This window comes from Staurois parvus, unplaced genomic scaffold, assembly GCF_062004578.1.
Source record: "Staurois parvus isolate SC_StPar_1 unplaced genomic scaffold, SC_StPar_1.0 ptg000162l, whole genome shotgun sequence".
Classification (NCBI taxonomy): domain Eukaryota; kingdom Metazoa; phylum Chordata; class Amphibia; order Anura; family Ranidae; genus Staurois; species Staurois parvus.
The window spans coordinates 5,119,133-5,263,311 of NW_028317958.1; positions in this window are offsets into that span (position 1 = coordinate 5,119,133).

The window sequence follows — 144,179 nt, forward strand, 5'->3', positions numbered from 1 at the left end:
TCATGCTGCTGCCAGGCCCGTAATCTGCCATGGGCCCCTGTACCGCCTCCTCATGCTGCTGCCAGGTCCAGAGTGTGTCATGGGTCCCTGTACGGCCTCCCATTGCTGCTGTCTCTATCGCCACACTCTGCCATGTGCCACTTTCAGGTCTCCTCACACTGCTGGTGGTTTCCATTTTTGTCATAGGGTGCTGTATGGCCTCCCATTGCTGCTGCCTGCACCGCCACACTGTGGCTCCACACTCTGGTTTTGGCCCTGTGACTGCCCAAATGAGTGAAGTGTGCGGTGATTCTAAGATCGACGGCACTCATCTGCATGTCATACTGACTGACAGTATTATTTCTCTTCCCCAGCAGACTCCAAGGGCATTTAAATTAAAGGTACAGTGTTCAGCACTAATATTAAGTCTCTCTGAAGCCTAGAAACACCCTTTTTTAAGTTAAATTCACAGCAAATATATTCGACTCGAATCGAAATTTTTCCACGAATTCGCCGAATCAGTCGAATCGAATTTTTGAATACTTCGCTCATCTCTAATTGTAATATGTGTGAACAACAAATCCCTATTTTTGCATTGCAAAGTTTGCTAAAAGGGTATATAGAAGTATGCAGAGGGTTTATCCAGAATTTCTAGTGTTAACATGTGGTCACATCCCTTTAGCACCTGATAGGCTCTCGTTCATGTGATCACTGTAAGAGCCATTCACAGTGATCACTGGAACACAGCAACCCTGGAAAAAGAGAAGCTATCTGCTATGCAGGCTGCTTATAGTGGCTTACCCCCTAAACACACATCCCCACCGCTAAACACAAAGAAACCAAAAAGGGTAGAAGTGTGTGTGAAGACAGCTAAATTGAGGTAGTGGCATATTTTATCTTCTAAATGAGACTTTGGCATGAAGTACTAAATACATTGCATGTCCAATTTACAATCAACCCATTCCTGAACATCAACACATGTCACCACAGGCACCTCTGCCACTCGAACAGTCAACGGGCCTTTTTCACCTTTGTAAAGAAGCCGATCACCCTCTTGATGTCCCCCATGAGGACCTACAACTGGGTTCCCCAAAGCATTGAGGGGAAGCTACCCTTTTTCCTGTGTGGAGACAAAGGTATTCTCAGAAGGTTGCATCTACCATACCACTTGGTCTTTTGAAACCTTGCCAAATGTAAGTTGCTTCCTTTTTCCCTACATTCATCTATCTACATTTCCTATTAATACCATCTACATAATACACTATAAGGGCTCTCCCACCTCTCCTCTTATTTTTCCCACAGGCACTATACAGCAATCACACAATCGAGACTCTACCCCTGCCTTCTGGCATTAAGACCCATTCAGGGCTCCCGAAAGGAAGAGGAAAAGGGCTGATACATCTCTGTCATGCCACAATATACAGCAACAATATAAGTTTCCAAACAAATTCTGACCATAAACTTCAGTCTAGTGACTTTGACTAGGGCAGTAAATCCCAAACTGGGGGGGGGGGGAAGCATCGGCAATTGATGGGGAAAGGGGGGGTAGCTAACTTTTATATAGGTAAGTACGGCGTGGGTGCAGGGGTAACTAATGACTACAGTGTAGGGGTAATGACATTGGTGAGAATGCTCAGAGACCAGAACACAGAGAGGATTCAAGTGACCAATCATTGGAAGTACTGGGAAAGTATGACTGGAAATTATTTAAAAAAAAAAGGTTGTTTATAAGCAGGAAAGAGGGTGGAGGTATATAAGTGGGGAGAAAATTTAGATTTTTTGATACATGGTCATAGTTCTGCTTTAAGTGACACAAAACTATATCTTTATGCTCCAAAAATAATCCATACACATCCACTATTCTATGCCCTATAATCTATTTTTCATTAAATTGTTTCTTATGTGTTTTTCTTCCTATATGTGCTCCTGAACCTTTCCCTTACCACTTCTTTGGAATGAGCAGTGCACGTTGGTTGCGGTTATATACACTGCTGTATGCACACTACAATGGACTATCCCATAGGCCATTGTCTATCTCAGGAGTGTGCAAGAGAGGGTGGCTATGCTCCTACATTCAGTGGGACCTTGGAGAATGAACAAAGCCACCCTCTAAGGCTCCATGTACACTGCAGCTGATAAACTCATGTTTAGGAGCTTTTCTGCATTTTTTTCAGCAGCCCTTGAACTCTCCCTAATGTTTTCCTATCTGTCCATGTACACTATGTCATTTATAGTCATTTACAGGCAGTTGACTTTACAGTCGTTTTTTTTGAACGCACCAAAACTTGCATTCAGGAGTAGATTTTATCAGTGTTTCAAACAGCTATAAGCATTTGCGTTTGGAAATTTTTTTTAACTCTTCCATTTCCAGATGCTGTCCAGAGCCTTTTTTCATCATGAAAAATGCATGCAAACCGTTTTCCCAGTACTCAAATAGACCCGGTACACCATTCTTTGAGGTTTCAATTGAAATAAAATATGTTAGACACTGCTGTAATAACTTCTGCACAGAAATTAGCTGGAACACATTCAAACACCACAAAAAAAAAAAGACAGCCAATCTCAAGAAATACTGCTCTCTCTGCTTCTGTTCTATTTCTCTCAAAATGTCTGAAATAGTTAATTTTTAACTGTTTTTCAGTGCATTCTGGGCATTTTGGAAGGTCTCCTGAGGTTATCTTTAAAAAAACGCTTCCAAAAGCAGACGCACCGCCGCATAAACACGCATAAAAGCGGTATGCAGACATGGCTAAAAAAATAAAAGAAATCTGAAGATTTGGAGCAGGCTGAGAGCAATAGAAGGGACCTTTCTGAGCTAAGAATATATACTTGGGAAGTCTAACAGCTGCCCTCCACAATTGGGAGGAGACTTTTTGTGATAAATGGAGACTCTGGTATTACTTTGTGTATACAGATGCCTATTTGCAAGAGGCTTCACAACCTGGGTGACTCCTCGGGGGCCCCTGTGATCGATCCCTGGGCGAGAGAATCTCTTCTTCTAATTGTCTATAGCTTTTCCTGCCTCCTTTTGTGGGTGCCCTAGCACCTGGCATCTGTTCTTTTACTTTGTCTTCTTTTACCAATCCTGCGCTGTTTTGACTCTTCCTCTCCCGTACTCGCAGTCCACAGCTCCCACTATTCCCCTCTGCAACCTCTACCATGTCTGGGGTTAGGACATATATATAAATACCTACCTCTCAGTATTATCTAGCTTTACTTTCCTTAACTGGGCCATATTTGCTGCTGGGGTACTTCCTTCCCCTCATACTTCTTATTATATTTGAGTGCACTTTTAGAGTCTGTTGTTATGTTTTAGAGCACTCCTGATGCTATCTTTGGTTTCGGCGACAATGAAACTATTCAAAGATTACATTAACCTGTATTCTCATGTTTGTACTGTTTGATGTACTAGTCTGATATCTACTTTGATATGGAATTTTTCTACATGACTTTCTTACCTAAGGTTTTTTTTAATTGATTGTACAATGCAATCTTTTCATAAATAAATTATAAAAAAATAAATAAATACATTATATATATATATATATATATATATATATATACAGTCAGGTCCATAAATATTGGGACATCGACACAATTCTAACATTTGTGGCTCTATACACCACCACAATGGATTTGAAATGAAACAAACAAGATGTGCTTTAACTGCAGACTGTCAGCTTTAATTTGAGGGTATTTACATCCAAATCAGGTGAACGGTGTAGGAATTACAACAGTTTGCATATGTGCCTCCCACTTGTTAAGGGACCAAAAGTAATGGGACAATTGGCTTCTCAGCTGCTCCATGGCCAGGTGTGTGTTATTCCCTCATTATCCCAATTACAATGAGCAGATAAAAGGTCCAGAGTTCATTTCAAGTGTGCTATTTGCATTTGGAATCTGTTGCTGTCAACTCTCAAGATGAGATCCAAAGAGCTGTCACTATCAGTGAAGCAAGCCATCATTAGGCTGAAAAAACAAAACAAACCCATCAGAGAGATAGCAAAAACATTAGGCGTGGCCAAAACAACTGTTTGAAACATTCTTAAAAAGAAGGAACGCACCGGTGAGCTCAGCAACACCAAAAGACCCGGAAGACCACGGAAAACAACTGTGGTGGATGACCGAAGAATTCTTTCCCTGGTGAAGAAAACACCCTTCACAACAGTTGGCCAGATCAAGAACACTCTCCAGGAGGTAGGTGTATGTGTGTCAAAGTAAACAATCAAGAGAAGACTTCACCATAGTGAATACAGAGGGTTCACCACAAGATGTAAGGCTACGTTCACACTAGCCTTGTGTGCAGGCGGCAGAGAGGCGTTTGGGAAGCGTTTTTACCGCTTCCCAAACGCCTCTGCCAATTCTGCACATTACGGCACATGGTGCTGTTCTAACAGGAGCGTTTGCGTTGCGTCGCGTTGCGTCGTGGCAAAACGGACGCCTCTGGTCGAGTTAGGAGGCTTTGAAGCCTCCTATTCTCGTCTATGGTGCCGCTCAGCAAACGCCCGGCCGGCGTTTGCGGTGCGGTTGCGACGCGGTTGCGGGGTGTTTGCGGAGCGGTAACACCACTCAAATGCATTATAGGCGTTTGTGGGGCGTTATTAACGCTCGGCAAACGCCTAGCAACCGCCGCTAAACCGCGCATGCGGCGTTTGCGGAGCGTTTGCCGAGCGTTAAAAACGCTCCGCAAACACCGGACCAACGCTTGCCAAATGCTATAGGGGCGTTTGGCAAGCGTTGGCAAAACAGCCTAGTGTGAACGAGCCCTAAACCATTGGTGAGCCTCAAAAACAGGAAGGCCAGATTAGAGTTTGCCAAACGACATCTAAAAAAGCCTTTACAGTTCTGGAACAACATCCTATGGACAGATGAGACCAAGATCAACTTGTACCAGAGTGATGGGAAGAGAAGAGTATGGAGAAGGAAAGGAACTGCTCATGATCCTAAGCATACCACCTCATTAGTGAAGCATGGTGGTGGTAGTGTCATGGCGTGGGCATGTATGGCTGCCAATGGAACTGGTTCTCTTGTATTTATTGATGATGTGACTGCTGACAAAAGCAGCAGGATGAATTCTGAAGTGTTTCGGGCAATATTATCTGCTCATATTCAGCCAAATGCTTCAGAACTCATTGGACGCCGCTTCACAGTGCAGATGGACAATGACCCAAAGCATACTGCAAAAGCAACCAAAGAGTTTAAGGGAAAGAAGTGGAATGTTATGCATTGGCCAAGTCAATCACCTGACCTGAATCCGATTGAGCATGCATTTCACTTGCTGAAGACAAAACTGAAGGGAAAATGCCCCAAGAACAAGCAGGAACTGAGGACAGTTGCAGTAGAGGCCTGGCAGAGCATCACCAGGGATGAAACCCATCGTCTGGTGATGTCTATGCGTTCCAGACTTCAGGCTGTAATTGACTGCAAAGGATTTGCAACCAAGTATTAAAAAGTGAAAGTTTGATTTAGGATTATTATTCTGTCCCATTACTTTTGGTCCCTTAACAAGTGGGAGGCACATATGCAAACTGTTGTAATTCCTACACCGTTCACCTGATTTGGATGTAAATACCCTCAAATTAAAGCTGACAGTCTGCAGTTAAAGCACATCTTGTTTGTTTCATTTCAAATCCATTGTGGTGGTGTATAGAGCCAAAAATGTTAGAATTGTGTCGATGTCCCAATATTTATGGACCTGACTGTATATATATATATATATATATATATATACAGTTGCAAGAAAAAGTATGTGAACCCCTTGGGATTACGTGGAATTTTGCATGAATTGGGCATAAAATGTGCTCTGAACGTCATCTAAGTCACCACAATAGAAGAACACAGTCTGCTGAACATAATACTACACAAACATTAGATGTTGCCATGGTTTAATTGCACATAACATGTAAACATTCACAGTGCAGGGAGGAAAAAGTATGTGAGGCCCTAGCTTAATGACTTCTCCCAGAGCTAATTGGAGCCAGGAGTGAGCCAACCTTGACTCCAATCAGTGTGATGATATTGGATGTGTTGCTGACAGCTGTCCTGCCCTTAGAAAACACACACCTGTTTTGGGTTTACTGTTTTCAAGAAGCACTGTCTGATGTGAACCATGCCTCACAGAAAAGAGCTCTCAGAAGACCTACGATCAAGAATTGTTGACTTGCATGAAGCTGGAAAGGGTTACAAAAGTATCTCCAAAAGCCTTGATGTTCATGTGTCCACGGTAAGACAGACTGTCTACAAATGGAGAAGGTTTAGCACTGTTGCTACTCTCCCTAGGCGTGGTCGTCCTGTAAAAATGACTGCAAGAGCACAGCGCAGAATGCTGTATGAGGTAAAGAAGAATCCCAGAGTGTCAGCTAAAGACTTACAGAAATCTCTGGGACATGCTAACATTTTTGTTGACACATCTACAATAAGGAAAACATTAAACAAGAATGGAGTACATGGGAGGACACCACGGAGGAAGCCATTGCTGTCCAAAAAGAATATTGCAGCACGTTTGAAGTTTGCAAAAGAGCACCTGGATGTTCCACAGCACTACTGGCAAAATATACTGTGGACAGATGAAACCAAGATTGAGTTGTTTGGGAAGAACACACAACACTATGTGTGGAGAAAAAAAGGCACAGCACACCAACATCAAAACCTCATCCCCACTGTAAAACATGGCGGAGGGAGCATCATGGTTTGGGGCTGCTTTGCTGCCTCAGGGCCTGGACGGATTGTTGTCATTGATGGGAAAATTAATTCAAGAGTTTATCAAGACGTTTTGCAGGAAAACGTACGACCATCTGTCCACCAACTGAAGCTCCGCAGAGGATGGGTGATGCAACAGGACAATGACCCAAAGCATACAAGTAATTCAACAAAACAATGGCTGCAAGAGCACAGAATACGCCTTCTGGAGTGGCCCAGTCAGAGTCCTGACCTCAAACCGATTGAAATGCTGTGGCATGACCTTAAGAGAGCAATTCACACCAGACATTGCAAGAATATTGCTACACTGAAACAGTTTTGTGAAGAGGAGTGGTCCAAAATTACTCCAGATCGTTGGGCAGGTCTGATTTGCAACTACAGGAAACGTTTGGTTGAGGTTATTGCTGCCAAAGGAGGGTCAACCAGTTATTAAGTCCAAAGGTTCACATACCTTTTCCTCCCTGCACTGTGAATGTTTACATGTTATGTGCAATTAAACCATGGCAACATCTAATGTTTGTGTAGTATTATGTTCAGCAGACTGTGTTCTTCTATTGTTGTAACTTAGATGACGTTCAGAGCACATTTTATGCCCAATTCATGCAAAACTCCACGTAATCCCAAGGGGTTCACATACTTTTTCTTGCAACTGTATACATACTGGTACAAAACTTTTTTTTTTTAAATCCAGAGTTTAGTGTCCCATTCAAAGGCCAGATGCAATGCGTGACCAATCAGCAAACATCTTACGATAATCTGTTCTTAATTCATGCCATTTAAAATTGGATTGGCTGCTCTGGTTCATTGCACATCCCTGGTTCCATTATGCTGAATTCATAAAATAACATGGAGAACTTTGTATTCTATTTTGCTGCTTATTTTGTGGCTATAAAACTAAATTTAAATTGGTTGCTGCATTCCCAGTAATGTTACATAACAGATATATTAGCATAGTGTATCATCGCTTGTTAATATTTGACTCCAAACACCTACAGAGAGCAGAAAATGAGCCGCGGTAAAATAAAGAATGTGTTTTCATATGTGCACAGATGCTGTAATGTTTCAGTTATTTTAGGTTAATCATCTTAATAAATTGATGACAGCCTCACATAGAGGCGGCACAATTAGTCCGCTAGCTCCCATAATCCCTTTCAGTGAGAGCTCTTGAATCACGGTGCAGCTGTGTGTACAGGATTCCAGCAACTGTGAGAGTAAATTAGAAAGAATGAGATAAGAGAGAAGTGAGCCCACCCCTCGCCTAACATCAATTAGAGGTGAAATGTAAACACACAGCGCTACATCATCAACATCCCTGATTAAAAGGAAAGCCAAAAATAATATTGGAAATATTTTCTAGCCTAGAGGCAATGAGTGGCATGCCAAGAGCAGTTACCTGTGACTTTTTCGACCAACATTCCAGTTTATAATTAAAGGACAGGGTAGGAAATGGCAGGTCAGACATTCTTTATCGTATTTTAGGACACCAGGTAAAATACAAACAAAATTAAGATTAATAGCCAATGAAAATTAAACACAAAAAGTAGTCTGTAATCTGGAACTGTCACCTGCAGGAATTTCTTTCTTCCACTAGATATGCACAAAGTCACCAACTTCATTCAAGCCAATTAATCTAAGCCCATGTCATGGACCTGCCCCTTGAGAAGGTTAGAGGTGGAATTTAAACAGACAGCACTGCATCCTCAACATTTCTCAACACTATTACTGGAAATATTTTTAGCTTGTAAACCCTGACATATACCCAGTGAAGTGACTGGCCTCAGGTGATACACAGAGATGAAAAAAATCCTCTCCCATAAGTTTCACCTGTTCTTCTGTCATCTTCTATTCTGTTCAAAGTCCAGAATTTATAAAGCTTGTCTGAGATTTCACAAAACAGGGGGTGGAGAGCTGAATTTACACTCTGCAGAGCTCAGTGAGGAGAGTTCTGAGAGCTGATTGGAGGGAACAGACACACCCCTCTTTACACAGTTCACAGGAACAGAGCTAAGGCTGTTAATCAGCTGAAGGTCCCTCCCCGTCACCATTATTTTGGTGATGGGAAAACTTGTCAGAAGTGACTCATGCTGATAGCAGACGAATGAAGCAGCAGATAGAAATGACACTCAGTGCTCGTAATTGAGACAAGTACACAAGTACACAATATAGAGGTACTGTATATGCTTTGTCCATATTTAATGTCTGAGGTTTACAAACACTTTAAATGCAATAAGAAGCATGCCCAGAGCAGTTACCTATGTTTTTTTTTCACCAAGATTCTGGCTTCCAAATAAGGGACAGGGTAGAAAATGGCAGGCCTAGAGGTTCTTCAGCTGAAAATGATTCTAAAAAATAACAAACATGTCTATACTTACCTGCTGTGTGCAGTAGTTTTGTAGCCCGGATCCTCTTCTTCTCAGGTCCCCCGCCGGCGCTCCTGGCCCCTCCCTCCTGTCAGGTGCCCCCACAGCAAGCAGCTTGCTATGGGGGCACCAGAGCATGCGCACTCCACAGCTGCTGCTCCGGGTGTCCATTCACACACAGAGCCGCAGCTTGGCTCAGCCCCCTCTTTCTTCTCATTGAGCATTGGCTCCCGCTGCTGTCTCAGCCAATAAGGAGAGGGAGTCCTGGAATAGCAGAGACTCCAATGCACATCGTGGATTGAGAGGGGCTAAGGTGAGTATTAGGGGGCTGGGGGAAAGCTACATACCGGAGGTTTTTTTTATCTGCATGCATAGAATCATGAAGGTAAAAAACCTTGAGCCTTTACAACCTCTTTAAATTGGGACACCAGATTAATTATATAAATAAATACATAAAAAATTTTATATATATATATATATATATATATACACATATTTATAGCCAATAAAGTAAACAAAAAAGCAGCCTTTGTTGCAATATTCATCTGTAATCCAGGGAATCCTTGTGATCAAGCCTTTGTGGTGAAATGCGTTTAGGTGAGGTGAGGTGCGTTACTTTTAAAATGAAGATATAGCTGCATCATTGATGGCTGAAAAAAGTGCTGGACAAGCTGTTACAGGAGTGCAGCTTTCATTGGTATTCTTCAGTGGTGAGCAGAGACAGGCTTTTTTAAGCTGGCACCCTGGCTGTCCATGGATGGTGAGAGGCGTGGGTCTAGAGAGGTGCAGTGAAGGGTGTCTCATGGTGACAGAGAGCAGGTGCTGTCTTAAAGCCCATCCTCTTGGCGTTAGGTATGGGGCAAGAGACTTACCAATGATACAGCTGTGCGGCCCAAGCCACACACAGCCATGCCAAATTCAAACATAACAGGAGCTGGCAAGAAGAACCCTGTGATAAGGGGGGGGACTGTAGATTTATTTATTTATTACAGGTATTTCTATAGAGCCAACAGCTTATGCAATGGTTTACATATACTGTACAATGAACATTCACATCAGTCCCTGACCCCAAGGAGCTTAACATCTAAGGTCCCTAAATCACATGCTTACACATACTAGGGCCAGTTTAGACAGACGTCAATTGACCTACCAACACTTATTTGGAGTAAAGGAGGAAAATGGAGTACCTGGAGCTTTAACTATGTTTTTTGGAACATCCTAAATATGGGTATAAAATGAAATGTGGTCTGAAAGGTGGAGTTAGTTTTTAAGTATAACATTTAAAAAATACACTGAAACCTATGCCAATATATGATGTATGTACAGTATGATGGGCAGCACAGTGACTAGTGGTTAGTACTTCTGCTTAGCAATACTAGGGTCGTTGGTTCAATTCCCAACCATGGCACTACCTGCATGGAGTTTGCTTGTTCTCCCTGTGCCTGCATGGGTTTCCTCCCACACCACAAAGACATGATGATTGGTTAATTGGCTCCTGACTAAATTGGCCCTAGTATGTGAATGTGAGTTAGGGATCTTAGATTGTAAGCTTGTTGAGGGCAGGGACTGATGTGAATGTACAATATATGTAAAGCGCTGTGTAAATTGATGGTGCTAAATAAGTACCTGTAATCAGGGGCGGACTGACAACTCATGGGGCCCCCGGGCAATAGGGGATCATGGGGCCCCTGTGTCCTTGCCCAAACTCAAAAAAGCCTATGAAAAAGGTACCAGGGGCATCTCAAGGGACCCCTACTGACCCCGGGCCCTCGGGCAGTGCCGAGTTCCCAAATGGTCAGTCCGCCCCTGCCTGTAATAAAATTATAAAATAAGTGCAATGTCTTTGGAGTATGTGAGGAAACCAGAGTACTGTGAGCTTTGACCATGTTTCATCTTACATCCTAAAATTTGAGTGTAAAATGAAATGTGGTCTGGAAGGTGGACTAAGGCCCGGTTCACACCGCTGCAAAGCCAAAGTTGTGCAAACTCAATGTGACTTTCATGCAACTTTGATGTTTAATGACTTTGGCTTAAAAAAAACCCTCTGAAGTCGCAGCCAGAGTCGCAAAGATACAACTACTTTGCAACTGTTGTGATTTTAATATTGCAGTCAATGGCACTCATGTCATACCAAAGATGCAGAGAAGTAGTGTAGGAACAATTTTTTTGTCACTGCAACTAGAGTCGCAGCAATTAAGACCCATTGAAATGAATGTGTATTTACTTGTCTTGTGACTTTCTGTGTCGCAGGTTGCAGCAAATTGCACCAGATGTTGCAGCAGTGTGAACCAGGACCTAAGCTTTGTAGCGCCCTCTAGCTTAGCTAGGTAGGATTTGTTGTATTTTTTTAGTTCGAGGATTGTTAGAAGCTTGGGATGGGTCAGCCTGGGAGTGAGATAGTGAGTTCATCTCAAAACACGCAGGGAGGTTCAACAGGCCAGGGCTTCTGGAGCCCTCCCACCATTCCAGAAACCTCTGGTAATTTTTGGAAGAGGGGTGGAGGAGGCCCATATTTGCATGTATAAGGGAATGTGGCCAATCCCCAGGCAAGAGGCTAGACAAGGTGCTGTCGTACAGTACTGCCAAGAGGTATAAATAATAGTAAAGTGAGCGCTCCTAAGTAGCCGCTAAAACACCAAGAGGTACCAGTAAAACTCCAAAAAGTAGATGAACTTGTGGCTCCTGTCTGGAGCTATTAAGCCCACAGGTACCTGTTAGTATCCAGCATATCCGGAGGAATAGGAGCCCCATATCCAGGCTGACCACCTCACTAATCTTAAGGAGGACCTCTGGAACCAGTGGATTTAATTATTTCCCTAACGGCTTGATGACTGCACCTTAGGAAAAAGTTCACCAGATTGACCAGTTTACCTTGAGAATTTACATATATGCGCATTATCTATGCGCTTCCGGTGAGAGCACACTTTTCACTTTTGGCTGGAGTCACAAGTTCATCTGCTGCATTTTCTTCTTTTTTGCAGACTTTTTATCCGTTTACGTATTTACATGCGTTTATGATCAATATATGTGGACATATTGGTTTATTTTGAATTTTTATATACAGCGCTACTCCCTATACATTTCTGATCAGTACTGCTAAGACATTTGTCTTCAAGTTTGCAGTTCCTTGGGCATCCCATATACCACTAGACCCCATCCAAGTTGTTAACCCTCAATAAAAACAACAAAAAACTATCTCAAGGACTGTTTACTGACTCTGTGCATGAAGATGTGGGGAAATGCATGTTGCTTGGCCGAGCAGAGTTTAGGGGGGACATCAAAATCTCAGTGACCCCTAAGGAGGTGAGTGGTACAGCTTTTAAGCATGAAATTTACAAAGCACAGTAAAGTGCATATAAATGGAGAAGCCAAGTACAATATCTGCCTACACTTTTCCACTTCACGGCATTATGTTACCCAGCAAGGTTGGCAGAAAAAAAGTGCAACCTTTCCAATTAACATAAAGGCACCCACATAACATTATCCTGAAAGTATAATCAGCACTAGTGAGAAAATAATAATGAGATAGTTGAGCTGCGCACATGGGATTTCACCTGTCCAAATCTGGAGTACTTAAAGTTGTTCAGATTAACCTTGCTAACAGCAAAACTGCACAAGTAAAGTTGGAGCCTGGGGAACCTCATGGGTGAGAGTTCAGCGGTACTCAGGGATAAGATAAATAAAACGCTGGAGCCCTGTGAGAAAACTTTGCATGTAATACCTTTATCTGCTCGTTAGACCTTAATAAACTTCGAAGACTGTTCCTCTAATTTGAGCGGCTTGAAAATTTTGGCTCGGGGCTACTTCTGTGTCACCGTGATAAAAGACATAAAATAAGCTAGAGTCTGATTATTCTCCCTGCCTGTCAGCGAGTCATGCTTTATACCATCTCCTTAGTCCGCTCTGGCCAATTTACCAGCAACGGCATCTTTTTTTTCCATTGGATTTCAGCTCAGCAGGCCCCGGAGCAATCTATGAATAACTTCCCCAACAGATGCTGTTTATGAATTGAAGCAAATGGTTTCCCTGCTACTCTTTTTTTTCTCTCACTTCAATAATTTTCAGTTACATTACAATGAATATTTATAGTCTTAGAACAGAGCATCGAGATGGGAGCGGAAGAGGGGGGGGGGCAGCTGATCTAGGCCTTGGTACACGTGTGAGCTTCGTCTTAATGCATCTCGCCTCGCTAGTTTTAATAATGTTCTGTTGATGGACTGCAAAACGGATGCAAATTGCAGATCAGTCATCTTAATTCCGTGATTTAGCGGAAGGGTCACAGACAGAGAACTACATTACGCGGGGCGTTGGGAGGATTTACGTTGCGGGAGCAATACATCTTGCATATAACTAGCTTCCCTTTGGCCTAATTTATTTTCTGCAGTTCGCTGACCCTGCCCCCCCTCTCGGATGTTAATTTCTATGTAATGTTGGAAACACAATGAGCGCACCAGTTGCATAATGGGCCTTAGTTATAGAAAGGCCTAAATGAATTCTTGTGATTGTTGGCCATAGCAACCCATTTATGCAGTATGTTCTCACATACGTCTTGAAGAGAATGCTAGGGATATTAGATGTCATGGAGAAGTTCTTGTGGTCCATGCCATGTCGTAGAAAAGGGAGTAGCTCAGGTTGTACACACAACTGAGCTCCTGCTCCTGGGGGCCCCAAGTAGCCACATTTAAATTATTTTTCTATAAAGTACATGTAAAACTTTTGTGTTTCAATAATTGTATTATAAAAAGATTGCTGCAAAAGTGACTGCAGAGCTCAATCTCAATCCCGTGAAGACTGAGATTGAGCTCTGCAGTCACTTTACAGCAGTTGTTTTCTTCATATAATTTGTTGATTTGAGGATTATGTCTCCTCTAATGTAATTTCATTATATGATTTATCTTAACATCCCACCTATACCTTTTAGGCATTTACATCAGAAGAGATGTCTACATCAATACCCTGGTCACACTGGGTCACAAGGAGGGGTCTTGACTTGTGTTCTCTCCTCCTTTAACCCCCTTCTCTAGCCATTGAGGCAAACCCATGTGTAGCCAGAGGTAGCAGGAGATTGCTGAATGGTGGTTCGAGTAGAGAGACCAGTCTAGGCTTTAACTGCCACTTTATTGGCTCTTCATTGCTTATGTGTTACCTGTACATTGTTACCATTGCCCATTGATTGCCCGCATATAACTATGAGTGCAAATTTGTTGCCCAAGTATTATCCAATTACTGTTCATTTGTTCCTTGTGCGTGGTCATAATTGCTTGTTTGCTTCTCATAATTGCCAGTGTGTCTCCATTGCCATATTTGCCAATGTTTTACCAAAGTTTACGTCAGTATGCTATCAGTGAGGGATCAAGTCACCAATGTTTGTTTTGTGGACCATATAACTATAATTTAACCATCCTGTTGCTATCAAGCCACTCTCCTAAAAAGCCTCATATTTATCTGCCTTATAGATATACAAACTTAGAGTTATGAAGGTTGGGGTTTTTATTCAATGGGGTGGACTCAATAGTCAACAGGGTTCAAGGGTGTTCAGGCTGGAATTATGGGTACATTTTGACGCTCAGTGGCTCTAACTCCAATATTTAACTGGGACCTAGGTGTGTTTACCTACACTACTGGGTCCATAGAGCTAATGTTTGAAAAGTGAGCCTGAGTCTGAGAAAAAAAAAACTTCCTTTGTTGCCCATATTAACTATTTAGTTCTTCATTTCATGTTTTCAATGGTGCATGAAAGACCAAAAGCATGGATGTGATTGGTTGCTATGTCTTCAGACACTGAGGTCTGGTGTACTTCATTTATTTAAATACACAAATATTCAATGAAGAATATTCACTGACCCTCATAGCAACTTATAAGATTCTTCCTACTGTGTTCCCATACTGGCTCAGGAGAAAGAAGGAATGAGACTCCATCAGGTACAAAGGACCACCCTTACCACGTCACTGGAGAATCTTGTTCTCTGTTTCAGAGAATGGGATCCTTGCCCTCACTTGCTAACTGAATATCCAAGGGAATCCTTATTTATATACTTGAGGGGGCATGGGGGAGGGGGTTATTGGGTGAGTTGAGTTTCCTTTACCCATGGAACATCATTGCCTCAACAGGAAAATATCATAGCTCTTTAAGACCCAATAACAAAAACAGTTCTTCCTCTATAGGGATGTATGAATCTGCCTAGGCTTTTGCTGCCAGTTTTGTGAAAATTTCAAGTTTATAGTGTGGCAAATGTTCAAATTATCCCTTTTGTAGGACTAACAGACAAACCTTTGTTAACAGAGGCATAGGAAGCCAAGTACTGCCACGGGGGACATGTCAATGCCAGAATATACAGCAGATAGATGGCCTTTCATCGAGGCTTACACTAATGATACACATATCCTTTAAAGCACATGTGTCAAACTGGCGGCCCTCCAGCTGTTGCCAAACTACAAGTCCCATGAGGCATTGCAAGATTGACAGTTACAAGTTTGACTTCAAAAGGCAGATTCATGATGGGACTTGTAGTTTCGCAACAGCTGGTTTTACACCCCTGCTTTAAAGGAAAAGTTAACCTTTGGGAACATGTTACATGTTACTCTCCCCGTGACAGCAGTACAGGGAAAAGTTCCCCCTACTAGCTGTCAGGTTTTGAAAAAATTCAGAGTTCTGTGAATGAACTACAAGTCCCAACAGCCTATGCGGCTGTTGAGCGCTGTGGTAGTTCATATGGGATGTACAGGCAAGCAGAAACACTGACAGTTTGCAGGAGTCCTGCATGACACCAGCGATCTGATGATCAATATGAGGGTCAGTGATCTGATGATCGCTGGTCTAATGCTTTCCAGACTCCAGCAAAAAAAGAAAATGCACATTTTTTTTACCTGCAAAAAATGGGCATTCATTATTTTATTTTTAGTGAACTTATCTTTTAAGGTATAACTAAAGACAAAACTTTTTTTTTACAGTTTGGATAGAGTGGAGAGGGATTACACCTTACACCAGATTACATTACACCTGTTAAGTTTTTATTGCTATCTGTGCCTTCATTAGGGAATTTCACCCTCTTTCTTTCTCCTTTCTACCACCGAAAGTGAAATTGAAAGAGGGGGAAATCCCCCAATAAGGACACTAGTTCTGATGACCTGGTGTTAGTTTGGAGTGATTTTCTCTCACTTCCTGTTATGGCTGGAACAGAAAGTGAAGGGAAATCACTACAATGAAACACAGATGAAAAAAATGGCAGGGGTTATAACCCTCCTTTATTCTATCTAATATGAAAAAAAATGTTTGACTTTAGTCCTACTTTAAATTACAGGTTTGGGGGGTGCAATAAAGCTGTATGTAGTGTTATAAAATAACATGAAGACCACAGACAGCCCTATAGACAGTATATTCTGGTAGTGCATATTTGGCTGTGAAATTGATGTTTTTGCTTTCAAACCTAGCTTATAAATCAGCCACAAGGGTATGTAGTCCACCACACTGCAATCCATAGTATAATACAGTATCATACTGTATAGCAAAGTATCTTTACCTACACAGATTTGTAAGCTTTCCCAAACCAACTCCAACACTCCAGACAATATGGCTGCTGGGAGCCCACCCTTTTATATTGAGAGGGGTGGCTTTTCTATTTTTTCAGATTATTGGCTTTCAGGGACCAATCTTGTCAGGGACAAAGGTTATGCAGTGCATTATGGGTTTGGGTGCAAATTTTCAGCCAGAAAATTGAAGTTTCGCAGAACAGCGAACCAATAAATCTTGCCTCAAACACTATGTGGTTCTAGGCCCAAACCTCATCCCTCTTCTTCAGTACAGAGGTGACACCACAGGAGTTTGAGATTCTCACCCAATATTTGTCTGCACCTTCACTGAAATTTTATCTGAATGCAGTTATTTTAAGTAAACTGGTAACTTATAGAATGGACTGTTTTTTTTTATAGTTTTAAACCTTCAGTTGCAATTTATGTGCTGTGTTCTGGCTGGTGGGACTTTCTGGGGCATTGGAAGTGAGAGGTGGTTTGAAAAATGGAGGAACCTTCCTTCAAAAAAAAGATATTTGGAAACTATGAATTGAGTAGTTTACTAAACCCCAGTCTGAGTGTGTATATTTACATTTATTATACTGTCAGTCACATTCTGGTTATAGATTCAATTTGTTAGGATGAAATTACAGAATAATATTGTCATAACCTTGTTAGAGCCTTTGCGTGTCAAATTCTTCTTAATGCTTCTGAGTTTCAAGAATATGTTTTAGTTTTGTTCAGTTCGGTGTCGACTATATTACATTATGGAGCTTATTGATTGCCCATTGATCTAATAAGACATAAAGCCATAATAAATTGTAAGGGTACAGGTCACAGACCACCACCAATTAGATCTGACACTGTTCATTAACTATCAGGCTGTCTTTCCAGCTCCAGCCTCAACAACTCTCTGCCTGTTGTTTTAGAGATACCTTTTTATGCTTTACCTGTGATATATTGTTTTCGATGAGTAGACTGGCTGACATCAGGGCTGCTTCAACCTTATGGGCAAAAGGGGATACTGCTCTGGGTACAGGGGATCCACTAGACCTAAGGCCGTTTCTAGCACCAGGAAAGCCACAGTTAGCCCAAAGGTGGCAGGAGTAAAACAGAAAAGAAAATCTAGTTGCACTACTAACCTCCTAGAGGGGGGAAACCACAGTATAATGTACCCACTTACATGGAAAGAGCAGTGAAAACTCAAAGAGGAGGAGGATCACGGACATCTCATAACTGGCCTGACCTGAAAATTATCCAAAAAGATTACTATTTTAAAAAATATGCCCTTTGAGGGTAGCTTCCCCCCCCCCCTTACCCAGTACCCTCTAACGATTATTGCACCATTTAACCACTTCAGCCCCGGAAGGTTTTCCTTCCTTCCTGATCAGACCATTTTTTGCTATACGGCACTGTGCTATTTCAACTGGCAATTGCGTGGTCACGCAACGCTGTGCCCAAAAGAAATTTATGTCCTTTTTTCACACAAATAGAGCTTTCTTTTGGTGGTATTTGATCACCACTGTTTTTTTTATTTCTTGTGATAAAAGACTGAAAATGTAAAAAAAAAAACATTAATGTCTGCTTTCTGTTATAAATAACAAACAACAAACTCAAATTTAGTAATACATTTAGGCCAAATGTATTCTGCTACATGTCTTTGGCAAACAAAAATCCCAATATGTGTATATTAATTGGTTTGTGTGAAAGTTACAGTGTTTACAAACTATGGAATATATATATTGGAATGTACTCCACTTTTAATTTCTGACTGCCAAATGTCAGAGCAGTACAAAACCCCCCAAATGACCCTTTTTGGAAAGTAGACACCCCAAGAAATTTGCTGAGAGGCATGTTTAGTCCATGGAAGATTTTATTTTTTGCCACAATCTTTTTGGATTATGACAACATTTGTCAATTAAATGATATATTGCTCACACATGCCATAGGTATATGTGGAATAGCACCTCAGAATATATTATGCTACTTCTCCCGAATATGGAGATACCACATGTGAGAGACTTTTTGGCAGCCTAGCCAAATATAGGCCCCACAAATCTAATGACCACCTTCAGGCTTCCAAAGGGCATATTTTCTCATGTAATTTCCTCGCTAAATATTACAGTTTGAAGGTCCTAAAATGCCAGGATAGTACACCCCCCCAAATACCCCTTTTTGGAAAGTAGACACCCCAAGGAATTTGATAAGAGTTATGGTGAGTATTTTGCAGATATCATTTTTTTGTCACAAGGTTTTGAAAAAGAAAAAAAAGGAAAAGAAAAAAATAAATTTTCGTTTTCTTTATTCATTTTCCAAAAACTTGTGGCAACAGATGAGATCTGTAAAATACTCACCATGCCCCTTAGCAAATACCTTGGTGTGTCTACTTTCCAAAAAGGGATCATTTGGCGGGATGCTTCAACTATCCTGGCATTTCAGGGTCAACATTCAAAGCTTATGCCACACATCACCCACTCTGCTAACCACTTGAAGACCAAACCTTTTCTGACACTTTTTCTTTACATGGAAACAACAGTTTTTTTTCTAAAAAAAATTTTGGAACCCCCAAACATTATATATATATTTTAAAGCAAAGGCCCTAGAGAATAAAATGGTGGGTGTTGTAATTTTTTATGTCACACAGTATTTGGGCAGCAAATTTTCAAATGCAAATTTGTGGGAAAAAATACACTTTTTTGAATTTTAATGCACAAAAACAAAATATATTGCTGATTGTTTGGTACAGTATAAAAGATGATGTTACACCATGAAATAAATAGCAAACATGATATGTTTTAATATTGCGCACACCCGTGCATTGGCAACAAACTATGTAAACTTTTATTATCCAGAGGTACTACAGGTTACTACTTTAGGTTTACACAGGAGGTCAAGGGCTTGTTTGTGGTGATACCTCACATGCATGGAGCAATCTCACATACCGACATAGGACTGATGCTTGCCTCGCCTTTGCGTGATTGTTGTGCGAATGTAAATATCGCCTTTGCGAGAATGTAAATATCCCCTGTAATAGCAATAGGCAGTAACAGGTACTCTTTTCTGAGAAATCTGGGGTTTATTAGAATCTAGATCTCTCCTCTGCCGTTAAATCATCTGATCACACCAAGATCGGAATGATCAGATGCTTTCCCAATTTAAAAATGGTGCTGTTTATATCCTGCAAAACAGAGATGATGAAATGCTTATTGCTTCTGTTTTCTTCCAGGCCATTCCAGTCTCCAACCAGCTGTATGGTCAGCTTGCGGAACCGCCAGATGCATTCTTGGGTTCCCCGGGGGGACGGGAGAGCCCCGAGAATGCTGTGGAAAGAGGCAGGGGTGGAGTGCCCCTTCCTGCTGCTTGCTGTTGCAAGAAAGTTGACAGGCAGCGGAAAAAAACGATACCAGGATGAAGCTGCAGGCATCATCCTGGTATAACCACTCAGAGTCCAGCGATGTACCGGAACATTGCTGGTCCTTGTTGGGCATACAGTATATGTAATGTTCTTTTTTTTTTTTTCGTGAGAGCATTATCACTGAAATGCATGAAGCACACTATAATTTCATATCTATGCCTGGCCATGGCAGCAGAGAACATGGGCATATGGTAAATTGGGTCTGTGGACCAATATGACCGCCATTAATTCTATTTTGTAATGCCCATGCTGAGGGTTAGGCCCAAAAAAGTTTTAAATTCGGAAACCGTGATAAATTTTCATGCGAATTGTTTGGCAAGAGTTGAATTTGGGTGGGTGGCGATGTATTGTTGTGTATATAAATTGCTTTGGCCCAGAATCAGTTGATACAAATCTTCCATGAAAAACAGTGAAGGGGCTAAACGCTAGTACTGGCAGCAAAGGGGGCTGAGCCTACTAACACTACATTTTTAGGAACACTATACTAAGGGGGCATTAGTATGGTTCTGTTTGTGATCAATACATTGATCTGTACAAACACGATACTAGTAATGGAGGTGATCAGTGATCTATAGTGTGAGTGCGATAGTATGCGGGCAATCGAAGCTAACTGACCCTGACACTATTTGATGTTGCTAGTGGCAGTAATACAGTGATTAGTGAAACATTTTATACACAGACACTACTAATGGCATTGCCTGGGCGAAGGGGCGATCAAAGGGTTAATAGGGGTGATCAAAGGGTTAAATATGTTAATCTAACGTGTTTGCCAAGAGCCACCGCTCGTCCACACCTTGCAGGAAGACAGTCCTCGTTTCTAAAAAAAAAATGGACAAACCTTTTACATAGGGTAGGCATATTTGAGCATGGTAAAATGTTTCAATTGGGTTTAAGTTACTTGAAAACAATGTTGCATTTTAAGTGTTTTTTATCTTTTAGAATAGATCTAAATTATCATTGTTTAATGTTTCTGGTATCAAAACAACGGAACACTTTCTAACCATGATGGCTTGATTTTCATGTTGACCTCAGGAATACTCCGACTCATTCTTGCATCCTTATTCAATTAAAATCTGAAACACGTTAAAGCAGTCTTAACAAGCTGCTAACATTTCGAAGTGCCAGTACATGTGTAATAAGGTTACTAGGCAGTCAGGCAAATCTACGTACACCCACTGCCAACCTGAGTGGATGTAATTGGTGCCCCCTTCCCAGGGATAATTCTCTAGATTCATTAATTTTTATTGAGTTTGATAAGATATAATAATACAAAGATACTGTTGTATAAAGGATTCATAGTAAATAACATTTAAGATACTATTCATATAAACTGTTGTGTGAACGGTTTTTGTGTACAAATCAATTGAGAAATAAATATTTCAATATATATCTTCATGTTAAACAATTTGAGGAAGGTGCTATAATATTGTTGATATAGTGTTGGATAACAACAAGAAACATGTTATTAAATAATTTAATAGAAATAAAATAGAACTAAAGAGAATAATTCTCAGGCTTCACAGTGCAATCTTCACATCAGATCAGCAGCAATGACTATAACCATGTAATGGAAATACAGACCATACATATTCAGCTTGCTGATAACATGGAATGATGGGCATCCTGCTCTGCTCTCCTGGTATTACAACTGCAGTGACATACAGTAGCTGTAACTATGCAGGAAAGATCTCAGTCTCTAGGGATGATGATGGCATGTCCTTTTCAGATGGCCCTCTTGCGATGGAGAACAGGGGAGGATGGAGATCTTTGGTTTGCAGGGCAAACATAACCAAGTGGCCTTTTCATGGTAGGAACACATTTTTGAAGGGCTACAGAAACCATACCACACTAAAGGGTCAATTCCAATTGAAAAATGTCTGACTCTTCACTGAAAGTTGTCTGAATCATTGGAAAAATTACCCCAAGTATAAATAGACCCCCAAGTGTGTCATGATGCCACCGTGATGGGTGAACATGATGAAAAATGGGTGTTCATAAAAGACAGGATTTATTGAGACACACCTTTTCAAATTGTAGGGTTATTTCCCTTTGGTGGAGATTATCCTGGAATCCTATGGTCCTGGCTTGCTTTTCTGCAAACTGGCACCAGGTTGGAGCCCTCAGGATTATTCCACCAAGAAAAGCTATGCCGAAACTGTTCAAAGGGTGGCAGACAGGAGAGTAGTCAGATTAGGGTGAGGTCTTGGCAGGCAGCAGGCAAGAGAGTAGTCAGGTCCAGGCTTATAGAGTACTTATGAGCATGTCCTATTTTGGCAGGCAGCAGGCAAGAGAGTTGTCAGTTTTGGGCTTCTAGAGTACTTATGAGCACATCCAGTCCTGGCAGGCAGCAGGTGAAAGAGTAGTCAGCTCCGGGGTTTATGGAGTACTTATGAGCACGTCCAGTCTTGGCAGGCAGCAGCTGAAAGAGTAGTCAGGTCCAGGCTTGTGGGGCATTCATGAGCACTTCAAGTTATAACCAAAAGGCCATGAGTTGGTGCGAATGCGACATATGGCAAACAAGCAGGAATGATGCTCTGTAACAATTTGCAGTTAGCTATCCATGTGTAATCAGGCATTTTCAAGGCAAATTGATTTCTGAAATTTCTGAAATCATTTTTTTTTAAATTTCAGCAGTAATAACTCTTATAACTTGCCCACCTACTAGATCTACATGCACCAACAACAATGCAAATACCGGATGACAATGCTGCAGCGATTTAACAAGCAGCTTATCAAAGGATGTGGTACTTTACCTGATCTGGTAGGATCAGTGGGTAAGTAAACCATATTAAAGGGGACTCAAAAAAAAACCCCAAACTGGTATTTTACACCTAATGACGGGATGAAGAAATACATAACTGTTACTATTGCCCATATAGTAGTTGTACTTCAAGGCTTTTTTTAAAATGCAATGAATCTTTCTCAATCAGCATTAACTTTTTCTAATCATTATGTTGCTAGCATTAGTTAATAAATAGGACAGTATTATATTTACTTGTTTTAAACTTTTTTTTACATTTCTTCAGTTAGTTTCAGGCCTAGGCCAAAATGATGTCATACATCCCAGGAGTCTTTATGGGCATTTTTTTTTCTTTCACCTGTTGGAGGGGAGGAGGGGCGTTCTCAGTCAAGCACACCCTCCTGCCTACATCCCTGAGCTATGGGCAGATGGATTTCAGAAAGTAAATGATACATGAACCATCTGCTCTTTCTTAAAGGATAAGTTCAGCTTTTTAACCAAAAATAATAAATGCACATTTTTTTGCAGGTAAAATAATAAATGCACTTTTTTTGCAGGTAAAAAAATGTGCAGTTAATATTTTGGGTGCAGGTGCCTGGAAACCATTGCACCAGTGATCATCAGATGCCATGCAGGTCTCCTGCAGATCTGTCAGTATATTTGCTTGCCCGCACGGGATGTACGAGCAAGCAGATATACTAACAGGAAGAATGAATGAACTACCACGGTGCTCCACAGAGCTGTGGTAGTTCATTGAAAAATACAAAACGACAGTCGCTAAGGCCGCCGGGACTTGTAGTTTCTCATTCACAGAATACTGCGAATGAATGATGCGGTTGGGCGGACAGAGCCTCACATGGTCAGGTTTTTTTTTACATTTGAAATAAAAAATATATCTGCACTAAGATAAAAAAACACAATATGAAGCAGCTGTTAATCACTGTGACACGAAGTGAAAAATAAATGTAAGAAAATCAAATAACAGCGCTAATAGACAAAAAAAGCCCCAAGTAGTTATAAGATAATGAATATTTCATCAATCATGATACATAACATCCAGTGAATAGACATAAAATAAAAGTGTCTATGTGAAAATTGAATTCAAGTGAAAAATAAAGTCCCTTTTTCTCCAAAGAGTATCAAGTATCTAGGAACCGCTATTACACTACGATGGGAAAAAACTCCTCCACCTCCACCTATAGATGTCAGAGCCTCTTACCAGACAGGATGGACCATAAAATTATAAATGGCCATAAAACGATCAGCTTGAAGATATGCAATTATGATCACATCAGGAGACTAGTGGCCATAGAGGACGATACTCCGAAATGGTTGAACCATAAGAAGATGAAGATAGTAGCACTGCAGGCTCAATTAATGGCCATGATAAAGAAACAAAAACATTGCATACATGGTGAAGTATGCCCTAAAGGTTCTTTATTCATTAAAAACACTTTTCACATTCAAGGAAAGTTCCAATGCCAGATAAAAAAACTATGCTTACATGAGCAGTATGGCAAGCTGGCGGCTCTAGCGTGGAAAAAATGCTCAACGCGGTTGGCAACACACAAGCCGATGTTCCAACGCAATGACGTTACACATACCAGCCCTGCACTACATGTTTTGTCATATAGTCGTCTTCCGGGGGATTCGGCTGTATGGCGCTCATTGCATACTCAGGGGTTTAAATATCATCTGTTTACTATCAGCCTGTTTACTATCAGCCACTATAGCTCCAGCCACTATAGCTCCATCCAGTGGTTATATTGAATTACAATACATGCAGCAATCCAACAGGCACTGGGAAATACATATATCCCCCTCTGATATTCCTCTCGATCTATGAACTTATAATGATTGACCAAACTAACAAGAGAAATAAGGGGAAAATTAAACAATAAAATAAAAATATAAAAAGTTAAAAAATATAAGGAAAAAAATTTTTTGATTATAAAAATAGAGCAATCAGCTTGCCATTAAACATGTTACATTAGTTTCCACATACAAATACAATTATTAAGTAATGGTTCCAAAGAACCATATCCCAGCAGAGTAAATAATAATATAAAAACCATCAAAAAGGAGGGTACACAAATATCAGCTATTATTTATTATTATTATTATTATTATTATATTATTATACAGTATTTATATAGCGCCAAAGGGTATGCTCAGCGCTGTACAGTAGCAGGGGGGACAGAACATGAGACAAGACAGTAACAATACAATACACAAGGGGTTCGAGGGCCCTGCTCTTTTGAGCTTACAATCTAGGAGGGAGGGGAAGTTGGCACAGGAGGAGATGGCTGTGGGGGATGGAGTGGCGGGAGGAGTGGAGGAGGTTAGTTGTTAGGTGAGGTCGGGTGTTAGGTGAGGTTGGGGTAATTGTTTTATTTATAAAACAATTAATGTCCCAATCTACATTCAACCCAAAAGGATTTCAAATTATATATCCATTGTGTATCCAAATATGAAATCTCCCTCCTTATATAACTCCCCCTCCAATGTGGTGAGAAGCTGTCAATACCTATAAAGGTAGTACCCATAGGGTCATTATTGTTGCACATCGTATAATGTTTGGGGACACTGTGCCCTAAAAAACCTATTCTAATATTTTTAATATGCTACTTCAGTCTCACTTGTAATTTTCTAATGGTTCTGCCAACATACTGCTAGCCACATGGACAAATCAGCATATATACTACATTCCTAGTGTTACATGTAATGAATAAATTAATATTATAAAATCTACCCGTTTGATTGGAATTAAAGTTGATGATCTTTCAATCCTTACATTCAATAATTTGACATACCTCACATTTCCAACAGGGGAAATATCCCTTCAAATCATGAAAACATTTTGGTTTATTGGGGGGTTAATAATATTAGGTGTCACCATATTTCTCAAAGAAGGCGTCCCTCTATATACAACATTAGTTTTCTCTGGTATTAATGGACCTAAAACCTGATCATTTTTTAGAATTGGCCAATGTCTTTTAATAATACCTTTTATGGCCCAATGTTGATCTGAAAAAGAGGTAATAAAAGCCCAATTGAAAACGTCTTAATTACAATCAGATGTCCTACTAGTCAACATCAATTCTCTATCTAAACCCCCTACATCTCTTATGGTCTCATCCAACATCTTGACATCATACCCTTTATTAATAAATCTTTCCCTCAATATTTCAGACTGAAGACAATAGTCATCAAAATTTGTGCAATTACGCCTAATGTGCAAAAGCTGACTTTTGGTTGTAGAGTTAAGCCATGAAGGGTGATGACAGCTAGTCCTATCCAGGAAGGAATTCTGATGTAATTCCTTGAAGAAGGTGGTTGTTTGAAAACTATCACCATTTGCTCTAATAACCAAATCAAGAAAATGCACCTCCTGAGTACCAGCTTCACACTGAAGCACAATCCCTCTATTTAAATTTAACTGGCTAATGAATCCATATAATGAGTCAATACTACCATTCCACAGGAGGAGGATGTCATCAATGAATCAACCCCAAAAAACCAATTAAGGGTGATCCTGAGTATAAATGACATCCTCCTCCCATTTGGCCATAAATAAATTGGCCATGCTTGGCATAAATTTAGAGCCCATTGCAACGCCACATCTCTAAACATAATAGGTTCCTCCAAACCAAAAGTATTTATTTGTCATGGCGAATTTCAATAGATCTAAAATAAAAATCAATTTGTTTCCTTGCTAGAGTGTGATCTCCAGACAAGAAGTATTCACCTCTTCAAGGCCTTGAGTATGGGAAATCACAGTATACAAAGATGTGACATCAACAGTTGCCAAATCATAACCTTCCTGTCATTTTAATTGTTTAAGAATAGTAATAACATGTGAAGTGTCTTTAAGATAGGATGGGGTTCTAGAAACTAAAGGCTGTAAAAAGCCATCAATATATTTGCTGATCCGAGACGTGATCGAATCGATTCCACTGATAATAGGGTGTCCTGGAAGATTCGTTACATTTTTATGAATTTTGGGTAAGTAGTATGTTACAGGCACCCTAGATGTATTAGGAATTAGATACATCCTTTCTTTTTTACTTAAAATACCATCCTTGAAACCCTTATCAACAAGGATACGCAAATCCCTCTTATCCTGATTAGTGGGATTACACAGAGGGGCATAAGTGTCAGAATTGCGCAATATTCTATTCATTTCATTTACATACGTTTCTTTACTTAAAACATCTATGCCCCCCCCCCCTTCCGCAGGGCGTACTACCACTTCTTTATGTTCTCTAAATTTCCTAAGGCCCTCTTCAAACTCTACATCTTTCTTACTATTCTTTATTTTCAAGCGATCTATATCCTTGAGCACTAAATCTTTGAAAACAGATACCGAAGGGGGCCACAGCCTTAGGAGGATTAAAAAGTGATGCATTAGATAGCTTGGAGTGAATAATACCTCCATTATTTACAACATGATTTTTCACCGGATTAGAAATTAAATCTCTTTTCACGTGGATCTTGCTAATATACTTTTGAACGCCAACAAAAGTGTCAAATTTATTTAAACGTTTAGGAAGGGCATGTTTCAGTCCTTTACTTAAAACATTTTGTTCTTCCTTTGACAGTTCTACACCATTAAGGTTCAAAATTCCATGATTATCTACATTCTCCTTATTCTTTTTCCTTCTCCTCCCCCCTCACGTCCCTCTCTGGTTTCATTTTGTCTTTTTAGGTTTTGTGGGGGTTGCTGAAAAAAATGAGATTGTTCACCAACTCCCTTTCTAGCAGGAGATTCATAGAAATTACCATTTTTCCCAGAGTTATGATATTCGGACAAGGGGTGTTGAGTAATTAATCACTTATTCAGGTGCTTTTTTAGGCATTTTTCAGGAGTTTTTCAGCTGTTTTCGTTTGATTTCAATGGGAAGAGGCATTTTTGAGGTGCTTTTCAGTAGTTTTTCAGGCGTTTTCCATTGATTTCAATGGGAAGAGGCGTTTTTGGGGTGTTTTTTTTAACTCACCAAACATGCCCCAAAAATGCTGCAAGCAGGAGTGTTTACACCGCACTATAAGCGCAATTCCTCAGTGTGAAAACATACATAAATATACATTCACATGAACAGAGAAGCAATTTTCTTGAGCTTTTCAGGTGCTTTTTTTATGCACAAATGCTTCAAAAACTCCTCATTGTGAAAGTAGCCTTACTGCTTGTAATAATATAGGTTACAGGGGAATCTCACAGCATGCACATGAATCATCCATATGAACACAGGAACATATTGCATTTTTGTTCTTGCTTGTAATGTAACAGATGAAAACATTTCACAGTAACATTTCTACATTCTTCACTGATATTGTGTATTGCTTGGAATGCATTCAAAGATCTAATAACATCTGGTTAATTGATTGGAGCTGAAAAAAGAGCAATGTTAATATGTGGAGTGGAATATAAATGCACAATCATCATCTTCTCTCATTTCTGATATCTTTTTTTTTTTTAATATACAAAAATGTGATTAAAGCCCAGCTCTGGCAAAGTTAAAATTATCACCAAGGGTTAACTCCAACTCTTTGTTTAGTCTAGCGGAGAGTTTTGGCACTTCAACTTACCTGATCCTTCTCCCTGGCAGATCACGCTCCCCTATACTCCAACTGTGGACTGCCCTCTGGCGTCATCATGTCCATTGCAGGTGCAGATATGCACCAATCATCGGTCATGATGACATCAGGCCACTGGAGCAGGGGAAGAAGACTCTGAGGGGACCGGTCTAGCAGCGTGGTGGAATGGAAGGATCAAGTAAGTAGATTTTCTTTTCTATGTCCCTATTCCTAAACAAGCAGCTCCGCTGCAGGTGATACTTTTTAAGTTCCCTGGATTTGGGCTTCAAAGTGGTTGTAAATCTCAGGAATGAAAAATGAACAAAGCATATCCTTCTACAGTGTGTACTTTCACCAATACAAAGCACAGAGTATAATATTTCTGGCTGTTCTCCCCTTGCTCTGCTATCTGCATGAGCCACTTCTGACGGTTTATGCAACACCAGGGAATCCCAGGAGACAGCCCTGCCCCCTCCAGCACACAGCATGTGATTGACAGCCTCAGCTTTGCATGTTTCCCTATGAGACTATGGCGGGTTGGGCAAGTCCTTTCCCTCCATTTGGGTCTTATATTACACTCAGCTCCCTGATGGGTGCTGTTCAGTGTGTGATATCATATCCCCACCCCCTGCCTGCTGGAGGTCTGAAATGCTGTGTAAATGCTGTACTTTGAACAGCTGTAGAGAAAAAAAGGCTGTAGATAAATAGGAGTAAGATGATTTGTTTAATTTCTGTGTATCACCTAAGAGTAGTCATGTCACTGGGTATATGTAAGGGTTTACAACCATTTTAAACAGAAAGCTATGCCCAAAAAGGCAGGCAGGGGGCAAAAGACTACCGATGCCTTCCCTGAAGCTGATTTCTCCCCATTACTAACCTACCAGACACCCAGCATCTTCCTCTGTCCTCTCTTCCTCCCCTCTGCTGCCCCTCTCCTCAGCTGGAGGATCATTCATGACATTAAAGAGAAAGTGCTGGTCTGTGCTGTACCCAGGGGCCTCTAGGAGGCAGTACTAGGCAGCCGCCTAGTTTGCCTAGTGCAGGGGTAGGCAACCTGTGGCTCTCTAGCTGTTGTGGAATTACATTTCCCATGAGGCATTGCAACATTACAAAACTGACAGTTACAGCTATAACTTGCAGAGGCATGATGGAACTTGTAGTCCTGCAACAGCTGGAGAGCCGCAGGTTGCCTACCCCTGGCTTAGTGGAAGCACCGGTCCTGCTAAGGTTGTACCTAAAGGTGGAGGCCCAGGCCCAAAAAATGGCTAAGTGTCATTTCCTTTTAGGTTGGACACAAATCATTGGAAGTGCAGCCTTACCAAAAGCTTTTAGCAATTTCAAGCCACAATGAATGTGCCCTGCATAGGTAAAGCACAAGTTCACTTTCTAAAATAAAACAAAGAAGAAAGGTGCAGAAAAACAAAGCAAGTAGTCCAAGCTCTTGTTCTAACTAATATAATAAAGCTTTTTGGTTGTTATGTATTATTCTGCATGTCACAGAAACCATCGTGACCTGGGCCCTTGGAGGGGCCTGGGGGACAGCCTCCTTCCCACTGACTATGGACCCAGGACTAAGGATACTTTCCCTCTTCGAGTTACAAGGAACCTTTTCTTTAAGAGGGTTAGATCACTTTTCTGGGTACCTGGCTGGCAGTGAATTATACCAGCTACCCTTTCTATGCAATTAGGGCTGGAGAAACTGTTTCTGAGACCCCTTGGCATACTGTGCACAGTGGAACTATGTGCAGGGGGTGAATTCCAGCATATGTGGGGTTAAGAAACTTTATTTTCTGTTACAAGTTTTCTGGCATCAACTACTGTTTGCTGTAATTAGCTTTAGCTGATAAGCTCTCACTTTGTTTAACCATTTGCCACCCGGCCTATAGCCGTTTGGCGGCCGCCAAAATGCATTACCTTTCCGGGGTGTACGCCATTTGGCGTCCTCCCGCACATGCGCAGTTCGCGTGGTTGCAGAGCCGCGCAGCAGCGCGATCTGTCACCGGCCGTGTACCTCGGACACGGCCGATGACAGATCTGAGTACCGACCCCTGTTGCTGGTACCATGTGACCTGCTGTGACCAATCACAGCAGGTCACATGACAGTTGTATACAATGGATGGCTTCATTCATGCCATCCATTGTATACTAGTGTCTAGCTGTGAAAGGTCACAGCAGGTCACATGCACATGTCATGTGATTAGCTGTGGCCAAATCACAGCTAACTACAAAAAAAAAAAAAAAACCTGAATGAATCGATGTCATTCAGGTAAATGCTTGCTTATAGCAAAGTAATTCTTTGCTATAAGCAAATTGTGTTTAAAAAAAAAAAAATACTGATCACTTCCCCAAAGTAGTACAATGTTACTATGGTAACATTGTACTACTTTGGTCATAGTAAAATATGACAAAAAAAAAAAAAAAAAAAAAAATAATACCAAAAAAAATATATACCGGTATTTTTTTTCATACTGTCACCAGTCAGTGTCCCTGTTCACCGCCATGCCAGTTATATGATGATGCTGTACTGCACTGGTGACAGTATGTAAAAAAAAATTGTGCAATAATTTTTTTAATTTTTTAATTTTCGTAAAAATTATGACAAAAAAATACAACTTCAAAAAACTCGCCATGCCTCTTATGAAGTATGTCGGACTGTCTACTTTACAAAAAGGGGTCATTTGTGGGATATCTGTACTGTTCTGACATTCTTGGACCTCAAGAAATTAGATTGGCTGTCAGTACTTCAGGATTGATCAATATTCAGATCTATACCATAGTTTGTGAATTCTATAACTTTCCTACAAACTAAATAATACATCCTAATTTGGGTTATTTTCACCAAAGACATGTAGCAGAATACATCTCGGCCTAAATTTATGAAGAACAATTATCTATTTGTAAACTTTTATAACAGACACAAAGAAAAACGTGTTTTTTTTTCAAACTTTTTGGCCTTTTTTTGTTAATTTAGCAAAAAATAAAAACCCCAGCGGTGATTAAATACCACCAAAAGAAAGCTTGAGTTGTGTGAATAAAATGATAAAATTTTTAGTTTGGGTACAATGCTGTATGACCGCGCAGATGTCATTCAAAGTGTGAGAGCGCTGAAACCTGAAAAATGGCCTGGGCAGGAAGGTGTAAAATTGCCCGGTATTGAATTGGTTAATCACCTCCAGAGTCCAGACTGCTAGGTGCCAGTAAGGAATCCATTGTTTTGTTGTGTTTTATTGTTTATTTTGCTTATGTTATGTAATTTTCTCCTGGGACTAGTAGTGTGGACCATACCTGTCTAGGAAGAAGGTTTTTGTGTATAAATGTTATGCTGTTTGTTAATAAAATCAGTCCTTGTTTTCCTCAAACATTTATCATTTTTTTTGTACAGTGTCTAATAAAAATTGTAATCATTTTTAATACATGTTCCTCAATGTACTTTTGCACCTCCAAAACTCCATATTCCTCAGCTTTGGTTTTGTCTGATGCTTGGGGTAAATTTGCTATATTCTGGATATAGAGTGGAGGAAGCTGTACTTTGGCAGAGATACCCAGTCGGGGTGTCAGGCAGTCCATCACACTGTATCATTAGTATTTCCCAAACCTTGTGCTGGTTCATTATGTTGGGTACAGCTCTCTAGCACTCCCTAGATAGCAGTTATGAACTCAGGAGGAATAGTCACAGCAGATGGTGTATGTAGTTGGCCGTAGAAGTGAATGGCTGGACTCTGATATACGCCAATATTTGAATGCATACGTATAAACACTTGCATGCACGAATTACGTTTTTCCCTGAAAGCAAAATTTCCTAATTCAGGGATTCCCATAAACACCCTATATGTGTTTTTGGCAATGTACTAAAGCATCAGCATTTACCAAGGTATGGCCACGTCCAGCCATTCACTTATATGTCTGGCTGTACCTGACACCTGAACCTCCATGAGTATGGAAAAAGCCAAAATTATGCCAGGCATATATTCTACCTGTATAAGATTTACTGTGGAGAACAGCTCCAGAAAGTGTGCCAGGCTCCTGATCATGTGACAACTGTGACAGCCAATCACAGTGGTCATGTGATTGGAAATCTTTTCTTTTTCTAATTCCCTAATTTTATTTTTCACATGCTCCTTTTAATAGAGTTTCATATTCCTATTTTTTTTTTAATTTTAAAATACCTTTTCTCAACCTAAGCTGAAGCTCCTCCACTTCTATATTTCTCGCCTAGGTGAGAGTGACGTCGCTGGTACTGTGCTACTTGCAGACTTCTGGCATTTGAACATCATATAGCTCAGAAGTATTCAGGCAAATCTAAGAGTGCTTAGTGCACATGCACAGATCTGGTGGAGCTTGCATTCTCTGGTGGGGCAATATTGTGTACATGCTGTCATGGTATCAGTAACGTGTAATTAATATAATTCCTCCAGCTGGAGTACTGAACCCAAAGGCACCACCAATCCTGTGTTTTTGCACCCAGCATTCTACCCATGATATTGTACTAAAAATCATGTAAACAACATGATTCCCCAGCTAGTGTGCTAAGTGCCAAGGCATGGGATTTTCTGGCACGTCATTATGGGGAGGTGTTGTTAAGAATACTAAGGTAAAGAGACAGATAATCCCTTGTGCTCACAGCAAATGATTGCCAGGATATGACCAGGAAACATGAAAGTTTAAATCGGTTTGAAAGCCAAAAGGTTTTTTACCATAAACACTTTATGTGTCTCAGAATCCCACCCAGCCCTTTGTTATACTTACCTGAGCCCATTCCCGATCCAGAGAATCCCACCCAGCCCCTTGTTATACTTACCTGAGCCCATTCCCGATCCAGAGAATCCCACCCAGCCCCTTGTTATACTTACCTGAGCCCATTCCCGATCCAGAGAATCCCACCAAGCCCCTCGTTATACTTACCTGAGCCCATTCCTGATCCAGAGAATCCCACCCAGCCCCTCATTATACTTACCTGAGCCCATTCCCGATCCAGAGAATCCCACTGAGCCGCACGTTATACTTACCTGAGCCCATTCCGGATCCAGAGAATCCCACCCAGCCCCTCGTTATACTTACCTGAGCCCATTCCCGATCCAGAGAATCCCACCCAGTCCCTCGTTATACTTACCTGAACCCAATTCTGATCCAGAGAATCCCACCCAGCCCCTCGTTATACTCACCTGAGCCCATTCCCGATCCAGAGAATCCCACCCAGTCCCTCGTTATACTTACCTGAGCCCATTCCCGATCCAGAAAATCCCACCCAGCCCCTCGTTATACTTACCTGAGCCCATTCCCGATCCAGAGAATCCCACCCAGCCCCTCGTTATACTTACCTGAGCCCATTCCCGATCCAGAGAATCCCACCCAGTCCCTCGTTATACTTACCTGAGCCCATTCCCGATCCAGAGAATCTCACCCAGCCCCTCGTTATACTTACCTGAGCCCATTCCCGATCCAGAGAATCCCACCCAGCCCCTCATTATACTTACCTGAGCCCAATTCTGATCCAGAGAATCTCACCCAGCCCCTTGTTATACTCACCTGAGCCCATTCCCAATCCAGAGAATCCCACCCAGCCCCTCGTTATACTTACCTGAGCCCATTCCCGATCCAGAGAATCCCACCCAGCCCCCCCGTTATACTTACCTGAGCCCATTCCTGATTCAGCACTGTGCAAGAGAGCAGCAGCTCTCTCTGCTCTCTCCCTTTTGTTCAGAAGATTGATAGCAGTGGAAGCCAATGGCTCCCGCTGCTGTCACTCTAATCCCATGATGAGGGAGCAGGGATGGGGCTGAGCAGCCCTGTCTGTGTCAATATTGTGGCTCATGAGTGAGCCTGCATGAGTGCCCCAATAGAAAGTGGCTTTCTATGGGGGCACTCGGCAAAGAGGAGGAGCCAGGAGTCTCCAGGACTCCAGAAAAGGAGGTTCGGAGATGATTTGTACAAAATCATTGCACAGAGCAGGTAAGTATAACCTGTTTGTTATTTTATTTTAAAAAAGCTTTAAAATCACTATACACAGGCTGGAACAGTCCTTTGTGTTATGTTTTCTAGTCTTTGGGTTTTAGCCAGTACTGGGGTAAACCTTTCAGAATGACCATAGTATCGACTAAGGGAACCTAGGAATATTGGTTGATTGGCTCTGGATGCAGACAGCATGTGTCCAGGGCCAATAACTCCCAGCTGATTGCTTCCTGAGCCATTACATGCATGCAGCTGTGATTAGCTACAGGAACTGTCAGTCCCCTATGATTTCAATGGGGCTACCTCCCACATCTGATTGCCGGGAACCCCATGTAATTGGTGACGGCCCCATTCGCAACTTTGTATCACTGCAATATTTCACAGATGTGTATAGATTCTTTGGAACTGAGAGAAGCAAATTGCCAATAAACAGTCACCCGATAAAGCCTAATAGTCCAGATGTTTTATTTCGTACATGTGTTCTTGATCGATATAAGCCAGTACCAAAGTGAACCCAAGGTGAACCCATTTCCATTTCACTCAAACCAATATTACGTTACTAAATTATTGTGGTTGCTTAATATCGAGGGGATTGATTTGCTGAAGTAACAGAGATTGTTCAATTAGAGAAAAAGTGAATGTTCATTTTCCAAAGGTTTACTTAGCTTCGTAAATAAAGTACAACTGTGTTTAATCTTCCAATTATGTACAAAAAAGTATACAATATATGAAGAGAGGAACGAGCGCTGGATATGATAGGATTCAAGCTGCTAGCATATAGGTAAACCTCGTATACCCCCTTCATCAAAAGTCAAATACAAAAAATTGCAGCGCTTGAGTGTATAATACAGGGAATTAACATGAATAGCAGATTAAAATGTTCATATTTCAACATGCACCAGATTCCACATTCTTAAATTGTTGTAAACAGTAATCAGATAAGTAATGAAGATCTATCCGACTAATCAAGGTGCATATAGTGATGGTGATGTTAAAATCATAAGTTCTGTGATGTATCCAAAAATCCGTGACTTCCGTGATAGGGGAATGACTGTATAATGCACTAACCAGATAGCGCAAGTACATGCGCATTGGAGTATAATGACCTACTCCTGGTCACAGCCAGATGGTCCTCAGCGTGAAGCCCTCAGGAACACCAGTGCACCACTCTTGCCGTCTCCTACCACCAGGGGGAGTGCGCCTCTTTACAGTAACACGAAATCACTTTATATCCTCTATCGCCAGGATTGGTGTACTTTCTTATCAGGAGATCATCTCAGGGGCTCAGCAATAAGACCCAAAAGAAAGAAATCTTGATAGTGTAGTATTTTATTCAAAAGTAAAAAGTAAGTAATACACTTACATGGTAATGTCCAAAAAGCTGATGCATAGAATCCAAAAAGATGGCCGACAGTCAGATGCATGAAACAAGTGGATAATCAATGGTGTGAGAGGTGTCCTTATACCTAACGCGTTTCGTGGCAATGGCACATTATCAAAGGGAAATGTACAAAAAAGGACCAATGTTTTTTATTTCTCTGGCATACCATTGGATGTGCAGAACACCCTATTTACCAAGCTTAAATTGTATCTCCACCAAAATAAAAATAAGTCTGTGTATACGTAATAAAATAAAAAGCTTCCATTTTGGATTTATGTTACATCGTTTTTGCTATTCCCTAATAATTATTAGGTATGAATTTGAACATACCTAAATGGCTCTTCTCCAGACTTACTCCTTTCATCCCACAAGGATGATCCAGGTGCTGTCTGCCACAGCCTGTCTCCATTTACAAAGTATACAAAATATAAGACTCATTCTGAAACCAGCAACCACCTTCCTTCACGCTTTTCACCACTGCTGGCATGCTCACAAGGATAGGGGAAGCAGGCTTTTTTTATTCTTTTGACATAATAAATACAGAAAGAAGAGCCAAGTTTTAGCGTGCGGCTTCATACTTTGATTGAGAGTGGAGATAGGTATGAGCTTGGTTTGTCTTCAAACTCATGTTTAGCTGAGCCCTGCTCCTGTGTAATGTGTCCTGCTCCTATATAATGGATAATGTTGCACGCAGTGGACACAGGAACATTAGGATCTTTGGAGACACAACAGAAAGGTTGAGTCAATTTTTCTCTATTTTAACTGGTTGCCTGAGTGATTTCTATATTGTCAGCACCTGTTAATTGATACAAGTGAGTTTAATTACAAATTATAGGAGCATCACAAACTTGGAATGTAATTATTTCTTACAATTTTGAGAAGGTGCCAATACTTTTGTCCAGTCATTTTTTTGAGTTTTGCATGATATGTGTCAGGTTTGGCTTTTCTACACTTTTTTAAGTCATACCAATACAAACAAAATAAATAAACAAATATAAGAATGCTTAAATGTTTGTAACTGCAACAATTTTCTGGGTAAAATGGCACACTATTAGACAGAAATGGCAATATTTTTGGCCATGGCTGTATGTATATATTTAAATTTTGATGATTTTCAGGGGTACATATCTGGGCAGGGAATATAGATTTCCCTAAGTGGATAAGCCCATAAACCTTAGGGACTGTTTTGTAGTTTAAATATTTTTTTCTTGGCATAATTATTTTTTGGGTGAGGGGTTCAAATTTAATTTTTGTACATTGCGTTTTATATATTTTTGTAAGAACCAAAATTTCAAATTACCCTTATGTACATATGTGTAAGGGGTCAACTTTTTCATGTTATATACTGTAAATTTGCTTTATGACCTTTTGGCTGCTTTTTCCGCATTTGCATGATAGTCTGTCAATAACTAATGTGTTTGGAAATTCTGACTTGTGTATTTGTTCCAGGGCAGTAACTCACTGAGCAGGGATCTGGTCTAGGGTTGTCAGAAGTGTACCCCAAGGTTCAGTGTTGGGACCCTTACGTTTTAATATATTTATAAACAATATAGGCTCTGGGATTAAAAATCCCATTTCAGTCTTTGCAGATGACACCAAGCTGCAGAGTGGAATAACGTCCTTACAGAATGTCTTCAATTTACAAGCCAACCTCAATGCACTGTTTAATTGGGCAACTATGTAACAAATGAGGTTTAATGTTGATAAATGTAAGGTTATACACTTGGGGGCTAAGAATATGCATGCATCATACATACTAGGGGGGGTACAATTGGGGGAATCAATGGTGGAGAAGGATATGGGGGTTCTGGTAGATCACAAGCTTAATAATGGCATGCAATGCCAAGCAGCGGTTTCTAAAGCGAGCAAAATCCTCTCTTGTATTAAAAGAGGTATAGACTCCAGAGAGAGAGATATCATTTTACCCCGATACAAATTATTAGTAATACCTCATCTGGAATATGCAGTTCAGTTTTGGGCACCAATTCACAAAAAGAACATTTGGGAACTGGAAAAAGTACAGAGAAGGGCAACCAAACTGATAAGAGGTATGAAGGAGCTCAGCTATGAGGAAAGATTAGAGAAACTGAATGTATTCTCTCTTGAGAAGAGGAGATTAACCTCCCTGGCGGTATTCCCGAGTGTAGCTCGGGGTAAAGTTTCAGCACCACAAGCAGTAACCCCGAGCTACACTGGAGAATACCCTGCAGCGCTGCTCTGCGATCTTTTGTGCACTTACCTTGTCCTTCGCTCCCGCGATGTCCCTCCTGCAGTGTCCCCGGCAATGTCCTCAAACGGATGCCGGCATCTGTTTTCTGGGTTCCGTTCCCTGCGACGTTGGGAATTTGAAAGTTGTAAAAGTGACATTCACTAAATACACTAAAATCATACAGTAAAACATTACTGTATCAAACCATTTCACATACATTTTGTCCCGAGTGCTTTGTCCTGTGCCCTGCCTGCATTTTTACTGTTCTTTCTGCTGGAAACTGAGAAATGTCCATGGCATCCAAAAAAGCATCCCTTTAGGTCAAAATCGGTTTTAGACCAGCTAGAGAACAGCGATAGTAAATTAGAACCACTTGCAGATTCGTGGGGAAATTCGTCATCAGACACTGAAAACGATTTTGTGACTTTGCTCAGTGATGTGCAAACTTGGAGCTCTATTTCAAATTTCAGTTTTTTTGGTTTGATTATATTATTGAATTAAATTTATTATTATTATATTATTATTTTTAAGATTATTTATTAAATTATAATTGATGATTTCATGTTTCAAATTTTAACATACCCGGGATGTTTACTAGACTCTTGTTCGGACAGATTTCAGTGAGTTATTCCTAATAATTACAGGCCTGCAATAAAAAAAAAACATATTTCCATGCAAAAAAATTTACCACTTTGAGCACAGAAATATGGACATAATCAGACCACTAGGGAGGTTAAGGGGCGATACGATCAACATGTATAAATACATCAGTGGTTCATATAATGAACTTGGTGTAGAGCTATTCACCCTGAGGTCATCACAGAGGACAAGGGGGCACTCTTTATGTCTGGAGGAAAATAAATTTAATCTCCACTCACGGAATTTCCTTACAGTGAGAGCTGTGAAAATGTGGAATAGACTCCCTCAAGAGTTGCATCTGGCCAGCTCAGTGGATTGTTTTAAAAAAGTCCTGGATTCTTTCCTAGATACACAGAATATAACTGGATACTAACATTTATAGGTAAAGTTGATCCAGGGAATATCTGATTGCCTTTTGGGGGATCAGGAAGGATTTTTTTTCCCTGCAGGAGCAAATTGGATCATGCTTTGCTGTGTTTTTTGCCTTCCTCTGGATCAACTGTGGGTATAGGAGTATAACTTTTGACCTGGATGGACTTTTGTCTTTTTTCAGCCAGACTAACTATGAAACTATGTAAGGGATCAGAATAACTGCCCTGGAGCCTGGACCTTTAAAGAGAATCTGTCACTTTACCCATTCATGGATCCTAAAGGCTAGCTATGCACCATTCATGGGTTGCCGCTCTGGATCTAAGGCCAAAGTAAGCTCCGTGTATGAACTTGTTGACTTGCTCCTCTTTCCTCATATCGGCCTGGTTATTAATCCGAGCACTAGATCCTGGAGGTCACATGCCCCTGAAAGCAGGGCCAGGAAAAGGGATGGGCAGAAGGGGAGGCTGCCCTGGGCGCAATAGTTTATTGCAGGGATGAGGGCACCATGTGCTGAGTTCCTGCTGTACAAGGCTGACAGGAGTAGTGACAGAGGCACCACTACTCCTGTCAGCCCAGCACAGGCAGAAGTGAGGAAAGAGTTGGGAGGAAGTGCTGGTCGCACACCCTGTAAGCAGATCCCCAAAGCTGGCACATCATGAACGTGGGGGGGGGGGGGCACAGTTTGGCATTTTTGCCCTGGGCACTGGATGACCTTGTCCTGGCACTACATGAAAGCACCAGGTATTAGTCTAATAATGGACTAGACTGATAGGGAAGCACAGCAAAACAATCAGTGGCTGGGTTGTTGGGGGGGTTGTAGCTTAAGAGGACCTGTGACTTTGCCGAGGGAAAGTAACAAATTTCCTTCAAAACAAGCCATCACTGGTAGCCTTCTTATTCCTATCAGATTTCAAGTAAAAATACATAATGATAAATCCAGAATATCATCTGGACACTATGTTTGATTCTGAATGTATGAGTTGGCCTTTTATGAAGACAGCTTAGAGCCACAGCAGTGGCAGCTTCCTCCATCTCCTTTGCCCTGTCCAAGTTGTGAGTTTTTAAGGACTTCTGCGTGCAACCATTTAGCAGTCTGGGACCTAACACTTCCAACGGATGTTAAATGTCTTCCGTTCTGTACTGTGTACTCAGTAAAGCACTCCATATGCTAATAGTTGTTTTAAGACAGATTTTTTCGATTTCAGACAATTAGAACACAGTCTGTTCTAGAAAAGAGCTGACAAAAACAACTGTCGTGTCGTTTCTGAAATCTTTCCTCTATTAGACGGACTGTTCCTCTGATGAATGTGAACACACCTTAAAAGCACTCAATTTGAGATCAAACATTGTACAGTTAAAGCTCTGGACTTTCAGAATAGAACAACTGATGGTGTCACATTTTTTTCTAGTTATACTTTAAAGTGGTTGTAAAGTCTTACATATACCCAATGAAGTGATCGGCCTCAGATGAAGAAGTCCTCCCACAGCCATTTCTCTTTTACAGCCTTCTAAAGCATGTATTTTACACAACATCTCTAAGCTCCAAAAGTCAGGGGGTGGGGATCTGATGCCACTGCACAGCATAGAGCAGGGAGCTGAGAGTAATCTGAGACACTAGTGGAGGAATGGACACCCCCCCTTATAATATCTCATTGGAAAACATGCACAGGTGTGGATGTCAATCACAGGCTGTGTACTGGGGCATCCAGCTGGATCCCTTGGATTCAGCATAACCCATCAGAAGTGACCCATGCAGATAGCAGAGGATGAAAACAGCAGATAAAAATCACATTAGGTGCTTTGGGTTGAGGCAAGTACACACTATAGAGGAGTATGTCATTGCAGAGATTTACAACCACTTTAAGTCCCCAATCCTTCTTCCCCAACATTCTCCCAGATACTTATACGTACCTGTCCAGACTTCTGCAAGATCCATACCATGCAGCCCACAGGCTCAAATTAATCAGGTTAGACATGTTGGTCATTTGATCCTGGGCTTTGCAGTCATCCACGCTAAGTACTAGAAATAGCTATTCATGATTTAAGAAACTCTTGTTGTAGCACTTTCTTCTACACTAAGCTCTGCACAGCCAGGCAACACTCATTTTCCTACACTCTCATCCAATATCAGTAAAACAGTCCTTGAGCTTGGTTTTTTGGTTTTTATTTGGGGTTAACAACTTGGATAGGGTCCAGGGGTATATGGGATGCCAAGAAACTGTACAACTTTGAGGACAAACTGCTCTGCTAAAATGGACAAAAAATCAGCAACCATTCTAGTAAGGAGCACTGAGTCCCCTTTGGTGAACCTCTTCAGACCCCAGATGAAAATCGCGTCATCCACCCTGCTGTCTTTAGAGTGCCCCTGAGCAAGGGATTCCTGGATCTACAGTGAAGTAGTCCCAGTGACAACTGGATGGGTATTGCACTTGACTACCCTCTCCCTTCTTTGGCCCAGGGGGTGTAGACAGTGGAGTCACTAGAGTTGGTGTCACCTGGTAAAACATGGTGTCACCCCCCCCCCATAACTTTTTTTCCCATATATGTTTGCCCCACTATAGGACATTGAGCATATCGGTATGGCTCCTCCCCCATAGCCTTGCACAGCGAAAAGTGTGCATCCCAAACCAGCCCGTGTAAATGATGCAGTCAGTGCACTGTCCCATTGCATCACAGACTGGGTGACACTATCTAATTTATGGTTTCAACTAGAGGTGGGACAAGGTCAATCAGTGCTCAGGGCAAAGATACCAAATTGCACCCTCCTCCTTCCTGGACTCAAGAATTACCCTCAGCATTGGTGTCAATGGAAGCATTAATAACCCCCAGCTTTAGTGCCTGTAGGTTGGCCCTCCTCTGCTGGGGCCCTTTCCCAGCATCTGAAAACCAGCAACTGTATTTACCCGGTGATCTGCTGTGGCATTGGACACAGCTGATCACGTGGTAAAAGGCCTCCGTGATTGGCGATTTACCGTACCCCGTGATCAGCTGTGTCCATAGGACACAGCGATCACCTGCGGTGCCGGGTGCACGCCGCTGGGGGGCACGCAGGGGGCATATTCTGGAATGATGTCCATGGATGTCGTCCCAGAACCAGACAACCAGGCTGTAGCCATCCTTCATGGTAGGGAACTGGTTAAAGGAGAAATGTGTCACCCTAAAAAAAGTCAGGAAGAGGGCATAGGACAGGTAACTAGCATTGCCTGTTGTCTCCCTGCAGCTGATCTTTTCCTCATTACTGACTTACTATGTTTTATTCTGTATGGTGCCACTTTTTGAGGGCAGCCATCGTGGTAGACATAGGGCTTTTCTTCCTCAAAGAAAAGAACAGTGAGCAGCACAGTAGTGGAATCCTCAAATCTGACTCCAAATCTCCTGAGACTAGCAGTCAGAGGCAGCAGTGCTTTGGTGCTCACATTGCGAATCCACAACTATGTGGCAGTAGACATAGGAGTACCTAGGTACTCTCACATGCCAGTAAGTGCTCTGCTGTATTTCAGCAGGAATGCCGGGCAAAATGTACACTTTAGGGCAGTGATGGCGAACCTTTTTGAGCCTGAGTGCCCAAACTGCAACACAAAACCAACTTTTTTATTTCAAAGTGCCAACACTGGAATTAATCACTTGCCTACCGGGCACTTCTACCCCCTTCCTGCCCAGGACAATTTTCAGCTTTCAGTGCTGTTGCACTTAACAAAGACAATTGTGCGGTCATGCAACACTGTAATCATATGCAATTTTTATCATTTTTTCACACAAATAGAGCTTTTTTTGGTGGTATTTAATCACCACTGGGTGTTTTATTTTTTGCACTATAAATGAAAAAAGAGCAAAAAATTAAAAACATAAAAGGTTTCCTTTGCTTCTATTCTAAAATTTTGCGAACAGGTAATATTTCTTCTTTGATGTGCGTTGGTGAGGCTGCACTGATAGGCAGCACTGATGGGCATTGATGAGGCGGCACAGATAGGTAGCACTGATGAGGCGGCACTGGTGAGCATTGATGAGGAGGCTCTGATGATGCACTGATATGCAGGAAATGATGGGCACTGATAAGCGGCACTGACAGCACCAACTGGAGGCCCTGACCGGCGGCACTGCTGGGCATCATTGATGGGTGGCACTGATGGGCAGCACTAATGAGGTGTCACAGATAGGTGGCACTGATAGGCGACACTGATAATGGGTACTGATAGACAGCACTGATAGGTGGCACTGACTGACATCACTGCTGGGCACTGACTGGCACAACCGCTGGGCACTGACTGGTGGCACTGACTGGCAGCACTGCTGGGCTGCACTGATGGTCACTGGTGGGTGGCACAGGTGGGCACTGGTGGGTGCATTGCTGGGCACAGGTGGGCGCACTGTTGGGCACAGGTGGGTGCATTGCTGGGCACAGGTGGGCGCACTGCTGGGCATAGGTGGGCGCACTGCTGGGCACAGGTGGGCGCACTGCTGGGCACACGTGGGTGCATTGCTGGGCACAGGTGGGCGCACTGCTGGGCATAGGTGGGCGCACTGCTGGGCACAGGTGGGCGCATTGCTGGGCACATGTGGGCGGAACTTGTGTGTGGCACAGGTGGGCACCGATCATCAAGGCACTGATGATCAGTGACCCTGATGATCGGTGCCAATCCCTGTTCTGACAACTGCCGGTTTTTGGCAGTACTTTCCTCACGATCTGACAGCGTGAGGAAAGTGCAGCCGAGAACCGGCATTTGCATTTCCCGGTAATCAGCGTGTCATTGGACACGGCTGATCACGTGGTAAAAGGCCGCTGTGATTGGCCTTTTACCATGTCACGTGATCAGCTGTGTCCGCAGGACACAGCGATCACGGAGATCGCCCGGTGCGCGCCCCCGGAGGTGCGCAGGAGAGCGCGTTCTCTTCCTCTTCCTCTCTTCCTCCTGGCGTGCCCACTGAGATGGCTCTGCGTGCCAGCTCTGGCACGCGTGCCATAGGTTCGCCATCACTGCTTTAGGGTATTACTGTGGCACAATTAACATTTCTACATTTCACTATAACAGGAAGTTCAGAATTTAACAGATAATTATCCAAAAGTGCAGTTATTTTATAAAGACATTTTGCACAGATACTAAATCTGGGTCTGTTTGCCCAGAAGCTACAATTGTAATTTGGCAATTAACACCTAAACTTGGCTGTCCTGCTAGATAAATCCTTATGGTTGCAGACACAGTTATTTTCTGAATGAGGCTGAATCTCCCAGTGCAGAAACGGGTTCTCTGATTCATTTATCGCTGGTTATAGAACTCAGAGAAGATGGCTGCAAATGCCAGAATTTTGTAACCAACCTTTCTAATCGGGCCACATTGGATTTTATAACTTTTATATTGAAATGAGATTAGCTTTGCTGAAGGCAAATCACCATTTTCTTGCCATTTTCTTGCCCTTCCTTTCTTCTACAACACCCTTTGGCCTTCGAGTGAGAAGAGGAACTGTGCCTGCAAGATGACCCTAGTTGGTGCTTAACCTCTTCCATACAGGGCACTTTTACCCCCTTCCTGCCCAGCCCAATTTTCAGGTTTCAGCGCTCTCACACTTTGAATGACAATTACGCGGTCATACAACATTGTACCTAAACTAAAATTGTATCATTTTCTTCACACAACTAGAGCTTTCTTTTGGTGGTATTTAATCACAGCTGGGGTTTTTATTTTTTACTAAATTAACAAAAAAAGAACAAAAATTTTGAAAAAAAAAACATGTTTCTGTTATAAAAGTTTGCAAATAAATAATTGTTCTTCATAACTTTAGGCCAAAATGTATTCTACTACATGTCTTTGGTGAAAATAACCCAAATTAGGATGTAATATTTAGTTTGTAGGAAAGTTATAGAGTTCACAAACTATGGGATAGATCTGAATATTGATCAATCCTGAAGTACTGACAGCCAATCTAATTTCTTGAGGTCCAAGAATGTCAGAACAGTACAGATATCCCCCAAATGACCCCTTTTTGCAAAGTAGACAGTCCGACGTATTTCACAATAGGCATGGCGAGGTTTTTGAAGTTGTAATTTTTTTGCCATAATTTTTCGGAAATGAAGAAATTAAAAAAATGATTTGCACTATTTTTTTTTTACATACTGTCACCAGTGCAGTACAGCATCATCATATAACTGGCATGGCGGTGATCAGGGACACTGACTGGTGACAGTACAAAAAAAGAAAAATTTGATAATTTAAAAAAAAAAAATTTTTAATTTTTTATTATTTTTTATTACATTTGTTTCTCTTTTTTTAAAGATTTTTTTCATATTTCACTATGACCAAAGAAGTATAATGTTACCATAGTAACATTGTACTACTTTGGGGAAGTGGTCAGTATTTTTTATTTTTTTACACAATTTGCTTATAGCAAAGAATTTCTTTGCTATAAGCAAGCATTTACCTGAATGAAATTGATTCATTCAGGGTTTTTTTTTGTGTTTAGCTGTGATTTAACCACAGCTAATCACATGACACAGCTGGGCTGTGATTGACCATTCACAGCTAGACACACTTGTATACAATGGATGGCATGAAAGGAAGCCATCCATTGTATCCAACTGTCATGTGACCTGCTGTGATTGGTCACAACAGGTCACATGGTACTGGCAAGGGGCCAGTACACAGATCTGTCATCGGCCGTGTCCGAGGTACACTGCCGGTGACAGATCGTGCTGCTGTGCGGCCCTGCGGGCAGGCGCAATACGCATGCCTGGAAGGATGCCATATGGCATCCACCCGGAGGAACTAGCTGTTCGCCCGGCAGCCATCTGGCTATAGGCCGGGCAGCAACTGGTTAAAGGGTTGACAACTCTTTCCCCACCTCCATGTGACAGTGCTTGGGGCCCGAGTGGCCAAATGCTAAGCAGCACTGCTATATTGTCAGAGAATGGTGGGATGAGTCACATGGCCCTTCATACTTTAAAGTACCGGATATTTGTCTTTGCACCGAACAACAGAGAGATGGGGTAGGGCCGGATTAAGAGCATCAAAGGCCTGGTGCTGAGGATTTTGTGGGCTTTTTCCTGATTAAGCACGAGATCATGTGAAACGCGTTAACAAGTCCTGTATTCATGTCCTGGTGCTTTGTGTGTCCTATGGATCAATAAATACACACTATATTCATCTATCTTCCAGTGTGCGGCTGACCCTTCTTCCTATTGCATCGTGTGTGGTGCTCAGCCAGAGCCTGCATCTGTCCTGAATTGATCTGGATTGTTTCCTGAGTGGTATACCTCTGTTATTTGGGCCTTTTTATGGCAGCAGTGGAGCAGATTTAGGAGTGGCAGGGACATGATGATTTGACGTAAGTAACATAATTTCCTAGCTCTCCACTTACTGGCCACCCTCCTGAATTTCTAGGAGCTTGTGCTTACCCAAACTGGAAAGGGCACTGCCACGCAGGCATAATGTTGCGGAAGCCTGGCATTTGATTTACCAGGCTTCAGTAAGGACCATGCATCGGCACGCGCTCTGAGGTGAAAGGCCATGCAGACCCAAAGTTGCAGAAGTCCCAGGCTTCTGTAAGAGCCCTGCATCGGCATGTGGTGAGGTGAAAGGGCGCAGCAGTTCAGGCCTAACACAACACTACAGGAGCTGAATATCAGTCTTCAGTTAGGACTGCCCGCCTGGCACCCATTATTAATCCTGCCACCCAGCCCAGGCAGTGCGTGCAGAATGCAGGGTCTGTCAGGGGAGATCTCTTCCCATCAGCCCATTGCTTTCTATGGGTGATCTTTTTTTTGGGTGGCTAGGCCTTTATTAAGGTAGGGGCCTGGAGCTGCAGCTCCAATAGCCCCTACGTTAATCTGGGCCTGGATGGGAAGAGCAAAGGGAAGACAGAAGTTGTTAGTTTGGGCTGCCATTACTGTGGATCTATTCTTTTGCTCTGCATTACTGTCAGTGTTTTTTCCCATCTATATATCTAATAAACACTTTTTTTAATAAAGTAGGAAATATTTAGATCTTTCTGTCAAATTTTCATTATATCCCTATAGGGTAATGTGAAAAGAATGAGAAATCTCCAAAACCTGAGAAAAGGTTTCTAACCTTTCCCATCTATCCTAAACTAGGTAACATGTGTTAGAGTTCTGTTTAAAGCCAACACTATGTGATACTTTGTGCACCTCCACACATTTGCGGCTTGATGTGGTGCACCACTGCAGACCCTAAAATTGGACCTGACAAGATTTTCCCAACACACCACACTACAACTCATAACAGTAGATTACCTTTGAAATTACATTGGTTTAGTGCAAATTTCGTCAACTTCTTTTCAGTATCAGCACCCTTTAAAAATATGTAAAATACCAAGGCACTCCTGTCTAAAAATGTAAATGGTATTTATAAGTAGAAAGCCTGAACCTGGGACAATGAACACAACCACCTGGATACAAATTAACCTCACATAAGTAGTTCCCCTTCCCATCAGAGGACCCCCCATAACATCAGAGGTTCTCTATCGCATCAGAGGCCCCCATCACATCAGAGGCCCCCATTGCATCAGAGGCCCCCATTGCATCAGAGGCCCCCATTGCATCAGAGGCCCCCATCTCATCAGAGGCCCCCTTCACATCAGAGGCCCCCTTCCATCAGAGGTGCCCTTCATATCAGAGACCCCCTTCACATTAGAGGCTCCCTTCACATCAGAGGCCCCCTTCACATCAGAGATGCCCTTCATATCAGAGGCCCCCTTCACATTAGAGGCTCCCTTCACATCAGAGGCCCCCATTACATCAGAGGTCCCCCCTAAGCATCAGAACAGGGACCAGACAAAGGGTGGGCAAAAGAGGCAGCTGCCCTGGGCACTGTGGTATCATGTTAGGTGGGGGAGGCACCATGAGGAGATTGGGGGAGGATATTTGTGTTGGGAGGGGGAACTTGGGAGGTGGCAGGGGGTAAGAATTGTTCTAGGAGGGGAAATTTGGGGAGGTGTGCTATTAGTGGTGATATGGAGAAATTTGTGTTGTGAGGGGGATGGGGGACAAGAATTTGGGCTGAGAGGGGGGATTTAGGGGGTTTGTGCTAGAATGGAGGATTGGGGCAAGGAAATTTGTGTTGGGAGGAGGGATTTATAGTAGGAGGGAGAGGATTTGTGCTTGGAGGAGTAATTTGGAGGGGAGAGGATTTGTGCTCGGAAGGGAAATTTTTTTGAGTGGGGATTGATGCTGGGGGCATACGGGGAAAGAGAGGAAATTGTCTGGGGAGGGTGGGGGGTGCAAAGATTTGTGCTGGGAGGGGGGATTTCAGTGGGGGGGGGGTGGATTTGAACTGGGAGGAGGGGAGATTTATGCTTTGGTATAAGCATGCAAATTATTGTTTGATTTTTTTGGGGAGGGAATTTTTGATGACACATAATGCTGAAACATCTTGGGGGGGGCAACATTTGGCATGTTCGCCCTGGGCTCTAGATGACCTTTTCCCGCCACTGCATCCACTCTTCACAGAGTCAGAATGCACCCTATACATGAGAGTTTCCCCATCACGTCAGAGTCTGCTCATTACCTCATGCTCGCAGCACCACGGGGAACCCTTATGGACTTTCAGGGGGTTGTGGCACCCTGGTTACAAAACACTGGGGTGGAAATGAATCGAACTGCAATGCACCACTGGGTGTAGGTGTAATGCTGGACTTGAACTATAATATAATATAAATGTATATATTTTTTAATTTCATGGCCAATCATTGTTTCACCAACAAAGTAGCTTCACCGTGGTACCAGTTTCAGTGGCACCTCCTGAACACTGTTAAGCTGTTTCTGCCATGTTAGCTTAGTTAAAACCCTGCAATTTAAATACGCCGTAATACAATATTCATAAATAAGCACAGGCCAAGCTAACATTCATACATTACAGCTTTCATTGTTTTAAACAAATCACGTTGCCAAACCCATAAACTATTGCAGCAACTGTCTGGCTTTAAGTGGCATTAAAAACCAGCCTGAAGGTCAAGTGATTTATTTGTGTTTCAAGAGCACTGAGATCAAGTTTCATCTTGATAACAAGAACATATGCATTATCATAAGACCTCTGGTAATGAATAGAGGCCTGTGTAACTCAGAAAATTTATCCTGCCAGGAAAAAGAGATGTTTATAGGAAACATTTATTGCTTTAGAAACCTGAGTTGGATAAGTGTGTGTGTTTTTTTTTTCTCAGTTGATGCATCTGCTGTACACAAACCGGTACAATAAATGTCAGGACTTTGGCGGAGAGGAGGCAATTCAGAAAACAGCAATCTTTATTAATATAGTTATTGGGCTAATCCTGCCTCTCATACACAAGAGGACAAGACGGTTATGATGACAGTTATCGTTCAATCTCATTTTATAATGCTGCCATTCTCAACCAGGGTTCCTCCAGAGGTTACTAGGGGTTCCTTGAACAGTGGTTGGTTGACCTTTCATTGGATGATACCTGAAAAGTTCTAGGGCCAACACCACTTGACAAAGTCAATACTATGTGGTAGCATTCAGATCACTAAGGCTTTTATTTGTACTTTTGAACATCAAAGTAAGAATTATTTTTACATTGATTGGGACTTGCACAGTTCAGGGGCCAATGCCAATTGGCAATGACAATGCAATGTGGTGGCATTGTGATCACCAATGTAAAGGTTTTATTATTCTTTTTGAACACCAATGGGTGATTTTTCTGAGTGGCATCCAATGCACTGGTTTTATTGGGGTTTCCTGAACACCTGAAAATCATTTTAGAAGTTCCTAATGGGTAAAAAGGTTAAAGTGGTTATCAAGTTAGAAGCTTCTTTACCTTAATGCATTATGTGAATTAAGGTAAAAAAAAGAAAACCTTGCAAAAAAGACCAACATTTTTGAGAAAAAAACAATAGTTTGGACTTTTTGCTATTAAACATATCCAGTAAAAAAATTGAAAAAATCTAATTTCGTCATACATTTAGGCCAAAATGTATTCTGCTGTTTGTCTTTGCCAAAAAAAATCCCAATACGTGTAAATTAATTGGTGTACGTGAAAGTTATAGCGTTTGCAAATGGCGGTATGGATAATGGGGTTTTTTTTCTACTAGTAATGGCGGTGATCAGCGACTTTTAGTGGGACATTCTGACACTGGGGGGAAACTAACTTGGTGTCACTGACATCTCCAGTTACACCAATGCAGTGATCAATGCTAAAAAAAAAAGCACTGACACTGTACTAATGGCACTGGGCAGGAAGGGGTTAATGTGAGGGGCAGGGGCGGACTGACAACTCATGGGGCCCAGGGCAATAGGGGATCATGGGGCCCCTGTGTCATTGCCCAAACTCAAAAAAGTCTATGAAAAAGGTACCAGGGGCATCTCATGGGGCCCCCTACTGACCCCGGGCCTTTGGGCAGTGTCCGAGTTTCCAAATAGTCAGTCCGCCCCTGGGGAGGGGTGATCAAAGGGTGTTAACTATATCCTGGGAGTGTTTTACTACGGGGCGGGGGGTGTGTGTTTCACTGCAAGCACACTGATCGGGATGGCTGTACTGTGCACAACCATCCCAAGCAGTGTGCTCGAGCTGACAGGGAGGAAGATTGTTTGTAAACAAAACAGTCTTCCTCCCCGTCGGAGATGCTCAGTAATCACCGGGTGCCGGCTGGTAATTACCGTATGGGTCCCGCTGATTGACAACCGCAGCCGCAAATTTTGGCGCGGGTAGGTTACTCTCGCGCACCCCCTACCCAGAAATGCAAAATCACGTAACTACATGTGATTCTGCGCACAGGTGCCTCCCTGTAGCAGTATATCTATAGAGCGGTCCTTAAGAGGTTAATGCTTTTCTATTGATTTCAGTAGAAAATACATACGTGTGAATTCAGCCTGAATTTGGCAATAATATCAAGGTACATTTAAAATACATATCTCCCAACGTTCTGAGATAAGAAGAACACAGCTTTTAGAACAAAGTAAATAAGCAGAGGACACATTCCCTGCCATGACCTCACGTTATGTACCTGCATAAACTATGAAAAGTTAATAAAATAAAAATAAACGGTTAAAACCACAAGTGATTTATTTTTACCATCACTTTTCTTTTTTGTTGCTTTTCAAATTAACAATTCAATGATTTAGAGGTTGGATGAAAGGTTTAGTGCAGTATAACATTTCTGGCAGTTAAATTGTACATTTTTAATAGAAACATAAAATAATGACGGCAGAAAAAGACTAAGTAGTCCATTGAGTCTGTACCGTTTCTGATTTTTTTTACTTTTTTGTTTGAGTATAGACCTATGTTCATCCCAAATAAGTTTATAGAATACGTTCTCCTTTTGGAACATGTTACAAGTTCCACCCATATTTAGGGTGTAACAGGTTCCAGCAGCTGCAGCCTCTCCCCCCACAGTGTCAGCGAGCAGGGATCCATACCCGGCGCACACTGTCACTATTTAAAAATAATGTCGACGAGCGGGGCTGCATTGTTCATTCAGAGTTTCCTGTGAATGACTTGAGCTACAAGTACTGTCAGCCTTTGTGGCTCGTAGCTCTGAATGGACTGCGGCAGGGGCGTCCCTAGGGCTGGTGTCACCTGGTGCGGTAACACTTGGTGACAGCCCTCTGACGATCCCTGCAGAATGGAATGGATCTGTGAATAGAACATAATGGATTGGAGTCCGATCCATTATGCTCCCCAAACCGCAGATCCGATTCATCATGTGGGGATTGTCGGCTTGCAACCTATACGGGGTTAACTGATCTCTCCACGAAAGGTAAGTTTTAAAGCAAGCCGAAGATCCCCGCAGAATGGATTGGATCTGCAGATTGGGGAGGATAATGGATCAGACTTTGATCCATTATGCTCAATCTGCAGATCCGATCCATCCTGCGGGGATCTTCGGCTTGCTTTAAAACGTACCTTTTCGTGGAGCTCATGGAGAGATCAGTTAACCCTGTATAGGTTGCAAGCCAATGATCCCTGCAGGATGGATCGGATCTGCAGATTGGGGAGCATAATGGACTCTGATCCATTATGCTCAATCCACAAATCCGATCCATTCTGTGGGGATCGTCGACTTGCTTTAAAATTTACCTTTTCGTCGCCCGGTGCAGCTCGCCCCCCCCCCGCACCTGCCTAGGGATGCCACTGGACTGCAGGGTTGCTGATGAGAGGCCTCATAGTTCATTCACTAGCCCTTGTCTGCAGTAGTTTGGCATTACACCCCAGACCCACTGATTACGGATGCAATGCTTCCCAGGCTACCTAGGGAAAAAATATTAAATGTACATTTTTTCCTGCAAATATATAGGCATTTATTATTATTTTTTCTCAAAAGGTAAACTTGTCCTTTAAATTCACTTACTGTTGACTACCTCTGCTACAAGTCTGTTCCAAGGATGAACTTTCCTTTTTGTAATATATTCACTTCTACAATTAGTTTTGATTTCCTCCTGCTAGTGTGATACATCAGACCAGAAAAAAGGACAACTGAGAGGAAAAATGGAACAGGGAGATTTTGCCCCAAAAGATGGACAAACCCTTCTTATGAGGAACAGGGAGCTATGCAGGTGTATGTAAACCCAATCACTAAAACCTAATTTCATTGGTAACATGTTAATGTAATTTCCAAAATAATTTTTAATATTATTAAATCTGCAGTTTAATAAAAAAAAAGGTGATCCTGCCATTAAGGTCCTTCTTCAGGCATTTCCTGTTATGGGGTGACAACGCTCTTTGTCTCCTAACTGCTCTCCTGTGTTGTCACTCCCTCACATGCACTTTCATAAGTGGCATGGGTTTCTTTAGTTGTTGTCGTCATCAGCCTACTGCACTGAACACCAGTGTTAATTTCGTTGAAGAAAATATTTTCGTTGACTCAATTAACACTATTTTAGTCGACTAAAATATGACATAAACTAAAACAATTCAGATGACTAAAATACCACTAAAACTAAAATGGCATTTTAGTCAAAAGACAGTGACTAAAACTAAGTCGAAATATGACGTCAAAATTAACATTGCAGTACCACATAGGACTAAGTAGGGGGCATCTACTAAGCTGCTGAACAAAAAAAAAAATTAAGAAAAAGGCTTTTCTTATTTTTTCTTAATATTTAATATTGGTAATATATTCAGTTAACATGTGCAATGGCATTACAGCCAAAAGAGTTTACAGTTTTTTTTTTTTTAAATATTTTAAAGTTGCACTTCTGTTTGTCAAAAAGCAAAATTAATGTTTGTTTATGAAAACTGGTTTTATTTATAAAGACATCATATATGACAACTGCTAAATCTGTGTCTGTAGTGCATGTTCAAACCTTAAATAATAACATGTTATTAATTTTTTTTACTCCAAGAGTATATGAGTTTGACAATTCTAGAAAAATGATTAAGCAATGCATTGCAATTAACTAAACCCAGTAGATTTTAGTCGACTAAAATGTACTGGAGATTTTAGTCGACTAAAATACGATAAAAAAACTTAAAACAATTCAGATGACTAAAATAAGACTAAAACTAAAATTGAAATATGACGTTAAAATAAAGTGCACTAACACACAGGAATAAGAGGGGGGCATCTACTAAGCTGCTGAAAGAAAAAAAGAAAAAAAAGAAAAAGCCTTCTTTTATTTTTTTCTTAATATTTAATGTTGGGAATATATTCAGATAACATTTGCAATGGCATTACAGCCAAAAGAGTTTACAGCTTTTTTTTTTTTTTTTTAAAGTTACACTTCTGTTTGTCAAAAAGCAATAGATATGTTTGTTTATGAAATGCGGTTTTATTTATAAAAACTTCATAAATGACAAAGTCTAAATCTCTGTCTGTAGTACATGTTCAAACCTTACTACCATAAATAATGTGTTATTACTTTTACTCCAGGAGTATATAATGGGTTTGACAATTCTAGGGAAATGGTTAAATAATGCATTACAATTTAACTAAACCAAATAGATTTTAGCCGACTAAAATGTACTGGAGATTTTAGTTGACTAAAATATGATCAAAAAACATAAAACAATTCAGATGACTAAAACTGAAAGGGCATGTTATTTAAAAGACTAGGAATAAACCTAAATTGAAATTCAACATCGAAATTAACACTGGTGAACACAAGAGGTTGATCCCTTAGTTCAGGCACCCATTCATGGAACACATTGCATGTTTTCAATGAATGCAAAGTGTTTTCTGATTGGACAAGGTTGAGAGACAGGGTGGTGACATCACAGTCATCACCTCGTCCAATCAGAGAACAGTTTGCATTCATTGAGAAAATGCTAAGTTTTCTGTGAATTGTGCTTGTGTGAAACACGTGACCACCTGTATTCAGCATGCAGTAGGACAAACGTTTGTCATGAGTTCTGAAAAGTAGCAATCACTGGAGTAGTGATGCCTAACACAGGAATTTCAAGCTTCCAGGGGGATCCCAAAGGTAAGAAACATACATTCTTACATTGGTCATAGGTGGATAATGTAAAAATTGCCATACCAGGAATTCAGCTTTAATGTTTCTTAACAAACCCCGTAAAGTGCATACACTAAACTAGCACATGCACCCTACAAGACCTGGCATGGCTAGTTACTAAACAACAGTCGACCATGCGTCGCATGGTACATGCATGAGATGAAGCACACATGTCATCAGTCAGTACAGAATAAGGCCCCTTTCACACTGATTAGTTTTTCTCCTATTTGTGCCTTACCAAAAGCAGAAAAAAATGCATGACCTTTAAATCCTGTGGAGCTCTTCACACCAGTCAATTGCAGGCTGGTTGCATTTTTAAAAGTCCCGAATGCTGTATTTTTGGTGCATATTTGGTGTGGTAAACAAACTGCACCAAAAACAAAAAAGCACCTCCCTATTGAAATGAATGGAAAATGCATCAAAAAGGCATCAAAAATGCATCCGGAAATGTGGCAAAAATGCATATACATTTTTACTGCGTTTTTTGCAATGGATCAGTGTGAAAGTAGCCTAAGACAGGAGAAGCTGGAAAAGAAAAAACATGGTGGAGTGGGTGTCTAAACGGTAGAAAGATCATAGAAACCTCATAAAACCGAAAAGAAGAAGGCAAGCCACTCTTACAGCCTTTACTGATTTTCAAATTAAGATTGCATTGCTATTGTTGCTTTTATGTTGGGGGTGGGGATTTATAATGTTTAATTTGTCTGTACTTTTACCTTTTAAGTCAGTGACAGGGTCTCTTTAAATTTTAAGTCAGTGACATGGTCTCTTTAAATTGTAAGTCAGTGACAGGGTCTCTTTTACAATTTAAAGAGACCCTGTCACTGACTTAAAATGTAAAGAGACCCTGTCACTGACTTACAATTTAAAGAGACCCTGTCACTGACTTAAAATGTAGTCAGTGAAAGGGTCTCTTTAAATTTTAAGTCAGTAACAGGGTCTCTTTAAATTTTAAGTCAGTGACAGGGTTGCTTTACATTTTAAGTCAGTAACAGGGTCTCTTTACATTTTAAGTCAGTGACAGGGTCTCTATACATTTTAAGTCAGTGACAGGGTCTCTTTACATTTTAAGTCAGTGACAGGGTCTCTTTAAATTTTAAGTCAGTGACAGGGTCTCTTTAAATTTTAAGTCAGTGACAGGGTCTCTTTAAATTGTAAGTCAGTGACAGGGTCTCTTGAAATTTTAAGTCAGTGACAGGGTCTCTTTAAATTGTAAGTCAGTGACAGGGTCTCTTTACATTTTAAGTGAGTGACAGGGTCTCTTTACATTTTACGTCAGTGACAGGGTCACTTTAAATTTTAAGTCAGTGACAGGGTCTCTTTTACATTTTAAGTCAGTGACAGGGCCTCTTTACATTTTAAGTCAGTGACAGGGTCTCTTTACATTTTAAGTCAGTGACAGGGTCTCTTTACATTTTAAGTCAGTGACAGGGTCTCTTTACATTTTAAGTCAGTGACAGGGTCTCTTTACATTTTAAGAAATTGCTATCATTCTACACAGCCAACTCCTGACAATTCTTAGATGTACAAATCGGTGTCATTCAATCCCAACTTTAATCAATTTCTTGGTTATTGTGCCTGTCTCTCATACCAATTCACAAACCCTAAACTTACCACGGACTCTCACATCAAACCGATCATGTTCACCGATCGATAAAACACCCCCACATTAACCGCAACCAGTGATGATAAATAAACCATTTCTCAAATTAATTGTAAATAATTGATCGGCAAGTGAAGACATCTGAAGTTACATGGAAATATCAAACCATCAGTGTCAGAGAGGGAGGCAGGGAGGATTATCTGCCAGTCTATTCCCCACATGGCTCAGGGGATTTGCAGGGCTGACTGTAAGTACCCTCCAGTAATGGATACGCTGGCAGGGCAAAGATGCCGAGTGATTATAGGAACGTGAAAGGCGATGGATGAGCAGCAGTAGCTCGACGCTGAGCAAGACTCGAAACGGAATGCATCGTCACGTCTCCCTCCATCCCACCTTTGCGATTACTCCAGTGTATACACTTGTTTAATTTTACCAGTAGCATGCCCCAGTTAAAATTCATTATATCATAAATGAAGTATAGCTTGGATCAGCCATCCAACGCACGGCGTGCTTTACAGAATATAAATATCTGGCTCTTATAAATTATTAATAAACTGCTTTCTTTTTTCATTTTTCCTACTGACAGGACCCGAGAAGAATTGATAGCATTGTAACTGTTTGGAGGTAATATGTTTTCAGACCAATGGAATTACAGGAAGAAGTGCCAGACGGTGCCATGAAGAGGGACCGCCATAGCCCGTAGTAATGCAATCTTACTGGATGAATAGTAAGTAGTCTAATAACTTCATATAGGAAGCATGCACATATACTCTTATGCGGTTACTACTGTATGTGTGATGGTTCTCCAATAAAGCTGAACCAGATATAAAAAGCACAAATTAATATAACTCTGTATTCATCAATACCTCATTAAAGCAAATTTTTACTGTAATATCACTTCCCTCCCCCCACCGCTCAACTGTGCCGCCATCTTTAAAAATATAGTGCATGTGCAGATGTGCTGCAGGGCCCGGCTAGGTCTCCTTTCTGTGCATGAGCTGGGGATCCCAATGTAGGGCCGGACCTAGGGGGGTGCTGGGGTGGGCTGTGCTGATTTTAGTAATGCTCCCCCAGGTCTCTGAGAGTCCACCCACTGATCCATGAGCCAGTCTAATGCAGGCAGTTAATGTAAGGTGGTACACTGATGGGGACAATCCATGTAAGGGGGCACTGTGATGGGGAAACCTTGTGTAAGGGGCAGGGATGGACTGACAACTCATGGGGCCCCTGGGCAATAGGGGATCATGAGGCCCCTGTGTCCTTGCCCAAACTCAAAAAAGCCTATGAAAAACGTACCAGGGGCATCTCATGGGGCCCCCTACGGACCCCGGGCCCTCGGGCAGTGCCCGAGTTTCCAAATGGTCAGTCCGCCCCTGCTAAGGGGGCACTCTGATGGGGATACCAGATGTATGGGGGCACTGTGATGGGGATAACTGATCAAATGTAAGGGGCACTGTGGTGTTCACCATTAAGTAAAAAAAAAGATAATATATATTTTACATACAGCATGTATCATATAAAATATATTTTTTATATATATATATATATACAGTATATATATATATATATATTTTTTTTTTTTAAATTCTTGTATATGTGTGCGTTCCCTCTCTATCGCACTTATTGCCTCCTAGCGGAAGTGTATAGACTCAAAGAGCTGGTCAGCATCCATAAGTAGAGATGATAAACATCATAAAAGCATTATATGTATGGGAGCCAGCATATGGATCTCTCATAACCTAATTATTTCTCTATAAGTCAATACAGCGGCTCCAAAACTTCACACTAAAATGCTTTAATGATAACTTACTTAGAAGGGTCCTCAATGGTACTTAGCAGATCTGAAAGTGCAGTATAAGCCCAGAGCTGTGCAGTCCACCATGTATAAATGTGTCCAAACATTTCATGAGATTGTTAACAGTGAACAATTTTAAAGTGAGCTCTAACTAAAAGTTTTTCTTTCAGTATCATTGGGAAGGGTCACAACCTCTGCAAACTTAATTGCACTTCATTATCTGCATCTCTTCTGTAGATACTTAGAGGCCATTCCAAAGCACTTCTTGAAGGTAAGTAAAAGAGAGGGGAGGTCTGCCTGCTATAATCACATGATCATTCCAAGTGCTGAAATAAGAAATAGACAGCCTGTGTACTGTAGCAGCGTAGGGGCCAACGGGAGGAACCACAGCTCATGGTGGACCAGGAAATCATCCCTTCTAAAAGTGTTTCTGCTGGATCTTCAGCTGGCCATTTCTCTTTACTACTGTGGATATTAGTGGTGTGGCCAGCAGGATGGGGGGTCTTTCTTGCAGGGGCCACATTATCCTACAGTTGCATTTCAGTGACAAAGTTGCTTTAAAATACGTATTTCTTTCTGTGAAAATGCTTCTTCCTGGCCTCCCACTTCAGTGCTCCACACTGGCACAATAGAGTGATAACCAAACCCCTCAGCACAAGCTTCCTCATACAAATTACAGAGAAGCAGTTCTGTTACTGAGAACTGATTACTGAGAGTGCTGAGTCTGACTCTGGAGCCTATTAAACTGCACAGCATTGTTTAGAAATCCTGCCTTTGATTGCTTTCAGGGGATCAGGAAGGGTTTTTTCCCAGCTGGAGCAACCTGGACCATTCTCCATAGGTTTTTTTTGTCTTCCTGTGGGTATAGAATTGTGTGTGTATCCCTACCCCCTTAGGAGTTGCTGAGTTTTGGGTCCCCCTATAGTCCTGCACAGGCAGGCAACACACATTTCCTTCCACACTTGCACACTGGAGACAGTAAACAGTCCTTGAGCTTGTTTTTTTGTATTTTTATTATGGGTTATTGAACTTGGCTGGGGTTGAGAGGTGTATTGGACGCCCAAGGATATTGCAAATACGAGGACAAACTCCATAGCAATTATGTACAAGTCCATAGACAAAAGTCTCTCTTTTAGAGAGCTTTCCAGCCCTTCTGGTGTACCACCTCAGACCCCAGATGAATCCTCCGCTTCATCCAGCTGCTTGATGAAATCCCTGGGCAAGGGGAGCTTGATGGGTTGGTGGCTGTCCTCTCTCAGGGGATGGTAAGACTGAGGGATCCTCCTTTCCAGCTCCTGCCTGCAGGTAGGTTCCCGGCCCCCCTCCCAGGCTCCACACACCAGCCTTCTCACATCATCTTCCACCCGACACTGACTACTTCCTGATCAGGCTCTTTCATACTTAAGGGCTGCCCTAACCCGATTCCAAGCCTTCTGCTCAGGGATTGGTCAGAATCCCTTGAGTATGCAGATCAGCCCCTCCTCACCCCCATCCACTGCCTTCTAGAAACTTCTCAAGCTTCTAGAGCAGGAACAGGTATCAGGGAACTGACCTGCAGAGCCCTCAGCCCTGGAGAAACAGGATGCCCTTAATGATCAAGCCAGGCAAGCAGCTTTCCATGGGGGGCATTCACTGAAGAGTGCCAGTGGGCGACCCCAGAAGAGGAGGATTGGGGCTACCCTGTGCAAAACTATTGCACAGAGCAGGTAAGTATAACATGTTTGTTATTTTATTAAAACAAAAATGAAGGTTGTTTCTTTAACTATCCCTTACTTGGCTGGTGTTGTTACTGTGCCCTTTAACCAAAGACAACACTTTTTTAATTTTAATGCAAAGGGTTTACAACCGCTATCAGCTTTTATTGCTGTTTGTGTCCTCATTCAGGAGATTCACCTTCTATTTGGTTCGATCTCCCATGTCTCCAGGAATGACAATGAGGGAATATCCAACATTCTGAGTTGCCACCAGAACAGGAATAGAGAGCTAATGGGGACATTAGTTTCTGTGAGAAAAGTCTAAGAGGCAAATTCCCTTTTACTTCTTATTGAGCCACAAGACAGGAAGTGAAGGGAAATCTCCCTAAATGATACACAAATGGCAAGAAAATAACTGATAGTAGTTTTAACCCTTTTATAATCTATTCAAAATGAAAAAAAAATGGCTTTGGATATGCTTTAAATAGAAGTAGTCGTTACTAAAGGTCACAAAGAGAAGAGGCAGGGAGGCTTCCCTGTACTGGATGCTGAACTGTGCACACAAACTTTGATTTAAAAAATGTTCTCAATAATCTTAAAAAATATAAATCTATCTTGTGTGTGCCAAATATCTTTACAAACCCGATTATTACCTTTTGTATTTAGGCAAAATTTGCTTATCTCGGAGTTCATCTTTAGGTTAAAAAACAAAAATTAGAACAATAGACCAAATAAAATAAAATACAAAAAATTGTGCAAGAACACCATAAACAGCGCTCACTAATGAAATACAATTCAATTCAATTCCGTTACTTTTGGAGCCTATTTTTTATAAAAAAAAAAATACAATTTGACAGATTCTTACATATCCAGAAACAAATTGCTCAGGCAAATCCACTATTTGCTCATCTGTGTTGATTTGTTTTAATTAGAGAGCTAATATAAATTGTGGGTCAACAAAGCATTTCACATAAGGATAGCAGATGCAGATGTCCACTGTGGACTAATATGATCCTCGGTGTGCGCTGTATGTGCTGTCAGATGGTGGGAAATGTGATCATTTTAAATACCCTCAGTTTTGAAATCAGAGACAAAAATCAATCTCAAATATCTTGTGTTCTGACAATGATTAACAGCCGAAGTGCAGCAAAATGACTTTGGGAAACTTAAAGAGAAACTAAATGTAAAAAATTGTAAAAAATGTGAAAAGGCAGGCTTTATATTGCAGAAGAGATACTGTATGCAATGTCTTTTCTGCAATAACATACACTTACAGTACCTGCCTATTTGTAATACTCTGCGGAATGTACATTGAGCAGGAAAACTTCTAATGGATCGCCACAGGGATCTGATTAGAACTGGGAGCGGGGACCTGTCAAAACCAAGTACCAAGTGCCAAAAACAGAAGAGGAGGTGGAAGAGGGCATTAAGCAAAACTTCCCTTTTAGGGTGAATTTCAGCTTTAAGCTGCGGATAGAGTAGGGAAGGGTTAGAAAGGTTTTATTGCTGTCTTTGAAATTCTCTTTTTCTATTTGTCATGGTCATCATTGTCACCCAGACTGAAAGATGGGGAAAACCCAAAACTGCTGTCACCAAACAGGGCCAGATCTAGAAGGGGGGCTGTAACCCCCCCCCCCCCCCCAGCTCTCTGAGAGTGGATTCACTGATCAATGAGCCAATCTCATGCAGATACTTGAAGTAAGAAGGCACTCTAATGGGGAAAATTCATATGAGGGGTACTCTGATTCAGACACCTGATGTAAGGGGACACTCTGATGGGGATAACTGATCATGTGTAAGGGGCACTCTGATGTGCACACTGATGTAAGCAGGCTCTCTGATGGGGATACCTGATGTAAGGGGACACTCTGATGGAAAGCTGATGGAAAGGGGGACTCTAATAGGTACATCTGATATAAGGGGGCACAGGTTCTGTTTGATCACCCTGATCTAATGACAGGCTATACAAACTAGTGTTTTCCAGATCGTGACATTGTGTGGCAAACTGTCAGTAACTCATACACCGTGTTTACATCTTGCCCCCTGACTTTTTTACTGCACCCCCAAATCAGAGAGACTAGATCTGGCCCTGTCACCAAAACAAGAATAAAGAGGAAATACAATAGGTTAGTGTAGACATGTGTTGATGTGGCCACTGTCTAAGAGAATACTTAAAAAATTATTGGGCTAGTGCCAACATGTAAACACGTATCGGGGTACCACATCCCAAAATGAGACTCAGCAGAGAAAATTGTGAGCAAATAGGGACTTTAATGGTATCCTTTAGAATTTCCAGACAATTAAATAATATTAACAAACTTTATTAAATGGACAAACACATAAAAAACCTTAACATGTAAATTCTTTATTAAAAAAAGAAGAGATGTGCCCCACTATCAGAGCAGAAGGAGCCCCCAATGTGTAAAAAAATTGACCCAAAGTTCTATAGACAAGTAGAAGTAGTAAACAATAAACAGGAACATTCCTGCAGTTTCACAAATTCTCAACATGTTTCACGTAACCCATCAGCTTTCTCAGGAGGCGAAAGGAGGTTATTTAAAAGCAAGATAAAGATGCGGATGGGGAACACATATTCATGTTGCAACCCCATACCTGGGATGACCATAAGACTATCTACTGGAGAGGAGATCATCCCCCAACACACATGCAGTCCCTGTTTGGCACTTGTACATCCACACCTTGACTAAAACAGCTAAAACAAAGTATATATAGTATAGTATATAATTTATGTCAGTGTCCACCACCAATCCAATGAAAGAAAAAAGGAGTAAAGACTGCAATTCCAAGTAAGATTTAGAAAGGCTTTAACGGAATCCTGATGTCGTATTGATGGACACCAACAGCAAGTAAATCCAGCTGAATGTTGTCTTGTAACTAGTCCAAAGTTGCAAAAAAGCCAATAGCAAACAGATTGGATGATCCATATATCTGCTGGCACACCATCTGTTCCAGCCCCCTGATGGTTGAGTGACTGTCAAGGGTCACTTATATTGTCACTGTGACAAGCCCAGCTGAGACCCAGCATAGCCAGGTACACAGTTCAGGTGCCTCTCAATGGACATGGATTCTTCAAGAGCCTGATTCGAGATGTCTCTTTCCCTTGAGCCTCAGTATCTTCAGGATTGGTGAGTTGGCAGAAGCCCATGCTGATTACACTCTTCCTAAGGACACTGTGCATGCAGACACCTTTACTTCATCTCCTTAGACCCCAAGGCTTTAAACAGGAATCACTTGTACATGCTATTCATTGCTGGTCGCCATTGTACAGCACTCCTTTTGAACCTTGATTGAGCTAGCTGAAGAGATTGGACACATAACATTGGCAAGACTTTTCTCTCTTGTCCCATTTTCACTTAAAGGTGACAGTGGGAAGACAAGTATATTAGGGGAAATTGATTCACCTTCATTGCATACCTGTGACTTAAATCCTCAAAGAGTAAATGGTTCATAACAAGTATGTTAGCTTTCACAATTCTTTGTCTTTGCCTTTTGACTTCTAGTAAATACCCTAATTTACTATATTTTGGTGTCATTGCAAATCCTTTGTGAACAATGTCTGAACCCAGGGTGTCAAAGGTGTTGGAAGGCTTGCAAGGTCAGGGGAACCTTTGGGGACCATCATCTTCCAGCAGGGGGTGGCGCTACAACTCATAGAAGTATAATTTATTTTGAGTCATACAGCATCTACCATCATTCTTTCAAGCGCTGCATCCCAAAAAGAAATATTTGAGGTAGACAAAATACTCTGAACTCCTCAATCACATGCCCTGTTTTTTTTAATGACTGACCCTTAAAGCGGAGCTCCGCCCAAAAGGGGAAGTTCCGCTTTAAGGACTACTCCCCCGCTCCCCATTAAGGATTGGCACCTTTGGGGGGTGGGGGTGGGGGAGCGGGTACCCGAATTTGACAGGTACCCGCTCCCACTTCTGGTCCAATCGTCTAGGCAATCGGAAACAGAATGTGTCCTCCCTCCCTGTAGTCTTTTGGGACACTTGACAGGTCCCAGAAGACAAAAGGACCATTCATGAAGTGCAGCGCTACTCGTGCATGCGCAGTGGGTACCCAGCTATGAAGTTGCAAGCAGTCACAGCTGGGTTCCCACACTGAAGAAGCCGGCTTCCTGGAATACAGGACGGCCAGTGAAACGGGCTGCAGGGGACACACCGTGGGACCGAGGGACAGGTAAGTGGCTGTTTTTTAGAAGTCAGCAGCTACAGCTTTTGTAGCTGCTGACTTTTATTTTTTGACAGGGTGAGCGGAACTCCGCTTTAAACCAAAGTGAATCATATGACAAGTCTAACCCATATGTCTAAAAACTCTTACCATCGAAAACAGTTTTTGTTGAATTGAGTCAGTTTGTTACATTTGCTCTAGCGCATCATACAGGATAATGCGATAAGATTGGAAGTTCTGTAGAAAAAAAGAACGGCACATATAAGTTACTATAGGGGGTTGCATAATTCTCGATATATTAAGCTATACATTTTTTTTTCAATAACAGAGCACAAAATATAACAAATCCACAATGAATAAAACAAGCATTTATATTTTATCAGCTAAACCAAAACCACAGGTATAAACACTGCATTAAAAAAGACATATTATGAAAGACTGCCTTTGATCAGCAAAGCGTACATTATTGAACATTTTGCAATATTTATTGTGATGTTAGCATCAGAGAATTGAAGGAATAGGGGGGAAAAAAACTAGGCTATATGCATCACAATCGTGTTACTTTTTCTGAACATGAGATAAATGGTGAGCCTTATTTCTTCTCAATGATGGCCGCGTTTTTATTGGTTCTCTAAATGCACTTACACTGGCATGGGGGATCTAGTGATGGATTTGCAATGGATTCAGGCGTACAAGTAGGAACGGGCGCTTCCGTACAGGAAATGGCAAGTATATTATGAGCTCCTTGCCTTAAGTGCAGTATAAAACAACTTTAAAAAATCCCTTTTGACAGACTCATACATTTAAGTCAGTGCAACTAATGGAACATTCATTTAAATTTTCTGTTATGGTAATAAGTTACACTGGCTGCTCCAGAGCATAGCAGAAAGGAGCCTTCTCTTTGTGCGATATTGTTAATCTTGGAGCATACGAAGCCTGGGAACGTTAAGATCTTTGCGCTGCTTTGCCATTTCTTAGGAAAATGGCACTAAACCGCCATCAATGCCTCACGTATTTACATTTTTACTACTAGTTTTCTGGTAATGCTTTACTTTTATATGATTTTATTTTCCAATAAAACAAGCTACTGGTGGATGTTAAACAATCCTAAAGAAAATAAAATACATCCTGTTTATGTTTTCAGTTGGAGAAGTAAAAAGGGAGAAGATTCTGAGGTTCCTCATTTAAAGGGATGGTGTAGTGGTTTTTGTACATGTTTTCTTAATTGTGTCACAGTCAAGAAATAAATATTACAATATTATTTTTTTTTCTTTTAAGTTGTGTAAATATAAAATATTACATAAAAGAATGCTGCATTTTTCTTTTGACCCAGCAGGGTGAATTTTAGAATCAGTTTATTTGTACATATTTTTAAGTGACTTCTTTGGCCCACTGTTGTAAAAAAAAATGTTTACAGAGCTAAATAGCTCAAGGTAAAATTTACACACATATGTAAACTCTGAATCAAAGCAGTGATTTGCTGAACACCTAACTGTGAGTATTCAAAGAGAGAAAGCAAGAAAGATAACTACTAGAGATGAGCGAATCGAACCTGGCGAAGTGGAATTCGTTTAGAATATCAGGAAAAATTCGATTCGCATCGAATCCGAATTTTAGCAAACTTCGGGTGCACGAATCGAATTTTTCCCGATCAGCCGGCAAAAGTGTCACTGCAGAGAGCTCCGCTATTTCTGACAGTTCTGACAGTTCATTTGCAGCGGTTGAAACATTGTATCTATTTGTTTCCATTTAGGACACAGATGTTTTTATTCGGAAATAAATAGATACAATGTTTCAACCGCTGTAAATGTGAAGGAACTGTCAGAGAACTGTCAGAAATAGCGGAGCTCTCTGCAGATACACTTTTTGCTGTACTGGAATACTTCTTCTTTTCATTCTTCTTCTTTTCATTCTTCTTCTTTTCATTCTTCTTTTCATTCTTCTTTTCATTCTTCTTCTTTTCATTCTTCTTTTCATTCTTCTTCTTCTTCTTCTTTTCATTCTTCTTCTTCTCCTTTTCATTCTTCTTCTTCTTCTTCTTTTCATTCTTCTTTTCATTCTTCTTCTTCTTTTCATTCTTCTTCTTCTTTTCATTCTTCTTCTTCTTCTTTTCATTCTTCTTTTCATTCTTCTTCTTTTTCTTTTCATTCTTCTTCTTTTCATTCTTCTTCTTCTTCTTCTTCTTTTCATTCTTCTTCTTCTTCTTTTCATTCTTCTTTTCATTCTTCTTCTTCTTCTTTTCATTCTTCTTCTTCTTCTTTTCATTCTTCTTTTCATTCTTCTTCTTTTCATTCTTCTTCTTCTTCTTTTCATTCTTCTTTTCATTCTTCTTCTTCTTTTCATTCTTCTTCTTTTCATTCTTCTTTTCATTCTTCTTCTTCTTCTTTTCATTCTTCTTCTTCTTCTTCTTCTTTTCATTCTTCTTCTTCTTCTTTTCATTCTTCTTTTCATTCTTCTTCTTCTTCTTTTCATTCTTCTTCTTCTTCTTTTCATTCTTCTTTTCATTCTTCTTCTTCTTCTTTTCATTCTTCTTCTTCTTTTCATTCTTCTTTTCATTCTTCTTCTTCTTTTCATTCTTCTTTTCATTCTTCTTTTCATTCTTCTTCTTCTTCTTTTCATTCTTCTTCTTCTTTTCATTCTTCTTTTCATTCTTCTTCTTCTTCTTTTCATTCTTCTTCTTCTTCTTTTCATTCTTCTTTTCATTCTTCTTCTTCTTCTTTTCATTCTTCTTCTTCTTCTTCTTCTTCTTTTCATTCTTCTTTTCATTCTTCTTCTTTTCATTCTTCTTCTTCTTCTTTTCATTCTTCTTTTCATTCTTCTTCTTCTTTTCATTCTTCTTCTTTTCATTCTTCTTTTCATTCTTCTTCTTCTTCTTTTCATTCTTCTTCTTCTTCTTTTCATTCTTCTTCTTCTTCTTTTCATTCTTCTTTTCATTCTTCTTCTTCTTCTTTTCATTCTTCTTCTTCTTCTTTTCATTCTTCTTTTCATTCTTCTTCTTCTTCTTTTCATTCTTCTTCTTCTTTTCATTCTTCTTTTCATTCTTCTTCTTCTTTTCATTCTTCTTTTCATTCTTCTTTTCATTCTTCTTCTTCTTCTTTTCATTCTTCTTCTTCTTTTCATTCTTCTTTTCATTCTTCTTCTTCTTCTTTTCATTCTTCTTCTTCTTCTTTTCATTCTTCTTTTCATTCTTCTTCTTCTTCTTTTCATTCTTCTTCTTCTTCTTTTCATTCTTCTTTTTCTTTTCATTCTTCTTTTCATTCTTCTCATTCTTCTTTTCATTCTTCTTTTCATTCTTCTTCTCATTCTTCTTTTCATTCTTCTTCTTCTTCTTTTCATTCTTCTTCTTCTTCTTTTCATTCTTCTTTTCATTCTTCTCATTCTTCTTCTCATTCTTCTTTTCATTCTTCTTCTCATTCTTCTTCTTTTCATTCTTCTTCTTCTTCTTTTCATTCTTCTTTTCATTCTTCTTCTTCTTCTTTTCATTCTTCTTCTTTTCATTCTTCTTTTCATTCTTCTTCTTCTTCTTTTCATTCTTCTTCTTCTTCTTCTTTTCATTCTTCTTCTTCTTTTCATTCTTCTTTTCATTCTTCTTCTTCTTCTTTTCATTCTTCTTCTTCTTCTTTTCATTCTTCTTTTCATTCTTCTTCTTCTTCTTTTCATTCTTCTTCTTCTTCTTTTCATTCTTCTTCTTCTTTTCATTCTTCTTTTCATTCTTCTTCTTCTTTTCATTCTTCTTCTTCTTCTTTTCATTCTTCTTTTCATTCTTCTTTTCATTCTTCTTCTACTTCTTTTCATTCTTCTTCTTCTTTTCATTCTTCTTTTCATTCTTCTTCTTCTTCTTTTCATTCTTCTTCTTCTTCTTTTCATTCTTCTTTTCATTCTTCTTCTTCTTCTTTTCATTCTTCTTTTTCTTTTCATTCTTCTTTTCATTCTTCTCATTCTTCTTTTCATTCTTCTTTTCATTCTTCTTCTCATTCTTCTTTTCATTCTTCTTCTTCTTCTTTTCATTCTTCTTCTTCTTTTCATTCTTCTTTTCATTCTTCTCATTCTTCTTCTCATTCTTCTTTTCATTCTTCTTCTCATTCTTCTTTTCATTCTTCTTCTTCTTCTTTTCATTCTTCTTTTCATTCTTCTCATTCTTCTTTTCATTCTTCTTCTTCTTCTTTTCATTCTTCTTTTTCTTTTCATTCTTCTTTTCATTCTTCTCATTCTTCTTTTCATTCTTCTTCTTCTTCTTTTCATTCTTCTTTTCATTCTTCTTCTTCTTCTTTTCATTCTTCTTCTTCTTTTCATTCTTCTTTTTCTTTTCATTCTTCTTTTCATTCTTCTCATTCTTCTTTTCATTCTTCTTTTCATTCTTCTTCTCATTCTTCTTTTCATTCTTCTTCTTCTTCTTTTCATTCTTCTTCTTCTTCTTTTCATTCTTCTTTTCATTCTTCTCATTCTTCTTCTCATTCTTCTTTTCATTCTTCTTCTCATTCTTCTTCTTTTCATTCTTCTTCTTCTTCTTTTCATTCTTCTTTTCATTCTTCTTCTTCTTTTCATTCTTCTTCTTTTCATTCTTCTTTTCATTCTTCTTCTTCTTCTTTTCATTCTTCTTCTTCTTCTTTTCATTCTTCTTCTTCTTTTCATTCTTCTTTTCATTCTTCTTCTTCTTCTTTTCATTCTTCTTCTTCTTCTTTTCATTCTTCTTTTCATTCTTCTTCTTCTTCTTTTCATTCTTCTTCTTCTTCTTTTCATTCTTCTTCTTCTTTTCATTCTTCTTTTCATTCTTCTTCTTCTTTTCATTATTCTTCTTCTTCTTCTTTTCATTCTTCTTTTCATTCTTCTTTTCATTCTTCTTCTTCTTCTTTTCATTCTTCTTCTTCTTTTCATTCTTCTTTTCATTCTTCTTCTTCTTCTTTTCATTCTTCTTCTTCTTCTTTTCATTCTTCTTTTCATTCTTCTTCTTCTTCTTTTCATTCTTCTTTTTCTTTTCATTCTTCTTTTCATTCTTCTCATTCTTCTTTTCATTCTTCTTTTCATTCTTCTTCTCATTCTTCTTTTCATTCTTCTTCTTCTTCTTTTCATTCTTCTTCTTCTTTTCATTCTTCTTTTCATTCTTCTCATTCTTCTTCTCATTCTTCTTTTCATTCTTCTTCTCATTCTTCTTTTCATTCTTCTTCTTCTTCTTTTCATTCTTCTTTTCATTCTTCTCATTCTTCTTTTCATTCTTCTTCTTCTTTTCATTCTTCTTTTTCTTTTCATTCTTCTTTTCATTCTTCTCATTCTTCTTTTCATTCTTCTTTTCATTCTTCTTCTCATTCTTCTTTTCATTCTTCTTCTTCTTCTTTTCATTCTTCTTCTTCTTCTTTTCATTCTTCTTTTCATTCTTCTCATTCTTCTTCTCATTCTTCTTTTCATTCTTCTTCTCATTCTTCTTCTTTTCATTCTTCTTCTTCTTCTTTTCATTCTTCTTTTCATTCTTCTTCTTCTTTTCATTCTTCTTCTTTTCATTCTTCTTTTCATTCTTCTTCTTCTTCTTTTCATTCTTCTTCTTCTTCTTCTTTTCATTCTTCTTCTTCTTTTCATTCTTCTTTTCATTCTTCTTCTTCTTCTTTTCATTCTTCTTCTTCTTCTTTTCATTCTTCTTTTCATTCTTCTTCTTCTTCTTTTCATTCTTCTTCTTCTTCTTTTCATTCTTCTTCTTCTTTTCATTCTTCTTTTCATTCTTCTTCTTCTTTTCATTCTTCTTCTTCTTCTTTTCATTCTTCTTTTCATTCTTCTTTTCATTCTTCTTCTTCTTCTTTTCATTCTTCTTCTTCTTTTCATTCTTCTTTTCATTCTTCTTCTTCTTCTTTTCATTCTTCTTCTTCTTCTTTTCATTCTTCTTTTCATTCTTCTTCTTCTTCTTTTCATTCTTCTTTTTCTTTTCATTCTTCTTTTCATTCTTCTCATTCTTCTTTTCATTCTTCTTTTCATTCTTCTTCTCATTCTTCTTTTCATTCTTCTTCTTCTTCTTTTCATTCTTCTTCTTCTTTTCATTCTTCTTTTCATTCTTCTCATTCTTCTTCTCATTCTTCTTTTCATTCTTCTTCTCATTCTTCTTTTCATTCTTCTTCTTCTTCTTTTCATTCTTCTTTTCATTCTTCTCATTCTTCTTTTCATTCTTCTTCTCATTCTTCTTTTCATTCTTCTTCTTCTTCTTTTCATTCTTCTTCTTCTTCTTCTTTTCATTCTTCTTCTTCTTTTCATTCTTCTTCTTCTTCTTTTCATTCTTCTTTTCATTCTTCTTCTTCTTCTTTTCATTCTTCTTCTTTTCATTCTTCTTCTTCTTTTCATTCTTCTTCTTCTTCTTTTCATTCTTCTTTTCATTCTTCTTCTTCTTCTTTTCGTTCTTCTTTTCATTCTTCTTCTTCTTCTTTTCATTCTTCTTCTTCTTCTTTTCATTCTTCTTCTTCTTCTTTTCATTCTTCTTCTTTTCATTCTTCTTCTTCTTCTTTTCATTCTTCTTTTCATTCTTCTCATTCTTCTTTTCATTCTTCTTTTCATTCTTCTTTTCATTCTTCTCATTCTTCTTTTCATTCTTCTTTTCATTCTTCTTCTCATTCTTCTTCTCATTCTTCTTCTTCTTCTTTTCATTCTTCTTCTTTTCATTCTTCTTTTCATTCTTCTTCTTTTCATTCTTCTTCTTCTTCTTCTTCTTTTCATTCTTCTTTTCATTCTTCTTCTTTTCATTCTTCTTTTCATTCTTCTTCTTCTTCTTTTCATTCTTCTTCTTCTTCTTTTCATTCTTCTTTTCATTCTTCTTCTTCTTCTTTTCATTCTTCTTTTCATTCTTCTTCTTCTTCTTTTCATTCTTCTTCTTTTCATTCTTCTTCTTCTTCTTTTCATTCTTCTTTTCATTCTTCTCATTCTTTTTTTCATTCTTCTCATTCTTCTTTTCATTCTTCTTCTCATTCTTCTTTTCATTCTTCTTCTTCTTCTTTTCATTCTTCTTTTCATTCTTCTCATTCTTCTTTTCATTCTTCTTTTCATTCTTCTTCTCATTCTTCTTTTCATTCTTCTTCTTCTTCTTCTTTTCATTCTTCTTCTTCTTCTTTTCATTCTTCTTTTCATTCTTCTTCTTCTTCTTTTCATTCTTCTTCTTCTTTTCATTCTTCTTTTCATTCTTCTTCTTCTTCTTCTTCTTCTTCTACTTCTTCGTCGTGCCCCGTGACTGCCCAAATGAGTGAAGTGTGCGGTGATTCTAAGATCGACGGCACTCATCTGCATGTCATACTGACTGACAGTATTATTTCTCTTCCCCAGCAGACTCCAAGGGCATTTAAATTAAAGGTACAGTGTTCTGCACTAATATAAAGGCTCTCTGAAGCCTAGAAACCCTTTTAATAAGTTAAATTCGCGGCGAATAAATTCGCATCGAATCGAATTTCTCCCGCAAATTCGGCGAATCAGCCGAATCGAATTTTTGAATAATTCGCTCAGCTCTAATAACTACTGCTGTCACATATAAACATTTATTTGTAAAACAAAGTTTTTATGTGTTATTATTTATATTATTTCATCTATATATCTATCTACTGTATCTATCTACAGTATTACACAGTATGTATATATGTACACTATGTAAAAGCTTAGCTCCAGTAAGTCCTTAAATGTGAGTGTGATGGGAGTCATTTTGGGTGGGGGGTTCATGGAACCCAGTTTACTTTGCAGAGGTTGGGAGACACTTGTCTCAGCTCCCCATATCCCTCTTATGTGCAAGTCACCCTGTGTCTCGTAGGGGCACAGGGTGACTAATGAACTCTGAGAATGCGGTTGGAATTACTTCAGATGGGACACTAATATTTATCAGCCATATGAAGACTATTCCTGGTTGTTGATTCTGAACTAGACATGTGAATTGAAGGAGCCGGACCGTCTGCTCTGTAGTAAGATCCTAATTCATCAAACCATTGTCTAGGTGTGAATTCCCATTCACCTTTTGCTTTGATCACCCATATAGCTAACCAAATTAACTTACTGTTTAGAATGTTAAGTCTATTTCTGTATATAGCTGTGTTTGCATATGATTAGAGATGAGCGAATCGAAGTATCCGAAGTGGAATTCGAGTCGAATATCGGAAAAATTTCGATTCGTGCCGAATCCGAAAAACAGCCTAATTCGGACGCGCGAATCGAAATTTTTCCGAAAATGGCGGCTGACATGTGCGGCGACGGAGCGGGGATGTCGGGGAAGGCGCGCAGACAAGGCGCGCTGCCCCATAATGCATTCCTCAACGACATGTGATCGCATCAGCCAATCAGCAGCCAGCCAGCCAGCACTGTGTAATGGTCGAGGTATATATAGCGGCCATTTTGGAAATCTTCATTTGCCTGCAGTCATTGAACAGAGGCAGACCGCTCTGTACTAGGGACAGGGACAGAGTTAGGGCCACAGAAACGAGAATTGGGGACAGAGAGAAGTTACTTAGGGACAGAGAACCATTACTCAGGGACACAGACTTGTTAATGAGGGCCACAGAATCGTTATTTAGGGACAAAGAAACGCTAGTTAGGGCCACAGAATTCATACTCAGGGACAGACAGAATTGTTACTCAGTGCCAGAGAATTGTTACTTAGGGCCACAGAAACGTTATTAGGGCCACAGAATTTTTACTCAGGGACAGACAGAATTGTTACTGAGTGCCAGAGAATTGTTACTCAGGGACAGACAGAATTGTTACTGAGTGCCAGAGAATTCTTACTCAGGGCCACAGAATTCATTCTCAGGGACAGACAGAATTGTTACTCAGGGACAGACAGAATTGTTACTGAGTGCCAGAGAATTGTTACTCAGGGACAGACAGAATTGTTACTGAGTGCCAGAGAATTGTTACTCAGGGACAGACAGAATTGTTACTGAGTGCCAGAGAATTGTTACTCAGGGACAGACAGAATTGTTACTGAGTGCCAGAGAATTGTTACTCTCACAGACACAAAATTGTTACTTGCACAGACACAGAATTGTTACTTGCACAGACACACAATTGTTACTCAGGGCCACTGAATTCATACTCAGGGACAGACAGAATTGTTACTGAGTGCCAGAGAATTCTTACTCAGGGCCACAGAATTCATACTCAGGGACAGACAGAATTGTTACTCAGGGACAGACAGAATTGTTACTGAGTGCCAGAGAATTGTTACTCAGGGACAGACAGAATTGTTACTGAGTGCCAGAGAATTCTTACTCAGGGACAGACAGAATTGTTACTGAGTGCCAGAGAATTGTTACTCTCACAGACACAAAATTGTTACTTGCACAGACACAGAATTGTTACTCGCACAGAGACAGAATTGTTACTCAGGGCCACAGAATTCATACTCAGGGACAGACAGAATTGTTACTGAGTGCCAGAGAATTGTTACTCAGGGACAGACAGAATTGTTACTGAGTGCCAGAGAATTGTTACTCTCACAGACACAAAATTGTTACTTGCACAGACACAGAATTGTTACTTGCACAGACACACAATTGTTACTCAGGGCCACAGAATTCATACTCAGGGACAGACAGAATTGTTACTGAGTGCCAGAGAATTCTTACTCAGGGCCACAGAATTCATACTCAGGGACAGACAGAATTGTTACTCAGGGACAGACAGAATTGTTACTGAGTGCCAGAGAATTGTTACTCAGGGACAGACAGAATTGTTACTGAGTGCCAGAGAATTGTTACTCTCACAGACACAAAATTGTTACTTGCACAGACACAGAATTGTTACTTGCACAGACACACAATTGTTACTCAGGGCCACAGAATTCATACTCAGGGACAGACAGAATTGTTACTGAGTGCCAGAGAATTGTTACTCAGGGACAGACAGAATTGTTACTGAGTGCCAGAGAATTCTTACTCAGGGCCACAGAATTCATTCTCAGGGACAGACAGAATTGTTACTCAGGGACAGACAGAATTGTTACTGAGTGCCAGAGAATTGTTACTCAGGGACAGACAGAATTGTTACTGAGTGCCAGAGAATTGTTACTCAGGGACAGACAGAATTGTTACTGAGTGCCAGAGAATTGTTACTCAGGGACAGACAGAATTGTTACTGAGTGCCAGAGAATTGTTACTCTCACAGACACAAAATTGTTACTTGCACAGACACAGAATTGTTACTTGCACAGACACACAATTGTTACTCAGGGCCACAGAATTCATACTCAGGGACAGACAGAATTGTTACTGAGTGCCAGAGAATTCTTACTCAGGGCCACAGAATTCATACTCAGGGACAGACAGAATTGTTACTCAGGGACAGACAGAATTGTTACTGAGTGCCAGAGAATTGTTACTCAGGGACAGACAGAATTGTTACTGAGTGCCAGAGAATTCTTACTCAGGGACAGACAGAATTGTTACTGAGTGCCAGAGAATTGTTACTCTCACAGACACAAAATTGTTACTTGCACAGACACAGAATTGTTACTCGCACAGAGACAGAATTGTTACTCAGGGCCACAGAATTCATACTCAGGGACAGACAGAATTGTTACTGAGTGCCAGAGAATTGTTACTCAGGGACAGACAGAATTGTTACTGAGTGCCAGAGAATTGTTACTCTCACAGACACAAAATTGTTACTTGCACAGACACAGAATTGTTACTTGCACAGACACACAATTGTTACTCAGGGCCACAGAATTCATACTCAGGGACAGACAGAATTGTTACTGAGTGCCAGAGAATTCTTACTCAGGGCCACAGAATTCATACTCAGGGACAGACAGAATTGTTACTCAGGGACAGACAGAATTGTTACTGAGTGCCAGAGAATTGTTACTCAGGGACAGACAGAATTGTTACTGAGTGCCAGAGAATTGTTACTCTCACAGACACAAAATTGTTACTTGCACAGACACAGAATTGTTACTTGCACAGACACACAATTGTTACTCAGGGCCACAGAATTCATACTCAGGGACAGACAGAATTGTTACTGAGTGCCAGAGAATTGTTACTCAGGGACAGACAGAATTGTTACTGAGTGCCAGAGAATTGTTACTCTCACAGACACAAAATTGTTACTTGCACAGACACAGAATTGTTACTCGCACAGAGACAGAATTGTTACTCAGGGCCACAGAATTCATACTCAGGGACAGACAGAATTGTTACTGAGTGCCAGAGAATTGTTACTCAGGGAAGACAGAATTGTTACTGAGTGCCAGAGAATTGTTACTCAGGGACAGACAGAATTGTTACTGAGTGCCAGAGAATTGTTACTCTCACAGACACAAAATTGTTACTTGCACAGACACAGAATTGTTACTCGCACAGAGACAGAATTGTTACTCAGGGCCACAGAATTCATACTCAGGGACAGACAGAATTGTTACTGAGTGCCAGAGAATTGTTACTCAGGGACAGACAGAATTGTTACTGAGTGCCAGAGAATTGTTACTCTCACAGACACAAAATTGTTACTTGCACAGACACAGAATTGTTACTTGCACAGACACACAATTGTTACTGAGTGCCAGAGAATTGTTACTCAGGGACAGACAGAATTGTTACTGAGTGCCAGAGAATTGTTACTCAGGGACAGACAGAATTGTTACTGAGTGCCAGAGAATTGTTACTCTCACAGACACAAAATTGTTACTTGCACAGACACAGAATTGTTACTTGCACAGACACACAATTGTTACTGAGTGCCAGAGAATTGTTACTCAGGGACAGACAGAATTGTTACTGAGTGCCAGAGAATTGTTACTCAGGGACAGACAGAATTGTTACTGAGTGCCAGAGAATTGTTACTCAGGGACAGACAGAATTGTTACTGAGTGCCAGAGAATTGTTACTCGCACAGACACAAAATTGTTACTTGCACAGACACAAAATTGTTACTTGCACAGACACAGAATTGTTACTCGCGCAGACACAGAATTGTTACTCAGGGCCACAGAATTCATACTCAGGGACAGACAGAATTGTTACTGAGTGCCAGAGAATTGTTACTCAGGGACAGACAGAATTGTTACTGAGTGCCAGAGAATTGTTACTCAGGGACAGACAGAATTGTTACTGAGTGCCAGAGAATTGTTACTCAGGGACAGACAGAATTGTTACTGAGTGCCAGAGAATTGTTACTCGCACAGACACAAAATTGTTACTTGCACAGACACAGAATTGTTACTCGCACAGACACAGAATTGTTACTCGCACAGACACAGAATTGTTACTCAGGGCCACAGAATTCATACTCAGGGACAGACAGAATTGTTACTGAGTGCCAGAGAATTGTTACTCAGGGACACCTAATCGTTGAATTAAATAGTATGTCAGACAACATGCAGAGGAGTGGCAGAGGAGGCAATGTTTTAGGAGCGAGCAGACGTGGCAGCAGAGGAAGGGGTCGAGGCAGCAGTATTCGCAGCCAGAGGCCAGTGCTCCCGGTGTCATCCAGCGGTCGTGTCTCCACCGACAACCCTGCCGTCATTGATTGGTTGGCTCGGTCGTCTTCCTCTTCCCAGGTCACCTCTGACACCTACAGCCAACGGTCGGTGGGTACGTCAGACACAACCGTTAGTTGGCATGGCCCGGGACCAAGCCCACTGAAATCACGTGTCCTCTACCTGCCCCTGTCCTTTGCTGTTCCCTCACCAAGCGAAGTATCGCATGCTGTGGGCTCAGCCCCACTGTACAGTGAGGAAGAGCTAACAGAGGGCGGTCAGGAACGGGGGGAGACATCGGCCTTTTCAGCAGCCAAGCGAACAAGTACTGGCGAGGAGAGTGGCTCGGTAGCCGGTCTAGAGACAGGTCTGTCTCCTGACCCAGACGCAGCCGAGGGGGCTAGTAGTGAGGCGGAGACCCTACTTGATGATGAGGAGGTTGATCGCACTTGGCAGCCTCGTCGTCATCAGGCAATTTCTTCCGCATCATCAGGAGAAGAGGGTGGCAGCTTGGCAGCGAGCAAAACAGTCGGTGGGTTGCCCAGGAGACAGCAGCAGGGTCGCATCAGTGTCAGTGGAGCCAAACGTCCACGGAGTAGAGCACCAGCTCCACTGCAGCCTACCACCACGGCCAGTAGTGGTGCCGGTGCGCACGGAGGAAGTAGCAGTCAGCCAGTGAAGAGTAGCGGGGGCAAAGTTTCCTACTCGGTGGTGTGGCAATTTTTCCTCAAGCCGCCCGAGGAAGTAAATGTAGCCGTATGTCGACTATGTGGCCAGAAATGCAAGCGTGGCCAGGGGGCCCATGTTGGGACTACAGCGTTGCGTCAGCATATGCAGCGTCACCATTCGGTGGCCTGGGAAAACCGTGATAAACATACGGCGGTTCTGCCTGCCCCAGCCCCCGCTCCATCACCCGCTCCGTTACTTGCTCCGTCACCCGACGTCGTCAATCGCCCTCTATCAGCCAGTCAAGGCTCCAACACCTCTGCTGAGGGGAGTTGTCGCTCATTGGCATCTTCCGCTCGTTCAGATGCTCCTTCTCCTGCTACTCCTCTTCTCGGATTCCGTCAACAGTCTTTCTTGGAATCCGTATCCAAGAGACAACAGTTTGCGAGCACGCACCCGACGGTGCAAAAGCTGAACGTCCTCCTGTCCAAGTTGCTGGTGCTGCAGTCCCTCCCTTTCCAACTGGTGGACTCAGCACCTTTCCGAGAAATGATGGCTTGTGCCGCGCCGCGGTGGAGAGTGCCAAGCCGTCATTTCTTTGCCCAAAAGGCAGTGCCAGCCCTGCATTCACATGTAGAAGAGATGGTGGGCCAGTCTTTGAGCATGTCGGTCTCTGCCAAAGTGCACGGCAGCGCCGACGTGTGGAGCTGTAACTACGGTCAGGGACAGTACATGTCATTTACGGCCCACTGGGTGAACGTGGTGCCGGCACAGCCGCACCAGCAACTTGGACAGGTCACGACGCTTTTGCCTCCACGTTTGCACGTCCTTGGTCCAGCAAGCATGTCCGCCTCTACCACCTCTTTTTCCGCCGTGTCCTCAGCCGCCACCCCCGTGCCAAGTCCCATTACCCGACCGGCATATCACATGTGCAGGGCGCAACGGTGTCACGCTGTGCTGCACCTGGTATGCCTTGGCGAACGTAGTCACACAGGGGAGGAACTGCTGAGTGTAATGAACAGAGAAATCGACAGATGGCTGTCTCCGCGCAAACTAAAAATCGGAACCATGTTGACTGACAACGGAAAGAACATGGTGTCTGCTCTGCGTCAAGGAAGGTTGTGCCATGCGCCATGCATGGCTCACGTGTTCAATCTGGTTGTCAAGCGGTTCCTAAAATCCACCATCCCACTGCAAGACATCCTTAAAATGTCACGTAAACTGTGCATGCATTTCAGCCATTCCTACACCGCAAAGAACACCCTCATTGAGCTGCAGCGGCAGAACGGAATTCCACAGCATCGCCTGATCTGCGACGTTGCAACAAGGTGGAATTCAACCCTACACATGTTAGACCGCCTTTACGAGCAGCGAAAGGCCATCACCGATTTCCTGATGTTACAAGCGGATAAAGGTACTCCCCTGTGTAACTTAGATGTCAGCCATTGGCAGCTCATGCGTGACACCTGCCGCTTGCTCAGGCCCTTTGAGGAGGCCACGCTATTCGTGAGTCGGCAGGACTATGGGATGAACGACGTCATTCCTCTGTTGCACGTCCTGGAACAAATGCTGTTAACAATGGCTGGTCAGGGTGCGGTAGACGTGGCGCACAGATCTCAACGCCACATGACCCCTGTGGGGGCAGGACAGGAAGAAGAGGAGGAGGTAGAGGAGGACATTTGTGCTCAGGAATTATTGAGTGAAATGGGTGGTTTTTCCACTCAGCGGACAGGAGTGGAGGAGCAGGAGCATCTGGTAGAGGAGGAGGAGGAGGAGACAGAGGACCCAGACGCACCGTGGCAGTATGCTGTGGAGATGGAGGCAGGGAGTCCCTCGCATTCCTTGGCACAAATGGCCCATAGCATGCTCGGTTGCTTGCGTAGCGACAGCCGAATAATAACCATCAGACAGAGGGATGACTTTTGGCTGTCCACCTTGTTGGACCCTCGCTACCGGTCCAAAATGGTGGCCTTTTTCACACCTGCTGAGAGGGAGGCCAAAATTACGTACTATAAAAACCACCTATGTAGTCAGTTGGTCTCTGCCTTTGTGCGCCATCGTCCATCCTCAGACACTGTGGGCCCTGTGCGCTCGCGTTCCGCTGGCATGGCAGCAGGGGAGGGGTGGGGTGGTAGGAGCAGTGGCAGCTCCACCAGCAGCGGCTGCCTCAGTCTGCAGTCGATGATGAGTAGCTTTCTTCACCAGCGCAGTGAGGAAACTACTAACCAGCCGCAGCAGCAGCAGCAGCATCAGGTGGACCTGGAGCAGGAGCTCAAACAACAGGCTTGGGCCTACTTGGACAGCACCCTGCCAACCGAGGTAGACAATCCCCTTGACTACTGGGCAACGAAACTTGACCTTTGGCCCCAACTAGCTGAATTTGCCCTTGAAAGGCTGTCATGCCCGGCCAGTAGCGTGGCATCGGAGCGCGTGTTTAGTGCGGCAGGAGGTATTGTAACTCCGCGGAGGACACGACTGTCCACCCAAAGTGTGGAGAGACTCACGTTTGTGAAAATGAATCAGGCGTGGATTAGTCTGGATTTCAAACCACCAGTTCCTGACACAACTGACTAAATCCGCCATGAATCATGCCTCAAACATGTGCCACTTTCAGGTCTCCTCACACTGCTGGTGTGTTGAATTTTTTGACATAGGGTGCTGGCAGATTACGGGCCTCCTATAGCTGCTGCCAGGCCCCTAATCTGCCATAGGCCCCTATATACCACCTCCTCCTGCTGCTGCCAGGTCCAGAGTCTCTCATGGGTCCCTGTACGGCCTCCCATTGCTGCTGTCTCCATCGCCACACTCTGCTGCCATGTGCCACTTTCAGGTCTCTTCACACTGCTGGTGTGTTAAATTTTTTGACATAGGGTGCAGGCAGATTACGGGCCTCACATAGCTGCTGCCAGGCCCCTAATCTGCCATGGGCCCCTATATACCACCTCCTCCTGCTGCTGCCAGGTCCAGAGTCTCTCATGGGTCCCTGTACGGCCTCCCATTGCTGCTGTCTCCATCGCCACACTCTGCTGCCATGTGCCACTTTCAGGTCTCTTCACACTGCTGGTGTGTTAAATTTTTTGACATAGGGTGCTGCAAGATAACGGGCCTCACATAGCTGCTGCCAGGCCCCTAATCAGCCATGGGCCCCTATACCGCCTCCTCCTGCTGCTGCCAGGTCCAGAGTCTCTCATGCCATGTGCCACTTTCAGGTCTCTTCACACTGCTGGTGTGTTAAATTTTTTGACATAGGGTGCAGGCAGATTACGGGCCTCACATAGCTGCTGCCAGGCCCCTAATCTGCCATAGGCCCCTATATACCGCCTCCTCATGCTGCTGCCAGGTCCAGAGTCTCTCATGGGTCCCTGTACGGCCTCCCATTGCTGCTTTCTCCATCGCCACACTCTGCTGCCATGTGCCACTTTCAGGTCTCTTCACACTGCTGGTGTGTTAAATTTTTTGACATAGGGTGCAGGCAGATTACGGGCCTCACATAGCTGCTGCCAGGCCCCTAATCTGCCATGGGCCCCTATATACCGCCTCCTCATGCTGCTGCCAAGTCCAGAGTCTGTCATGGTCCCTGTACGGCCTCCCATTGCTGCTGTCTCCATCGCCACACTCTGCTGCCATGTGCCACTTTCAGGTCTCTTCACACTGCTGGTGTGTTAAATTTTTTGACATAGGGTGCAGGCAGATTACGGGCCTCACATAGCTGCTGCCAGGCCCCTAATCTGCCATGGGCCCCTATATACCGCCTCCTCATGCTGCTGCCAAGTCCAGAGTCTGTCATGGTCCCTGTACGGCCTCCCATTGCTGCTGTCTCCATCGCCACACTCTGCCATGTGCCACTTTCAGGTCTCTTCACACTGCTGGTGTGTTAAATTTTTTGACATAGGGTGCAGGCAGATTACGGGCCTCACATAGCTGCTGCCAGGCCCCTAATCTGCCATGGGCCCCTATATACCGCCTCCTCATGCTGCTGCCAAGTCCAGAGTCTGTCATGGTCCCTGTACGGCCTCCCATTGCTGCTGTCTCCATCGCCACACTCTGCTGCCATGTGCCACTTTCAGGTCTCTTCACACTGCTGGTGTGTTTAATTTTTTGACATAGGGTGCAGGCAGATTACGGGCCTCACATAGCTGCTGCCAGGCCCCTAATCTGCCATGGGCCCCTATATACCGCCTCCTCATGCTGCTGCCAAGTCCAGAGTCTGTCATGGTCCCTGTACGGCCTCCCATTGCTGCTGTCTCCATCGCCACACTCTGCTGCCATGTGCCACTTTCAGGTCTCTTCACACTGCTGGTGTGTTAAATTTTTTGACATAGGGTGCAGGCAGATTACGGGCCTCACATAGCTGCTGCCAGGCCCCTAATCTGCCATGGGCCCCTATATACCGCCTCCTCATGCTGCTGCCAAGTCCAGAGTCTGTCATGGTCCCTGTACGGCCTCCCATTGCTGCTGTCTCCATCGCCACACTCTGCCATGTGCCACTTTCAGGTCTCTTCACACTGCTGGTGTGTTTAATTTTTTGACATAGGGTGCAGGCAGATTACGGGCCTCACATAGCTGCTGCCAGGCCCCTAATCTGCCATGGGCCCCTATATACCACCTCCTCCTGCTGCTGCCAGGTCCAGAGTCTCTCATGGGTCCCTGTACGGCCTCCCATTGCTGCTGTCTCCATCGCCACACTCTGCTGCCATGTGCCACTTTCAGGTCTCTTCACACTGCTGGTGTGTTAAATTTTTTGACATAGGGTGCTGCAAGATAACGGGCCTCACATAGCTGCTGCCAGGCCCCTAATCAGCCATGGGCCCCTATACCGCCTCCTCCTGCTGCTGCCAGGTCCAGAGTCTCTCATGCCATGTGCCACTTTCAGGTCTCTTCACACTGCTGGTGTGTTAAATTTTTTGACATAGGGTGCAGGCAGATTACGGGCCTCACATAGCTGCTGCCAGGCCCCTAATCTGCCATAGGCCCCTATATACCGCCTCCTCATGCTGCTGCCAGGTCCAGAGTCTCTCATGGGTCCCTGTACGGCCTCCCATTGCTGCTTTCTCCATCGCCACACTCTGCCATGTGCCACTTTCAGGTCTCCTCACACACTGCTGGTGTGTTGAATTTTTTGACATAGGGTGCTGGCAGATTACGGGCCTCCCATAGCTGCTGCCAGGCCCCTAATCTGCCATGGGCCCCTATATACCGCCTCCTCATGCTGCTGCCAAGTCCAGAGTCTGTCATGGGTCCCTGTACGGCCTCCCATTGCTGCTGTCTCCATCGCCACACTCTGCCATGTGCCACTTTCAGGTCTCCTCACACACTGCTGGTGTGTAGAATTTTTTGACATAGGGTGCTGGCAGATTACGGGCCTCCCATAGCTGCTGCCAGGCCCCTAATCTGCCATGGGCCCCTATATACCGCCTCCTCATGCTGCTGCCAAGTCCAGAGTCTGTCATGGGTCCCTGTACGGCCTCCCATTGCTGCTGTCTCCATCGCCACACTCTGCCATGTGCCACTTTCAGGTCTCCTCACACTGCTGGTGTGTTGAATTTTTTGACATAGGGTGCTGGCAGATTACGGGCCTCCTATAGCTGCTGCCAGGCCCCTAATCTGCCATGGGCCCCTATATACCGCCTCCTCATGCTGCTGCCAAGTTCAGAGTCTGTCATGGGTCCCTGTACGGCCTCCCATTGCTGCTGTCTCCATCGCCACACTCTGCCATGTGCCACTTTCAGGTCTCCTCACACTGCTGGTGTGTTGAATTTTTTGACATAGGGTGCTGGCAGATTACGGGCCTCCTATAGCTGCTGCCAGGCCCCTAATCTGCCATAAGCCCCTATATACCGCCTCCTCATGCTGCTGCCAAGTCCAGAGTCTGTCATGGGTCCCTGTACGGCCTCCCATTGCTGCTGTCTCCATCGCCACACTCTGCCATGTGCCACTTTCAGGTCTCCTCACACACTGCTGGTGTGTTGAATTTTTTGACATAGGGTGCTGGCAGATTACGGGCCTCCTATAGCTGCTGCCAGGCCCCTAATCTGCCGTAGGCCCCTATATACCGCCTCCTCATGCTGCTGCCAGGTCCAGAGTCTCTCATGGGTCCCTGTACGGCCTCCCATTGCTGCTGTCTCCATCGCCACACTCTGCCATGTGCCACTTTCAGGTCTCCTCACACTGCTGGTGTGTTCCATTTTTTGTCATAGGGTGCTGGCAGATTATGGGCCTCCCATAACTGCTGCCAGGCCCCTAATCTGCCATGGGCCCCTATACCGACTCCTCATGCTGTGACGTTGCAACAAGGTGGAATTCAACCCTACATATGTTAGACCGCCTTTACGAACAGCAAAAGGCCATCACAGATTTCCTGATGTTAAAAGCAGATAAAGGTACTCCCTGTGTAACTTAGATGTCAGCCATTGGCAGCTCATGCGTGACACCTGCGCTTGCTCAGGCCCTTTGAGGAGGCCACGCTATTCGTGAGTCGGCAGGACTATGGGATGAACGACGTCATTCCTCTGTTGCACGTCCTGGAACAAATGCTGTTAACAATGGCTGGTCAGGGTGCGGTAGACGTGGCGCACAGATCTCAACGCCACATGGCCCCTGTGGGGGCAGGACTGGAAGAAGAGGAGGAGGTAGAGGAGGACATTGGTGCTCAGGAATTATTGAGTGAAATGGGTGGTTTTTCCACTCAGCGGACAGGAGTGGAGGAGCAGGAGCATCTGGTAGAGGAGGAGGAAGAGGAGACAGAGGACCTAGACGCACCGTGGCAGTATGCTGTGGAGATGGAGGCAGGGAGTCCCTCGCATTCCTTGGCACAAATGGCCCATAGCATGCTCGGTTGCTTGCGTAGCGACAGCCGAATAATAACCATCAGACAGAGGGATGACTTTTGGCTGTCCACCTTGTTGGACCCTCGCTACCGTTCAAAAATGGTGGCCTTTTTCACACCTGCTGAGAGGGAGGCCAAAATAACGTACTATAAAAAACACCTATGTAGTCAGCTGGTCTCTGCCTGTCTGCGCCAACGTCCATCCTCAGACACTGTGGGCCCTGTGCGCTCGTGTTCCGCTGCCATGGCAGCAGGGGAGGGGTGGGGTGGTAGGAGCAGTGGCAGCTCCACCAGCAGCGGCTGCCTCAGTCTGCAGTCGATGATGAGTAGCTTTCTTCACCAGCGCAGTGAGGAAACTACTAACCAGCCGCAGCAGCAGCAGCAGCATCAGGTGGACCTGGAGCAGGACCTCAAACAACAGGCTTAGGCCTACTTGGACAGCACCCTGCCAACCGAGGTAGACAATCCCCTTGACTACTGGGCAACGAAACTTGACCTTTGGCCCCAACTAGCTGAATTTGCCCTTGAAAGGCTGTCATGCCCGGCCAGTAGCGTGGCATCGGAGCGCGTGTTTAGTGCGGCAGGAGGTATTGCAACTCCGCGGAGGACACGACTGTCCACCCAAAGTGTGGAGAGACTCACGTTTGTGAAAATGAATCAGGCGTGGATTAGTCTGGATTTCAAACCACCAGTTCCTGACACAACTGACTAAATCCGCCATGAATCATGCCCCAAACATGTGCCACTTTCAGGTCTCCTCACACTGCTGGTGTGTTCCATTTTTTGTCATAGGGTGCTGGCAGATTACGGGCCTCCCATAGCTGCTGCCAGGCCCCTAATCTGCCATGGGCCCCTATACCGCCTCCTCATGCTGCTGCCAAGTCCAGAGTCTCTCATGGGTCCCTGTACGGCCTCCCATTGCTGCTGCCTCCATCGCCACACTCTGCCATGTGCCACTTTCAGGTCTCCTCACACTGCTGGTGTGTTCCATTTTTTGTCATAGGGTGCTGGCAGATTACGGGCCTCCCATAGCTGCTGCCAGGCCCCTAATCTGCCATGGGCCCCTATACCGCCTCCTCATGCTGCTGCCAGGTCCAGAGTCTCTCATGGGTCCCTGTACGGCCTCCCATTGCTGCTGTCTCCATCGCCACACTCTGCCATGTGCCACTTTCAGGTCTCCTCACACTGCTGGTGGGTTCCATTTTTTGTCATAGGGTGCTGGCAGATTACGGGCCTCCCATAGCTGCTGCCAGGCCCGTAATCTGCCATGGGCCCCCGTACCGACTCCTCATGCTGCTGCCAGGCCCGTAATCTGTCATGGGCCACTGTTGTCGCTTGTTGGCATATTCCGCTCGTTCAGATGCTCCTTCTCCTGCTACTCCTCTTCACGGATTCCGTCAGCAGTCTTTCTTGGAATCCGTTTCCAAGAGACAACAGTTTGCGAGCACGCACCCGACGGTGCAGAAGCTGAACGTCCTCCTGTCCAAGTTGCTGCTGCCAGGCTCGTAATCTGTCATGCGCCCCTGTACCGCCTCCTCATGCTGCTGCCAGGTCCAGAGTGTGTCATGGGCCCCCGTACCGACTCCTCATGCTGCTGCCAGGCCCGTAATCTGTCATGGGCCCCTGTACCGCCTCCCCATGCTGCTGCCAGGTCCAGAGTGTGTCATGGGTCCCTGTACGGCCTCCCATTGCTGCTGCCAGGCCCGTAATCTGCCATGGGCCCCTGTACCGACTCCTCATGCTGCTGCCAGGCCCGTAATCTGTCATGGGCCCCTGTACCGCCTCCTCATGCTGCTGCCAGGTCCAGAGTGTGTCATGGGTCCCTGTACGGCCTCCCATTGCTGCTGTCTCTATCGCCACACTCTGCCATGTGCCACTTTCAGGTCTCCTCACACTGCTGGTGGTTTCCATTTTTGTCATAGGGTGCTGTATGGCCTCCCATTGCTGCTGCCTCCACCGCCACACTGTGGCTCCACACTCTGGTTTTGGCCCCGTGACTGCCCAAATGAGTGAAGTGTGCGGTGATTCTAAGATCGACGGCACTCATCTGCATGTCATACTGACTGACAGTATTATTTCTCTTCCCCAGCAGACTCCAAGGGCATTTAAATTAAAGGTACAGTGTTCTGCACTAATATTAAGTCTCTCTGAAGCCTAGAAACACCCTTTTTTAAGTTAAATTCACAGCGAATTTATTCGACTCGAATCGAATATTGTCCACGAATTCGCCGAATCAGTCGAATCGAATTTTTCATTTCTTCGCTCATCTCTACATATGATCATGTGATCAGTCTCAGTATATTGTATAAAAAGCCCGTTTGAGTTTAAAATAAAGAGTTCCATTTTCAGACAGACTGGTGTCGTCTAGTCTTGTATGGTCGGCTGTGGTGTCTGTTGTCGGTGTTCGGATGGGGAAGCGGTATTCTAACGGAAGTACTCAAGCACAGTCTGGGTTGGTTCCATTAAAGTAAGCAACTGTCTTTCCCTCCATTGTAAGGGTTAAATGCTCTAGGGGGGCTATAAATTGAAAGAATACTTACCTTTCTTTCTTTTTTTCTTTTTTTCTTTTTTTCTTTCTTTCTTTCTTTCTTTCTTTCTTTCTTTCTTTCTTCCTTTCCTTCCAACTAGTCTTTCAAAATGTCACTCCTCTTCATTGTACGGACAGCACTGCTAATGTCATTACAGCCGATGCAGGATCAGTGATTCTATACCTACATTATGAAAAAGTTGAGGACCAGTCTGCATTTTGGGAGTGTAGGAGGGTGCCTGACTTTTAGAAAAGGAAAGAATAAGGTAAGTATTCCTCTAATTTACTCCACGCCCTCCCAGAGTAAACAAACTTGCCCTCCAGATTATTTACCCCCCTTCCTGACCAGGCCATTTTTAATGGCACTGCGTTAATTTAACTGATAATTGTGCGGTCATGCAACACTGCACCAAAATGAAATTTACGTCCCTTTTTCCCACAAATAGAGATTTCTTTTGATGGTATTTCATTGCCTCCACATTTTTTATTTTTTTGCGCCATAATTAAAAAAAAGACCAACAATTTTGAAAAAAAAACTATATTTTTGACTTTTTGCTATTAAACATGTCCAGTAAAAAAATTGTAAAAATCAAATTTTGTCATACATTTGGGCCAAAATGTATTCTGTTACATGTCTTTGCTAAAAGAAAAACCCAATACATGTAAATTAATTGGTTTACCTGAAAGTTATAGCATTTACAAATAGCGGTATATACTGGAATGTAAACAATTTTTTTTTTGTACTAGTAATGGTGGCAATCAGCAACTTATAGCGGGACTGCGACAGGCATTCTGACACTTGGGAGGAACTGACTTGATGTCACTGACATCCCCAGTGACACCAATACAGTGATTAGTGCTAATAAAAAGCACTGACACTGTACTAATAGCATTGGGCAGGAAGGGGTTAACTGTGTGCTGTTTTACTGTGTGCTGTGTGTGTGCTTTACACTGCAAGCACACTGCTTTGTATGGCCCTGCTATGCAGAGCCATACAAAGCAGTGTGCAGGAGCTGACAGGGGAGAGATCTGTGTTGTTTATACACAGGTCTCTCCCCTGTTGGTGATACCCCATGGGGAATCACCACCCGGGACCTGGTGAGTGACAGTCGAGGCCGCGAATGGCGTGCTCCCCCTACCCAGAACTGCAAAATCACATATATATACGTGATTTTGTGCACCCGTGCCGCCCTGTAGCGGTTAAATTTACCTTAGTTTCAACAGTCTAATGCTTGCAAGGTCCCTCGCTGGTGTTGACATTTTATCCCTTGTTTCTATTGGGATCCAGTCTTGTTTGTGCCACATGATGTTCTCAGTTCCGAGTTGAATGGTGGCTAGTGATGCCCAACTCAGAAGACTGTGGTGATACTGGAATGCAGGATGACACTACTATGGAATTAATATCACATTCACTGCAGTTTCTTATGTTCCAGTTTTATGGGCAATAACTCCATACATGCCCCAACACTTGTTTAACTATGAGCCAAGGACAAAATAAAACCTGGGCGCCAAGCCCAGGGGGTAGACCTTAACACCCTGCACTTACTGTCTTTCCTTAGATATTCAAGTTAATTAATGCTTTGTGTATTCAACCCAAAATACTGAGGGCTCATTCACACCATGGTTCAGAGATGTCAGTTTTTCTGCACGCGTTCTGCAAGGACACAACAAAATAATTGTTCTCTGTGTGTCCTGTTCACACCACAACACTAGTATCATGTGCATAATTGTTCTGTGCAGGAATCTGTAATGTGTATAGAAGCGTTCATGAAATATGATGTCTCTGCAAGTGAAATCTGTGCATCAGTTTCCATCAGTTTTTCTGCACATATGGTATAAACGAGGCCTTAGAACTTTTTGTGATGAAGAAGAGGTACCGTAGGGGACAGCTCTTTATCAGAGTTGAGTGTTGCAGCCTTAGCTCAGCATTTGGCTTTAAAGGGGAGCTCCACCCAAAAGGGGAGGTTCCGCTTTAAGCACCTTTGGGGAGCGGGGGGTACCCGAATTTGACAGCTACCGGCTCCCACTTCCGCTGCGATTACCTAGGTGATTGGAAGCAGAAGCTGTCCTCCCCTCCTCCCTCCCAATAGTCTTCTAGGACACGTGACAGGTCCCAGAAGACTACGGGGGCATTCACAAAGCGCAGCGCTTCTCACGCATGTGCAGTGGGCAACAGGCTTTGAAGCCACAAGCTGTCACAGCCGGGTGCCCACAATGAAGATGCCGGCCCCGGGAGAGAAGAGGGATGGTGAAACCAGCTATGGTGAGGACACCGATGGACTGAGGGACAGGTAAGTGGCTGTATTTTAAGAGTCAGCAGCTACAGTTTTTGTAGATGCTGACTTTTATTTATTTTTTTCAGGTGGAACTCCACTTTAACTCTTTTGCTGCTGCCGCCATTACTATTATAGCAGTAGCACAGCATTGTAATCGGGCTTATGGCTGCTATAGCAGTTGAGAGTTTTTTCCATTTTTTTTTGCGGCTGCTGACTTTCTAGTGGATGTAATTCAGGTAGTTGTGTTCCTTGCATGCCAGAGTGAGAACAATTATTTTAGGGCCATCATTCACAGTTAACTCAAAAATTTATGACCTGTAAAGGTCTTTTCAAGAAGATATGACCCCCTTTGGGACTTTAATGCAGCTGACATAACATCACACATGTATTCATAAGAACGTTTTTATATATACTTTATTGTACAAAAAATATTATTGAAAAATCCATTACAGCTTAAAATCATACTGGTAGCTCTGATAACTATTCCAAGAATATAGTCCCTTGGAGGGTTACAGCAATACAATGTTCCCAAAAAGCCCTTTAAAGGGCCTTTTAATATGGCGCCTATGGACATTTTTGGGTAACATTGTTTTTTGCGTTTTTACAGGTGCTAGCAATTTGAGGTTTGATATATTTGGCATCTGTTTATTGGACACAACCTTATCTTTTATGTGTTAGAACAAATGTCAAGTGACTGAAAAAAATTGCAATTACCACAAAATGAAAAAAAAAGTCACTGGCAGCAAAAAATTTAATTCCTCCTCCCCAGTCAGTGGGTGTATTTAGTTCATGTGCTGCCCTAGGCAACTCTAACATTGGGCACCACCCACACAACCAGCACCCCTAAAATGCCCCCCCCCCGCCACTGTCACCACCATCCACCACCACATCCCAACATGCCCAGTCCCTCCCATGCATCCAGTGCTCCCACCCACTGCCACCACCAACTAACTCACAGCCCCCCCACTCCCCGCTGCCACCACCTGATTCCTGCACCAGCCTTAACCCCTCCAGAATGAAGGAAGCAGCCCGGCCATCCCTGCACCCTCCAGCAGTGTGCAACCTCCTCAGATCTAACAGCGGAGCTGGCCAGGTCTCCATCCCTGCCACTTGAGTCCCTTCTTCTGCACCCCAAAAAAAATTCCACCCTAGGCAATCACCTTGTTTGCCTCCTGGTAAATACATCACTTTCCCCAGTAGTACATGCTTACCACCTTTTTGTTCCCTTGCTTCCATTTTAAAGCAGAACTCTGGGTTAAGCAAATATTGTCTAAATACAAGGGTCATGTATATTCCTATTATTTATTTCAGGTACTTATATAGCACCATCAATTTACACAGCGCTTTACACATATATATTGAACCTTCACATCAGTCCCCAAACCTCAAGGAGTATACAATCTAAGGTCCCTAACTTATTTTCATACACATACTAGGGCCAATTTAAACAGGATCCAATTAAACTACCAGCATGTCTTTGGAGTGTGGGAGGAAACCCACGCAAGCACAGGGAGAACATGCAAACTCCATGCAGTAGGCACCATGGTTGGGAATCAAACCCATAACCCATTTACTGCAAGGCAGACGTGCTAACCACAAAGCCACTGTGCCACTTCTTGACTCTTGGTGTCCTTTGTGTATTTCTTCCGGACTTCACCTTTGTGCAGGAGCTTCCTGTAATAAAGACCGCTCACTGCTTCTCTCTCTCCTTGTGCAGGGTGATTGGTAATGTCTCCACCCCCTCCTGTAGTTTTCTGCAGGCAGCCTGTAGTGGGTGGGGCCTGCTGGACTCCTCCTACAGCTTTGCTCTTTGCACAGGCTACGTACAGCACAGCGATGATGTCACTTCTATTGTTATAAGGTTATATCTGGGTTTGGAAAGGCATTTGGAGCATGTAAAATACATTTTTATCCTTTGTGACTATTGAGGAATATATTAAAATTACGTTTTGTAGTCTGGAGTTCAGCTTTAAGCTATTGGCAGTGAGGAAAATACCTGGCACTCTTGGGTATGGGGGAGTATGTAACTCAGTTTCCTTCATCACATGTGACAGCACTTTTGCTTGGTGACCTCCAACACTTTTGGGCAGAGAGAGAGTCCTCAGTACCTGTCAGGGGGACAGTCCTCAGAGGTCCTGTATTGCCATTATGTATGTTGTATAAGTATAATGAAGATGGAATTTTCCTTTAAGGGTTTAAATGGTAGCAGCTAATTAACCTGTAAACCTATAATTAAAAAAACAAGCCATTGTGCGATGAATAAAAAATTTGCACACTTTTCAAAAGTACATGCTATCGGCATAGTAATGACACATCTGTCTTAATCAGATCTATCAGGTTAGTTTGCAAATTCTGCCATAAATCTGTATTTTCATGAGACAAGTGACAGTTTAAAACAAATGAGGCGGCAGATACTGTTAATTAAAGATCTGCAATCCTCTATCTACTGTATAATAATTAGGTATAATTGTGCCATCTGCATTTTTTTTTTCCTGTCCCCTTTCAGCTATTGTGACATAAGTCATTGAAGTTGTATGATGCGACTGAGGAGAGGATGCTGGGTAACCAGATGTGCGCATATCGCTATACAGTACCCTTCAAAGCATATCATTCAATACCTTGTCAGATCCTGTTTTCTGGATATTTTGTGCCAGAAGAAAAAAATATTTTGTGCAATAACCTTCTGTTGGAAACAAAAATGAGCTTTTCAGAAAGGTTACATTTTCTTTATTATCTGGTTATTGTTGCGCTAACAGCAAAAATTATGTACGGGTCTATTATTGAAGGATTCGCTAGGAAACTCACCCAGTAAACCCTTTACTTAAAGTGATTGTAAAGCTTTCTTTTTTACTTTCTTAAAATAACAAACATGGTGTACTTACCTGCTCTGGGCAGTGGTTTTGCACAGAGCATCCCCGATCCTTCTTGTCTCAGGTCCCTTGCCGGCACTCCTAGTGCCTACCCCCTTCTGGGTGCCCCAATAGCAAGCTGCTGGTTGCACTCATTGGGACTTGCTCCCAAGCCATGCTTTGTGTGTCCATTGACACACAGAGTGGCTTGGCCCTGCCCTCACTCCCTCCTCACTGGCTGTGATTGCCAGCAGCAGGAGCCAATGGATGGTATAAGATCAAGATTGAGCTCAGGTGAGTTAATAAATAATGGGGGGCTGGGGGGAGCTGCATTCAGTAGGAGTTTTACCTTGAATTGAGTGCATAGAATGTATTAAGGTAAAACACCTCCTGCCTTTAGAACCACCTAAAGTGATATTCAACCAGCAGGCTCAGGGGAAGAAAAAGTGAAGGGCATACGTGAGTAGGTGAATAGGGGGCACATGTTTTTAATGGGTAAAGGAGAATTCCAGGTATGGTAAATTTTTACATTGTTACATTCAGGGCATTTTTTCTAAGAGAATAGGTGCAGGAACCCCCCCCCCATCCTTCTGAGTCATTTTTTTCTCTCTGTCCCCCCTACCCACCTTTGAGCACTGTCCTTTGGTTTCACCACTTACCCACCTCCCAGTACCGCTCCTTATACAGAATACAGAGCCTAGTATCATTTTGTGGTGCTAAGTAACTTGTATAAAAATTTATAATGATAACAAGAAAAGCAATAAAATAGATGCCCAGCAGCAATAGACCCCCCCCAGCAACAATGGACCCCCACAACAAAATTTTACCACGGCAACAACAGATCCTCCAGCAGCCAGCATCAATAGACTCTCCAGTAGCCAGAAACACTAGAGCCCTCTTTCAACAGTAGATCCCTTCCAGAAACAACTGACCCCCCACATAACAATAGAATCCCACCAGCAACAATAGACCAATATGCAAAAATACATCCCCTCCAGTGACAATAGACCCCCCCTAGCAGCCTACATCAATAGACCTTCAAGCACACCCCAGTACCCCTCGCCATTACATAGATTCAGTGCTAAAGGTGCCTAAATTGCGCTACCCCACGTTCCTGATGACAAAAGACGCTGGTTACATTGTTCCAGCTTGGACCAAAGTAACTTTGTATAGTCCACACCTAGCTGATGCCCTTGGCAGCTGGAAATAGCTGAAGTAGGCAAGCATTCTCTGAATGGCGACAGTGTTGAGCATCCAACTTCCTGTATTCAGAATGCAGCAGAGCAACCACTCAGTACAGGACCTGGAAGCAAGTGGAGATCACTAAAGTAGTGGTGTCTACTTCAGTGATTTTCAGCTTTCAAGGACATTGACTGGATGCAGGGATTTTTTTCTCAGAGACCAGGTGCAGGAACTCCCTCTTTCTGAATCACTCCTTGTCTCCACCCCCTACCCACCTCTGAGCATCGTCACTTGGTTCCACCCCCCTACCCACCTCCCCTTTTAGAGAATACAGAACCAAGTATTAGTTTGTGATGCTAAGTAATTTGTATAGAATTTGTTAGTGATAAAGAAATTTGTTAAAGAAAAGACCTCCCAAGCAACAATAGATCCCCATAAAAAAAATACATCCCCTCCAGTGACAATAGATCCCCCAGCAGCCAGCATCAATAGACTCTGCAGCACACTCCAACATCCCTTGCCATTTCATGCATTCAGTACCGGAGGTGCGTTCCCCCGCATTTCACCTAAAAAAAAAGCCCTGGCTGGATGTGGTATATGTATAGTTACAATGTATCTATGTATAAAATATACCATGCCTAGAATTCATTTTAAAGCTTTTGGATCCTAGGAGGAGAGGTAATTTACAGTATTGGTTATGGGAAAAATTCAGGAGGAGCTTCAGAGATGGTCTGAAGGGATGGAGAGCCACAATTTCAGTTGGTGGTCAACGGAGTAACTCCCACCTACCTGCCCTGGATTCCATTTAGAAGTTGTGGAAGTCACAGCATTGTAAATGGGTCTTTGAAGGTGGTCAAACCGGTTCTGTGTGTAGTGATTGGAAACCCATCTTTGGTAAGGCGTCCTCAATTTCATTGAAGTCAATGACTGGTTAGCTGGGTATTTTGAATACTCAGTTATCTGTTGTTAATTGGGAGATCGCCAAAGTGGTGTGTTGCATTGCGAGGTCTAATATATATCTGTGGTTCCACAGACACAGATATAGGATATGTTCTTAGTGCATTCAAAGATCTGCACTAACCTAGCCGCTTCTGTATTAAACCAATGTTTTTGTGGTATTCTTGTATATTTTAGTAAAAGGCTGATATGGCCATTTGATTCTATTTAAGATGCTGTTTGTTTTTCTTATGGGTAATATTATGGAAGATGGTTGGGATGAGCTAGTAGGTAATGGGAGATGGCTGGAGGGAGGCATCTGTTCTACCTTAGTCATGCAGCAGCCATTGAACAGCCATTGAATCACAAGTGTGCAGTAGTAGCATAGCGTCCAGCAGTAGCTCTCCATGGTGCTGAAACATATACAGCTTCAGTACTAGGCGGGGTAACTGTCAATTTGTGTTGTAAAATAAATATTTATTTATTTCAGGTACTTCTATAGCACTGTCAATTTACACAGTGCTTTACATATATATCATACATTCACATCAATCCCTAACCCTCAAGGGGTGTACAATCTAAGGTCCCTAACTCACATTCATACATACACATACTAGGGCCAATTTGGACAGGAATCAATTCACCTACCAGCATGGCTTTGGAGTGGGGGAGGAAACCGGAGTACCCAGAGAAAACCCCTACACACAGAGGAAGAACATGCAAACTCCATGCAGGAGGTGCCATGGTCAGGAATCGAACCCATGATCCATTTACTGCAAGGCTGATGCGCTAACCATTAAGCCACTGTGCCACCCAATTAATAGTAAAAAACAAAGGCTAAGTTCACAGGGCTGCTGTAAGCCCAGGTCCCCTATGACTACAGCTTTGAAATTGTGCGATTTCACTTGAAGTCTTGTTGCAAAAAGTCAAAGTCATTACTTTTTGTGATTTCAGGTGTGACTTGCATAGACATCTATGCATGAAGTTGCACAGATGTCTTCCAAGTCGCAACTGAAGTCGTACTGACATGCAATTTTGAAGTTGTGTAACTTCAAGTCAAGTTGGGTCCGGTGTGAACCCGGGCTTATAGGAAAGTATAACAGTTCTGTTCATGTATTGTAACTTTGATGTGACTTTAGTACTAGAGAGTGTAAAGTCGCACCATTCCAAAGTCGCATCAAAGTGGCATCAAAATCAGTACTTTCCTATTAGCAAAAACAATAACCGCAAAATGCATAAAAACTGTAACACTTGCATTTTTGGTGCAGGTCCATTGAAGTCTATTACATCCAAAGTGTAATCTGCTGCAGGACCCTTCCCAAAAAGCGCACCAGATCAAAATGCACAAATGTGAACTACATCCATAGGAAATCATGTTAAATGGACTGTAGTGTATTTCTATGCTATGCTGATACCAGTCTGGTCCCCCTACAAAGCACTGGTATCTGATGCTGCATCGGGCAAGGGGGGGGGGCATATGTACCACCTAGCCACCCCTCCAATGGGGGGTAAACTGCCTGCTGAACTGGAACATCACAAGTGTAATAAAAGCGCCACACCCTTAATACTTTAAAGCAGCAATTCCACCTCAAAGAAACCAAATACATTTCTTAGTGCTATAACTTAACTAAAGGAATGTGCTAAAACCACAAACTATTCCTAATTTAGTGTAGAAACATTAGTGCAAAAGATATATATATCTATTCTCAATTAATATCAAAAAATATCAAAATTATGTGCAAAACTATTTTTTAGTGCATAAGTAATTTAAATAATTAAATTTGTGAATATATGTGAATATAAAAATTGTCAATTGGACAATTTTTATATTCACAAATTTAATTATTTAAATTACTTATGCACTAAAAAATAGTTTTGCACATAATTTTGTGGTTTTAGCGCATTCCTTTATTTAAGTTATTGAACTGGAACATCACTTTTAAATATGGGCATTATTATTATTATTATATATATTATTAATATTATATTATTATTCCAAATATGGGCAGTGATGTCATGGGGGAACCCCTTCCCAGAGTTCCCTGGACGCTTAAAACCTTTTCATGGCAGGAACTTCAGAGACACAAAAGTAATTAAATATAATGTTAAATGCAAATAGTGTAAGTACCTACATTCATTTTTCCTTTTTTGCTTCCACCAACCCCTAGACAGCAGCCCTCTTGGCTTTTGGAGGGAAGAGCAGTACCAGGGGCCAATCAGACTTGGTTGAATGCACATGAGCTGATAATAAACATGATGGCTGTATAAAGTAGAAGGATGACTCATGAGTGTGCTGCTGTTCATTGACTGTCCAATCAGCACACTGGGGGGGAAGGGTGTCCTTGACCACCTTTTGCAGGGGGTTTAAACATGTGGTTTTGTGTGGGGTGTTTGATCCCATTACTGGCAGCAGACAATTACAAGCAGCTGCTTGCCTGGATTTCAGCTTTAAAAAGAATACAGGATGTACAGAAAGAGTGTATTAGAATGGAATCAGAGCCCAATCTACTGGAACAATTGTTCCGATGAGTTGGAAATTTTAATCCATTTACTGTCAGAATCAAACAGTTTATGATAATATCTGTTGAAGTCCAAATGTTAGTAGAAATTTCATGCAACAAAGCATTCACAGCATGTTTAAAAATAATTTTTCTACAATTGCTTGGAAATATTAACTGTCCACTGTTGGTGTCCATTATATGCAAGTATTGCTTAAAGGTACTTTGAAATTTTTACATTTTAGCCTACCTGCTAAATGGTTCTGATTTCATCTTGTCCTTCATCCTGGCAGACTGGCTGCACCACTAGCAGAATTTTGCATAACCTCGCACAAAATAAATAATTACAGTGCATGCACTGTATAATTGAGAGGATACTTTTTGTCATATGCATGTGTAGCGCTACTCCCATAGGAGCCGCAGGTCTTGTCCAGGTCCTCCCCAGTTGCTTTGCCCCACAGCCAGGCACAAAAGCTCATTCACATGTTTCCCCAATAACCAGTCTAGGGGTGTTGTTTTTATTTTTGGATAACTTGCATAGGAATGAGGGAGATGAGTGGGATACTCAAAAATAGGAATTACGTACTCTTAAGATGATATCTAATCTTCAGGATAAGCTATGTTGGAGTCCTTGCTTGAATCACACAGTGGACTTCAGCTAAAGGTAATAGTAGTAGTAGTAGTAGTAACTTCTTTAGAGCCCTAGAGTAGTGTCCCTTTAAGAAGTAGGTCAGATGGACACCAGATGGTGTTCCCTTTGCTAAACCCGCAGCTGACTTGCTAGCACCAGAGAAGGTTAAGCAACACACAGTCTCTAAGATTCTTTAGGGATGTCTGTACTCACAAGGCCCAGGGGCAGCTGGATCCCATTCTCCAGGATACCAGACCAGATCTTCAGTGGACAGCCCCTCATTCAGCATATCAGAATCCGAGTCTCAGCATTCCGACCCTCAGGTTGGTAGTTGGCGGTAGTTGCCTGGGCAGTAGTTGCCTGGGAATGCAATGTGTCCTCTACCAGGCTGGAACAATCCTATATAGGAAAGGCCCAGAGCTATGTGCTTACTGAATATATACAGTTACCCACCATGCCATCAGAGCCAGTCAGTCTGATATAGGCTGAGGCTGTATCAATATTCATGCTGCTATCTGCATAGCTCCACACCTATTATCCAGAAACTTCTCCAGTCTCCTGGATACAGAGGAAGCTATAGGCAGACTAGCAGCAGCTGAGCACACAGAGAAGACCTAACTAAATGATCACAACTCACCAAGTGCAGTGAGCTAACTATGCTTTTACCTAACAAATATATATATAGCCACTCTGACTACAGAGTGACAACTAAATGTACCTATCAAAACCCAACTAATTCATCTATCTAACCCTAGAACCTACCTAGGAGGGTGCTACACTTTCATGCTTACTTGGAGTAATAATCGTTCAAATAGTGTAAGATGAGGCCTGAAACTTTGCTTTCCTAGGCCAGGGGCCTATGTGCCTTCTCAGAAAACAACTATACAAACACTAAACTCAGCAGCTTTTAAAGGAGAACTCCAGAAATGATCCACAAAAAGGAAAGTATGAAACTTTGATTTAAAAAATTATTTGATTAAAAAAACTGAATACTGTTAAGCATGATGCCAAAGAAACAAAGACAGATTTAGGGGTTACAGGTTTTAGGGAGAAGTTCCACTTTGATTTCCAAGAATTACAGAAAAGCCACTCTTGCAGTGAGACCCCACCTCAAGGGTTACATGCTTACCAATACAACAGAAAATTAGAGGAAATCTCTCCAAAGTGAGAAAAATCCACCATCTCTCCCATTGGATGACTTTTCCTTCCTCTTTCTTTGATGACAATTCTAAGTTTTTTATTTTTTTATCACGTCCTGTCTCTATGCCAGTGGTCTCAAGGGCAAATAGAGGAATGAATGTCCCTGCCAGGGTCACAGACAGCAATAATAGCTTCTGCAAAAAGACAAACAGAGAGCGCACCAGCCTAGTGCATTATCCCAAGGCAAATTTAATAAATATATAATAAAAACATACAAACAAATATATAAAAAACACATATCAGGTTACAGCCTCTTGGTACAGTAATGAATAAGACTCAGTAGACCCTGAATGGCGTCCAAAGGGACGCCATCCAGGAACCCAAAAATGGCTTACATGTTTCGAGGGTAACCCTCTTCCTCAAAGGAAGTTGCCCTTGAAACACGTAAGCCACTTTCAGGTTCCTGGATGGCGTCCACTGGGTCTTATTGACCATTGAACTAAAAGGCTGTAACTTGATATGTATTTTTATATATTTGTTTGTGAATATGTTTTTATTATATATGTATTAAACTTTGCCTTGGGATAGTGCATTAGCCTGGTGCACTCTCTGTTTGTCTTTTTGCAGTTGTTATTTGGACCAACCCAGTCATTTGGGGCCTAATCTATTCTTTGGTTGTTTTCTTCACATACACCTAAGAGAACTACCCTTGGTGCTCCACCACGTGCACAGGAGATTTCAACACTTAGCAATAACAACTTGCCAAGGGGTCTCACCCTTTCTTAATTTATGTAGCTTACAAAAAAATGCCTGTACATACACTTGTTAGAGAAAGCCCAGCAACTCTGGGAAAGACAAAAAAAAAGGAAAACTTCCCTTGTATTGGGCCCTCTATAAGGGCTGCATGATGTTAAAGCTAGCTCTCCTCCTCTCCAGCTTGTTGCTGGTCTTTCACCATTCTCATGTACAATGCAGGGCCAATATACTTGATGATGTGATTGTGTGTGTTGCACCCTCCTAGTAAGCTAGGGGGAGATAGCTGATTATTTTTTTAGTCAGAAGGGCTGAGAAACAGCACTGGCAATAGTCAGCTGGGTCAAATTCAATTTGGGGCTGAGAGGCTCTGTAGATCAGTTCTTTGATACGTGCCCCTTCTCTAGAATCTTGGAGAAGATTCTAGAAGCAGTGGGTAGGGGTGAGGAGGGACTGGCCTTCATACTCAAGGGACTCTAGCCAATCCCCAGGCAGGAGGTGTGGCATGGGACCAGAGCAGCCCTTAAGTATGACTGAGCCTGCTCAGCAGCAGGAGAGTTCGGGTGGAAGATATGAGGGAAACTGAGATGCCAGAGTCTGGGAGGGGGCCCAGTGGGAAGAAGCCCACCTACAGGCAGAAAGCTGGAAAGGAGGAACGCTCAGCCTCACCGGCCACCAGAGTGAGGGCCACCTTTAGAGCCAGGAAAGGAGCCAGCTCAGCGGAAGGTCTGAAGGCAGCAACCTACATAAATCAGATTGCAGGATAGAGACTGAGTGAGTAGTTCTACACCCCCTGGGCCAGTTAAGGGAAAAAGAGTACTCTGGTGGGACGTGCATGGAGAGGTACTGACCTTGGGAGCAGGAGGCTACATTGGAGACTTTACCAATGGAGGAGGAGAGAGTCCCAACACCACTGTTAAGGAGGACCCCACACTTTGGAACAGCAATACTTTAAGGCTCATTGTTCCTGAGGGGCCTGGGCAGGAAGGTGAGGGGGGCCCCCAGGCACTGAGGATTGTCACGCATTGTTTAAGCACCTGCATGGAGAGTGGTTTTCCATTCTAAGGACACTTATTTGTTCATAATAGACTTTGCATGTCACACATCCCTCTAAGGGATTCACGCACAAGTGCAGCACATATTTATCCCTCTATGAAGATTGTTGTTTATTTATGGGATTTGATTATTTTGTGGCATATTTACCACTGAGTTATTGATGTGTGATTTATCATATATTACTGCATTACGTTCATATTTACCTCTGTGTCCTATTGATAAGTAGACTTATTATATAGTGCTGCACTATGTTCATATTTACTCTGGTGGGAAGCCTGATTAGCTGCTTACCCAGGACTGTTTCACCTTAAAGAGGCAGGCACTGGATTTCCTTGCCTGGGGATTCTCTCAGGCAGCTGGAGATGAAGAGGATTATTTGGGGTCTTGGGTGGTACACCAGAAGAGGCTAGAGAGTTATCCAATAAGAGTTTCTGCTGTGTAAAGACGTGTGCATAGTTACTATGGAGTTTGTTCTCAGTTCACTATTCCTTGGGCATCCTATACATCCCTTACCCCAACAAGTGTATTACCCCTTAATAAAGCAAAAATAAAATACAAGTAAACGAGTGTTTGCTGTCTCCAGAATGCAAGTCTGTGAAAAATGCGTGTTGCCTGGCTGTGAGGGACTATAGGGGGACTCAAATCTTCAGCAACTCCTACGGGGGTAGTGCTACGTGTGATTGCGGTCTAGAGTATCTTACAGAAGGGGCTTCAGGGCACCTGTTGCAAAAGTGGAAAAGGTCTGCTGGAGTAAGGAGAAAAGTAAATATTTTATCTTATTCCTCAACCCCAAGAGTTAACAAATATTTAAACCTGTGGCCTTGGTAAGGTGATTCATCCCTCTATTTGCCCTGGTGATCATTGGCGTCAAGACAGAAAGTTAGAGGAAATCCAACATTTTAGAGTTGCCATCAGAGCAAGAGATGAGGGAAAATCATCCAGTGGGGACACTCTCTAAGACGGAAATTCTCTCTTTGGATTGATTTCCTGTTGCACTTTCAGACAAGAAGTGAAAGGAAAAAAACAGCAAAAAAAATTATGGTGTCAACCCTTCACTCATCTTTGTAAAAAACAAAAGTTGTGGCTACATCCTTTAAGCCATCCATATACCAGACACAACACAAATATTTAGGAACGCTAACTGCCTAGATCCTTCTCAGCATGAGAATACCACCCAAATAGTATGACAATAACACAGATGTTCCTTTGCATTGTTAGCTAGTTATTGCTTGGTTAAATGATGTTTTAATATAAAAACACAACTGTTGTTTCCACTTTATGGTTGTCAAAATGTTGCTTCGTATTTAAGGAATTGAGTTTTATAAGCAGATGCCTTATTGATGGTTGTCTTTGTTCCCAGCTCTCTGCAAAGAAATCCGCAATCAGAGAATCGAATTGGTACTTTGCATCCTAGAGTTTAATATCACATTTGGCATTTCAGAATGCGTTACTGGTCGGTAATGACTGGAGTGCGATGGATGTGGAGTTGCTGGAGACCTACGTGATTGACAAACGCTGTGTACGCACACTCACGAATGAGAGAGGCATCCGTGTATTGTAGTCTAATGTAGTTCCCCCCCATCTTCCTGCTAGAAGGTTTTATAACCTACTGTTCTTTTTGCTTCTGTAGAGGTTTCCCAATGCATGTATATCAAATTCAACATTATGCTTTTTTTTCCTTCTTCTCGCTGGCACAATGTACCGCTATATCTCATAGTTTTTCTGTTCCAGGAATGAGAAGTAATGATAAATTAAAGGAAAACTCAGCTTTACACCCTGTTTTTCATTAATTTTTTCATAATCAAATTATTATGAGATGCTCAAATGTAGGGATGACATTTGGGTTCAGGCTGATATAAGATTTAGTCCCACCTTTGTCTGTTCAGTGTTTGAGAAATGGGTAGAGTAAATGGGGTGTTTGCCCGCCTGTTGAGTCAAACTTCTGGCTGCAGCAGGAAGTCATACATTTAGCAGCAGCATTGTTACATCTTCCATTGGCTTTCTAGGAACCAGTGATACAGTACATCCCTGGCCCCATTCATCTGCTGGCTGGGAGATTTTCCGCCAGCAGTTGAATGTATGGTTGACATCACTGACAATGTATCCACCAGGGGCGGACTGACAACTCATGGGGCCCCCGGGCAATAGGGGATCATGGGGCCCCTGTGTCCTTGCCCAAACTCAAAAAAGCCTATGAAAAAGGTACCAGGGGCATTTCATTGGGCCCCCTACTGACCCCGGGCTCTCGGGCTGTGCCCGAGCTTTCAAATGGTCAGTCCGCCCATGGTATCTACATCACATAAACCAATTCATTTACATGTATTGGGATTTTTTTTAACAAAGACATGTAGCAGAATACATTTTGGCTGAAATCTATGAAGAAATTTACTTTTTAAATTTTTTTTACTGGATATGTTTTATAGCAAAAAGTCAAAAATATTGTTATTTTTTTCAAAATTATTGGTCTTTTTTGTTATAGCGCAAAAGAATAAAAAAACACACAGGTGATCAAATATCACTGAAAGAAAGCTCTATTTGTGGGGAAAAGGGGCATACATTTCATTTATGTACAGTGTTGCACAACCGTGCAGTTGTCAGTTAAAGTAACGTAGTGCCATATAGCAAAAAATGGCCTGGTCAAAAAGGCGGGTAAATCCTCTGGAGGGCAAGTGGTTAAGATGAACCCCATGTCTTGTCATGTTAGGAAATCCCCAAGCATGTCAATTAAACAAATTTGTAATAAACTAAATGTAAAAAAAACAAGTAAATATTATTATTATATAAATATAATATACTTTCCTATACTTTTCCTATTTACTAATGTTAGCAGCATTGACATTAAAAACAGTCAATACTGATTGATAGAGTAAAGTACTGCTTTAATTTCAAATGCAACTTTCAATGGTTTTTTAATCTTTTATTACAGCAATACCTGATGATCCTGCCATGGAGGTACTTGTTCACTATTCAGGCCCTTCTGCTATCATTTGACAATGTTCTCTCCTTTCTTCCAGATGTGCATTGTTACTCTGGAGACTACAAGCCCATTTCAGCACACATTAGGTAGGCATTGTCCACTGTTGTCACTATTAGGAAACAACCCTGAGAAAATCCATGTAGCCATCACTGGAATGCTTGTAGACAGAAACTTGCTGCAAAGGTGTTACAGGAGATCAACAGCACTGAGATGCAACTAAGGATAAAAAAAGGATAAAATTCATAATTACATTTTTCAGTTTTGCACACATAAAACATCAGTTAAGGGACAAAAGAAAGAAAGAAGGGTCATCTAATTTTCCCAGACTTGGGCATTAAATAATATTGGTATATACACATCTAAAATATCATAAAAATGATAATCACCGTTAGCCATAAATGTCTAGGGATGGATAGAAGCCTGAAATGAAATGAAGAAATGTAATTACAATTTGTATATTTAAAGGGCTTGGTGGAACCTTGTTACCCCAGGTACTGATCTCATGGTAAATACAGCTCCACATTCCACCAATATATGTGAACTGAGAGCAAAAAGGACAAACTCTAAATGTAACATCTTCATCGCACACTCCAGAGGCTACTACTACTTATTTGCTAATATCTTAGCCTGGCGTATTAATGAGATCCATTTGATTTCTGCACTTAATAATGAGGCACATTACACTGTTCAACAGCACTGAGACCAGACACCTACGGCGGGGGCCACTTTCACCGGGCGAGACTGGCATATGTATAAAGAAGCTTACAGTCTGATTATGTCAAAGTGCTCTAATTAGTGCGCTTTATTTCAGATGTCTAATCTAGAATATTAATGACACACATCAGCAGGACAGTATAGTGAAGGACATTTTAAAAGAACTTATCCTATCATCTGTATCTAATTGCCCTCTCACCAAAATGACTAATACGGTGTTAAATATTTACAGGTATGGATTCCAGAGGATTACTGGCTTTAATTATCTACATTGTAAGTTACCGAAGAAAATATGTCTGAAATTAGAGCACTATTGAAAGTATATCATGATGAGGACTGACCTGAATATACACTCACCAAGCAATATATTAAGAACACTATACTAATACTAGATAGAGGCTCCCTTTGTTCTCACACCAGCATTGATTCTTCATGGCATGGGTTCACAAGGGCTATAATGAATTTAAGGAAAGTGAGAAATAAGTGAGTTTTTTTGGTACTTACCTCCAATTAGAGATCTAAGTGTTGTCAGAGGAGATCAGGTGGGGAAACAGAAGTGTAGGAGACCATCCAGTGCTCAGTCAAGGGAGTGCAACATTAGATGAAATTTCTCACCCTTCTGTCAACAGGTCCACTGCGATCCAGCGTGCATTCCACCCAGCTCTGAGAGAGGACGTGCACTCCGGCCGGCTGTCCCCCTCCAGCCACCACGCTGCTCCAGCGGCACGCGGACCTCTCACTACCCCACACAGATGACAGCTCTTGACCATGGATACCCACCTTACTGTTGGTCACCAATAAACCATGGTTTTTATGCTTCTATTTATCCTATCTGTGTGAGTGTTCCTACCTATATACCTAAATAAAGAGACATATTGCCCTTAGAGGTGCTTCTCTCCTTCTCTCATGGTGCCTTTAACCACCTCCAGAGGATTTACTCCCCTTCCTTACTAGGCCATATTTTGTGATACGGCCCTGAATTATTTTAACTGACAATTGTGCGGTCATACAACTCTGTACATAAATAAAATTTGTGTCATTGTTTTTTCCCACAAATAAAGCTTTCACCTCTGCGTTTTTTATTTTTTGCGCTATAAACAAAAAAAGACCAAAAGTTTTGAAGAAAAAACTATATTTTTTACTTTTTGCTACAAAACATATCCAATAAAAAAATTTAAAAAATCTAATTTCTTCATGAATGTAGGCCAAAATGTATTCTGCTACATGTCTTTGCTAAAAAAAATCTAATTTTTTTTGTTATACTAGTAATGGTGGCGATCAGCGACTGCGGGACTGCGGCAGCAATTTTTACACTGGGTGGGAACTGACTAACTGCCACTGACATCTCCAGTGACACTAATACAGTGATCAGTGCTAATAAAAAGCACTGACACTGTACTAATGACACTGGGCAGGAAGGGGTTAACATCTGGGGCGATCAAAGGGTTAACAGTGTTCTGTGTGCTGTTTTACAAGGGAGACATGCTGCTTTGTATCTCTCTGCTGTGCAGAGAGATATAAAGCAGCTTGTCCATGCTGACAGGAGAGAGACCTGTGTTGCTTACACACAGGTTTCTCCCGTCAGCTGTGCCCATGATCACTGAGTCCTGGCCAAGAATCGCCGGCTGGGACCTGGTGACTGACATCCCCAGCAGCCAATGCAAATCACACACACATATATATATATATATATATACACATAATTTTGCACAGCCGTGCCGCCCTGTAGCAGTACATCTGCCATAGGGAGGCAGGCAATCGTTTAAAGTACGTTGGAAGTGGGTGTCAGAATTATATCTGTGTTGATATGGTGAAAATGGCCTTAGCCAGTGTTGGGCAGCTGGGGGCCCTCCTGTGTATTGGTGCAGATACAACTTTTTTTTTAGGATATGCTTTGAAAAACCATAATGCCTTTTAATTTATATTTCAGTGTATGTTAATATGTTTGTTTGCATTGTTTAATAAAGATTATTGTGGCCACTAAAATCTAGAGAGTTGTTGACGTAGGTGGGCTTGTGCATTTACTATGCTCTTGTCATGCATCATGCAATTCATGCAGATTTGTTATCTACACATGTATCCTGCAGATATCCCAATATACCTCTCATTACCTGGATCTGAACCAAGGACCTCTGCTGCATCTGGCAATAGCTTTTCTTGCTGATCCCTTGGACAAACTTTATTTCTGGCTGTTTCTTGTGAACCTTGAACTCTTTGCTCCTCCCATGAACTTCCTATTTTAGCCATGCCTTTGCGCTTCCTGTTTGCCAGATTATTGTGCTCTTCCCCAGCTAATATCTTGCTCCTTATGCTCCTGTTGCCACCTGCATCTTCGTTACCATTTGTTTCCAACCTTTGGATTGTTCCAGCCTATAACCACTTGTTGCTGACCTTTGGCTTGTTTACCAATTATGCTCCTGCTTGATCCCTACCTGCTACACCTGCTACCAAACCCTGGCTTGTCCACCTCCTGGTAGGGCAATCCTGAGGACCGTGACCTGGCACAATCATGCAGTGAAACCCATCTCCATTATCAGAAGCACTGGTGAAGACAGGTTAGTGCTTTGATCCCACATCTCATGTGAGCCATGTCTCCCACCAGGGGAATCTGCAGATGTTTTTATCCAGCTGGTTTCCACTGCTATAACCACTTGCCTTCTAGACCGATCCCCACGTCCCAAAGGTGTTCAGTAGGATTCAGATCCAATGACTGGCTTGCCATTGTGTTCCTCTCCAGATATTAAGATTCATCAGGTCAAGCTACATTTGTCCAGTCTTCAACTCTCAAGTTTTCCTGGAGCTGTGCCCAATGCAGCCTCACCTCTCTGTTCTTGGAGTTGAACCCAACATGGTCTTTTGCTGTTGTAGCTCCTACACCATGATTGGCTGGTTAGATAGTTGCATGAATAAGCAAGTGTACAGATGTTTCTAATATATACTGTACACTCACCGGACACTTTATTAGGTACACCTGTTCAATTGCGTTTGACTTGCTGAAGTTCAAGCTGAGCATCAGAATCGGAAAGAAAACGCATTTAAGTGAACTGAACATGGCCTGGTTGTTGGTGCCAGATGGGCTGGTCTGGTATTTCAAAAACTGCTCATCTACTGGGATTTTCATGCACAGCCATCTCTAGGGTTTACAGAGAATGGTCCGAAAAAGAGAAAATATCCAGTGAGTAGCAGTTGTGTGTAAAATGCCTTGTTGATGTCAGAGGTCAGAGGAGAATGAGCAGACTGGTTCAAGATGATAGAAAGGCAACAGTACCTCAAATAACCACTCGTTACAACCAAGGTATTCAGAATACCATCTCTTAATGCACAACACATCAAACCTTGAAGCAGATAGGCTTCAGCAGTAGAAGACCACACTGTGTGCCACTCCTGTAAGCTAAGAACAGGAAACGGAGGCTTCAATTCGCAAAGGCTCACCAAAATTGGACAATAGAAGATTGGAAAAATGTTTCCTGGTCTGATGAATCTCGATTTCAGCTGCAACATTCAGACGCTGGGCCAGAATTTAGCATAAACAACATGAAAGCATGGATCCATCCTGCCTTGTATCAATGGTTCAGGCTGGTGGTGGTGTAATGGTGTGGGGGATATTTTCTTGGCACTAGTAAGTTGTACCCAATAAAGTGGTCTGTGAGTGTATATTATATATGCTGCAATTGCAAGCCTAGTGTTTGGCTAATGGTTGTAGCAAATGTGGTGGTGGTGGTGGGGGAGAGGGGGTGTCATTTTTTATGTATGCTCTCTCCCCCCTGTTCAACTGCCTTTGCAGCTTAAGGATAGTGGCTGGGGAAAGGGGGGGGGGAGAAAAAACACAGCTGAACCACCTATTTTTACTATCCCTTATGGCATATCTCTATGGAAAAATCATCCCTTGCAATGGGGCTACTACTGCAGTATAAGTGTTAAACGGTTGTTTAGGTCTAGATTTCTGGAAAATGCAGTTTTACTTACCTGATCCCCCCACTTCCCCAGCACCTGGGGCCCTCCTCTACAAACTCTGGTGGTGGACTGTCCCTAAGTATCCTCACATTCAATGCCAAGTTTTGGGCACTGCAGTGATGACATCAGAGGACCCACAAATGACAGAACATAGGGAATAGGAGGCTACCAGGACTGGTCCAGCAGCATAGAGGGAGCCTGCAGGACAGGAGGATTGGGTAAGCAAGACTGATCTGTCTGGTACCCTAGACCTAAACGAGCATTTAACACATGTAGTGTAGAGGCAGCCACACTGTAAGGGAGGATTTTTGTTTTCTCCAGAGTTCAACATTAAGGAAAATAGTTGCCTGTGTTTGAATATAATCATTTGTTATGGGAAAAACACAGGCAACTAGTACCAATAACTTTGAGGCTTTACAGTGCTAAAATTAAAAAAAGTTTATTCCACCCATCATTTAACCCAGGCCCTCCAATCATTCCGACAACTCCACAGGGCTAACCTCCCCACATTATAATGGTTTGATAAATTACCATATAATTACAGCTTGTTGCATAGATGGCAATCATTTCATAGTGTGGAGATAAGTGGGCTGATCTTATCTGTGCCCCGTGCTAATTAACGGTGTAGTGTCAGCTTGATAAATCGGAATATCATCAGATATTCTAAAATGACATGAAATACAAATACAGTGCTAATGCTGATAATATTTTTGTATTACAATATTAGTAGAGTGCTATGAATATAATACAAGATAACCATAAACCCCTCCACTGCATAGGAGAGAGACATCTGGTGCCATAACACACAGTATCAAGAGCATCTTCTGTCTAGACACGTGCGGTTTGTTTAACTACGAATTGAAATTCAGATGCAATTTTTGTTATTTGGAGATTCAGATGTATACAAGTCTTCGAATCACAATAGTAATGAATTTCAATTACAGTATTTTCTGGCGTATAAGACTACTTTTTATACTTAAAAATATACCCCAAAAATTGGGGGTCGTCTTAGACGCGGGGTATAAAATGTGAACCTTGAGTTTGTTTGGGTCAAGCTGGCTGGATGTGTGGTAATACTGTACATACAGTATACCGTGCTGAGCCAAGCTGGCTCAAAACAAATGTCCCTATGACAGATTAATCTGTCAGCCCGCTGGATGTGCGGTATATACAGTATACTGCGCTGAGTCAAGCGGTTTCAAAACGTACCGGTACGTGCCTACTGTAATCAGCCCGCTGGATGCGTGTATGTATGGTAGCTGAGGCTACATACAGTATACACTGGGCCAATCATGGCAAGCGATGTATTCTACTAATGAATACAAAGCCTGCTCAGATTGGCTGAGTCAGAGAGGTGGGCTGATGATGTCATAACCTCAGCCAATCCGAGCAGGCTTTGTATTCATTAGTAGAATACATCACTCGCCGTGATTGGCCCAGTATATACTGTATGTAGCCGCAGCTACCGTACATACACGCATCTAGCGGGCTGATTACAGTAGGGACGTACCGGTACGTTTTGAAACAGCTTGGCTCAGTATACTGTATATACCGCACATCCAGTGGGCTGACAGATTAATCTCTCATAGGGACATTTGTTTTGAGCCAGCTTGGCTCAGCGCAGTATACTGTATGTACATTGCATATCCAGCGGGCTGTATATATACTGTATGTAGCCGAAGCTACTGTATTACCGCACATCCAGCGGTAACCATCTGATCTGAAATTTGATCCATATGATGACGGTCTTACAAATGTATCACAAGATGTCATTCATGAACTTATGATGTCAGAGGATGAACATGAGGATTTTGAAGGATTTTAAGTTCTGGTAAGTCATAACCATTTCAATTAAAAAATCTGATGTTTTTAAATAGTGTTACTTCGGAAGGGGGGTAGTCTTATACGGCGAGTATAGCCCAAAACCTAGGTTTTAACTGCAAAATTAGGGGGTCGTCTTATACACCCAGTCGCCTTATACGCCGGAAAATACGGTAATCCAAAATAAATTATAATGAAAAAACAACAAATTAATTTGTATTTCATTGGGATGACATGATGTGATAGTTTGGACCTTTTGTTCATGTTTGAAGCATCAACACAACAACATAACGAATGATCCGAATTTTGCATTAACATTTTTTATTATTGTAAAAAATTTACTATATTTGAAATGAAAACATATTGCAATAAATACAGTAAGGTGTAAAAGTGAAATAAGATGATGATTTCTACTTATTGTGTTTGGGTTGGATGGAGGTGGATCCTTTCGAATATGTGAACCAAAACATAATGAATGAATTTAAAATTAATGATGACTAAGAGTGCAGAAGTAATCTCCTGAAAAAACGAATTAACAAATTAAAATGAATATAGCCAATCTTCCAAAAAATACAAAATGAATCTGTATATACAAAACAAATTCCAAAAATGAACCATTCTAACAATGAATATGATTAAATTAAATGATTAACTGAACCAATGAATCCAAACTGAAGAACATTTTTATTGTGTACATCTTTATTTCTGTCCACCATCACAATCTGTGTTGTAGCCACAGCAATGATTCTACGTATGTGCAAACATTTCTGGAAATCCATATTTGCATACTGGAATGTACATCCTCCATCAAGTGAAAGCCTTTCAGCTTGGCAATTGGCCAATCAAGCAATTTATTTCAAAATTTGCCTGGATTTATGCCTTTTAAGGAATCTAAAATTAAACACATTTTGTCTAAATAAATATATTCCTTTTACTGATCTTCTTTCTTCCTGTATTTTTCTTTGATTGGAAGCAAACATTTGCTAAATAATAACCGGAGTCTTCACAATCTGTATCACACTTCCCGTCTCTACGGGCTTTCTTGTCTAGTAATGGCTTGTTCCTGGAAACCCTCTATATTCTCTCAAGATGCACATCCAAGCCCAAATCCCCAAACATTCTGCACACTTCCATGTTCCCCGTGAACTTCTAACTGTCTCAGTGTGCATTAGCACATGGCGTGGGGCAACAGCTAGATGGCCTTTCCCTATCTAATGGAGAATCTTTTAACACTTACAGTATATGCTGTGATATGTTCCCTGCTTTCTGCAGGAGCTATGCTTCTGTAATATCATGCTACACAGAGAGTTAACCTCTTGTTGGCTCTTGAAATATATCTCTTTAAAATCAAGAATATGAAAATTAAGTGATTACTAAGAAGAAGTTAGATCACTCAGTTGTAAGGATGAGAAATATGGGACTTTTTGGCTCACTGAAATTTCAGCAGCTACATGAAATTGCACTGATTAGCCACAACTTTATGACCACTTATAGGTTAAGTGAATAACACTGATTATCTTGTTACAATGGCATCTGAAAGCTGGCAGAATATATTAGGCAGCAAGTAAACATGTCCTGGAAGTTGATGTGTTGAAAGCAGAAAAAATGGGCATCGCAGTTCATTGAATATGGGGGTGCATAGCCACAGACCAGTCAGGGTACCCAAACTGCCTTGTGTCCACAGCCAAAAGCACCTACAATATCAGAACTGCACCATGGATCAATGGAATAAGGTGGTCTGATCTGATGAATCATGTTTTATTTTACATCACATGGATGGCCAGGTGTGTGTTCGTCATTTACCTGGGGAAGAGGTGGCACCAGGATACATTATGGGAAGAAGTCAAGCCAGTGGTGACTTCTGAGGCTTTGGGCAATGTTCTACTGGTAATCCTTGGGTTCTGTCATTTGTGTGAGTGTTACTTTGACAAGTACCACCTAATGAAATATTGTTGCTGACCAAGTATGTTACTTCATGGAAAGGGTATTCCCTGTTAGCAGTGGCCTCTTTCAGTAGGATAATGGTTTGAGGAACACAGCCACCAGTTTGAGATGGTGGGATTTGGTCTTGGCCTTCAAATTCTCCAGATCTCAATCCAATCAAGCATCTGTGGGATGTGCTGGGAAACAAGTCTGATCCATGGAGACCCCACTTCTCAACTACAGGACTTTAGAGATGATACTGACGACTTGGTGCCATATACCACATGCCTTGACTGGTCAGGGCTCTTTTGATGGCAGAAGTGCAATATTGCTTATAACCTAAGCAATATTAGGTTAGTGTCACAATGTTACAGCTGATCAGTGTTGATATTGAAGAACAGAGGATCCCTAATGTTACCCTTAAGACTAACCCTTATGCCAACCCTAAAGTACATCTAAACGAAGAACAAAAATGTGATGTATTGCAGCTTACCAGTCCTTAGAAGTGGTGAATCTATTTCTGTTGTTGGTTTAGATATGATTTAAACCTTGCACTAACTGTAAGGCTCACCCTAAGGTTGCATTCACACCATAGTGCTTCATGAACATATGCAACAATGTGTGGTTTTACATGCATTTATAAAACGCAAAAAAACCTGTTGAGTTTGCTGTGCCATTCATTGTAAAGCTAGGTTTAGATGTCCAACAACCTTCTGCATTCAGGTCACTTTCCAGAGGCGTTTGAAAGAGGGTGAGGAGGTGATATGACACCTTCTCACCATCTCTTTTAACCCTGTATACGCTGAACCACTGTGCTCTGCTGCAATCACATGCATTGCATGCTGTTGTGGCTAGTCCCCATTTGCTTCAGTGGGTCACTTTAGCCTGTCGAACATGACGGGGGGATCATTTTTTGCCATGCGCCCCCAGTATGTGAACATCCCTATCGGCTGCCTTTGCAGCCTAAGGAGGAGCAGTTGAGGGAGTGGTAAAACACAGCTTAACTGCGTGTTTTTACCACCCCAACAGCAAGTCTAAACAACCCCTATTAACTCCCTATATGTGGGAAAACAGAAGTGCATTTTTTGTGTTGAAAACACATGGCAACACACAGTTAAAAATGCTCAAAAAGTTGAATTTTTCACACCATTGTAATGAACCGGCTGCCTAAAGCCGGATTTACAAAAATGAGGCTGGTTCAGTAGGAACCAGATGAATTTCAATCCATGTACGAGCAGGCTGGTTGTACAAAAGTCTATCTACTGACTGACTTCTGTACGACCGGCATATTGAAAAATTTCTGTATGATCATAGCCGCCGGCTGTCACAGGCAGCACTGATCACTGTATTCTAAAAGTGGGGAAGTTTTCCTACCAACAGAATACAAAGGTACAGCAGGTGTGAATTTTCCCTCCACCTCAAATGTGTGGATGGGGGAATCAGGTCAGTTTATTTTGTTGAATGAATGTATGGGCTGCCTAAGACTAAACCTAATGCTAATGTTAACTCTAATGCAAAAGCTTTGTTTATAAAGGCTAAGTGATATGGTTAGGCTTGGCTTTGTTTGTCCACAAAGCCACTGATCATAACCACCTCACTGACTGAATGCACATTGCAGGGCAGTTCTTTACCAAGCTATGAAGCAAGGATGTGAATGACAGCTTAGGACCTTTAAATGCAAGTCAGCAACGGAAGATTCCGCATTTCTACCCTCAAAGGTTCTTTTAAAATGCCGTATTATATAAACATTTGCTAAATCCCTATTTTTAAAATAAAACACTTGTTTTTCAGCTGAGCGACCATTTTCTTGAAATGACAAGCACCCGCTCATTTATGTAGAGAGTTCGATAACAAAAATAAGTCTGCAACTTTCGCTAAGTACATTTCCGTTCCCTCTTAGGATTCATGTTCTCCACTTACACAATTTCAACTATTTTTTGCCCTTGGACTGAATGTTCTTATTGGTTTCCAATAAAAGGCAGCAAATTAATATTTATATTGTTTCAGGCTATATTCCGGCAGCATCTGCTTGGACAAATGAGGCACAGTTTATCTGGGAGAAGGATTCACAATAAATGCCCATCTGCGTATATGGATAGCAATGCACAGACAGTCAGCACAATACAAAAATAGATTATCGCCGTTATAATCACGGCTTTCTTGCCTGACCTAACTAGTCCCCGGTGTACATTGCCAACGTATTTGATGCGAAAAACCTCAGTTTAGTTTGTATATACAATATATTAAATGGAAAAATTGTCAGCATTTTTAATGCCGAGCTGGGGACAAATGGCTATATATACAGCTGAAACTCTTCTAAACAGGAAAGTTCTGTTCCTCTAGTCTTGTGATGAAAACACTCCTACAAGACAATGTAGCAAGGTCAGTGACCTCACTTTCCTCTGAATGTAACTATGGTGAATAAAACATGACAAATATAATGCAGTCTGTCACCAGCATTAACAAAGCAGTTTTTTTCTGAGTTTCCCTGCACTTTTATTACCTGTTCACCTTGCCAGTAGATCCAAAAAGTTGACAATTATAAAAATTGTCAATATGGCAGGATGGGTGCAGCAGTGGGCTGAGAAGAATTGCATAGATGGAAAGCACAGTGTGGTCCAAATCCTCAGGATAAATACTATGGCTTTAGGGACCTCTGAACAATTAATTCCAGCACACTGAACGCAGCTCTTCTGAGAGACTGAATAGATCTCTAGGTGGCAAACAAACAAAAGGGTGGTGGGTGGCGGTGGGAGTGTAGACATCTATTACAGGAACAGGAAGCAGCACACATACAACGATGGAGCACAGGTAAGGATAGGAAGTGATGAAGCACAAATTGATGTCAGGGGGCATGGCAACATGTTTCGAGGCCTGTGTCTCTTTTTCCAGCCAGCTGGCTTTTCTGACCTGAGGCTTCCTGGTCACCCCAGCTACCACACTCAACCCCTTGCAGCAACAGCTCCATCTTGGGTTCCTGGATGTCTCCTCTTCCCAGCTGCAGATGCACCAATAACTGAAATGCATGAGACATTCACACACTCTGGGAATCCTTTTGAAAACCATAATAAGTAAATTTGTCTTCCTTTAATAAATGTTTACACATCCACTACACTTTGTACACACAGTCTGTGCATATTGTTCTTTTTGTCTGTTTGCCAAGAAGGTGACAAGGCTGTTTGTTCTGCGATGCATTGAGCAGCGGTGATATGGCCGGGGAAGACTTATGGACATGTAAATGGACTTTCAGCAAAAGACTGTATCACCCCTTTATCCCAGGGCAGTGGGTGGCAACTCCTAAGCATTTTGAGAGGCTAGCATTTTGACGTCTCAAGGTGGATGCTTGGCTTGCAGTGGAGAAAAAAAAACCAAACAGTTGGGTACCAGTCACTGTAATTTATTCACTAAAGAAACTTTGGGAAAAAGGATTAGGGGTAAAGGATACCAAATAAAAACAGCAAAATTTCCCAGGTAGCAACATCATTTATAATGATTCTAATTTCTTTAGTGGCAGCCTTTAGTAATGGCAAAGTTGATGGTGGCTCTGGTGTTTCAATAGACGCCTCCCAGTGACAATAGATCTAAGAACAGCTATTGGTAGCCTTTATATGTTAGTAGCAGCCTACCAACAGGAACTGGTCCTCTGACACAATACAAGCAGTCACAGTTATTGTAAAGATAGGAGTAATGAGGTCTACATACAATGTCCATCTAGCAGCAACTTCCCCAAGCTCTCCTGGACTTCAGCATAGTAGACTCCTACGAAGATGCTCCAAAAGGACAGTCATCTACCTGACTCTACAGACCTTAATGTAGCCCAGCTCAGCTTCCTTGGGCATGGTTCAAGTTTTTGGTTGGGTTCAGGCCCCCCCCAAAAAAGACCTCCTCTCCATGACATCCTCACCAGGCCAAAGCCTAGAAGAGAAGGCCAAGACATTTTTTGACAATTGCTCCTGGTACTTATCCTCTCCCATCACTGGAATAAATCCATCAGTAATTGGCCAAGGCAGATAAATACAGTATTCATAACCCAATCCATTGCTACTGCTCACACTCCTAGTGACAACTCAACAGCACCAGACAAAAATAATCAATGTCTTGAGCTGAGAAGAAACCTACAGAACACAGAAAATATAAACATAGTTCAAGCTGGTTACACTACAAACATTGCTAAATTTAACTAGAGACATTCCAGCTTAAGGCAGGACAGCTAAAAGACAAAATTAAAGTCTAACTTCAGCTAACATGTTTTAAACAGCTACAACAATAGGCACACGTCATCTCTTCTCAAATGTATTCATATTTAGAGTAATGAAAAAGATCAGCTTAAAGTGGAGCTAACCCCAATGATTTATTAATTTCCTAAAGCATTTACATTCAAGGCATACCTGAAACAGTTGCCAATGTACTTATGTTAGCTCTCAGCTGAATTTTCAGCTTCTCAAATGGCTAAATGATTTTTGTCATGTGACTTGTGGAGCTGTCTTCCAATGTAAAGGATAGAAGGTTTTAGTTCCAGAAAGATTACTCATGTTCTCTTCTTCTCCATGAGGAAGAAGAAATGTAAATCATTTCCACATTTAGCAACCAGATCATGAGAATGTAAGGTGGATGTGTCAAACTGGTGTTTTTTGGGCCTCCTGCAACCTTGATGCCTCTACCAAGATGGCCACTTTCTTACAGAGGCACAGTGTAGAACAAGGTATTGCAAGTCAGTAATGAAAAAAAAGATCAAATGGCAATAGAGGTAAATAGTCTCAGCTCTCTGTCTGTTTTGGGGACATCCTTCATAGTTCAGGTCCACTTTGATACTAACACCAGGACATTTTTTTGACTCTCAATTTTTTTCTTGAACAAGGGAGTAACAAGCAATTTTTATTACCACCACGGAAGAGAGGAATTAGCAACACTGAATATTTTCACTGGTCAGGGGATCTTAAAAGAAGACACACAAAATATTACAAAACAATGTGGAGAATACGTCCATCTCCGCTGCAGTAAAATTCTGGTCTGAAAGAGGTGGTTGTGCTTAAAGGTGAACTAAAGTCACAAATACTCACCTCTGCTCCAATGGTTCTGAGGCCCATGAGGTCCATCACTGGCACTGGTATCTTATCCGAAGCTTCTTCTACGTGCCAGTCTTCAGCCATCTTGATTAGCCAGTGTGAGATGACGTCTCTTCTGCTCATGCGCGGGAGTCCTTCATCCTGGCACTTCACAGGCATTCAAAAAATGTTCCAAACCTGCACTCAGAGAGATGTTTTCCAGTGTAATTTAAACCTGTATGCACATAAACATACAGCTGGCTGTAAATGCATCTAACTGTACAGAAACTTGCTTAAATATTTGCTTATGTACGTACTAGAGAGGCACCGATACTGTTTTTTATCAGCAAGTACGAGTATCGATACTTTCGGTCAAGTACTCTCTGATACTGAGTATCGATGCCTTTGCAGTGCGATTTGAGTCCAAACAAAATGAATGGGCTCAAATCACACTGCAAAGAATTGCATGCGATTTGAAAAGGAATGCAGTGGTCAGAACCGTCATATGGACGGCGTTGACCAATCAGAAGCTGTCTAGGCTATACTGTTAGCATTGCAAGAAGAGGAGAGAAAGCCATGGGGGTTTCAAATCCCTAGACTGGTGAAGCGGCTTTTCATTGTCTAACAGCAGGGATAAGCAATCTGGTACAGCAGGACGGGGCAAATGGGGAGGGGGGCCAGTGAATTCTGGAACCGCGGCTGGAGGCAGGGGGGAGAGAGTCATAGGAGAGGCAGGAAGAAGGAGCCCAAGCTGCAGACGCTGATGTCCAGAGTGGGATCGGGAGCCAGAGCTGGTGGAACCCATCATGCAGGGAAGTTTCCCGCATGGCTCCTGTATGAACTAAGGCTCAAAGTCACTATAACAAGCCTGGGTTCACACAGGAGCTGTGCAGGAAATGCCATACGATTCGGACAGGAAGCTCATTCATTTGTATGGGCTCAAATCACACCGCAAAGATATTGGTTTTGGTATCAGGAGCATTTGCACGAGTACGAGTACTTGTGAAAGTACTAGGTATTGGCACCAATTCTGGTATCGGTGTCGATGCAACCCTAATGCATACATAGCACATAGCAAGGCTAACCTCCCTAATCCTTCTCACTGCTCCCGTTTAGCATTGCCTTGCTGTGTGACAGACTGATACATGTCTAAAACTATGACCAAAACTTGGCAAAACTGGCTATAGATGGGGTATTCCTAACATAGTTTCAATAAACATGTCTAGGGAGGGACTCTGGCTTACTGCCATGTCTTACACTCTTACAGCTTTCATTATTTTAGTCATTTGCATATAGCCTATAAAGCATTTTGGTGGAAAAAGCATTACATATGCTGTTAGTAAATTTCATTTACAATTTATGCATAATTATGAATAATCTTAAGCAAATAAAACATAACTATTCATACTGATTAAAATTTATATTCTTACAGCATACAAACCTCAACTTGGAAAACTAAGGATAAGAATATATATCACCACAATATTTTTCTATTTTTCAGGCATGAACTAAATAGAGCCCCATTTAGAAAGCATGGCTGGCATTCAACTGAGAGTGTCCAGACTGCTAAAACCAGCTTTTGAAATCACACTAAACAAAATCCTTATTCTCCAAGATTAATCCATATACATCCGTTTCTTAATGGCCTTGTATTCTAAGGAAGAAGCTGAGAGCGGCAGAAGGGACTTTGCTGAGTTAAAAATACGTACTGGAATAGATTTCTTTTTTAAACCAGAGTTTACTATACTTTCATAAAATTATCATACTAGATACCACCCCATGTTCTTGTCCAACGCTCATAATTCGTATGGTAGTCAAAGATTGAGATCTTTGCCTATTTTTTATATGACATCAAGAAGTTCAAAACTGTTTTTTTTTTAAATTTATGCCAAGAGATACTTTTTTGACCCAAACTATAATGTTGTTTGATAATGCTGTGTTAGGTGAAGTGTGTCGTATAATAATAGGTCCTCTTTAACCCTTTCACGCTGCTACAGATGGGCTCTTCAGATCAGCCATCACAGAGGAGTCATCTGCATATCTGAGAGTGTTAACATTTCCTGTGGGGATTTTTATTCTAGCATCTGCTTCTTCTAGATCAGTGATTTGCATGATATGTTCTGCGCAGAGGATGAATGAATGTGGAAACAATATATAGTCTTGACAGACTCCTTTCCCTCTCTTGAACCAATGTGTTGTTTCGTATTCTATTCTAATGTTCCAGATTCCATGGGTTACAAATGAGGTTCCTTGTTATCTCCATTACTTTAAAGTGTATGCAAACCCTAACAATGAACATCTTTTATTTGCTCCATTTTGATCTGTTAAATATACTATTGAAAGAATTTTGTTCTATCTGTTTGATGAATGCTAAAAGTATTCTGCTGATCCCCCCAAAAATTAAGTGCTGTCCAAGGTACAGTCTTTTCTCAAAAAATGTTATAAGGAATGTTTTTGAAGATTATTGAACACCTCCCTTGTAAAGGAGAAGAGGATGGGGGTTGTTTCTGTAGATCTAACATAGATCCTGTCCTAGGGTGATAACTTTTCTCCTTCATAGACACAGTCATGGCCAAAAATATTGGCACCCCTGCATTATTGTCAAATAATGCACTACCTCGCCCAGAAAATTGTTGCAATTCCAAATGTTTAGGCATTCTCATGTTTATTTCTTTTGTTTGTGTTGGTATGACACAAAATAGTGGAGAGACAAAAAGCCAAATCTAACACATTCCACACATAACCCCAAAACTGAACTGGACAAAATTATTAGCACCCTCAATTTAATATTTGGTAGCACACCCCTTGGAAAAAATAACTGAAATCAATTGCTTCCTGTAACGATCAATGAGTTTCTTATAGCTCTCTACTGGAAGTTTGTACCACTCTTCTTTCGCCAAGTGCTCCTTGTTTCCCAGATTGGAAGGGTCCCCTTTCTCAAATGCTGTGTTGAGATCTCTCCACAGGTGCTCTATGGGATAGAGATCTGGACTCACTACTAGCCGGTTCAGTACTCTGCAGCAATCTGTATTAAACCATTTCTGGGTGCTTTTTGATGTGTGCTTTTGATGACTGTCCTGCTGTAAGACCCATGACCTCTGATGGAGACCCAACTTTCTGACACTGGGACCTACATCGCACCCCATAATTCTGTGGTAGTCTTCAGATTTCATAATGCCATGCACACAGTCAAGACAACCAGTGCCTGAAGCAGCAAAGCAACACCAAAACATCAGTGAACTTCCACCATGTTTGACTGTAGGGACTGTTTTCTTTTCTTTAAAGGCCTCGTCTCTTTTTATGAAAACAGAAAAATGATGGGCTTTACCAACAAGCTTTAATTTTGTTTAGTCTGTCCACAGAACATTCTCTCAAAAGGATTTTGTCTTCCTCAGGTAAGTTTTAGCAAACTGCAATCTGGCTTTTTTACTTTTCTGTGTCAGAAGTGGGGTCCTCCTGGGTCTCCTACCATAGCTTGCCTTTTCATTCAGATGGCGGCATGTAGTGCGAGCTGACACAGTTGTACCCTGTGCCTGAAGGTCAGCTTGAATTTGTCTGGAAGTTGATTGAGGTTCTTTATCCACCATTCAAACAATCCTTTGTTGCAATCTTTGATCAAGTTTTTCTCTTTCGTCCACATCCAGGGAGATTAGCTACAGCGCCATGGGCTGTAAACTTCTTGACAATGTTGCACACAGTGGACACATTAACATTAAGATCTGTTAATTGATATAGGTGAGTTTAATTACAAATTACAGGAGCATCACTAACTTGGAATGCAATTATTTCTTACAATTTTGAGAAGGTATCAATAATTTTGTCCAGTCCATTTTTGGGGTTTTGTGTGGATTGTGTCAGGTTTGGCTTTTCTCCACTTTTTTAACTCATACCAATACAAACGAAATAAATAAACAAATATGCTTAAACGTTTGTAACTGCAACAGGGAATGTGTTACTGACAGGATCACCAGTAAAATTAAAAAATAAAAATCCTGAAAATAAGAAAAACAATTGAAGCCAGCACATCTAAAGACTGATAAACTGCTGTATATTAAAGTTTTGTTCTTGGGTTAAGATACATTTTAGTTGGGGGCATATGCATGCCATGAAATGTGAGTGTCAGGGACTTATCTGTATTGGCAGTTAGTTATTAGTATATCAGAAAGGAGGAGCATAAACTGGTTGACTTCAGGTTGCCTTTACTGTTACCTCCTTCTAAAGGTTCTTCCTCTGCCTTTTTTGTGTTAGTTTCAACTTTTTTGCTTCCCTGACTCCCTCCATGGGTCTCACTTAAGCTTGGCTCCTGCTGCTGGTACCTTCTGAATCCCCTCTTGTATCCAGGTGCATGCTTCATGCCTCCAAATGTGTTTTCCACTAGAATATGTGTAGGAGAGCATGTCCATGTTTTAGCAGGGGTTAGTATGAGACCCAATCAGTCAAGTCCCCCTTTTAAGGGCAACTCATTCCACTTTCAGGTCACCTTTATAGAGTGCATTAGAGTGTATTGGCTGTATTGACTATATTAAGGTAACCTTTGTTGCTGACTTTGCTTGCTCTGATCATGATTGCACCCTGTTCTGAACTTGCCATGATTCCTGATAAAGGCCAATTTTCACATTTTTGTTGTGCACATTCACATGTGATTTCCCTTGTTAATATGCATTGTGGTAAGAAAACCCATTTATTTTCAATGGGCTGCCAATGCACCACAATACAGGTTTAAGTCGATCCACATTTTTCTCAATTAGTGCATCATAGTGCACAGATGGTTTATGTGTGCTTTGTGGCCTGCTAAAGTGGACATGCACAAAGGTGTGCTGGCGAGGTGTTTTAGGTCATCATTTAAAATGAATTGCATCTCAGTTTTTTGAGCTTTTTAAAGAAAGGGTCACAGTTCAGAATCTGACTCGTGCACGCTCTCCACCCTGATTTTGACACTCAGCCCTGACTACCCTAATAGCCTATTATGTTCTAAACTACACTTTTCATGCATTGGCAACCAGCTGGTTTTGACCCCTGCTACTATACAGTTTCTAAACTGTAGGTGGACACAGTTAGTCTTTCCACCTGGAGGTGGCCTAGTGCCGTTGTTGATTGAGAAGGGCAGTCTTGTAAGAAAATTGATCCCTTAGTGATTCTGTCCAGTGCCTTGAAAGGGAAGTGGTCTGATTGGACACAGAAGCAGTGGGGGGACCTCTTAAATAAGGGAACTCATGTCGTTTTGCAACTTCTGCTGAGTGAATGGTCAGGGAGGGGAGTCTTCCAGTGAAGGACAGTACCTAGCGTAGGGAGAGGTTCCAGACGAGAAGAGACAGCTTAGGGAAGGCTCCTTCTTCATTTCATATACTTGGGTAATCGGTGCAGAGGCACAGAGCCAATGCAGCCTGCAGAACTATGCTTTTGCCTTTCAAGAGGGACTGCACGGGACTGAAGCTGTCTGCCAGTAATACATCTTATCAATGCTGCGACTGTATATTTTCAGAACTGCTGTGTATAACAGTGCCAAATGGGTTGTACTGATGCTTCAAACAAACTTACTCAAGATCTATATAAATGATATCAGTGCACTATAAACTGTGTGAGAGTAATTCCTCCCAAACAAAGTATCTAATATGGGTCCCGCCTACACACCATAGCCTGCCCCTGCAGGGCCACAACCACCTTGCCCAGGTTCTGGAATCTCCTGGAAGCTTCTGAGCAGCATTATGGTTATAATATATGAACTAGTGTCCGTGCCTTGCACTAAGTTAATAACACAGAAATGTTGTAGTTTTCCAGGAAAGATAAATAGCTTATATTATTTTACCACTTTAGATAGAAATATTTCTTGCCAAGCCATTATTAAAAATTAATCTATCAACAAAATGTAATTTTCTAAATAATGCTGCTAGTAACTAATGTGTTAAAGTCTACTGTTCTGTCTCTTCAAATCCTTCTATTGTTTGCACAGCATTCCAAAAAGCCTGCTGTGTACTGTATTTGAGAAGCAAGTCAGGAGATTACCATACCCTCTTCTCCCATAATTCCTTAGCTCTTTCATAGCCCACAACCCCCACAGTTGAGTCTCTGTGTGATTGGGCTTCCTGAAGTGGCATTGTTCATACATGGAATTCAATGTGCTGCAAAATACTTTATCATTCATTGTCAGTTTGGAAACGTGGCAAAAAGGAAAACATAAACTAAAAAAAAAAAAGTAATAAACTACATTAAAGTATATTTAGAGCCAAAACTTTCTAAAGACAAAACATTATTTTCAATTTTGGATAGAGAATGGATGGTTAAAACCCCTGTTAAGTTGGGGAGATTTTACTTCATTCCTGTTCTATAGCCACAGCAGGAAGTGAGGTAATCTCTCCAAAGTGAGGAAGATGCCATGGTGGACAGCTATTCCCAGGTCTACTAAAGTAAAGTATTTTTATTTCTTTCTATAACCCTGTTGCAAATTTTGTTTCACTTCCTGGCTGGTGTTAACAGTACAAAATGTAAAAACAAAAAAAATGTCTTAAAAAGCCTAAAGCTGGCCATACGCGTGTAGGTTTTCAGATGAGAACAGGGGCGGACTGAGCATTTGGAAGCTCGGGCACTGCCCGAGGGCCCGGGGTCAGTAGGGGGCCCCATGAGATGCCCCTGGTACCTTTTTCATAGGCTTTTTTGAGTTTGGGCAAGGACACAGGGGCCCCATGATCCCCTATTGCCTGGGGGCCCCATGAGTTGTCAGTCCGCCCCTGGATGAGAACATTCGTAAGAAAGGTAGTACGAAAATTCTTTGAACATTCGATGAATAGACAATAATAATAATGTCATTCTAAAATTGTCTTTTGCTTTTAACATTCGATTTTAAAATGAATGTAATTTCCGAACAATAACCACATACACTGTCCGTAAATTCATTTAATTGAGAAAGGTTTTCCTTCGTGTCCCTTCGAATTTTCCCATCACTGCTGTTGAAAACGCACATCGATTTGATCCCACTAACCATTAGAAAATCAAACGAATATTCTTGAAATTAAAATTCTTGAATAAAAATATCTACGTGTATGGGCAGTTTAAGACGGCAGTAAAAAAAATGACAGGCATTCTAATCCTTTCACACTCTATCCAAAGCTTGAAAAAGTTTTTGGCTTGACATACATTTTAAGTTTGCACAACTTTCACTTTATCCTTTGTTCCACCCAGGGTTGAATTTTACCTTTTGTGGGTTCTAAGCGCTGGGATCTTAGCTCTTGGCATTATGAGGGCAGTTGGGATTCATTGCTACCATGGGTTTGAGGCAATTCCTGTGGGTTTAAAATTCACTGTCCCAGCAAATGTATGTGCAGGTGCACCCTGGAGAGTTTTTTTTTTAAACCATCATGCACTGCCTGGCCATTGATCTATGACCAGCAGGCTTAGAAGTGCAAATAAGGCGGCTTTAACCACTTCCAGTCCGGACATTTTTACCCCCTTCCTGACCAAGGCAATTTTCAGCTTTCAGCGCTATCATAATTTGAATGACAATTGCGCGGTCAGGCAACACTGTACACAAATGAATTTTTTACCTTTTTTATGAGACAGATAAAGCTTTATTTTGGTGGTAATTATTCACTGCTGGGATTTTTATTTTTTTTGCTATGTAAATGAAAAAGTCCAAAAATGTTGAAAAAAAGTGTTTTTTTAATAAAATTTTGCAAATAAATAATATTTCATCATAAATCTTGGCCAAAATTTATTCCGTTATCTTTTTAGTAAAAAAAAAATCCAAATTAGTTTATAACCAAAAATTATAATTTTTAAACATTTTTTTTTTACATTTTTATTTTATTTTTTTATATTATTATTTTTTATTTTTATTTTTTTTTTACATACTATCACCCTAGCAGTACAGTGTCACCATGGTGACATTGTACTACTTGTCGGGGGTGATGAAGATTTTTTTTTTTTTACACTGATTGCTTTTACACCCATATAGGATGTAAAAGCAATCATTTCTCTTTCTCTCTGTCTGCATTCTTGCACTCATTGAGAAGTACTGAGTGAGCTGTGATTGGTCACAGCTTGTCACATGGTACAAGGCTGTTGTGAATAGTACCATGTGACCTCTGTGATCATTCACAGATTTCACACTTAGTAAGCAATGATGTCAGAAGTGACATCTTGCTTACTACTTTGCATGTGATCACTGATAGGTCCCCTCCGACGATCGGTGTTTCACTGTGTCCGGAGGACACAGCGGGTACCGGATCGCGGTGCTGCACGCTCCCAGGGAGCGCGCACAAGCAGGGTGCTGGGAGGCCATTTATAAATGGCCACCCGACCCTGCAGTGCCACCGTCCGGCCAAGAGATCTCTCTCTTGTCAGTTGCTCTGTTAATCACAGGGTCCCAGCTATGAATCGCTGGAGCTGGAGCTGTGTGAAGCTGCTCTAGAATTGATGACAAGCAGTTATTTAACTGTACTTTAGCTCTTTGGGCAATAAACCTCTTTGCTGCTATTTTTTTCATAGGGACAGGAAGTGAGAAAAACAAGGTAAAATCTTTCCCATGGGCCACAGAGCAGAATAGGAATCTGATATGATTTGAATATTTAACTCTTCCTCACTCTAGCCAAACCTAAAAAAGTAAAAAACAGACAATAGGCCCTAGACATAAATTCTAGCATTGCTGTCTATGCCTTTCTGTCTCTGACACCTTTCTTCATCACTGCCTGTCATATTAAAAAATGAAAAGGTGAACTAACTCCAAATATTCTGGCTGCCCAATGAGGTCATGGGAACAAGAACTGAAAAAAAAAAATTAAAGCTGAACTCTGTGCACAGAAGCTTTTATTTAAATATTTCTTTTTCCTGGTGACAAAGGATAGAAATCTACTTTGTGTGCACCAAATACCTTTACGAACCCAGTTATTGTCTTGTAAATATAGTTGTGCCATCCTCACTGCTGTGCAGATACCCTGTGCAGAGAGCAGAGCTGAGGGAGGGACCCAGAAGCTCCACCCACTACAGGCTGCCTGCAGAAAACTACAGGAGGGGGCGGAGACAAGACCAGTCACTATGCACAAGGAAAAAGAGCAGCAGTGATTGGTCTTTATTACAGGAAGGTCTTGTAGAGGATTACTACACATATCTGGAAGAAGTGTACAAAGCTCACTAAGATTCAAGTAACTCTTCCCAACTCTATCCAAGCTACGAGGAAAAAAATCACTGGAATTGGGCTTTAAAGGGTAATGAAAAGGTGAACTAACGCCAAATATCGTGGTCACTACACTGCACATAGCTGCTGTGAGGAGAGAAGTCCTGAAGGTGAATATGGAAGGAGGTGACGAGGCAGCTGGATCAGCTCTTGGGAGCTGTAGAGTGGACTTTTTGGGCAATACGATGATATGAGGTTGGTGATATAGCTGGGATGGCTTTGTATGTTGTAGTTAGTATTTTGAAATGTATACATTAGGCTAGTGGAAACCAGTGGATGGACTGACAGTGAGGGGTAGCAGCCACAGATCAGTTAGTAAGGTGGTCTACGATGGACTGGAGGGGCGATAACCTGTGTGGAGGTAGACCAGTGAGAAGAGATTTGCAGTAGTCAAGGCAGAAGATTACCAGGGAGTAAATTACTTGTTTTGTGGTGTTGTAAGGTAAGAAGGAGCGAATTTTAGAAATGTTATGGAGGTTAAGGTAGCAAGATTTAGCCAGTGATTGGATGTGGGGCCCAAAGGAAAGGTCAGTGTTTAGGATTACACCTAGCACCCTCGCCTGCTTGGAGGGACACAATGCTCTTGACCAATGGTATGTCCAATCCCGTTGCCAAAACTCTAGCATGATGTCATTTGAACTTATTTGTAGAATGTTTGCCAGTTCACAAATCCAATATCTCTAAACTTCTCTTACTCTGTTCCTTCTAATATATGATGGAAAGGCAACCTGGTGAGAGTAAATGTGACAGATCTCTTCCTCTTCTCGATTCAGAAATTCAAACAGCGACTGATGAGCGAAGGCCTGTGAGATGGTGGCAGCCTGCCACTCGGTGGGACTGCTAAAATTGGAAATTTTGTCGGCATGTTATAGTGAAGCTTCAGCATATGAAACATTTTTTTCAACGAGATTCATATGTTGTAGATCTTAGATGACCTCAATCTGCCTAGAATTCTGCTTTGAAATGGCTAGCATTCAGGTTTGACAATAGAGCCATGGGAAGCTTAGGAAAGATACTGTATTAGGAGACTGTTCCCAATGTGTCAGAATAAAAAGTCATTTGTCATAAGCACAATCCTCAACGTGTTTAATATTTATCTTTGTCTACTGCACAGAGGGAAAATGATTAGCTAAAAAAACAAATACTCCATGTTAGAATGTAGTGCCAAGGGCCCAGCTAAAATAAAAGGGGGCCACATTGTTTAAGGGGCCAGGGATAATGACCTAGATTATAGTTCAAATTAATGTTCAGGTCAAAATAGAAAATTAAAGTATATATAGATAAAACCTTTTTTGCACCCCACCCCTATCCCTTATCCTTTTCTTGTTTGTACCTACCTCCTCCCGGGCTGTTAAAATGTGTTAAATTTTATATTTCTGATCTGGCGCAGTATTGAGCTATCCTGGTCACTTCCTATGTCATCATTTTTTTAGTATTATATAATGGCAATTGTATTTGTTCAATTTCTCTGTACCACATGCTGTTCTGGACACTCAACAGCCCGTAAAACCTGACTTTCAATTTCAATAAAAATATTGAACAAGAAATATTTTCCCCTGAATTCCTGTCCTGGTGACAAGGGTTTCACCAGAAAGTGAGTAAAGGCTAAATCTCCAAAAAAACACAGATGGAAGCAAACGCCTTTATCTTAGTAGAATAAGGTTCTGCATTGCAGTAAAAACTGACAGGTGATCTACCCCCCCTCCACTCTATCCAATAGAGGGTAATATGAGGCCTTTACAGTGCAATCGATTTATATCCAATCAAGTAGACCTTTGAACTTCATAGCTATTGGTAGCTCTAAAGGAGATTGTACAATCACATTTTTACACATTTTTACATTCAAAGAATTTTATTAATTGAATTTTTACAAATACAAGAAAAAAGAAATAGCAATGAAATTGCTAGTACAATCAAATTTGTACTGTTCCAAGTATCCCCACTGGAGGATTTTTTTGATCCAATGACATCTCAAAATGTTAGATTTCACTTTATTCCAGCCCCATGGATAATGGTCACCTGTTAAAACCTGGCAGGGAGTTTAACCCTTTCCTATTCTATCAGAAACTGCAAAAAAGGTTTTGACTTTAGATTAGTGGTGGACAATTTGCTAATTAAAGGAGGCCTCAACTGTGGCCCCAACATTCCCAGGAGGACACACATAAAATTCAGTATATGTAACACTACAGAACATTCAGGGCAGGTTCACATTGCTTAAGTGCAGGAAAACGCATGTGATTTAGACAGGAATCACACTGCATCCCTGTTCAAATCACATGCAATTCTTTTGCAGTGCGATTTGAACCCATTCATTTTGTATAGCTCAAATCGTACACCCAGAGGCATCCCTAGGGTAGGTGTCACCTGGTGCGGTAACACTTGGTGACACCCCCTCCGACGATCCCCGCAGAATGGATCAGATCTGCGGATTGAGCATAATGGTTCGGACCAGGGGCGGACTGACCATTTGGAAACTCGGGCACTGCCTGAGGGCCCGGGGTCAGTAGGGGGCCCCATGAGATGCCCCTGGTACCTTTTTCATAGGATTTTTTGAGTTTGGGCAAGGACACAGGGGCCCCATGATCCCCTATTGCCCGGGGGCCCCATGAGTTGTAAGTCCACCCCTGGTTCGGACTCCGATCCATTATGCTCAATCCGCAGATCCGATGCATCCTGCGGGGATCGCCGGCTTTCTTTACAACTTACCTCTACTTGGAGCGGGTCCGGTGTCACCCCGTATAGGTTGCATGCCGACAAGGAAAGGTAAGATGTAAGAAAGCCGGCGATCCCCTCAGGATGGACCGGATCCATCCTGCGGGGATCGTCGGCTTGCTTTACAACTTACCTTTTTGTGGAGCGGGTCCGGTGTCACCCCGTGCAGTCGGTGTCACCCAGCGCGGACCGTACCCCCCAGACCTGCCTCGGGACACCACTGCCCACACCGCACCCTCAAGAAAGGTGCCGGACCTATTTTTTTTCCCCTATGGAATCAGATTGCATGGGTGCTCTTGATGGGAATCAGCCAATTGCACTGTGTTTTGCAAACTGTTTTTGGGGTGTCATTAACTTAACAGTGGTTTGCATGAATGTAAATGCACAGGAATTGCTGCGAATCCTGCACAGCATCAATGTGAACCAGACTGCTGATATACTACAAGGGATGGTTTGAGGTGGAAGACATGTATGTACACGTATTACAGGTATGGTTGGAGCAGGGGCGGACTGACCATTTGGAAACTCGGGCACTGCCCGAGGGCCCGGGGTCAGTAGGGGGCCCCATGAGATACCCCTGGTACCTTTTTCATAGGCTTTTTTGAGTTTGGGAAAAGACACAGGGGCCCCATGATCCCTATTGCCCGGGGGCCCCATGAGTTGTCAGTCCGCCCCTGGGTTGGAGATTTCAGATATACTATGGGAGACAGCCAGAGATTAGGGACATGTTCTATTACAAATGGGTGGTTCAACCACTTTACTGCAAGGGTCACACAATAAGTACCAAAGAGCTGCATACTGTATATCTATCAGGCTTTAGAAAAAATACATTATTTAAAAATTAAGAAAAACAGACATAACAACTCAACCTCCCACCTCCATCCCTGCAAAGAACATGTCAATGAAAGACAGTTTTTGCTCTGTCCTCTGTCCAGCCATGTCCTCTTCTCAATGCCTACTCCTAGACTCACCATAATTAAATGATAATACAACACACCCGCAGAGATCTATATACCAAATCTAATTGCCCATTAATAATTCTGCAGGGACTTTGTGGGGTATTAGCCTTTATTGATTCAATATGGACACCACTTTAGGTCGAATCCATTTTTTCGTAACCTGCAAATGACCTTTATCAAAAGTGATATTTAACCTTGTGCTTTCAGTGTCATAAACCTTAAGGAAAAAAAATGTTTGGAAAACTTGACTATGGCATTTGAATATCGGAAAGAATATTAAATAAAATATCTCTTTTTTTATGACTACACATAAGAGGTTGTTTGGAATTTATGTAATACCAGTGCTGCATACTTTAAAAGATACATCAATGTCCATTAAAATAAGCACAAAGTGTAGCACTAACTTTAATGTATCCAGCTATGAAGGCTCTTTCATTCAGTCTACTCAATTGTGCATGAAAAGGGACTTTGGAAAATAGAATGTTTTTTTTTCTCAATACAGAATACATCCTCATTAATATTTCATGGGAGCAGCGGTGAGGTTCTGGGTATCTACAGCAGTGTTGTGACATATTCTGGGTAACAAATCCTTGTAAGTATGTAGGCAATTGGAGACGGCATTCATTATAAGCAACTTCCTCCTTTTTCACTTCATAAAATAATAGAACCAATGCTTCCAAATATATTTAGATATTCTTAAAGCAGAACTGGGGTCAGAATAAAATTCTCTGCTTACCTAAAGTGAAACAGTACTTTGTTCATGCAGGACAGAGCAACAGCCCTATTCCTTCCAAGCCCTACACCTTCCTGGCCTCCCCCTTCCACATGTATTTTAAAAAAAAATTTAATTACTTATTTAAAAAAAAATATTCTCAGGCTGTTCCTCTTCCTCTTTATGGGCATGGGGCATCCCTCATTGATGCAGAGAGCATTACCAAAGTGAAAACATTAGCAACATTTTCTATGGGCTTTTAATGGGAGCCTTGGGCAGCACCAGGGATGCTGAACATACCTTGGTTCCTGGTCACCTACTGTTGGAATTTATGATGTCACTTGCCTTACTATGAGGCCCCGAGGATTCTGAATCTCATAAAAAGACACTTCAGTACTGTGTAGGGGTTCACTATTACAAAATTTGGCATCTTTATCTTCCCGAGGATCAAGCGGTAAGGGAAATGACATTGGTGCCACCAATCTGATTTCCCTTACCGCCTGATCCTAAGGAAAATTTTGGTGCTTATAGTAGGTGGCCAGAAACCAGAGTGTAAGGTAAAGCAGTAAATAGTAAAGTCATTTTAAAAAAATAAAAAAAATGTCCCCTGGCAGGTTTTAGTCATAATGTACTAGTATTCAGCACATACTAGCAAATTATGACATACTTACCTGTAAACGGAACCCTCCAGCACTGTGCTGTCATGGCTTCCCCTGGTCCCATCTTTCCCATTCTGAGTTCTGTATCTTCAGCTGCTTGATTGGCCAGGCAGTGTTGACATCACTCCCATTCATGCACATGGGAGTATCATCACCAAGGCACACAGCGGGTATTGTAAATGTGATCTGAACTCCACATTCATGGCTCAGATCACACTACTACTGACAGGCAGGGGGAGCATTTATAAAAGAAGAGACCAACAGGGTGTCTTTCTGTTGTAAAAACTCTGCCTGTCAGCGGTTTTTCTAACGTCGAGGGTCACTGAGTATGTTAGTAAGGTACCCAACATTCTTTTATGTCACCCCAATCTATCAAGGGTGCTGGGAACTGGGGTGTTAGTTCAATATATTAAGTTTGTTTTTGTTTAAAGTGTTACTAAACCCACAACAGTAAAATCAGCCTGTATATGCAATAAAGCATGCTTGCTATACTCCATTGTGTAAAAAGGCCATTTGATCCTTCCTGCTCTGTTCCTCCACTTTTTCAAGTGACCACCTCTTATCCCCTGATAAGACAGACTGAACCGTAAGCATTTTGCACATTCTCAGTTTGGTGTGTATTGCTAGAGAGGTTTTTTTTTTTTTCTTGGGAAAGTGCATGTGATCAGCACTGGTCAGACAGAGGTCAGGGGATTTGCATCCTCCTAGAGCAGAAAGAAAACTCCTCCTACAAGCTTTAACCAGTGCTCTGCTGGACACTGATAGAAGCCACAAGACTGCTCTAACTGCTGATGAGAAACGGTATTTAGCAGTTTATATTTACTAAAATAACTGCATTTCCATGTTCTGTGTACTGTGGGAGACCAGATATAGTGGATGCAGGGTTCTGGGTTTAGTAACACTTTAACTTTCAGCATTACTGATTCAGGGGATCAGGGGCTGCAACATAAGTGGACCTGGATTCTAGACTTTCAAATTTCAACTGATGCAAGTGTAGCACTCACCCCCTTAAGGGCCACTGAATTTGTTTTGGGTCCCCCTAAGGTCTACACGGCCAGGCAACACACATTTTCCACACTTGCAGATTCAGAGTCAGTAAACAGTCCTAGAGCTGGTATTTTAGTTGTTTTTATTAAGGGAATAACAACTTAGATGGGGTATAGGAGTATATAAGATGCTTAAAGAACTGTAAACTTGATTTCTTAGAAACAATACCGTACAAGAAAAAGAGGATTAAAAATAGCAATTGTCTATGTTAAGGAGCACTGAAGTCACCTTGGTGTACCTCCTTAGACCCCAGGTGAATCCTCCTTTTCATCCAGCTGCACTGAGGGTATCCCTGAACAAGGGATTCCAAGATCTAACAATGAAGTAGTCCCGGATGAGAACTAGTTGGGTCTTGCAACTGACCACCCTCTCCCTTTATCTGGCCCAGGGGGTGTAGGAATACTCACACTGTTCCATCCTCTCAGTGTGGTGGGTTGGTAGCTGCTTTCAGGGATTTCGCTGGGCTGGATCTTTCCCTGCTGCTCAGGATGTCCTACTTAGGAGAAGGTGGAACAGTGAAGATCCTCCTGTCCAGCAATCAGCCTGTAGATAGGCTCCCCTCCATTGTGCCCCCATTATGCCCCCTCCCAGGCTGCTCACTCCAGCACCTGTCTTCAGTCCATTTACCACCTGACTCCAGCAACCAACCTGCTGCACTGGCTCTTCCACATTTAAGGGTTGTCCTTGGTCACCATGCCCATCCTCCTCCCCTAAACATGTGGATCTAAGCTTCCTCCCCTCCTCCAAAAAGTTCTCTGAGTTTCTGGAAGGGTAGGAGGGCTCCAGAAGCCCTGACCTGTAGAGTCTTGTAGCCTGTCCTGAGGTGAACTCCTGCCTCACTTCCAGGCTGACTCATCCGAGGCTGCTACCCAGCCTCTAACAAAAATCCTACTTAGCTAAGCTGGAGGGCACCACACATGGTCAGTATGACCAAGCCTAACAGACCTTTAGACTTATATGTATATATTGCAGTGTACATCTGTAAGCTTGTCTCAGATGTGAACACTTTCCAACTATGCCCACCCTTTTCACCAACCTCCTCCGTTTATAGAAGCTGTACTATAGTTTCCATAAATGAAAAACGATCTATGAATAGAGGAGGCGGATCATGTATTCATCCACCCGTCCTTCATTCATAGCGTGCATTTCATTCTTAATAGTTAGAGTACAGCTTCCATGAATGGAAGGGGTGGGAGGAAATCGCAGGCATAGTCAGCTCTCTTCATGATTGCCTATACTATATATTTATTTAAATATAGGTCTGTCAGCTATAATAACCCTTTCCATGCTGGAAGATTATGGTAGCGGGGGTAAGGGAGGGGTATCGTAGGAAGAAGATTTTAACTAAAGCAGGAGCCAGCAACATTGGTAGTAAATAATGTCCCTTGTGCTGTTTTTTTTTTTTTTCAAATTAAATCGAGGCTTTAACACACATGTACAGAGCATTTAATTTTGCAGGCTAAAATTATTTAAATGAATTTAAAATTATTTAACTATCATGAATATATAGTATAGTCTGTCAGCTATAATAACCCTTTCCATGCTGGAAGATTATGGTAGCGGGGGTAAGGGAGGGGTATCGGAGGAAGAAGATTTTAACTAAAGCAGGAGCCAGCAACATTGGTAGTAAATAATGTCCCTTGTGCTGGATTTTTTTTTTTTTTTCAAATTAAATCGAGGCTTTAACACACATGTACAGAGCATTTAATTTTGCAGGCTAAAATTATTTAACTTTGGACCCTGCAGTGGTCATCACTTTAAAAGGGCTTATTCAACAGAGCAAGAAAAGACGATGATGTGCAAAATGTGTAAAGGTATAATAATTAGTAATCAATCTGATTTTAGCTTACTGCAATTAGTCTGGTGAAAAATGAATAACAGGTCATTATGGGAAAATGCCATAAATTGTTCTTTGCTGCTGTTTCCTTCCCACCAGACCTATACAATTTTAAGGACGAAAGCAAATACACATTTTTAATTTGATCATTAATTCATTTGATTGAATTCACTTTTTCTTGTCTTACAATTTGTATAGGTGATAAGTAAGGGGCATTGTGCTGCTTCAAAGCTTAATCATTCATTCCAATGAGTGGTAAATGCTGTGTAGACGTGTTAGACTTATGAGTCAGCGCAAATTGGGACTGAACATGTGTGATTTAAACCATCAACTGAGTGGGATGCGGGCACTTTAGAAGCTCTATAGGCTGGTGTACATTATAATTTGGTTAAAGTATATGGTATTTAATATGGTATTTAAATATGGCTTGACACGTCTTTAACCTTTATTGAATTATGGTACGTAGGTCAGCTGAGTTGCAAAAAAATCAGAGGCCAGGAGGAGGGTATACATGTGCCCCACAGTAAAAACGTTTGCATCAGTGCATTGTCTTGGGTTGGCAGAGGGGCTTAAGTTCTGGCTCTGGAGGATGCATTGCTATCATTAGCATTTTAGGCCCCTTTCATACGAAGAGTCCAATCAGGTCTGCCTGTCAGTCTTTTACATGGACGTGATCGGACAGTCCAATCACCCCTATGAACCAGTGGGTGTAAACCGATTTGTGTCCATGCTGTGTAGACGTGTTAGACTTATGAGTCAGCGCAAATTGGGACTGAACATGTGTGATTTAAACCATCAACTGAGTGGGATGCGGGCACTTTAGAAGCTCTATAGGCTGGTGTACATTATAATTTGGTTAAAGTTGCCAATGGCCATGTCTAATAATCTGAACCTCTGCTCTTCAACTGTTATAATAGCTCTTTGGGTTTAGTTAACTTTTGAATATTTATTTGTATTCTCTACCTGGCTGTAAGGCTGTCCCTTCCTGAGCTTGGTGCTGATGCATGTACTAGTCTGCAGCTTTTATTCATCCTGAATACAGATTTTTTTTACAGTGGTTGTAAACCTCTGACATGAAAAATGAACTAAGAATTTCCTTCTATAATGTGTACTTGTCACAACCCAATGCACTGAGTCATTTCTCTCTGCTGCCGGGTTCCTCTGCATGAGTAATTTCTGACAGGATAAAAAGGTAACAGGAGAGGGAACTCCGGCACACAGCCTGTGATTGATATCCTCAGCTCTGCAAAATTCATGTGTGCTTTGTGAAAGGAGGTGTGCCCCTTCCCTCCAATCAACTATGAAAGCTCTCCTCACTGAGCTATAGAAAGTGTAACTTCTGTTCCCCACCTCCTGCTTTGTGCTTCTGAGAAAAATCTTTTTTATCTCTGTGTTTTACAAGGCTGTATACGAGAAATGGGTATCATCTGTGTATCATCTGAGGCCTTTCACTTCACTAGGTATATGTTAGGGTATACAACCACTTTAAGATTTCAAATTCACTCTGGGAAGTTGTCAGTATTTATAAAGCAATATTGCTAAGCGTAACCTCCTTGTGCAGCTAAGCTTCAAAAGACCCATTCTGCGTGAGGCCACCCCCTTCCAATCAAGTAAGCGCACCTTACTACTTTGTTCTCTGTCCCTCTAAATTTCCCATTGCCAGGCACCTGTACCCTCCTGTCTTGAGGCTCCCATGCCCATGTCCTTTGTCTTCTTGCTACGGCCCTTTCTTTACTGTCTATATCTAGATCTGCTTCTAAAATTCCCCAAAGATCATATCCAAATGCCAATGTTCAGGAATATGGTATTTAAATATGGCTTGACACGTCTTTAACCTTTATTGAATTATGGTACGTAGGTCAGCTGAGTTGCAAAAAAATCAGAGGCCAGGAGGAGGGTATACATTTGCCCCACAGTAAAAACGTTTGCATCAGTGCATTGTCTTGGGTTGGCAGAGGGGCTTAAGTTCTGGCTCTGGAGGATGCATTGCTATCATTAGCATTTTAGGCCCCTTTCATACGAAGAGTCCAATCAGGTCTGCCTGTCAGTCTTTTACATGGACGTGATCGGACAGTCCAATCACCCCTATGAACCAGTGGGTGTAAACCGATTTGTGTCCATTTACACCCACCTACCTCTAGTCCAATCCAGTCCACTAAAAAAAAGGGAAGGGGATCCGTCCTTCTCCATCTAGGTGGATTGGATGGCAGTCAGGTGTAAAGGAATAGCCCATAGAGCAGAGCAGACTCTGTCATGTGCCCCCTGAATAATCTGAGTGTGCCATCCGTCCACCGATATCAGGAAAGCACCCTAGGGTAACCATGGCTTCTTCCATAGGTACAGTAGAGGAATAATATAGCCAGCCAGAGTCAGGAAGGAGGAGATTTACTAAAACTGGAGCACTCAGAATCTGGTGCAGCTGTGCATAGTAGCCAATCAGCTTCTAACTTCTGCTTGTTCAGTTAAGCTTTGGCAATAAAACCTGGAAGCAGATTGGTTTCTATACAGAGCTGCACCAGACTTTGCACTCTCCAGCTTTACTAAATATATCCCCCCCCTCCCTGTGTGTTATTTGCAGGTGAAAATAAAGTAAAGGAAGCTTGAAAAAGAAAACAAATGCAGCCAGCACACCAAGGACTAGTAAGCTGTGTTATACATATATATATATATATATATATATATATATATATATATATATATATATATATGTAATAAATATGGGTGAATGCACAGTAATAATCAAATAAGTGACATGGATGGAATAAATATAATAAATATAATCATCTAGTCCATAAACATATATTAGTGTCTGTGGGACTACAAAGTGCAGCAGTCGCAGGTGAAAAATAAACTGTGATGGTGATCAAGTGAGGGAATCCACCACCTCTGCCAGATATAAACTCACCAGAAAGCTACTGGTAAATAGCATGTATGAACATCACATCAGGGAACCAAGAGTCAGCCAGGGGATCAAACATGAACTGCTCCGCCACAGGCAAAGAATTGGAGATGGACCCTGGAGTGGGCGTAACTCTGAAGACGTGCATGCGCACGAAACGCGCCGGGTGGAGCCACACTTGCTGACATCACGCCACCGCTGCCAAAGGATGGAGCGGTGGACATCTTGGTATTTTATTTTTACATTGCCTTAAATCTTATTCCACGTGGATGTTTTATTCTCACTGCAATGCAAATTACTACACTATACACCATCTCTGGGCTCCTGTGGTGAGCTCTGCTAGGAAAGGGTCCATCTCCAATTCTTTGCCTGTGGCTGAGCAGGTCATGTTTGATCACCTGGCTGTCTCTTGGTTCCCTGATGTGATGTTCATACATGCTATATATCCTACGGACATTATTATAGCATTTATTCTATGGACTAATCTTTATTTTTACATTTTACAATATTTCTTCCACTTATATGGTGCACTTGATTGTTCCACTCAATATTTATATATATTGTTTTCACCTGCGACTGCTGCACTTTGTAGTCCCACAGACACTAGTATATGTTTATGGACTACATGATTATATTTATTCCATCTATTTCACTTATTTTATTATTACTGTGGTTGCTTTGTCTTGTAGTCCTACGGACATTACTATAGCATTTATTCTATGGACTAATCTTTATTTTTACATTTTACAATATTTCTTCCACTTATATGGTGCACTTGATTGTTCTACTCAATATTTATATATATTTATATTTTATTTATTTTAGTGCTGTACCCATATGTATATATATATATATATATACATATATATTTTTTTTTTTTTTTTTTAATAGGTTTAGATATACTTTAGAAGAAAATTGTGTTGAGTCTGAGATTTAGATCAGACAAAGGGAGCTTTAAAGCAAGCTGATCTACTGGGTTGTTGTTTTTTTAGCTAACCCATAGAGCACTAGGAATTCTGTATCATGTATTAAATGTTTATTGTAAAATCTAAACATACAGTAGAATATAAATGTAAAAAGAACAAACACAACCTAAAAATGACCTGAAACAATTACAGTATCCTGTTAAAGCAGACACATTGACATGGAAGATTTCTACCAATACAGCCTTAAACGTATGGATTTGAGCTTGGGGACAGGCAAACAAATATTGATAGAACAGACATGTGATCTAAGCGTATACCAACGTATAAGATAATACAATACCAATGGTGTTTAAGAGAAATGGTAACTCGATAAATGTATGTAGCCGGAAGCCAATTCTAATAACACACTGGTCCAGCTTCACCTCTAAATCAGGTAAAGAAGACCTGTTATTTGGACAACATAAGTACATATGAGAGTTGCTAGCTGTAGAAATGTTTGGTTCTTCCTAGACTTGTAAAGATGTCAGGACATGAAGTGCTAGGACATCATGTGCTTTGGTGCTTGCTTAAAAATCAAAAGATGCTTTTTATTGAATTTAAAAGACTTACAGAGAAGAAAACCAATATGTACAAAACGTTTGAACGCTTTTTCTGGTTTAAAGCCCTCCCTGTCCCTGATATTTCAGACATGACACGCCATATGATTAATAGACCGGATTCTCTACAGGAACTGGGCATTTTCTGAATGTCAAGTGATTCAGTTGTATAGAGTGGGCAGTGCCAGGTTCTTATATCAGAAAACATAATACAAGTCATTTTTATACCATTACTCTCAAAGCTCAGTGGGTAGCGTACATTATACTGTTAGGATATTTTTTCCATGCACAGTCTGCTATAAAACAAAGTTGTAATGGTTTTGGCACCATTTTATTTGGAAAATTCCTTAAAGTGTATCAAAACCCCAAATATAAAAGTAATATATCACAGATTCTAGTCCTTGGTGTGGTGGCTGCATTTGTTTTCTTTTTCAAACTTCTTTTGCTTTATTATCACCTGGTAATTCTGCAAATAACACACTTCCTTTCCTGGGTGGCTACATCATTCCTCAAATGTATCTATGGAGGAAGCCATGGTTGTTACCCTAGGGTGTTCTCCTGATATGGGCTACAAACAAGTCCTGACCTCTTCATCTCCATTACATGGGGGAAGGGCAATTGGTCATTTACAGAAGACATCTGGAAAGGAATATATTCTTCGGTGAAGTTCGCAGGAAGTGACAAGGACACTACATTTCTGGGTGGATCAGCAGGTATTTTCTGTATTTGCTGAAAATGTTTTTAAGCTGCAGTGCATGGTAAAACATTACCATGTATTGTGTTGTGCCCTGTTAGGTAAGTACGTGTACCTTTCCGAGTGTGCTTTGGTGATAGATGACCTATTCAAATGAATGGGCAGCCACACTCACACAGAGCACTTTAACAATGCCCTAGCCTCAGTCTCTGCCTTGCTCTGATTGAAAGATTAATGTAGAACTCCAGCCAAACTAGCAAGATAAAAATAATAGCCCATTTAAAGATACAATAAAAAGCATATTTTACTGCAATATTCATCTTCAATACAGAAATTTCCTCTAGAGTACTTCTTTTCTGGTATCAGAATAATAATCAGGTAAAGAAGACCTGTTATTAGGACAACACAAGTACATACGAGAATTGCTAGCTGTAGAGTACTTCTTTTCTGGCACCAGATGTCCTCAGTTGGACATCCAGCATTCAACATACAGTACTTCCTCTGAGTCCAGGCTGTGCTGGACCCATCCCCGCCTGTAACAGAAGAGGTAAAGACTAAACCCCATCCCTCTGTCACTTTGATTTCTTCTGTCAGCATGCTTCTTGTCAAGTTAAATTCAGGTACATTTAATGAAATAGTCAAATTCAAATATATTCATGTACATATGTAAAAAAACTAATGATGTAATAATGATTGCAGAACTGCATTATTGTGTGTCTTTTATATCTGTCTAGAGTTCACCTTTAAACGTTCATGTTTGAACTGGCCATTGAAGAATGGGGGAGGAGTCACTACTCTGCATCTTTTTTGTGTGTACATTTCAGCTTGAGCTACTGAGCTCTTTACACAACTGGCTTTTTTTTAGCAAATCAGTTTAAGCATTTGAAAAATACCAGTCCATCATGTGACAGTGATAAGGAATAGTTATCAGCTGCTAGGTCCAAGCATAAAATCATGGGAGAAAGTAAAATGCTCATCCAATCCTAAAAGCATGGCCACCTTTAGAAATAATGGGGCCCCTAACAGCCTTCCTGACAGGCCCCCTCCATTGTCCTGCCATACCCTCCCATGCACTGCCCACTACCCCACATTTTTCACCCTCCATCTTCCATTTCATCTCAATCTGCACCCCCTTGCATCCACCACTTCCCCATATTCTGCACCCCTTGCACCACCCACTAGCTCACATTCTGCACCCTCTACTACTTTCTCTGTAACTCCATTATACCTCAATCTGCACATCCTTCATTTCCATACATTCTGTACCCCCCCCCTACCCCACATCCCAAGCTACTTCAACACTCTGTACCCCTGCGTCCTTCATTACTCTCTCTCTGTACCTCCATTACACATCACTCTGCACCCGCCTGCATGAACCACTACCCCACATTCTGCACCTCTTGCACCACCCACTACCCCACATTCTGCACCCTCTACTACTTTCTCTGTACCCCCATTATACCTTACTCTGCACATCACTGACTACTCCAACACTCTGCACCCTCTGCATCTTCCACTGCTCTCTCTGTACTCCCAATATACCTCACTCTGCACTCCCTGCATTAGCCACAACCACAACACTCTGCACCCTCTACCACTGTCTTTGTACCCCCATTACACTTCACTATGAACCCCTGCATCACCCACTACCCTTATACACTGCACCCTTTACATCCTCCACTACTTTCTGTTTACCCCCATTACCCCTCACTTTGCAACTCCTGCACCCTTCATTACCTACGATCTGTACCCCTGTGTATCCCACCTCACTGTGCACCCCCCCAACATCTGTGCACCCCCCAGCACTACTTCAACACTCTGTACCCCTGTGTCCTTCATTACTCTTTCTCTCTCATTACACATCACTCTGCACCCCCAGCATCCCCCACTATTCTCTCCCTACCCCATTACACCGCACTCTGAACCACATGCAGTGGGCCCCATCAGGTCAGCAGGGGAGCACAGGCCTGGTACAAGAGGGCTACTTGCACCCCCCTATTGGTGGCTTTGCTTAGAAGCAGCACATTTTTTGTGGTGGCAGCTGCAGGTGGAAAGCTGAAGAGGTTAGTATAAAGTGGGCAATAGGTGGGCTTTACACAACACTGTCAAGGTACACTGAATGGACAAAATAACAGAGTCTCTTTAAAGACACCTATGTGACTGCTTCCTCTCTGGAATGTAAGAATTTCCTGTCTTTCACATTTTAGGTTTGGCTTTGTACCTCTATTGGAACTATTCTTCTATTCTAAGGGGGTAGGATGTACTCTTTTCTGCCTGCCATGTATAGTATGGCTCTCACATTTCCAATTGGTGTCAGCAGCTGCTGTACAAGAACGTTATGTACACCATTTATTATTTATTAATCCCAAGTGTTAATGCATGAAAATTATTTAAAGATAAACATGGCCTAATCCTTTCATTGGCACCTGCATGGCCTATAACCACTACAGATCAGTAAGTGACAATAGGGGAAGAGACTGATGTTAAAGCTGACGTATGACTGCAATAGAAAATGTTTTATATTCATATATTATTGATTATATTTATATAGTGCCGACATTACACAAAGCCTAATACTGTACACAGAATCAGTTAAATGTCTCTATAGCAATCTCTCTAGAGCAAATAAGTACATACACACCCTAGGGTCATTTTGGTCAGACAGAATGTTTTTGGCACAAATTTAGTGCGTGCAGAAGAAATTCACATAAACCTGGAAGGAATATTCAATTTGTATGCACGTAGGGGGTTATTTATTAAAAATGGAGAGTGGAAAATCTGGTGCAACTCTGCATAGAAACCAATCAGCTTCCAGGTTTTACTGCCAAAGCTTAATTGAACAAGCTGAAGTTAGAAGCTGATTGGTCACCATGTACAGCTGCACCAGATTCTGAGTGCTTCAGTTTGAGTAAATCTATCCCATAATTCCGCAGAACCCATAACCCCAGTCCTGCAAGAAAGCAGTACTAATTACTTAGCTCTGTCACACAGCACAGTCTTGCATGGCAGGGAAGGAGACTTATTTTTTATGAAAATTCACTCACCGGAGCTGTTGTACCTGTGTATTTCTCTCCAACCAGTCCTGAGATTTACACAGTTCTGTCACAGCAATGTCTTGTGTGGCAGGGAAGGAGAAAAATTCACTCACCGGATCGGATTGACCTCTAATTGCTATGAAAGGTCAAAACCTGCCAGTTTATTAGTCTCCTAAAGTTCCCGATTAGATATTTTCCATATAGGGACCCTTCTTATTGTGTCATATCATTAGTTCGGGTAAAATAAAGAGAAGGAAGGAGAATCTGCATAGTGTAAAACTATATACAATTTTATTTATAAAACCACTCACGTCTGTAGCACAAGAGCAAGGCCTGATCCCACTCATGACTGGGAAAATACGCCATCATCTTGGTGGTCTTTGGGGTCTGCCTTTTTACAGGTGGCCCGAGCAGCGGCGGACTGACAACTTATGGGGCCCCTGGGCAATAGGGAATCATGGGCCCCTGTGTCCTCACCCACACTCAAACCACACCCAAAAAAGCCTATGAAAGGTACCAGGGGCATCTCATGGGGCCCCCTACTGACCCTGGGCCCGAGACCCTTTGACACCACATTAGCAACTCTGCACAAACTTGGTCATTAAACAAAATGGGCAAGCATCTGTCCACAATCCTCCTTATCTGACATTGAGAGGGTTCATTCGTTTCTAATATTCCTACATTTATTTTTATTATCCCTCTACAAATTAACCCTACTTTCAGCTTTGATGATGTTGTAAGCCCTATCTAATATCTGCTTAGGATAGCTTCTTTCAATAAAGCATTGGTGCAATGCAGAGGCCTCAGTCGCAAATTGTTGCCCATTACTGCAAATCCATTGCACCCGCAAAAACTGTCCAACAGGAGTACCTTTCATTTTATGTTTGGGGTGACCCGACTGATCAAGCAGCAAGGAATTGTCAGACAGGGGCTTCCTATACAGCCCTGTGGATAATTCATTATGGTCACCTGCCAAATGGACATCTAAGAAGAACACCTCTCTTTTATTCATGTGGTTGGTGAAACGTAGATTCACGTTATTATCATTAAGGTAAGTAAAGAAGCAACTCAAATTGCCAAAAACTGTATTGCACCACAAAGTTCAGATCATTAATATATTTTTTTTTCTTTAAGTCCGCGAACGTGCGAAAAACAAAAAACCTGTAAGTGTTCACACAAAACATGCAAGTGCAAAACACCACACAAAAAAAGTGCACTTAGGGGTGTGCTTTGTCCTTCCCCCGAAGGGGATGGACCTCTACCCTGATCCCCCGGGGCATGAAGCTCCTGACAGAGACAAGGTTCCCATGTGCCTTTTCACACGCTGGGGTCCCACACCCAAGTGTTAGTAAGAGCACCCCTGAGGCGACCACTCAGGGGGCACTGGTTCGTGGACTTTCTGCCTCCCCGACCTCTGGCCAGACAAGGTAGATCCGTTCAAATCAGGAGGAACTGGGCCCCTCCGGTTTTTGAGGGGGAATTACTCCCGGCCCCAGCAGCCTGTGGGCGCCTCAGTTTCTGTTCCAGCCTGTACTAGCCATCAGGACCCCCATCATACCAGCAGGGGTACTATACAACCAGTCATCCCCGCAAAGCTAGAATGACGGTGGAGCACCCCTACTGGACACTGATAAGAACAGATTTTTTGATTGAAAAAGATACTTTATTATATAAGTATAAAAAAACATGATACTCGTTATCGGGGTACATCTCACCCTATACTGCGATGCAGCGCACCACATTACAATACAGTTCCAAGCATACGATAAATACATTCAATAATTAAATACATTCACTCAGCGGTGTGATGCCTGACGTGATGTGCGTGGCGGACGAATCCCCAGACCAACACGTCATGCATAACGCCGCTTACCCTGAGACCATAGCATCCTAAAACAAAGTACATTTCTTAACGTTACGAAGTCATGCAATAAAAAACCGGATGTTACACTTTACAATAAGCATCGGGTGTGTGGGGGGGGGGGAAGGGGAAAAAGAGGGGGACACAGGCCCGAAGCTTTATTGAAGGGACAAAGACACGCAAGGGGGAGTAGGGGGAAGGGAAGATCTTCAGACGTCCTCTTCCTCCTTAAAGTCCATCAAGGTATAGTCTCTGAGCAGACTGTGGATCAGTCTGCGGCAGTCCTCAATGGACATCCTCTCCCGCTGGTAGATGAGGCGCTTCCTGGCGCACCATAAAGCGTCCTTAAAACAACACAGCACCCGCCAGGCGCCGTCAATGTCCTCCAGAGAAAAAGTTCCACAGAATAGTCCATTCAACACCCCAAAGTTTGTGATGGCTGTCTGTGGTACAAAGTCCTTGAGTTCAGGTTCCAGGGCCCCCAACAGGTCCTGAGCAAAAGAGCACTCCCAGAAAACGTGATGAGACGTTTCCTCATGGATGATGCAGAAGGGGCAGTGTCTGTATCTGCTCAGGTTCCTGGCATGCATAAATGTCCTGAGAGGCAACCCCCCTTGGATTGCCATCCATGCCAGGTCCTTGTGCCTGTTGGTGAGAATGTTTGAAGAAACATTCCTCCAGACCACCTTGCAGGTGTCTGAAGGCAGGCCTGGAACCGACTCCAAAATGTTGCTTGCTCTGATGAGTTTGTAAATGGTCTTTGGTTTCCACAAGTCAGGCTTGACTCCCTGCAGCCCCTGCTCCTTGATAAACTTGAAGGTATCCAAGTAGTACCAAGGAGTGTCCCAGTTGTAGGGGATGGAACTGTCCCAATTGTCCCATCCGAGGGACCTCCAGAGAGGCAACAGGAAGAAGCGTGACATTGCGTTCCCGCCAGAGTCCATAATCCTTTTGGGCAAAGTTCTGCGGATGCAGTTGCAGGCAAAGAACACCCTCAGTTGGGTGGCGATGTCGGGCACGCCCTTACCGCCCTTGAGGGGTTCCTTGAACATGACTGCCCGCTTCACTCTGTCCATCTTGGAGCCCCAGATGAAGTGAAACACCGCCCTGGTGATGGCTGATAAGAACAGATTTTTTTGATTGAAAAGATACTTTTATTGCATAAGCATCAAAAACAACATGTTACGTGTAATCGGGGTACATCTCACCCTGTACTGCGACGCAGCGCACCACATAGCAATACAGTTCCAAACATACGATAAATACATTCAGGCCAATAAATACATTCGCTCAGCGGTATGATGCCTGACGTGATGTGCACGGAGGATGAATCCCCCGGACCACCACGTCATG